The following is a 138,045-nucleotide window of genomic DNA, read 5'->3' on the forward strand; positions in this document are numbered from 1 at the left end:
CCCCATGTTGGGCTCTGTGCTGACAGCTCAGAGCCTGGAGCCTGCTTCAGATTCTGTGTCTCCCTCTCTCTCTGCCCCTCCCTTGCTCGTGCTCTGTCTCTCAAAAAAAAAAAAATCATAAAATTAATAACGTTTAAAAAATCTTTTTTAAAAGATAAAAAATCAGGATGAAAACATAACTGATGCTAATATGCGGATTCCAAGGTAAACACAGCTGCCTCAGATTGAGCCCTGGCCTTCTTAGCAGCCAAGGAGGAGAGGGCGAAGGGGTGGCTGACCGGTTTTCAGTATCACAAACACAGAAGCGTGCAGTCTGTGTATGGGAAGGCCCACCAAGCTCTCCCAGACACTGAATTCTGAAGAGTTTTTTCCCCCCGCTGTGGACTTTAAAAAATTATGCCCATACTGCCTTGGAGTAAAGTAGTAAAACACAGCTCTCTGCTCAAGCCTCACCGTCTAGTGCCGCATCCAGGGCCCAGGGAATGCCTGCCGAATGGCCTGACCGGGAACAGTGGTCTTCAGTAAACAGTGGAGGGAGGTCATCCCTGCCTCGGTCCCTTGGGTGAGGGGAGTCCTCTGGGTGATCACACATTCGGGCCACATTACCTCAGCCCCTTACAAAACCACATCTAACGTTACAGCCTTGGCTTTTGTAGAAATAGACAAGACACAGTCACAAAAAACTTTGTGCTGCATCTGCAAGTCATAACTTTTCATAAATCCCTGGGGTTCTTTGCGTGGGCAAGAGGGGTGTTCATAACCTACAAGGGGGCTGAGAGGCCAGGCAAGCATCTTGAGGGCTCGATTCCCACTTTTCATGAGTGGCTCAAGGCGTACACAGAGGGGACCTCCTCTAATGCAGTTTTTCTAGGTGAAATACCATGATTCACTTTTAATCGTTTTGTTGTTGGGCTTCTCAAAGTTAAATTCATACATTTGCCTAGTGTTAGCAATGTCGGAAGTCAGCATACTGTCTCAACAAGTCTGATTATGTATATTTTTCCAAGTTCATTTTTATTTATTGAGAGAGAGAGAGAGCGCACACATATGTGAGTCGGGGAGGGACAGCGTGGGGGAATCCCAAGCAGGCTCCATGCCACCACTGCATAACCTAATGCGGGGCTTGAACCCATGAACCATGAGATCATGACCTGAGCCAAAGTCAGACATATAACTGACTGGGCCACCCAGGTGCCCTGCGAGTCTGATTATAGTTTTAATCTAGAATTTCTGTCTGACCAAAGCCCACATGTTTCAAAACTATTTTTTTTATGTTTTATTTATTTTTGAGAGAGAGACACATAAGCAGGAGAGGGACAGAAAGAGAAGGAGACACAGAATCTGAAGCCAGGCTCCAGTGAGCTAGCTGTCAGTACAGAGCCCGATGTGGGACTCAAACCCACAAACCGCAAGATCATGACCTGAGCCAAAGCCAGACACTTAACCGACTGAGCCACCCAGGCGCCCGGCTTCAGAACTATTCCTTGCCACTGTTTTCATCCTGGGCCTTTGGCACCAGCAGCTTTTTTAATTTTTATGTTTTGGTTTGATTTGCGTTTTTTCATTTTTTGTGTTTTGGTTTCGATAGAGAAAATGAAAAAAGATGAAAATACAAAATGTATGTGAGGTAGCATTATTTAATTCAATTTCGGATTTGTTGAATGTCTACTATATGACAGACGTTAGAAATACGATCAGCAAGATACGGACCTTACTGGAGTTCACAGAATGGTTGGGACAACTCTTGGGTAAACTGTTACAGTGAAGTAGTATGTGTGAGTTTCAGGGGACAATGCAATTAGCCATGGGTGGAGTGGGGATGGGGTAGATGTTAAGGTGCTTTAAGAGGAAGTCAGCCTCTGTGGCGGTTTTTGAAGTAGAAATAGTTCCACACGGAGGAGTATCAGAGAAGGAAAGAGCCCGTACAAATGCACAGCAAGTGTGAAACAGCTTGGTTTGTTCGGAGAGTGACCAATCGTTTAGTGTTGTGTACCGGGTGAGAGAACTCAGCACAGAGATCGGGGAGGGCTGTGTATGCCAAGAAATAAAATATACCCGGAAGTCGGGAATATAAACAGTTGCATTCACTAAGTAACGGTGACGTCATTCTTCCAGCAGATTCAGGATTTGCGATGGACCCGCCACCGTTCAAGGGCCCTGGGGTTAAAGCAGGGAACCAGACCTTGTTCTCACAGAGCTTACATTCCTAATTGGGGTGTCCGATGGTCAGCTGTCAGGAGTAGTGTTGATGAAAAATGACGAACAGAGGCATGGACAGTCTGGGGCGGGGGAGGGGCAGGTGGTCAGGGAAGCCTCGTGGCTGAGATCGGTGCTGAGGATCGACTTTAACCCCGCCATCTGTCAACTTGCTCCTGTCAGTGACCGAAGGATTAGAAGGCATCAAGGTCCTGTTGCTACAATTCTTCCCTTCGAAATGCCACTTCTTTGGGGTGCAGGGAGTGAAGGGAGCTGAATCTTCAAATACGGATGAATTGGATTGAGTGTGAAAACTAATAAAGGGAAACCTCACTAAAACGGAGTTGGGAAGTTGGACAAGGGAGGTCTCACGCACTATCACTTGTCCTTAATTGCAAATCCAACAGGAGATAGTGGACCTCGTGTTATACCCAGATCGCAGTATCCTCAACGACCAGAGACCACCGGGGAGACCGAGTCACGCATGCAAAGGCAAAGGCCTGTATTACGGGCTTGAGCTCGGGCTCCCAGACCTCACCAGTGCAATGGATCCGTGCTGAGAGCCCCGAACAAGGGCAGAGTAGGGTTTTTATGGGGTTTGTGATGGGGGAGTTACAGAAGTTGTTGACATGGAAACAGTGATTCAATCATAATTATACAATATTATTGACAGCGGGTTTAACCATACACATTGTCTAGAGTATTTGTTACTTTAGGCGAGACTCAATTACAACATTTCGAGTACTTTTAAATTCAACCAACCATAGAGCGAGCCTAGAGTCTTGTTCGGCGACTAATGGGTTAACTTTTACATTAGGCAGCTGAGATTTATCCACAGTTGCTGGCCTTTCTTGATTGGGCGTTGCCAAGGTAGTGTGGTGGAGTGAAGTGGTGGAGTGAAGTGGTGGGCAGTTTCTTCGGCCTTGGGCAGTGTAGCTGCCTGATAGTTTCAGGGAAACTGAAACTTAGGCCTTCTAGTTTAGAGGGGAAACTTAAAGCCTGTTATGGAGTCAGTCTGGTTTAGACTTGTGTCCTTACACTCGCAGGCGTATACTGTTTTATTTTTTATTTTTATTAAAAAAAAATTTTTTTTAATGTTTATTTTTGCAAGTGGGGGAAGGACAGAGGGAGAGGAAGACAGAGGATCCGAAGCAGGCTCTGAGCTGTCAGCACAAGCCCAACGTGGGGCCCGAACCCACGAGCCGTGAGATCATGACCCGAGCCAAAGGTCGGACGCCCAACCAACTGAGCCACCCAGGCGCCCCAGGCGTATACTGTTTTATTAACGCCCACAGGAGGAAGGCTTGCCTCTTCCCCCAGCAACAGTCCAGCCAATGACAGCTGTGACGGCGCGCCCAATGGGAAGCCACCGTAGTCTGAACTCCCAGTTTACTCCAATGGCCTTTTAGCTTATAACAGCCCCTCCCAAGTGCCCCCCTTTCCTTTATAAAATGAGCGAGCGACGCCTTTAGTGGATACTGGCTTATATTTTTACTTGCCGCCTGCTTGCCTGCGATTGCAACTCTCTCCTATTCCTGAATGAGCCCATTTTTCGCTGGTGAAACTGGGAGTTTTACTTTTTCAGGTTAACAGGACCAAGTGGATCCCCGTGCTAGGTGGGGCCGCCAGGGCTTGCGGTCACAGGCATCGGCCGGCCTAACCCGTGTTAGCCGGACCGGAGGAGCCTCCCCGCGGAGGACGTCTCACGATGGCTCTTCCCCTCGTGGAAACTAGCCCCATCGCCGCCCGCTCTCAGCCGGAGCGCTGGCCACGGCCGCGGGGCGGAGAGGAACGCGTGCGAAATCCCGGGCGAGAAACACCTCCTAGAGAAAGGAAGGAAATACCGCCTCCTCTCCTTAGGCCACGCCCCTCCGTTCTGCGCATGCGCCGCTGCTGCGCTCCGCCGTCTTCGTAACTGCACTCGCGGTGGGGGGGGGGTGGCGGCAAACTCGCGGCGCTTGCTCATTGCGTCACGCGGCGGCTGCGCGTCACTTCCGGGTCAGAGGCCAGGCGGTAGGGTGCTGCGCGGGCCATGGTGCAGTTGCGGCCGCGCGCGTCCCGCATCCCGGCGTCGGCGATGGTGGACGAGGGTCATCCCGCCTCCGAGGAGGAGGAGGAGGCGGCGGAGCACGGCCTGTTGCTCGCGCAGCCCAGCAGCGGCGCGGCCGCGGAGCCGCTGGAGGACGACGACGAGGAAGGGGACGACGGGTTCGACGACGAGGCTCCGGAGGAGCTGACTTTCGCCAGCGCGCAGGCGGAAGCACGAGAGGAGGAGCGGCGGGGGCGGGGGGCGGTGCGCAGGTNGGGGTGGCCGCCCCTTCCTGGCCCGCGCGTGTCACCCCGCACCGACTTGTCACCTTCTCTCTTTCAGGGACAAAACACTCCTGAAAGAGAAGCGGAAGCGGCGCGAGGAGCTTTTCATCGAGCAGAAGGTTAGGGGGTAGAGAGGGCGGCCTCCTTTCTCAAACCACCCGGCTGGGGCACGACTGCGTGTTGGGTGCCGGCGCTGGTGGGTCCTGGGGGCGGGGAAAGGCGCTAATCCTTCCGACACCGACGCCGGCCAAAGCGAAGGCGCCCGCGGCTCTCTGCTGTCCACGGATTGGAAATGGGGGTGGGCAGAGGCGGGGGCGTGAGATGACGGGGTTTCCCCGTTGCAGCCCCTCGCCGCCTGGCTGTTTAGTCTCGCGGAGGTAGTTTCTTTACCCGGAACTGGGCTGCTGAGGTGCCTTGCGAACTGAGGTACCTGGAACATCTTTGCTTTGCCGTCTAACGTTGGACAGACTGGCCACAGGGCACCGACTCCGATGGACGTGACCTAGTGGCGCTCATCGCAGAACAGTGACCTCTGGGCTGGGGTACAGTGGGCTCAGTCTGCCCAGGAATGTGGGCCGGGTCCTGAGCTTCGCGGGCCCAGCCTTTCCACAGCTTAGAGATAGCGGGGCAGGGCCCAGCCGCGTTCGTTTGTCTAGATGGAAAGCAGTCCTTAGAGTCAGAAACTTGAGAAGCAACCTAGGGCACGGGGTAACGTATGTCACCTCTGATTAATTTTTAAATGTTTTAATCTAAGAAAAGAAAACTCCTTCCAGAGAACATTCTAGAGAAGTTAACTACAGCGGGACAGACTGAGTAAGTAATGGATCCTTGTTACCTATGCCTTGCTTACCTCCACCTGTCTTTGGATTAGATACTGGTGCGCACGTTGGTTGGAATCCACATAAGAGAATGAAACAAAAAGCGACACAGCAGGTAGTTGGATTTGGTGGTAAAAGTGGAAGGAATTAACGCCTTTTGTCTTTTACCACTAAAATAAAAAGAATTTTAATGTTTATTTTTGAGAGTGAGAGTGAGCGGGGGAGGGGGGGAGAGAGAGAGACACACACACACACACAGAATCGTAAGCAGGCCCCAGGCTCTGAGCTGTCCGCACAGAGCAGAGCCTGACTGGCGGCTTGAACCCACGAGCCAGGAGATCATGACCTGAGCCAAAGTCGGACACTTAGCCAACGGAGCCCCCCAGGCGCCCCTCACTTCTTTTTGTCCATTCCCCCGGCTAAGTCTAGCCTCCGAGTTACTGACCCCAGGGTGTTCAGTCCGGAGCTGGCACTGCTCCTGTCACTGTACTCAGAGCAGGGGAGACGGTGGTGAATAAAATGACGTCCTGAACCGTATCATTCAGTGAAGGAGCACACCTGCCCGCAGCCTCCGGAGACTCTCCTCCCCCACTTGCCTCGGCGGCTCCCAGCCTGTCCTGCTTCATTCTTGTCATTTAGCAGCCGGGCCCTGTGCTGAACGTTAAAGGCCATTGTGGTAGTTCTCGTCGTCCTCTATCCTTTGAAATCAAACCTTAGTATGTTTAGACTTCCAGATATCTGGTAATTTGTTTTTATATTCTCCTGGTTTCTCCTTACTGCTTTATTAAAGTCAGAAGTTTACTCCTGTAGTTCATCCTTTTTAAAAATGTTTATTAAGAGAGAGTGTGGACAGGGGAGGGGCGGGGGGAGAGGGAGTCTCAGGAACCTGACGTGGGACTTGATACCACAACCCTGGGATCAAGACTTGAGCGGAGTCGGTCGCTTAATGGACAGCCACCCTGGCGCCTCGCGTCCTTTCTTTCTTGCTTAGACCGGTGGTCCTCGTGATTTTCAGTAAAAGAAGACTTTTCCAAAGAGCTGTTCAAGTTGTGAATATGTGGAACATAACCAACAGTTGTATCTGGTGGCACATTCCCCTTTCCTCTAAAACACCCAGCTCAGCTGTCACCTCTTCCTTCTCGCACTCCCCCACCTCATCGCTGCCTCCTCAGTGTAGATTTTCTGCTGTGCAAGTGCTCGTGCACGGGGGGTGTCCTGTCCGGTTTGTCGGCTCACACGGTTAGACCGCTGCTCCTCCAGGCTAGTTCTGGTCTCTGCTTCTGACGGGTTGAATCCCTCCTCCGTGGTTCCCCCAGGTAAAACGAGGCAGTCCCACCACCTTTCGCTCTGTATTTTGAACACTGGATTACGGAAGTCCTTTTCTCTGAAGTCTTTCACCTCGCTGCCCACCACAGCAGTCCGCGTCTCCTGAAGCCAGCTCGTAGGCGGAGATCCTCACTTCTGAGAAGAGACTCCCAAGCCTAGTATATGCTCATTTGGGAACTGTTAGCAGTGCCCTGGGGAGGGACTTTTGCTTTCCAAAACGGATTAAAGATCCTGAGTAAAAACTGAGGATGGTGGTCATGAAAGGGGAAGATCTTTGTAAAGGCAGATGAAGTTGTGTTAACAAGTGCAGCGATCTTTGCTACCTGCTGTACCAATCAGTATTTTCATTGTTCTTCCTTAGCATAAAGAAATCATCAGGAAAGTTGAAAGAAGGTATGATCTATTCTCATTTAAATAACTTCTTGTAAGTGTCAAGTGCATTTGCAGATTATTTGCAGCCAAATGTTTGGCCCGAGTGTGGGAACAGGCCTGGTCAGGTGTAGCTTGGGCCTGTTCTGTTTCTTATAAAGATTGCATCCCCATTGGTGCTAGTGCGTGTTTAAAGTGCGGTCTGGTAAATGTTCTGCTTTATTATATATATATGTACGTATATGTGTGTGTGTGTATATATATATACACGTATATATAAAACTCAGTTTTTTTTTTTTTTTTTTTTTTTTAGAGAATTTGCAGAAGAAAAATGAAGACTGTGTTAAAGGAAGTGATTCCAAGAAAGCTAAATTCCAGAAAGTACAGTCTGTCGGGTAAGGGTCTTCCTTCTTTTCACAGAAGGTATGAAGCTGACCTGAGAGAGAGTATCGGCTTCTGGGGGGAAATATTTTCAGTATAGTAGTTTCAAATTACATCTTTGGGGGTAGGGGAACCAGTTCTGATACTTCTGGAAAAATAAAACCTCGGCCTCCTAAAATGTCAATGATAGTCTGTAGTAAAATAGCCCAGTGATGTCGTTTTACTCATGATCTGCACATACAGAAAATTAGGATTTCCCTGTCTTTTTTTCACTTTAAGTAACAAAACACTTTTTATTTTCAAACTAAGCATGTTCTCAAGATTTGCTCATTTTGACCTTTTTGTGTTGGTCACCAGCCAGAATAAAAGCTACTTGGCTCTAAGGTTAAAAGATCAAGATCTGAGAGATGCAAGGCAGCAAGCAGCGAAAGCCTTTATACAGAACTCCTTATATGGCCCGGGGACCAACAGAACTACTGGTAATTTCTTTACAGATCTTTGTGTAAATTGCAGTAAAAAGTGAGAGGAAGTGATAAATCATTCTCTTTTCTAGTAAATAAGTTCCTGTCTCTGGAAAACAAGAGGTTACCAGTGAAAAAGGCTGCAGCCCAGTTTCTGAATAATACTTGGGGTAAGAGCCAGCTCTGTTCTCTTAACTTTTTATGTATCGAAAGTACGTATTTTTAAAGGAGGTGGTAAATAAATAATCCTGAAGTATTAGTGTTTTCCCTATGATGGCTTCTGTGTTAGTATCTTAGTTTCTTCTAAAACAGATCAGCGTGGTAGATACCTACCGTACAATTTGATTTAACAGGCCCAATTTTATTATTTATATTCACAGAATCTTGAAAACTTTGGAATTGTTTCTTGGGAATTTCAGATCTCATATTCTTAACTGCACAAAATTTTCTATTCCAGGAACTCAGAAAAAACAAAATGCCAAGAGGTTTAAAAGACGGTGGATGGTCAGAAAGATGAAAACTAAGAAGTGAATCAAATGAAGTAAATGAAGAGACCTTGTATGTATAGAACTTAATTATTTGGTATAGAAAATGCTCTTTAAAAAAAACCCTAATAAATCCTTTTTACAAAGAGTTTTGTAGGGTTTTTGCAGAAATCCTAGGTCTGTTGGGGGAAGAACCCCGTCCCCTTTCCTCCTTCCAGAGGACAGTCCTGCCTCATGGTTTCTGAGGACGACACTGCAAGCAAACGCGGTTCGAGAGAACCGTTCCCCCTGAGCGTTTGCACATTCACTTGAAAGCGCGTCGTGCACCCCGCGGTGCCGGGTGCGGGGCAGGGCGAGAGGAGCAGTGGGCGGCGGGGGTGTTCTCAGCTGCCTTTGTCTTGCAGAGGTTTTGGTGCTTTGAGGAGCATTCGCTTCCGAGGCTCTGGAACAGGAGGGCAGTAGCTAAAAGCTCAGTATCTCCGTGTAATCGCCAGTTCTTCTTGAGGAAGATGGAAGCCTCGGGGCACAGTCAGCCCAGATGACGTGGTGATCTTGTTAAATGTCCCTTTTACCCAGTTTGGGGGGGCTTTGCTTTGGTGGCGAGCCACATGCCGTCGTTATTACTGTCGGTACGACAGCAGGTGGTGAAGTTGCTGTTTGCTTTGGGCGGCACCCACGGCGTCGGGTCTGACCCTCATCGAGGGAGGCTGGGAAACTGAGGCCGTCCTGGGTTGTAGAAGTCCGATTTCTAGCGGAGACCATTCGTTTTAACTGCTCTACTTTCGTATTGGTCAGAAGCGTGCAGGTACCTAAGATATAAATTCAATGGACACTCTAGTATCTGTAATAGTAAATTTTTAATGGCTGGTTAATTATATCACTACATTTTTATTGCAATATAGTACTCATTTAAGCACTTAAAAATGGAAGGTGTACAAAGATTAAATTAAGACACGGTAAATTGACTAAATATTTGGTTTTTATATAAATAAAGGTCATAACCACACTGTTGACATGTAATACTGTTATAATACAACAGTTAAACTTGTGAGTCTACAACAGAAGTCGTCTGTAGTTAAACAGGAAACAAAGGTGAAAAAGACCATGTTAAAACAAAACTACTGGGACTAACAGGTCGGGATTGTAAGTAGCAACAGACATATTCACTCAGCTCCTGAGTATTTCAAGTTTTACAGTACACATTAAAAATGATTTCTTCCATCAACACTATAAATTCAAACTGTCGGATGTTTATGCGGTTTGCAAGTTACACTGATTGAATGCTTATACGGGAGCGGGGGTCGGAGCCTCTCCCAAATTGAAGTTTACATCACCCACATGCTAACACAAACACAACTGGTTCCGTTTCCTTCCCCCCTCTCCCCCAAACAAAGGCGGCAGGATTTTTTGGTTTCTTTTAGGTAATTGTTTCAAAGGATTTGTGATGATCAATTTGAACGTCTGAAATTCAGTAATATTTAACTCTTAGACAACTAAGAGGTTAAAGATGGAAAATAATTTCTCCTAACACCAAGTTAGAAAATCATTTGCATCATGCTGTAAACTAGGAAGCAATGTAAAGCGACAAAAACCTGTCCCCAGTACATAATTAAAAAAATCTAAATTTCAAATCAGCAGAGCTGGTCTACTTCCAGGTTGACTATACGCCACAATATACGCGTGTGAGCTCCTTAGATGCATAGCTAATGTAGGTAGTCTTCCACTGTGGCAAACGCACAGGATCCAATTCCGGATCGAGCCATCAGTCCGAGACATTGTGTGGCCTGGCCCATGGCGAGGGCGAGTGGAGGTTGCTTTGGCAGATTGTGGGTTTCTGCGGAAAGATGATTAAACAGGGAGACGGCAGTTAGCAAGACATTTTCCAGCCGCTTCCTAATTGGGAAAATACTGCATTTCTTGAACACTTACCAGTGCCTATACTGCTCTTAATTACCTAACGAGCAACGGTAATTTCTAGGCAGATGATGGAGGTCTCGGCCCTGCCACTCGGACTAGGTAGCAAGGGTACTGAGTATTCGACTATGAAAAATTCTTGCAGAATTAGATACTTAAAAACTTCCATATTAACTATGGCGGGAAAGATGTCATTTCTTACCTGATATTTATAGTGGGGAGTAAGGACTATTCAGTAGTTCTCTTCAACTTAACTAAAGTCGGATGACCGGACAGGAAAAGACCCCAGGCTTTTCGGTAAAAGTTCCACTGACGGGCTCCTCCCCCCTGGGGACAGCCCAACAAGAGGCTGGCCGAGGTCCCAAGGCAGATTGGGGAATGTTACTTAGGTTTCTAGGGAGCAGATGATGATGGTGGCCGTGAGGCAAGACAAGAGAAAGCAAGACCACCCTAGAATCCTGGAGGGAGTTAACTTACAGCTGGTAGATAAAATACTTTTGAGATTGCTAATACATTTGTTCTCAGTGTCCTACGTACCAGAAGTCTGTCAGACAGCTACAGTACAAATGTAGGCAGTTAGCAACATGTGTTCTTTACCGGAAATGAAAAAATGAACTACTGGAGAAAGTGACCAAGCTCTTAGAGCTCTCTTCCTGGGTGGAGATGTCCAAATGTTAAGTTTATACAGATTCTCAATAAAGTTACTCATCAGTCCTTTGTATGCACAGTGGACAACAGAGGGCAAAAACCAGGATACTGGCCGCCAAGGCTCCATACGACTTAATTCTATTAGGGGGAGAGCACACGTGAGTGGGGGAGAGGAATCTTAGGCAGGCTCCACGCTCAGCTCAGAGCCTGACCCGGGGCACGATCCCATGACCCTGGAATCAGTACTGGAGCCAAAATCAAGGAGTTGGATGCTCAACCGACTGAGCCACCAGCCACCCCGATTTAATTCTCCTTTTGACTGATTCCAAGGTCGCAATGTGGTGGAGAAAGAAAAGTTCCATAAGGAATGGCACAAAAAAAGGAAGCAAATTCAGGATTTAAAGGTCCAAGAGAAAACAAAACAGATCAAGAATGTAAGACTGGAAATCTGTAAGAAAAGACAGAGCGGTGAGAGAGAGGATCGTCTGAAAAGTGGTCTGTGGCTTACGATTAGTAAAGTCCTGGCTATTCTAGGGTGAGTGAGACGCTATTTAGCTGAGCTCTCTGATGGTGATTCAGCTCTAAGCAGCGTGGACTTGACAGTTCTGTCTGAGCCCAGAACAATTTAATTCTTACACAAAATCCACATAAAAAGGGATAAAAATTGAAAAGGAAGCTTTTTTTTTTTTGAAAATGGCTCTTGATGGCTGACAGGGAAGTAACCTTGCTGGAAGATCAGCAGCGGGAGGCATGGGGGTAGAAGCAGCTTTGAAGTTTTTTGGATATGGAACTGGTAGGAATTACATACAATTAATATAGAACAACTTCAAGCACTAATTATAAATACTGTATCAAATACTGTGGTATTTATCAATATGCACGTATTCGTCCACAGCAACTTAATAAGCCTGTCATGAATTTTGCGGGAATCATGAACCGAAGTTTAAGTACTGGGCACAGCCGAGCATAGCTACTCTGAAGACACGGATCCTGCAGGGCGGCCCTACAAAATGTCACATTTAATAACTGAATTCTCTTATATAAAAAATATTTTAAAAAAACTGGTTACTTCAAAAATTCTTTACAAATATGATACCTAAATATGAAGGTGGTAGTATTTCAGAAAGACCCTAACAGTAGACCATAATTTGCCCTACAGATCCCAGCATTACTACTGAGTTCTGTTTTTACCAACAGAGGTAAAATGGATACAACACGTTAGCCAAAGAAAATTTACGTGATTTATGACCTACAAACTTCTAGGAACACCCCCCAAAACACGATTTTTTCCCTTAATGCTATCGCAAAGCGCCCACTATTCTAGCTTAACACCAAGAACAGTTCGCCCTTGAGAAAGACAGGTTTGAACTACACAGACCCGCTTCCGGGGGGGGTTCCGGACACGGTCCAGGAACGGAGCTGGCTTTGCCCGTCTGGTTTTCTTCACCGCCAGCTTTATCGTAAGAACACAGAACGCGACACACGTGACACGCCAGGTCTGGGTCCGTCCCAGGCTCCTGCTCCTGGCAGGGCCCGCGGCCAGCAGCAGGGTAACGGGCGGTTACGTTTTGGGGGAGTCAAAAGTTAGATGCAAATTTTTGTGCCGCGAGGTTGGTGTCCCATCCCCCGCGTTGTTGAAGCGTCAACTGTAATGAACTTTAGGAGAGCAAATCCATGGGTTAAGGCTCATCTACGAGCACCTGCCTCCTTCGCACTGGAGGCCGCCCGCCACGGGCCGCCCTGCTGCTCGCGGCCTCGCGCTCGTGGCCCCGAAACGGTCTGCAACGTGCGCTAAAAGCTCCCCGACCTCACGGGCCGAGCAGGAAGGAGAGAGGGCTCTAAAGTGCAGTCTCATTGTACCTGGGGAATTGGGACTCTAAAGTCCGGTCCGAAGCCGCTCTTCTTCAAGTTACCTTTGAAAAGAATCTCCCAGAGAAGATACAGTTTTACGTAATCCACCCCCTAGAATTTCTATATAAATGCACGAATGTTACCAGAATTCGGAGAAAAAGTCTATGGTTCAGGACACAGTAATCACAGTGCAGTGAGCTGCCGGCAGGAACAGCAACCGATGGGGGAACAGCAAGCCGCAGGCTCGCCCTTCATGCTCCCCCCTCCCTAAGTGCCGCCGCTGGCACTGCTGCTCTCCCCTCCCCCGTGCCTTTCGGCGGGTAAAGGGCCCCCGGCTGAATCTGTTGACCTTTAATGCCAACAGGACGCTACTCCAAGGGCTGGTGCTGCCAGCGCAGTCACACGTCACCTGGAAGTCCCCGCGTGTGCATCCCAGGCACAGTGGAGGCTGCGGGACGTGCGGCTAAGTCCAGAAACGTCTCCGTAACATGCACACACCTTCCTCTTTTCCAGACTTGCCAACGTATATCCCAGTGTGCGGCTTTTTAAACTGTTTGAATCATTTGATCTTGGAATTAAGATGAAGGAGGGGACAGTTTCTACACTGCGATAATTTCAACTTTTTTAAAACGTAGAGAATGTTTCCCTTAATATTTTACCAAAATAACAAATCCCAGCACAAGTCCCAGCTCAGGTGCTGAGAGCGTCCAGGAGAGGCGCTGCCTTACTCACCTAATATTGCACTGTTAAGGGCTGAGCACACGGGTTCTCTCTGAATTGGGTCAAGCTGATTTCCGACCGGGCTGTTCCAGGGATCCGAGTATGCGAGTAAACTGAATGCATCCTGTTGAGAAAACAGCAGTTTGGTTTTTAATTCAAACACTTAAGCTCCTGCGCTCCCCACAGTTTCGAGGCTGACACACAAGGAAAACACACAGCGCTCTGGCACCAGACTACTCCTGCGTTTAAGCCCATTTACCCCAATGACTATGAGGCTGGGTATTTTTAACAAGATTATGCAGCAAAACCTAATCTGTTTTCCCTTTTCTTTACTGTAAACGGCCAATCTGAAACTTGCCCCATCCCTAGAACACGAAGAGCAGCAAGATTACAACGCATTCCGGTGGAGCGGCCTAATTAAAGAGCAGGCGGGAACGCTCAGGTGCCGTGCGGCTTCTCACCGGGGGAGGAACCGGACGGGGAAAGGACAGGGTACATTTATGGTTTTAAACAGATGCGGGAACTGGCCCCATCTCACTGGATGTCACGGTCTCAAACCCAGGAGTCAAAAAATTAAACTGGCTTCCCTTCTGGAACATTCAGTAGTTCCAACCGTCCTCGAGCCCCCCTTCCTAAAGGAAGGGGCGTGGGCTTCTCAGGCAGCGAGGCCCCCTCCATGGGAGGCGCGCACACGCTGCGGGGGTGACAAGCCGTGGTCCCGGCTGCCAGGGTGGGCGAGGGGCCGCTTCCTCCTGTGTCTCCTGGGTGTCAGGACGGGCCTGTCAGCGAGCCGGGAGCGCTGAGGGCTCTGTGGCGCTGCTGTTCATTCTCCTCTCTCAGTACATGAGGTCGTCTTTTGCCTGAAGTCAGTGCCCTCACCCGAGCAGTGTTCTAGAGAGAGGGGAAGTCACGGGACGCCTTCCCAGTTCAGAGGCGGGCGAGCAACGCTGCTTAGCAAAGTGTCAGTCGGTGAACTCGGTTCACACCACTTTCAAAATGCGGATCACGGCCACGTGGAGGACTAGAATTTCTCAGGAAAGTACCCCAGGTCCAGGCCTCTGCTCGGCTCACTGCTACTCCCACAGCAGCTGCCGGGGAAGGGTTGGCTGGTCAACTGTGCTCTCGTCCCTTCCTGTCCCAGCACCCGCACCGTGGGAGCTGGAGGGGTGGGGGTGCGGGGCTGCCCATACAGCAGGTGCCGAGCAGTCTGAGGCCGTGGGCATGGATACAGGTGCCTCTCAAACAGAACGTGTGCGGATCGTCGACCGTCTTACGCTGCTGAGTATTTCATTCGTGGTCGACAGCTTGCCCCAATTTTTTTACTGAAAGGTTTCTCAGGAGAAAAATTCTTTATTACACTATTCGGAGTCCCCTGCAGCTACGCACAGGCGCGGAGTACAGGGCGGAAGCTTCATACACTCGCTAATCACAGGACCTGCTTCTTACAGTGCATCGCACAGGGCTACCGGGTTCTATTTCCCGGCTCCCCACCATCCGCTTTACTGATGGAAAGAGTATTAACGTCCTATATCCTGGGAAGCCAACTCTCATCACCTCGTTTCTAGAGACTGATCTTTGCTCAAGACGTAATTTACCCCACAATCGTCTACTGAGGTACCATCCCCATACCACACATACTACAGAACTGTTCAAGGAACAACTGGTACATAAAAACTTCTAAGCACAAAACTGTCCCTCTTGGGTCTATACATCTGGATACACAACCAGAAACGAGAAAGGCTGCGGGCCCAGATCTCAAGGCAGACCATTCTTCTGTTTACACCTGCTTCTAGCATTTAACCAAAACCTCATGGAAAAAAGAAAATGATGGTAGTAATTTATCGTGCATTAATGCTGGGTGAAGCCATGTTTCGAGCACCAACATTTTAGATGAGAATCTCATCTTCACAATAACCTTAGGAGGTGGATACTAGTATGCCCATCTCACAGAGAAGCAAACTGAGGCACTGAGAGCTTAAGGGCACACAGCTAGTACAGAACTTCTCTTAGTAAGATACAGCTTCTTTTAATTGCGGATCTAAATATTAAGATGGAAAAAGTCTAAAATTTAGCTCTAATATTTTCAAAACAACTGAACAGTTCTTCCACACGGCTGCGGGGCACAAAGAGCAGTCACCAGGACCTAGTCCTTGTGCCGAGAACCCACATGGTCTTCCAGAGAAGTCGGGCGTGTAAATATACAATGTGCAGTGTGCTGCCTGTGAACAGTGTATTGTGTCATGTGGCCCAGTCCCAGAGACCCAAGTCACATGGAAACAGGCCGAGAGAAAGACACGGACAGAACCAGGGGAAAGGAGTGGGGGAGTTTAGATCCTAAAATGTCCCCAAATCAGATTAAAAGGCTTGAATTTTTTTTTCCAAAATGTAACGGAGTTTTAATTAGAGGATGGATGTGGGTAAGCTTGACCTCAGTGGGATCCCAGAGCAGCACAAGGGAACAAGGCTTGGAAGTCAGGTGAAGCTGTAAGCAAGAAAATGAATAAAACTTTAAAAGAAGAAGGCGGCTTATGCCACCAGGTCCTCCGAAAATCCACAACTCTTCCCCTACAAAGGGAAGGAGATCAGGGCGGCAACAGTCACATGTTAAATCCTGCAGGGAAACCCACCGGAGGGCGGTGACCAAAGAAATGCAAACAAATGATTTTAAGGTCTGAGGCTGAAGCCACCAAAACAGATTAACACGGGTACGTCTGGCACTGTCCCTTCCTGCTGCTGCTGCTAAGCGGGGGGAAGGCTTCTGGAGAACAGTGCGGCAACATACAGGAAAAGCCACAACCACTCTAACCTTGGACTCCACCATTCTCTCTCCAGGACTCCATCCCGTGTTATACTTCTAAGGAACAAAGATACATGTACAAAGGCATTCACTGAAGCATGTGAATAAAAGCAAAAAGTCTCATCAAGCAATGCTCTGATGAGCTGATAGGCAACACGAGAGAGAATCATGTAGCCATTTAAAAAGAACTAATGCACAGGAACTGGAAGTAAATTTTTAGGACAATAGAAATTAAAAAAAAATTACCAAAATTGGGTAAAATATACACACATGGGATTTAAGGCACAAAACAAACTGAATTGTGGGATTAGGGGTTACTTTTTACTTAAAAAAAAAAAAATCTCAGCGGGAATAACTTCTGAGGTAAATGTGACGTCATTTAGGCAGGATCCTCAAACTGTGCTCGTGGTGGGCTTACACCCCGCAGCAGCTTCTAAACAGGGCAGGCCTCGGCCACTCTCTCGGGGCCTCAGTCACCAGCTGGGGCCGCGCCTCGGGGCGGGACTGTGTTCAGCCTCCCCTGCGCCGCCCCCCNCCGAGGCCTGCCCCCCACAACTCAGAGGAGCACGATGTGGTAAAGCATTTAGGGAACTCTCAGCTTCCCATTTAAAGGAATCTTTCTCTCTACAGATGCAAGTGTGATTCGGATGCTTACCGGATCCACACAAAATTAAAGACAAAAAATACCCACTACAATCACACGTGCCCCGAAGTGAAAAATAAAAGGAAAAGGAGTAATTCCTAAACCTCCTCAACGATGACAAAAAAAACACTCTTCATGGTGTCCTCAAATCCTCCGGCTGTTCTTCGGGGACTTGTAAGTTGGATCAGTTAGTCATCTTATCCCCTCGTGGATCAAGATAAGGGGGGGGAATGGGAAGGAAGGAGTGCAGAATATTAACGAAGTCTCTTAAGGCAGGTGGCACGTGCTTAAAAGTCAGAAGTGCAAAATCAAAGCCATCCACATCCTTTAGATGAAAAAGATGAATTCCATCTTCACATGATTCAATGTATAATCAAGGACTATCTTGGAGAAGAGGCCCCATAAATGCCATTTTCTGAGCTTCATGCACATCAGCATCAAAGACAGGAAGCTGATTAAGTGAAATCTTACATTCTCAAAGACACTACGTAAATCACATCCCCTCATCATGCACAATTAGCATAAAGTTCTAACAAGAAAACAGTCACGATGACCTATTCTTAGAAACATTTCGTACCCAAATACCCCCCAGAACAGCAATTCTTGAAGTAAGTCCAGAGACACCTGGGTTCATCTAAGATCGAGGTCCTGTAACGTTAACACTGTTTTCGTCACAAGAGTGAGATAACACTTTTTCTCGCCTCACTCTCTGTCTCACAGCCACACAGCGGGGTTTCCAGAGGCCACAGGGCCCATGACAGTGACAGCACAACACATCGAATATACAGGAAGGGACAAGAACCCAACTTCCCCTCCATTAAGCCTGGCACTTAAAGAGGTTTACAAAACTGTAAAGTGATGCCCATCTTCAAATGTTTCTGGAAGTTATTTTTCATAAAAAGATTCAATGGATCTATGATTATTGGTAAGTAAATTAATAATCTGTTTTGGTAACTTCTAGTTTGGTAAATATCAATACATAGAACCCATATAAACAAAACTCTTAATAAACATTCACAAATAGCGAGCTGCTATGTGCATTAGGTACATTTAAAGGCAGAGGAGTTCAGGGGCGCCTGGGGGGTCAGTCTGTTAAGCATCTGACTTTGGCTCAGGTCATGATCTCATGGTTCGTGGGTTCGAGCCCCATGTCGGGCTCTGTGCTGACAGCTCAGAGCCTGGAGCCTGCTTCAGATTCTGTGTCTCCCTCTCTCTCTAACCCTCCCCTGCTCATGCTGTCTCTCGCTCAGAAATAAAACGTTAAAAAAAATTTTTTTTTCTTTAAAAAAATAAAAGGTGGGGGGGGAATTCAATAAAGACCTAATCTGACCTCAAGGAATTCTTCACCTTACAGGGCAAATGTGGGCAGCCATTTTCCTAATATATCAATGCCTGGTTTTAATTTAGTTTACTTTAAAAAAATTTTTTTTTCAGTATAATTAACATACAGTGTTACAATAGTTTCGGGTGCACAACAGGGTGATTCAACAATTATGCATATCACCCAGGGCTCATCCCAAGTGCACCCCTTGATCCCCATCACCTATTTTACCCATTCCCCCCACCCACCTCCCTGCTGGCGACAGCAGCATGCGTTCTCTAGGGCTGAGCCTGGTTTTTTGTCTTTTTTCTTGTTTCATTTTATTTCTTAAATTCCACATATGCGTGAAATCGTGTGGTATTTGTCTTTCTCGGACTTATTTCACTTAGCATCATACTAAGTCCATCCACGTCGTCACAAATGGCAAGATTTCATTCTTTTTTAGGGCTGAGTAACATTCCATTGTGCGCGTGTATCTGTATCTCCCACTTCTTTATCCCTTCATCTGTTGATGGACGTTTTGCTTCCGTAATTTGGCTACGGGAGATAATGCCGCTATAAACACAGGGGTGCGTGGATCTTTTAGAATGACTGTTCTCACATTCTTAGGGTAAATACCCAGTAGTGGAATGACTGAATCAAATGGTAATTCTATTTTTAATTTTTGGGAGATCTCCAAACTGTGTTCACAGTGGCTGCACCAGTTTGCAGTCCCACCAAGCGATCTGACATTCTAAATGAAAAACTGTTTAAATTACACATTCCACCAATTTTATTCAGCATAAGAATCCTAATTTTTTTAAAAAAAAGTGTTTTTTGATAGCTCAGGGTCACCGCCAGAAATCGCAGTGGCGCGACCCCGCAGCTGAAGTACAACACGGGGTGAACCCACCGCCGCTCCCGGCCCAGCTCCTGAAAGCACAAGGCCGCATGCCGTGACCGGTGCTGGACGGAGGTGGCCCCTTCGCCCATCATCCTAGGCTGAGCAGGTGGTGTTCCGTCTACACAGGTGCTGGTCTAAGGCTACAGTGCAGGTGGCTGCTTGTATGCCGTGTGTGGTGCCGTGAGGCGGTGCCAACTGTTGCACTAAGGCTCGGTCAGGGTCAGGAAGGGCAGGCAGAGGCCTCGCTCCTTCCCGCTCCACCCAGGCCTCGGTCTCAAGGCCACACCACACGCATCTCACCTTTGTTTCTGCACTTCTTTTAAAACATGCAGGGGAAAATGTTTATACCGAATCACCTTTGAGCCCAGGCTGATGCAGGATTACAAACAACAACATTAATAGCTAGGTTAAATTTCCTAGACTTGCAGGGCTGTTGGGATTTTCAGGAGCACGAGAAAGAAAAAACTTAAGTCTTAACATCTCTACGATGACCAGCAACAGTGACTTACGGGAGGGGAAAACTTCAACTGCAACTGCCACACAAAGCTGTGACGAACACACTAAACTGTGGAGTCTTAGCCACCTTGCATCTACCCTCGGCATCAGTCCTGAAGACATCTGAAAATGTACCTTAACTCCCTGAGGTTCTAAGAGAGGACCTAACGCCTCAGCGATCACTATCAACATGAAAACCACATAGTACACATTCAATTTGCTGCAGCCCTGAACAATGTTTATGGAAATAAGAATAGGTCAAATTTATAGTTTTATCAACAAACTTGCATGTCTCCTAATGACTCTGCCAATTTTACAGCTAAGAAAATGAAACGAAAGTGCGTTGACAAATGGCATAAAATGCCGACAGGCGGCAGAACTGAGACTGAATCCATACCTTTTTTTTTAAGTAGCCTTTGTGCGCCGCACGGAGCCTAACATGGGGCTGGAACTCCCGACCCAGAGAGCAAGACCTGAGCTGAGTCTGATGCTTAACGGAGCCACCCAGGTGCCCCGAATCCATACTTTTTACCTGAAGTCCACCAAGAATTCCTAGTACTCCGTGTTTGACAAAAATTAAATTTTAGTTCTTCTGACACATTTATAATCTTTGAAGGAAAAACAATCTACCTTCAACATTTTTTTATTTGCCGTGTTCTTGCCGCACTCTCTCCGCAGCTGTTCACTCATGGCTTGGAGCTCTCTTCCAAAGTGAATCATTCTTTCTATGGCGGCCTGACTCCCTCCACACAGCTGGCGTCTTAACTGACTCGAATCGACTTCTGTAAGCAAAACAAACAAGTATTTTACTACCTTATTAAATGGAGCACCACAGAGAAATGAACATAAATTGCTTATAACATTCTGTATGTTTCATTTAGGAACTACTACTTAATAATTTATTTAAATATGCAGTTTTCTTTTTCATTTAATAGGAAACCTGTAGCTAAAAGGTATACTTCATCTAGGTCTCAAGATTGTAGGCTCTAATCTCCAGCATGCAGGTCAAAGTCAGGTGACAACCTTTCGATTTAGTATGCCTCTGGAATATGAGGAAAAAGCTTAGACGTTAAGCACAATTCTCTAAAAACTACATGAAGCAGCACTAAGAAGAAAGCAGCACTGCCTCTCAGGCTTCCCTCACTGACACGGAGCACAGACGGAATAGGAGGATTCCTCCAGGCAAAAAGCTAAATGACTCCAATAAAAACACATGTTAGACACATGGTGAAGACACCATGTTACCGCAGATTAATTACACACTTTGAGAAAATAATTGTTTAGTATATATCTTGGTTGACAATAATCGCAGATCAATAATGTAACCATATGAATCCCTAATAACATAAAAATTACTAATGATGATGATAATTAACATTTACTAAGCACTTCCTTTGTGCCCATTAGCTTTTCACAAATTAGCCCACTTAATCTTCACGGTGGCCTATGAGGCAGTTTCTATTATTACTACACCCATTTTACAGATGAAGAAACCGAGGCACTGAGCTCGTAACTAACTTGGCCAAGGTTACACAGGTAGCAAATGGCAGTCGCAGAATTCAAATCCAGGTAGTCTGGCTCCAGAACTCTCAATCACTGTGCTCTGACTATACTCTGATTGTTGATGGTGCTGGTATGTGAGAGAAGGAACCTAGGCTGCCTTTTAACTACACCCCTTGCTGGAAAAATGGATTACACACCGAACACACAATCCTCAACAACAATCCTCAACAAGGACCTTTGAACCCCTAAATACTCAGAAATCTAATGTCACCCAAGTCAGACAAAAAACAATTTTTAAGCTCCGATAATTTTCATTCTCCAATTGATGGGAAAGTTTGCTGCTGGTTTACCATTATGGTACAATTTATTACACAAGTTGCCAACAAAAACTGTGCATGCTAATGTACCTTTCTGCTGCATAATTTTGGGGGGTGGGGCGGAAGAAGGGTGGGTCATACTGAAGCACCTACTGTGTGCCAGGCACTGAACTATGCATAGTCACATATATTCAGATTAAATGAACTTAAGAAACTCATTAGAATTTATAAAATCATCTCTACCCATTTGGCCTTTACTGGCTATACCGTATAAACTATATATATATACACATACTGTACACTCAGTATAAAAACGTTCATATCCCCAACCCCAAGTATCCTACAAGACAGTTAACACTAGCAAGGGTAAGGCTGCGCTAACGCCAGCGCTAAAGCGAGTGGAAGTCAGCCCAGCACAGAAAGCTGGCTGGAGCTTCACCTCTCTCTCTAGCAGCCGACTCGCACAAGGCAGTTTACATAACACGTAGTCTTGTCAAATCCAATGGCACATACATCGTTAACTGTGATTTATGCTCATCAGCTGGGAATCAATACAAGTAAAAACATAACCTTGTAGTCATCATTTTTTATTAAAAATGTAAGAAATATCACTGCAGACCCATTTCAGTGTCACAATCTTCCATTTCGTGGTCATGTTTAGAGCTACCATTTAGGAACCCGTTGGATGAAGTCTCTCCGACCCCGTTGGAGTAGTGCTCCGTCTCCATGTCCACATCATTACTGGAAATAAGAAAAAACCGAACAAACCTAATTTTAGAAATCACATCCTCGTAGCTTAGTTTAAAATAAATTACTACTCATAGCCTACTTGTAGACTGACTTTGTAAGGCAACAGCAATCTGCAAAAATAAGGTATTTGGTTAAATCTTGACTCTCTTCAAGGCCGATATGCAGCAGACTCTTAACAAAGCTGTACTCCTGGAGGGAGAAAGAAAGTGTATGTCTTAAAATGTAGTGGTTTTCTGACTTTGCATCAATACGGACAAACTCCTTTTCAACAGCTTCTCACCACTTTTCCAAGTCAGACCTGTACTTCGTTCTGTGCTGACCAGCTCCTGCCCTGGGTGCCCTGGCCTCACGCCACACGCACTTCCAGCAGTAAAGGGGAAAACCAGCCTTTCGAAGCAAACGATTCCAGGATCCCACTGGCTCCCACTTCGTGCCCTCATAGTCATCTCTTCCAGGACGAGGTGTTCTTTACTGGCCAGGACGTGGCAGCATACGTCCTCACCACTCAGAAACGCAGCCTCCGTGCTCTGGAGGACCACCTCGCTGGCCCTCTCACCCTGGCCCGTCCCCACCGCCACCTACCCCGCAGGCTTACTGGCTACAGCATCTAAAGCGCTGCTAAATCTTACTTTTAAAAATGCTATTTTGGGTATTTAGGTCGCTCCTGCTTTTCGCTCATGTCACATTTACTGAAGCACAGTGCTGTGCCAGTAACTATCTGGACATGCTGAGCTCGTGGGCGCGCGCCCTCACCTCCTCTGTACTCTCGCTCTGAGAATGATAAACACCTCTTCTTGAAGATTTCTCCAGTGAAGATCTAGGCAGGGATTATATAGCCCAGAAAGAAACACTTCACGAAAACAAAGGAGATTTAAATTAAAATGCACTTTTCTCATTACAAAAGCAACGTACACTGAATGCAGGTAAGCAGAAAGCGCCCTGTGCACACACCGCCAGAGGTAACCGCGGGTGGCACCTCGGGGTGAGTGCTGAGTTTCAGTGTGTGAGTGTGAGAGCTTTGCTCCTACTGGTGAAACATGGAAGATAAAAGAGACTGACGAAGAAGGGGGAAACGGCCCCAGGATGACTCCATCAGTCAGAAACTCGCTTACTGTATCTTGATGAACTTTGACAACTGATAAGAAAAATCAAACTTTAGGGGCGCCTGGGTGGCTCAGTCGGTTAAGCGTCCGACTTCCGCTTAGGTCATGATCTCGCGGTTCATGGGTTCGAGCCCCGTGTTGGGCTCTGTGCTGACTGCCAGCTCAGAGCCTGGAGCCTGTTTCAGTCTGTGACTCCCTCTCTCTCTGACCCTCCCCTGCTCACGCCGTCTCTCTCTCCTAGAAATAAATAAAACATTAAAAAAAAAAAATCAAACTTTAAAAATAATGTTTAATTTAATGGAAATTCTTGAGATCATGGCTCCTAGTGATCTTGATATACTAAAACTTCTTTTCCTTTTCTTTTTTCTTTTGACAATTCAATACGGTATTTGGGAGAGATTCTTTCATTCAACACACTCTGTCATTCAACACACTCACAGCCTCAGAGCCCATGGTGTGTTCCGTGCTGAGGTTACAATGAGGCAATGAGCCTCTGCCCTCCAGCGGCAGGTGAAAGTTAATCACAAGGAGCCACCCCATTTGGGGGGGGATGTAACCAAGGAAATCATCCTGGAAGAGTAACAAGTGAACTCGGTTTTACAGCCAGGCTTGCTCGGAGGGGAAGAGGAAGGAGGGGAGAGGGTAGGGAGCAATGCTGCAGAAGAGATAAAGCACGTGACCAGAAGTCCGAAATCCTGGGACGCAGTCACTGCTCTGCAACTTACTAGCTACTTACTAATTGACATTTATCGTTGACAACAACGAAAACTCAAATTTACTTTTCTGGTGTCGGCTCTACATCTGTCAAATGGCTTTAGTAGTGGTACCAGCCCGGCTACTTCAGAGCAGGCTTGTAAGGAAAGCCTTCGCCCCCCATAAAGTAACTGTTACCGTGTTAATGGTTCCAGGCATCTCACAAGCTCACTTGCTTCTCCCACAGAGAAGACGCTGCGTCACCAAACCCTTCCGGTGAGCTTGCTTCCCTGAACTCAGGTAACAACAGGTCTCTTTGGCAACTTCCTGCCATGAGGAGTATTTCAGAGAAGAAGCCGCAAACTGCCGGAATTGCCCACAGCCCTGCCACCAACAATGGCAGAACCCTCTAGCAAGAATGGAGTGCTCACGTGCTATGTATAAAGTACGTACACGTACATATACGTTCCATACAGAATTCGGATTACGACACGGCTCTCTAACCTATTTTCTAGTACGTGGTTTCTACCGTGAAAGACAGCATTTTTCCCACTCCTCTCACACCACGTCTGTGGCACACCACACACCACCACTTCGGCAAGCTGGCACCTGGATAGATAATCTGGGTATTCTCATGACTCTCCTGATTCGCAAACACAGATTTTCACATATCCGCCTTTCTCTAGAATCCTATTTCCTATTAAGATTCCACGTCAAAAGTCAGTTGCTTTCTTCTTCGGTGAAAAAGTTTTTGCACTGCTGAACATTCCCCCAAAATGGCGCATGACCAATCAATTCATGTTGTAAGACCAAACCACCATCAGGCTGATAAAATCTACTCATTACTTTTCATCATTCCACTGGTCCTGAACCACAGCGTATCCAGACGCTGGATGATCTGGGCAGGCTGGCTTCGTAAGAACTCGTATTCAGATGGTTCCCTTCCATGAACCTTGAGGTTCACGAATATTCAACCCACATATATAAAGGGCGGCAGTACAGTGACACAGACACCTCTTCTCTCACAGCTCTCCGGAGTCAGAGACTGGGCCCGGCTGAAGGTCTGACCTCCGACAGGACGTCAGAACTGGGCTCGTGCTGTCTGTTTGCTGAATGACTTAAAGTCCATCTCCTACTACAAGCAAAGCCCCCTGAAGTCGGGCTTTCAAGAAAGATGCTTTGTCAAGTTAGTTATTTGGAACTCAGAGAACCTTATACACATCTACACCAGGAAACCCACATGGAGAGAAAATAATAGTTGCAAACATCTCTATGTTACTTGTAGCGAGTAAATACACCACTGTGACTTAACCTGGAAACACCAGGGACAGCATTTTCGTGGCCGTCGGTACAAGCCAGGCCGGCAGCAAGACCGGGGGCGGGGGTCCGGGACGCACGCTTACAGCCCGGCAGAGGGAGGAGGGATGCAGACTATGAGGGAGGAACAAGGAAAAGAGGCTGCTGGCACCCGGGGAGGCCAACAAGCTCTGGGGACCTCATTCCCTACCCTTTTATTCTCTGAGCACTTGGGAACTCCCGGACCCCCATTATGGACGATACGATTCAAGTTTTCCAAATGATTACAAACGATGACGCTACTAATAAGGTTGCGTAGAGTGACACAAAGCTAGGGACACGCATACCTGGTGAAGTTATTAACTTGCTGTGACCTTGACATGTTTATACTGTTCAGCTCCGGTACATTCAAAGTGGATGACTGGTGTTTACTATGGCAATAGGACTGATGGGCTTTATTTGATATCACACCATTACTACAACTTTCAAAACCTGGGGCAAAACAAGAAAAGGGTGCGTGAAAATACAAGCAAACACGAACTTACTATTCAGCTGTAATGACTATTACATGCCCATATTCTGATCTTGCAGTTAAAGCTTTTATAATGTAGGCAAGTCAATGCACTACTTAAAAGTAAACAGATAACTTCTTTGAAAAGACAGAAGGCTATTAATCGTGGGCTGTAATTATCATCTCCTCAGACAGTTACCAAAGGCCCAAAGACCCAAATATGGGTCTTATTTAATGCCCCAAGTCCCCCACGAGGCCTGAGTTCTCATCGTTCCCATTTAATGTAAGAATACACTGAAGCGAGGTATTGTCTTACGCCCGAGTAAATGCATGGAATTCAAGAAAGGAGGGGGCGAAGGGTACAAATGTGAGAATCATGCGCACTGTATGGGATGGCAATGTAAATAAATCGAGAGGTAAAAGGCACACACAGGCTGAGGAGAAGCAAAGGTGTTAGTTACTCTATGACAGGAAACAGAAAGAGGACTTCTGTTTTGGGAGGTGAAATGTACAGAAGGACAGAATGAGACCAGCTAAGAAAGAAGACTGAGAAGACTGGAAATAAACCCACAGAAGTGAGGTCATCAAAGGCAGGAGAGGAGAGAATTTCAGTGACTAGAACACCAAAAGCCTGAGAGCCTATGACCAGTGAGCCCAGAGGGACGTGAGAAAATGAAGCAGGTACAGCAGAGGCCGGGTGGGGAAAGAGAGAAAGCAGGCGGCCCAGCGAGGAGTGGCCACGGCCACGGCGCCGCCTTCTCATTTACACTTGATTAGAACACACAGTTACCTTTTACCTATGATTTACCTATGATTATCTATGACTGATCTTCTAGAGAGCTTGAATGTTGGCCTTCGTTTATGAAGATCTGCTAATAATCTACTCTCAGAAACCACTTCTTTAAGCCACCTCCTGGTACTAAAAACACACGAGTCTGACCCACTTACAATTTTTCTTCCAGGACAACGTGAGAGCAAGCATGCGCATGGGCAAAAACAGCTATGTGGAAAATGTCCGTGTTTCAAAACATGTTCACTCTGGTTCAAAAATACAAAGGAGGGCCAACGCTTCAGAGCAACGTCGGAAGGCTGAGTCTCACCAGAGAAATGGGCGCTGCTTCCCTTGCCCGGCGCGAGGCTGTGGATGCTCACTCCGTGGCTGGGGCTCATGCTCGGACTGCCGAAAGGTCGAGGACTGACAGGGTAACTGTCCTGAGATTTTGGACTCCGGCCTCCCAGACATCGTACTTCACTATCGGTACCATTCACCATTTCTATAAACTGACGCACTCTAGGAAGAAAGAAAAGAGACCGTTTTACTTGGGTCATTTTCAAAGAGCAGTTTATTTCGTAGTGACAATGGATTTCTGAATGGAAATACTCAAAGAACCTGAATTTATCAGTAAGTGTGGCCTTTAGATGGTGTGCTACAAACACTACATAGAGTTTCATATACAGTACTGCTTAGAATAACTTAAAAAGTTCCAGAAAAATCAGGGTGTAAAGCAAAAGACACTCTATCACCTTTCATTAAGATTTACCAAGAAAGTGAGGCTATCTGTAGCTATAAAAAGTCAACTTAAACGGATTTCGTTTTTGAAGCTAAAATAATTTAATCAAATAATATTTGCACTTGGTGGCAAGTCACACAGTACGCAAGAACGCGATACGATATGCTTTCGTATACATGTGATGCAAAGAGCCTTGTTCCCCACTTTTCCTCACCCCAACTCCCACTGCAACCTCTTAACCAAAATGTGCCACACTTAAAATTTTACTCTTAAGCAAAACAATTCTGGCATTCGGCTTACAAAGAAAGGGTTTCTGGGAGGGCACCTGGGCGCCTCAGTCGGTTAAGTGTCCGACTCTTGATTTTGGCTCAAGTCCTGGTCCCAAGGTTGGGGAACAGAGCCCCTTAAAGGTCGGGCTCCGTGGTAGGCGGGAGCCTGCTTGGGATTCTCTCTCTCCCTCTGGCCCTCCCCCACAGAAAAAAGAAAAAGGAGAATAAAGGGTTTCTGGTACTTAGTTGAAATATTAAGCTTAATAACACCTGAATTTAAAAATAATAAAGATTTGTAAGACCAATTAAAAAAAAGCCAAATTATGATGGCTATTTAAAAACTGCAAACAAGATCTGGGGACACCAGGCTGGCTGAGACTGTAAGATGGTGCAGGGCTAGAGTCCTAAGGGTTAATTTCCTTAAAAAATGAAACAGATTTATCATAGGTTCAACAATTCCACTTCAGGGACCCCACACGGATATTCATACATCCCTGGTCACAGGAGCGTTATACGTAAAAACGAAAGTGAAAGCAACCCGAAGATTTATCAATTATTCAGCCTTCCAAAGGAAAGAAATTCTGACCCGTGCTATAACACAAATGGGGCTTGAGGACAATACACTGGGAGAAATAACCCAGTTACAAGAACAGAGACGGCATGATTTCTTTTATCTGAGGCACCCAGAGGAATCTCATGCAAATTCACAGAAACAGAAAGAAAAATGGTGGTTGCTGGGGGTGGGGGTGGGGGGCAGGAGAAATGGGGACTTCGAGTGTCCGTTCGGGATAACGAGAAAAGTTCTGGAAGTGGATGATGGGTGACAGAACAACGTGACTCCACTCAGTTGCACACAACTGCACAGGGTGCCTGGGGGGCTCAGTGAGTTAAGTCTCTGGCTTTTGACTTCGGCTCAGGTCAGGATCTCACAGTTCGTGAGTACGAGCCCTGCATCGGGCTCTGTACAGACAGTGCGGAGCCTGCCTGAGATTCTCTCTCCCCGACTCTTTCTGCACCCCCCCCACCCACCTGTGCACGTGCATGCTTGCTCAAAATCAATAAGCTTAAAAAAAAAAAAAACTACAGAAGTGCATGTGCAACAAAGCAAATGTTATGCATATTTTACCACAGCTTTCGAAAATAACACAGACTTACAATAAGGTACTTTGCAGGAGGAAAAACAGATACCCATCTTCTAAATACAATTTTAACATTTTTAAACATATAGCTAGCATGACAGAAGAGCAGAAACAGCAAGAGATGCCATCTGCTTACAATCCTAAACAAAAAAGTGTTTTTTACAGACCGTTACGGAAGCGTGCTGTATTACAAAATTATATGCAAATACCTGGAACGGGGTAAAACCAAAACTATCAAAACATGAAAATAATTCTGATTATACATAACACACACATTTATATGTATAAAATAACATTTTATTAAACAAACTCACTTTAATGTGAAAAGGAGATTAGGATTTCTTTCAAGTAAACTTGGGTATAACTGTTGTGTTGTTTCAATGGCTTCTCCCATTCTTCCTGCTAACACTAATTTCTGAATTCCTATTTAGAAAAAGAAAGCACAAGATTACTTTTTTAAGAGTAGAAACATACACTCAGTGGCAAAAGATTAATCATAAACTTAGTGGACCGCCAAAAAAAAAGTTAGTAAAAAAAAGTATTTAAATCATTGTGGATCGACTTCCATTTCTTTTTTTTTAAATCACAGTTTCTATTAGGCAATCAAGGAACAATTTCAGACACATTAAAGAATTGGAAAAACAAGTACTTTCATAAACTATTTCTAAAAATCACAAATCTATAAGTAATACAGGAAAAACATCTGGGGAGCATTACTGAGATTTTAAACACTAAGATTTAAAAAGAGGGACATGTCGATGGCGTACAGTGCGGTGCTGGCTTCACGGGATACTTATCCCCAACTCTTCAACTTATGCACTGTGTCAGCTTCTATCTAATATGCCAATCCTACCTCAATAAAGTGTGTGCGTGTGTGTGTGTTTTTGTTTAAAGACCAGAGCAAACATTAAAGAGCTAATATTCAAAATGCCTCATCAAATGTGGTAATTTCTGAACCCAGTACTAAGAGATTGGTATCCTTTGAGTAAGGTCTGAATTCAACATTCCCTGACTGTTCCCCGCTGTCAGGTAGTTGTTACATTACATGATGAACACACCAAAAGAGTAAGTGATCATCTCCTGTTTGCCAGAGCTTAAACAAGTGAGAAAGACAGACAAGCTCAGTTAGCGACAACACAATGGAATAAGTGTTCCTATAGCAGTGTGACTTATAAAAACATTGTTTTCATCCATCATGATTTCACCCATCACGTTTCAATGCCTATCATCCCCTCCCTGGGGGACTAGCTGCACCACTTTTACTTAGGAGGCTAACTATGGGAGTTACACGCTGAGGGAGACTGGGGAGACTGGGCCCAGCAGCTCTGGCCACAGCACTGGGACCCGAGTAATAAAACGTAAGGTCAATACTACCTTGAGTTCAGACAGCAATTTAAATGCAAAGACTTACATTTCTTTTAGGTATTATCTCTGCTAGTTATCTAATCATATGGGGATTGCTTAACCAACTAAAAAAAAAAAATGTGTTACATGTTTACTTCCTAAAAGCTAAAGCAAACATTTTTAAAGAAAAAATAGTAAACATTTCCTACAAAACTTTCTCCAAAATTCTATCTTTCTCCATCCGGAACGCTAACACAGTCTCATGTGAGGTTTTTTTAATGGTGGTCTTCAAAAATGTCAATGAAAATAAATTTCAGAGGCATCCATTTTAATATATTTGAAAAGGTTTTAATTTAAAAAAATAAAATTTCTAAAAATTGATATAACCAAACCTATAATCTGAAAACAAGTGTTATCCATGCACCACAGGGTCCTTACTTTGTCTATTCTTAATGGAAGCTAATTCTTCTAGAACGGTCTGGTCTGTAGATCTGGCAAAGGCCTCTGCTGTGGCACAGTACCCATGGTGGACTAAATAAGATGAAACCATTCTTAAAATAAAAAGAAGAAACACACATCTTTTAGTCAAGAGAATACAGGCTTCATACTACAAGTTATATAAAACAAGATCTACTCTGATGTTATAAAACCAACCTATTCCCTTGAAACGAGGCTTTAAGAATCTCAACTTTAAAGTAAGTTTGAAAAAAAAAAAACATTTTGTTCTATTCAGGTCGTATTTTCAACAAGGTGGCTGCAAATCCCATGTGCAGAGCACGCTCCCTAGGAGTCACTACCACTAGAGAGGTGAGGACGCCACAGGGCTCTTGATTCTTAACTCCCCGATATCCCCGGGGCCTCTCTTATTATTCCCATCCTTATACTCAATCCCATGGACCGTCATTCCGGTTTCACCTTTACTGCATGGCTTATCCCAGGGAAGTGTTGGCATTTTATAAAATACAGTCATTTAAAAATAACGGATTAACTCTTTGCGTGGTGTGGAGCTCAGCTCCTTTCTCTGCTCGTCAGCTCGGTGAGATGGGATCACAGGAGGGAGCACAAGAAATACTCAGGTGAACCGGAGAGAATCTTCCGAACAAAGTCTCTGGGGTTGAGAATACGAATCAGTGAGAAGATATCCTTCTAATCTAAGTCTATTAGTATGACTGTACACAAAAAAATCACTCAGATGTGACTTACACGGAAGTGCGACACTTCCAAAGAACAAGTGTATTTTTTTAAAGGTCATCAAGTGGTCAGAACACGTTTACATCTAACCACAAAAGGTTACAAAGACTTGATTCAACACTATTAACCCCAATAACCAAAATATCCAAATATTCAAATCCTAAACGTGCCTCCAGTTGACTCTACTAAGGCCCTACCAGAAAGTGCTGGGAAGCTGTGGTTCAGGGCAGAGGGACTGAGTGGCAGAGGGGCAAATCTCTAAGAAGCAAGATTTTTCATTTTATTTCATCTAATTGGTCAAATTAATGTAAAAGGGTAGGGAAGAGCTTTTTTAAATAGACCCCCTAGGAGGTCATGGGGAGCGTCGGTTTTGTAAAGAGGGGGGTGGCGGTGAGGGTCCTCACTGGACGCTGACTACAGGATGAAGATGAACAAGGTTTCCTCTCCTACTGCCCTGCGAGGATGCTCGGCGGCAACCATTTTTACGACATGAAAGGGATGTGACCTCAGGACAGCCCTTATGGTAGCTCTAACTCCTGGTGACCGTGAGACATCCAGCCAGGCTTCATTGCTCGGGCAGAGCTTCTGTGACACCAGAAGAGAACGACTCCAGGGAAGAAGCATGTTTTCCACATTATCATCATGTCTTCCAACCACTATCTCCTCCAAAAAACACACGCAGGAAATTTTATTGTATCTTTAAATTTACAAGTGTTCAGAGTAATTACACAGACATTTAAGACAAACTGTCAGATTGATGGTCTGATCTCAAAGTCTTTGCTATTTTCTCGGGTGAAATGACAGTAGTGAAAATGATGATTTAAATTTACTGTTACATAATTTTTAAGTCTACACTATTTCAAGCTGCAGAGCTACAATTTAGTGCCACTGACACCCAGGTGTCATCTCTAGCCTTTTAGCAAAGGTATAGGCTAAAAAGCTGACTGTCATAGGGCTTGCATTTTCCTGCTGACTTCTATATGAAATTCTACTTTTTCATAAAGAAGGAGTTAGGATTAAGGCGGTTCATCTTATAGTACTTTTATTGACACCCACTATTTGCTGCTACCCATTCTGTATCACCCAAATTCCTAAGTATTTATCCTGCATTTAGGAATCCTCACTCCATTCCTAACTCTTTGATCTTCATTCCTTTTGCTTCCTCTTAAATCAGAACATTGAAAAGTAAACTACATTAAGAATAATTAGTAAGATTTTTAAAAAATTCCTTCAAGAGAAAGCTTTTGGTCAGATTTTTCCTATTTAGAACAGGGGCAATTAAAGCCTCCCTGAATCTACATGAAAAATAGTAAATATTTTTAGCACAAAAGGAATCCTAGTAAGCAAAACTAGCTGACATTATTCTGACAGGGTAACCCATACACTGGAAAAATTTAGTCAAATCTTGAAATACAAAACGTACATGCCAGGTGTGTATTCCAGTACATTAACTATACACCATTACTTTGATGCTTATTTTAACTGAATAATATTTTTTTATCCTCATAAACATATGACCTGGACAGTCAGGTTCATGTCCAAAAACGATTACTCCTGAATCATACAACCTAAGTTATCTTCCTGAATTTGTCTTTTGCGTTGGCACTATTAATAACAGAATCAAGTAGCCTATGGAAATCATTAAATCCTATGACTAAGGATAGCAAACGAATGAACCCAAGCTATCTAGTGTCACTTTATTTCCTCCACCAAATTAGTAAGACCAAATACAAAATCATTTTTAATCGTTTAAGTAGAGTGAATTACTTTTTACAGAGATTAAAATGTAATCAATACATTAAAATTATTAGGATATATAAAAAGTATTTTTAATCGTTTAAGTAAATTACTGTTTATAGAGATTTAAGTGTAATCAACGACACACTAAAATTATTAGGACAGAAAGTAGATTAAAATGCTTCAGTAAGTATTCTTTCATACTAGACGAATGTTTTATAGAAAATATACTTTTGAATGGCGTCCATTCAAATTTCTCCACTTACTTTTGTATCATGGTTTGCCATTCGCCTTCCCGATCTCCAATAGGAAACCGGTCTATCTGTGCCTGTATCTTGGTTCTCCACTCTCGCATATAATCTTCTATGTCGAACACGAAAGGGTGCTGCCCGAAGTTGGCATCCACAACTTCTCCTGGTGTCTGGAGCCCCACGGTGGGATATAAATTTGGCTGTAAGACAACACATTTCACTAGCACCTATCTATCTATCTATCTGTTTATATTAAAGTCTTATTCATTCTTTCGAATGCTACCTTTCAAATAACAGAATTTTACTTCTTGAATAGATTAAAATCTTGATCAAAGCCAATAAAGAAAATTACCTAAAGACAATTGAGAGCAAATAATCTAAATGAGACTGAATGCTCGAAAAAAAAAGTAGCATGTCCCATTATCTAATAAAGAAAAGTATAAAGCCACCTAAGCCACCTATTTTATTTATTCAGAGACTGTGTGTCATTATACTTCTAATAAGCAAAAACACAAGTCTTGCTCTAAACAATGTCACCTAAGCATTACACATTGATTGAAGTGTAAACACACTAATTAAGACTTATCCTTTCATATATGATATGTCTGATGAATTTCTAGAAACGTCATGTGAAGACAAATTAGTTACTGGAGAAGTACCATTCTTCCCAGGCAGGCACCACTTTAAGTTTCTTGATTTCATTTATCTGTATATTTGGCAAGTCATTATGAAGGGATGGTGGTAAGAACTTAAGTATAAGCAAAACACAGTGCCATTCTCTGTATAAAAATAAAAGACTCAAATGCAGATACTTCAGGAGTGGAAAGGGATTTAAATCATCAAATTCACAGAGAAACAAATTTAGATCTATTCCAAGTTTTGAAGCTAAACAAGTAGTTCAAGTACACACAAAAATACAGGGGTCTTTTTGGCTCTGTCACTAGTTGTTACTTTCTAACAGGTGGATGAATTACTCAATGTCTACTAAATAGCAGGGTTTAAGCACGGTAATAATCCTGTGAAATAATTATGATTCGCATTACAAAGATAGAGAAAGTGAAGACGGGGGTAAATTAACTTGCTCTTGGTCTACACTGCGACAGACGAGGGACTGGAACACAGATTAATCTGACAACAAATCTAAGTTTAGTTCTACTTTAGTAGACCTACTTCATCTTTATTCTCTGATTTTATGCCTTACTTCCTTGATTTAATGGTTATTACAAATATTTTCACTACAAAATCAGGTCAAGATTAAGAGCAGGTAATTTGGAAGTGAATAGATGATGCTTGGAGATCTTTCATGGCAAAAAGCTAAGAGGATGTATTTAACAACAACGGATCGATCAAGCAACCAAAATCTGAAACGAAACGAATACTGTGTCCAACACTAAGAAAGAGACTTGCACTGGATTCGGGAAATAAACGGTAATGCAACGTGTGCAAATGCCCAGATTCCGAATCAACCAACCTAGCGAGTTTTTACAATTCTAAGCCGGAGATAAGTGAGCTACTTGTTCCAACCCTCCCTTGTTTCTTCCGCAGAAAATGGAGACCCAACAAGTGGCAGGTAGCACGCGTCTCTGATACCCAGGCAAAGGAAGGACCGCAAGCCTCTCCACTTCCGGCACATGATTCTTCCCACACAACTCTGAAACCAAACTTTGACACCTTAAAACAAAACTATACAAAAGCAAACACTCTTTGTACAGAGTGAAAGGCAATCCTGTTTGTTACGCAGAATGTGACTCTGATCTCAGCACTGCTCAGAGCCGCTTTACCAAGGGTACGCTAATCTAAATTTTCCTAAAGAATTCGGGAAAATAATCCTAACAACACCAGAAAAGAAAAGCAACACTCAGGAGTACTCCAATAAAAACCATGCCATGACACAGCTTAAGACTTCCCTGTGACAAGACATGCCACAAACGTCGAGACAACGGACTTTACAGGGAAAAAAATCAGCTACATATATAAGGATCAACATTCCCAATGTAAACAATATTCTCACAATACAGGACAAAGATTAATAGGCCAACTCGATTTTTAGAGTGGTGATAGCTATACAGGCAATTTGCAGAAGAAACGTAAAATAACAATGGAAATATGAAGAGATACTTAACCTCACTGACTCGCCTAACATACACATTAAAACAAGAATTTTTTGTCCATTAGATTAACATTTTAAAAGCCAAGACTACCCAATGCTGATGAAGGTTGAGACAGTAAGCCCTCTCATCCACTGTACATAGTAATGTAAACAGATGTAATCGTTTAAGAAAGAAATTTGGCAAAATTATTGATACTGACAAAGCAATTTCCCTTGTAAGAATTAAATCCTACACAGAGGGGAGGGGGGGAATGGTCATGGAGGAGGGCACTCGTGGGGATGAGCACTGGGTGTTATGAGGAAACTAATTTGACAATAAACTATTTCTTTAAAAAAAAAAAAATCCTACACAGAAACAAACAGAATGCCCTGCAGCATTATTTCAATGGAAAAATATTTAAAAGAATTTCCATTCACAAGTTACGGTATTACATACCACATTCATCGAAACTCAGACTCCAAGAATTCTAAGACATACCATCATTTTATGTGTAAGAAAAAACACTGCCCATTAAATGTGGCAAGCCACAGATTCTAAGATGCACCCCAATGTTATAAATATCAAAACAAAAACAGAAGGGCACCTGGTTGGCTCAGCCGGTTAAGCATCTGACTGCAGCTCAGGTCATGATCTCACAGGTTTGTGAGTTTGAGCCTCACACTGCGCTCTGTGCTGAGGTGAGGAGCCTATTGGGATTCTCTCTCTCTTCCTCTCTCTGCCCCTCTTTCTTCCCCACTCATTCTCTCTCACAAACATAAACAGCCTCAAAAAATTAAGTGTAAAAATATGAAAAAATATGCATCTCAGAAATTGTGGTAGTATACCGTACAATAAGATATTGCAAAAACAAGAGTAAAAAATTTGTATGCTGACACAGAAAGATATCATATACATTCCTAAATGCACAAAAGCAACCTAGAGACTAGTACAGAAACTGACCTCACCTTTGCTGTAAACATTTAAATAATGGACACACTGGCTAACCTAAATTTAGAAACAGACCCGGAAGGACATATACTCAACACAGCCATCGTATCTAAACAGGCTGGAATTACGAGAAACTGCTCTCTTGTATATTTCTGTGTTTAAAACATTTACTATTCAAATGCTTAACACTGTGTATTACGTCTATAATCAGAACGTGATGAATAAAAACTAGAAGTGGTAAAGTCAGCCGGATTCGGTGAAAAGTAACTATATTTTTTATTCCACTTGCTTAACTTTAAACCTGAAGAACTGAGGAGAAAGGGAGTAGCCCTTAGGTACCTAAACTATACATTAAAAAAAAAAAAACAACTCTAACAGACTATTTCACTTGCTGGACAACAGATTTCTGAAAACAACGCAACGGTTCTCAGCACAGTCACTGAGCTGTGCAACAACCATCACCACTGTTTACTTTTACAACATTTTCCTCATTCTAAAAAGTAACCTTGTGTCTATTAGCATCACTTGCGGCTGCCCCTCCAGGTAACCCCTGACTGCCACTCCTCAGCTCTCTGACCCTACACATGTGCCTGCTCCAGACCCATCACACAGATAGAATTCACACAATGTGTGGCCTTTTGTGACTGTTTTCTCTCATTTAGCAGAAAGTTTTCAAGGTTCTTCTGTGACACAGCATGAATCTAGGTTGTGGTTTTATGTAAAACACGGTCTTCTAGAAAACTTGCTGAATTAAAAAAAAAAAAGATCACCCCTTCTCATGTAGAATTAGACAAAAATGAAAATAAGTCTCCATGAAGAGAAAAGAAAAACAGATCCCCTAATTTCTATTAACCTGTGAAAGACAAAGAGAGATTAAATATAATATTCAAAAACTAAATATATACAAAATCAAATTCAGTAGCATAATCTTGTTCCAAAGATGTTTTCTGAGGAAAATGAAAGCAAATAATGTATCTGTAAAAAGTCCACTTCAAATCAGCTTAAAGAACTGGAAAATAGCATCATTTTAAAGGAGAACAGCTTCTGTAACAAAAAGGAAAGAATTTACCTAATCCCAAAGTGAATTAGTTTATAGCTAGACATATCTCAAACTGGTGAGGTGAGCTGGGGAAGAAAGATTATTCTGGAAAAGATGTAAGGTTTTCAAAACCATGTACACACCCTAGGTTCCATGAGAAGTGGAATATAGTCTAGATCAACTTTTTGTCTGTAAATACACCCTCTACCAGGATTTAATGTTATAACTGGCCAGTGAGAGTTCACAGGTAGAGAACATACAAAGCCTTCATTGGTGGGGCCCTTAAGGGAAAGATTCACTTTTTCTTTCCTTTTCAAGTAGCGAAATGCTGTGCTGCATGTGCAAGTCCCAGAAGATCTCAGAATCGTAAGAATAAAAAACTCTCAGAACCACTGTATTTAAAAAAACCCCAAAACTTGTAACACCACGTAACTACCACTTTACTCACTGTTGTTAAAAAGCTAAATACTACCACTGATTAATTATAGACAAGGCAAAAAACACAACCGGTGATTCTAAAATGGGACCAAAGTAACCAGAAGGCAACACAAAAATAGTCAACAGGCTTAGTCTTTTTCAAATTGTCACCACTCGGGCAAGTGAGGACAAGAGCTCATAACACATCTGCTTGTTCCGGCAAGTCGGTTCGACTTACTTTGGGTCACAAAAAGAGGAAAAAACGCGGCTAACACCCAACCACCTAAGCCCTTTAGCCAACTACAAATGAAACTTCAGTGTTGCCCGAGGGCCCTGTGATGGTTCTGAGCCGGGCACCCCCTCCCCCCCCACCTGCCCTTCCCCAGACACTGTTCTCTAAAGCCTCCCCTCCACGGGTCACATGATTCCCACCTTGGCCACGCACAGCGTACTTCTCCCTTTATATTAACTTGTTTGCCTGCTACTGAATCCTTCTCATCAGCGAATAAACATCCTAGTAAATCAAAACATCTTTCATTGCTCCCACTTCCACCACCAGCCCCTACATCGCACTTGTTTCCTCCCCAGCGCAGTCAAAATCCTCCACGAGGTTGTCCGTACTCTGTGATTTCCCTCCTCCTATTCGCTCTTAAGCCCTTTCCAGTAAAGATTTCTCCATCACTCAGTCGGCTGAAATTCTGTCCACGCCACCAGCGACCTCTGCTCTGCGTAAACCCGCCGGTCAATTCTCAGTCCTCCGCTTACATGAACTATCACAGGGGCATCTGACACAGCCGCTAAGTCCTTCCTTCTAGAGATGGTTTCTTCACTTGGCTTTGCGGACACACTCCATTCTAAGCCTGCCTCCTACCTCACCGATCGCTCCTTCTCAACCTCCCTTTGCTGCTCCCGTCTCTTCTCCCGACCACGCATGCCCCTCTTCTCTGCCTACACACACTCCCTCGCTGACGTCAAGCAGTCTCATGACTTTACATTGAAATACCGAAGTGCCAAAGACTCCCAGGTTCTCATCTCCAGCTCAGATCACTCTCTTGAATTCTGTGAACTTGGCCACTCCATTTCACTTACCCAAAACTGAACTCCAGATCCACCGCCACTCAAAGCCTGCTTCCTCTACACACAGCCTTCTATCAGTAAGTGACACCACCATCCTTTCCACTCCTCAGGCCAAGAATCTCCGAGTCCTACCCTCTTTCTCGTATGGTCATCTCCAATCCATCAGACAATTCTCTCGGCTCTGGCTCTCAGGTGGGATTTTGTTCAAATCATACTGATTTTGGTTTTTTAATTTAACTCCTTATCTGGAACTTACTTTGGTACAAACACAAGACAGAATCTCAAGATTACATATTTTTTCAAAAAGATAAACACTTGTTCCATTACTGCTTATTAAATGATGCTTCCTGCTGAGCGTGTTGATTTCAGGCTCCAAATTTTCCTTGTCTTAGCAAAGTTGTTTTCTAGGATTTCTTTCGATTTCTTCTTTTCTTTTCCCCAGAATTTTCTTCAGGAATATTAATAATCTATAGGTGGGATGACTATTCTCTGCCTCTGATCCTCCTGTCACTTTTCTTAAAACATCTCAGAAACTGGAATGTGCCTTATAATCAAGGGCACCTTACATGTGTCTGGTCAGGCAGCTGTCGCTGTGCCTGCACAGGTGTGAATTTGTTACAAGAGCGTTTTTCCTGGTGAAACAGGGATAACTGCAATTTCAGTCAAAAAGTCATGTATGGACCAATTAAGAAAGAAGTATCAGAGTCCTGATGGTTGTCAGAAAATCTCTGGTTAGTACTTTTTGGGAATATAAAAAGGGCTACCATCAAGGCCTACGCAATGGCATCAGGAGGTTAGAAGAAAATGCCAGACACATAACAGACAGCTCTGAAGAAATGTTCTCAACAGCACAGAAGACACCATCGCATAGAAAACCATAGACATCAACTCTGAAAAGTGGTTTCAAAGGTCAGACTCTAGACATTAAGTTTGGGGAATGCCTTCAGCAATCTACATTGCATATCGTATTCTTGTTAGGTGCGCAACGAGTGATACTGCTGAAGCACCTATATTTACACAGGCAAAGAGAGAATTCAGTGAATACAAAATAAAAATTCAGGTGATAAGAAAGCATCCTATCGTTGTCAGTTAGATTTTTCCCTTAGTGTCTGTCATATGTGATGCACATGACAATGGACAGTCTTTGACTGACAGTGTATCTAGAATCACACCAGTTCTCACATCTCCAATGAGGGGAGTCACCATCATCTCCCGCCTCAGTCTCTGCAATGGCCTCCTCATAGGTCTGCTGGCTTCTACCCTTACTCCCTGCCCCCGTCTAGGTCTCAACCTGGGTGAGTGACCCTTTAAAACTTAGGTTATACCTCAAACCCTGCAGGGTCTCTGCCTCTCACTCAAAGAACATGCCGAGTCCCTACAATGGCTCTCAAGGCCTCTGTGGTCTAGCTCAGCCTCTCCCACCAGGGCCTCTGCCTCCCCTAGCGCTCCCTTGCGCTCCTGCCTCAGAAGGGCTCCCCTCACCGTTCCCTCGGCCTGTGGCCTGTGACCTTCTCTACATACCCGCTGAGTGGACTCCTTCGCCTCAAGTCTCTGCTTGAGACTCATCCCGTGCAAAGGTGAGCAAACTGCACAACTCACCTTCTGTCTTTGCTACTCGCACGTTTTCTTTCTTTAAAAAGTACTTAAAATAGGCTATAATTTACCTGCTACTATGATATACTTGTACACTTATAATATATTGTTTATGCTCTATTCCCCTGCCTGGCTACTTCAAGGGGACAGAGACCTCCACCTGTTTTGATGATGTATCCCGAGCATAGGCCCTGTCACCAGCAGCCACTCAATATACAACTGCGTTAACGGATGACCAGAACTGCTGCATGGCCTCTTGCGGAAAAGTTCCGGGGTACCAAGTGAATGCAGGGACATTACAGGGCATATTCTCAGTATCAATTCTGATATATTTTTTAAAGCTACAACGAAGTTCCCTCGCACCATGACACCCCTTTAAAACTTAGGAATTTGGAGCTTAATTTCTCAAGTGCACAACAGTGGTGGCTGGAGGAAGGACCTCTATTCTATGCATGGCATGCAAAATGTAACATTGATAATTATCAGTAAGACTGAGTTCCAAACATGCTTAATACTGGTTTCTTTAATGTCTTTTAATTAAAAATGCAACACTGCTTTTAAAAGAAAGGATGGCTTACCGGGAGGTCGGTGAAAGCAATACCTAAAAAACAGACAGACAAAAACCAAAAAAAAGTGGCATTAGAAATGGTTTTTCAAAGGCAGACGACAGAGACAAGCTGAACTGAATTTCTAACTGAAAACAAGGGAAGGGATGGCAAAGGAAGGAAAGGGAAAACCTAAAGGCCAAATATAAAATGATGAGACCAGCATTTTTTTTCAATCACCCCAACAGAGGTTGGAGTGAATGCTACCCACACACCAAGTTTTCTTACGGGGTACCACTTTGAAAACCGGTTTAAACACGTCTCCTAGGCTATGTGAGCGCCCCTTCAAGAAAGCCGGTTGTGTGACAGCCGCATTTGATTTGTGACCCACACACAAGCCGCTCTTTCCAGTCTTATCACTTCATCTTCCTCACTTAGATTTAGTTCTTCAGCAATTTGGGGAGGAAGGGAAAGGAGATTTCTTTTGTTACCAAGGAAAAAAAGTGGACAATGCAAGATACAGTATTTTTGCTCCTTAGAAAAAATTTTTTCCCATGAAAGTACAATCTGAAATAAGTTTTGACTATTCTGTGAGGAGAGTCAATTCCTCATGCAGAGGATCAAGATTTACACAGTTGAGAACTCATGAACGTCCGGACGAACACAGTCATGCTCCAAATATACTTGAATAATGTGACGTCACTGGAGTAAGTCTACCGGCATCCCCGAAGTGATAACATAATAATCTCTCTGCAAGTATTTAAATACATTACTTAGCAGAAAATGCAATAATAAGTAAACCAAACATTTCTGTAGGATCTCATTGATAGGTTTAAAAAAATGAGCTCCAGAAAAACAGGAGGAGGTGTTGTTGGTTTGTCAGTTAGTCTCAGTTCTTCCAGTCTAAATACACATTAAAACAAAACAAAACAAAACAAAAAACCACACACCAGCACCGCGGCCTCTTTGGTGTTGATCATCACCTAAAAATTGAGGGCGTTTCTGTTCATTTATCTTTATGGTCTCTCTCCACTTGAGACTTTGTGGCTCTGTGATTGTGCTGTACCGTCAGAAAACACAACTATCTGATATTAAAGTAATAAAACCGCAAGGCAAACAGACTATACATCTCTATGGTTTTTAGTAAATGTGTAAAAATAGTGTTTTGTAGTCGAACTCTTGTTTTTATGACTTTTAAAAGCTGGTAAACTCTGACTGGCTTGTCAAAAGGAAAACCAAGCGACAACATTCCGATTACTTTTGGCTTCATGAATAAATAGAAAGCGAAGGGACTACAGGCCAAATGTGAAAATTTATTCTAAAATTTTCAGAAAACTAAACAGGATACAAAACCCAACAGGGAATATCTTGGCTATCATTCATATCTTTAGCATTTTTCGTAAATTAGCAGCCTGACAAATTATTTTCCTCAAAGACGTCTATTATAGCAAAGACTGTCTACTTTTACAGTTCCAGCAAAAGTTCCTCTTTGTTATTACTGAAATCTCCAGTCTTTACCAAAAACTCGAATGAAAAACCCAATTCCACAGATGAACATTTCTGAACATGGCCAAACACAGCAGCACTGCCCGAACACATTCGGACCACAAAAAGATGCCACGTTAACAAGTTAGTATCCTTATTTAAATTTTACACAGAAGACAGTATTTTTAAATTTCTAATTCTGTGATTTGTCAAGAGGATTTTGCAAAAAGTGATCTTCGATTGATAGAAAACGAGTAAAAAAAAAATTCCAATTAAGTTAACCTGGATACCAAACTGTTTCTCCTTTAACTATTTTCTCAAATAAAACCTTCTCCACTTCTATTTCTATGATCAGTAAATGTGTATATTTGAAAAACTTCATGAAACAGAAACTAAATATGTATCAGCTTTTGGGTAGAAGTTATCCACTTCGGGAAGTACAGAACACCACTGTGGAAATATTTTATTTTTTAGGTGCCAGAATTCGGACCAAAGGCAAGCACGCCCCTGTGAAGAAGGTACGCACGTTCTGCTCGCTAGGCTGCACGGTCTCTCTGTCACAACTACTCACTTCTGCCACCGTAACAGGAAAGCAACCATGCACATTACACAAATGAATGGGTGTGGCTGTGTTCCAGTGACACTTTAAAAAAAAGACAGACCAATCCGGACCAGGAGCCATGGTCTGCTGGCCTCTGTCCTAGGGGAGTAAGTTTTTACTACTGGACCCCAGGCATCTAGCCCAGACCCTGGCAAACAAGGACAGTAAACAGCATTTAGTGCATACTCACTACGTGCCAGGCAATCGCCTAAGAACTTGGCATGCGTCATTTCAGTCGACTTGAACAACCAGAAAAAGGTGGGTGTTACAGTGATCCGATTTTACAAACTGAGGCACAGAGATATTAACCTGCTAAGGTCACATGGCCTTAGCCAGGAGACAAAGGCAAGCAACTAAAGAACCCGTTTTGACCGCTCTTACATTGCCTCTCTGTGTGCCTGACAAACGTCACATTTAGAAACGAATCATGACAAAGGTCTCAAATTTGCTTAAAATTAGAATGTGATTCCATCACTAAGTACCCTTTTCCTAAAAAGCATCTCACATTTTAAAAGCAGTCTCTTTTTCAAGAGAAAATCTCAATAGAAATATCTGTGAAACTCTAACAGGAAACAAAATCACAGCACCTATGGGGTTTCCAGCTCCCAAAATAGAATTTCTTCTCTAGAATAAAGTTTTAGAAACTGGAAAAGGCTAATTTGGGTTTTAAAAATATGTCTTCTTTTGCATCTTTGAGTCTTTAAAAGTCATTCCTCAAAGCATATTTCACCTAGTTTAATTTCAGATCAAATATCTTAAGCAACCAGGGCCCCTGAGGCCATCCTAGCAAACTGCTGGGTAAGTCAGAGCCAAGGCAGTGTTATAAAGAGGCTGCATCCTTCTGGAAACTGGCTGGCCAACGCAACCTGACCAGAAATACACACCTCTTGCCCGGTGTCCTGAATCAACATTCTTGTGCCAATGACAACAATACAAGGGTCTAGTATGGACCTTGGATGACCTTTTAGTCAGGCCGCACAGGACTGCAAAATCAGTATTAAAAATGAGAAGGAAAAAGTTGAAGCCAAATATCAATGTGAAGACATGAACTGTATGCCAAGAAAATACTGAGACGCTAAAAAGGAACAGCTCTTACCCATGTGGCAAAGCACTCAGAATTTTCTACTATGAAATGAGAAGGACACAACAGCTTTTATGTTCTACCAAGAACATCTATGATTTGCTTAAGGACACTATTCGCAGTCTATTTTTTCTATACTGTGGATGGGCCAACCGAACTTTTCGGCCTCTGAAGCTACGGAGTGGTCGCTTCCTTATGCTTTCCCTCTTCAGAAATAATTTGCTTTGCATCAAGGATTTTCCAAATAACGTGAAACCATGTTATTTATAAAGCATCAGTCTTGCTATCCTTTATAGCTTCCGTATAAAAACAAAACCAAAAAGACTTCTAAGAAAAGGGAGTGTGACAACCACACGCGATTCTGAATTTGAAGTGCTTTGGGTGCGTGTGCAACTAAAAGCCTAATTTCCTCCTCGTCTCATAGGCTTCTTCATGTTTTCATTAATCTATTTATTTTGTATTTGCCATCTGTCTTTTATCCTTAGAGATTCTGCTGTTAGTTTTTTGGTTTCAATTCTGCTCCTTTCTGCAGGACTGACCTGCGGTCATCATTGTTAGCAGGCCTGACCTTTTAGCAGGTCACGGCCTTTGGTGTGCTGGACAGTGTCAATCTTTTCCTTCATTACACCCCCGTACTACACAACAAACCAACAGCCCTTTCTTTCCCGCAGCACCTGTTACCTAGAGAGTGCAGTCAGGCTATGAAGTGCTTTACTCAAAGCAAAGCAGGAAACACTTAGCATTTCTATTACTAGAATAAATAAGTGAGCATGGGGATTATTTTCACAGTTATTCCCATACATGTGATACAAGGCGGCCTTCACAGAATACAAATTTTCACCATTTCCTCAACCTCCACCTGGAAGGAACAAAGAAATAATGTCCAGAGGCAACTATTTATAACAGACAACTCCATTGATAAGCGTGACTACCATGCTGTAAGTACAATAATCACAGTATTTGATTATTTTACATGCAATACATTATCTTAGTACCTAAGCTATGTCCATTCTTGGTGTAGAAGCAGGTATTGTTGATAAGGTTAACACAACAGCCAATGACATCACCAGTCGTAAAAGTTGGTCCATAAGGTTGTCCCGTTCCGGAAGAACAAAATGAATGTCCATCATCCCCATGATAACCATATGAATGTTTATCCCAGCCTAAAGAGAAAGTTCCAGTATATTTACAATGAAAAGTCAGGTTCCTCTGTACTAGAGCTATTCACTAAGATTATGACAAGAATGGTACAACAGACAACAGCACAAAGATAAAATTCCCAAATGTACATGTAAATTCTCAACAATTACACCATATGATTTCTACATGAAAATACTGCTTACAACACTAAAGAAAATAAATTTGCCACACAGAAGACTAAAACATGTATTACACAAAGACTCCTACCATTAAAAAAAAAATAGTCACATTTTCCATGCATATTTCCTTTGCTAACAGACCAAAGGAATTTTGCTTTGATTTGGCTTAAACACACACACGCTCCCCACGGCGTTTAATATAAAATAGGAGATTTTTCTTTCTATTTTTAAAAAGTTTCCCCCCAAAACTAATTTTTAACATTAGTGTATAATCCAAGAACCACTTGCATCTGATTAATGGTTTGAGAAACCGTTCTCCCATCTCAAATGACACCTTCCTTAATTTACTTTTCCTATCAGCCAACATTCCAGAATATTAAGCAAATGACAACAGGTTGAAAGCCAGGAATGTGCTGGGTATCGAAGAGAACCAATCATATGAAAATACTTAAAGTAGTTGATATAGCTAGGTACCGGAAGTTAAAATACCAAAACAAAACAAGCAAAAAATACAAAACAAAAAGCAGAGTAAATGTAAGTTTTGCTAAATACCATAAAATTTTAATTTCTTAAAACCATTCGGCTTCCAACTTTGAACTCATAATATAGGTGATTAAAAACAGAGAAAAATCAATTTGTTTAACTATTTCTAATTACTACTTCACATTTAGCCAGAAAGAAGTAGCTATAAGGCAGTACTATAATTCAATTACAAGTACCTGGTAGTCTATTCATGTTCACACCTTGAGCAGAAAGACCAATTCCCATGTAACTGTTAAAAAAAAAAGGGGGGGGCGGGGAGGGGAAGGAAGAAAAGCATGTTATTATAACCATATATGTAGAGAATTACCAAGCACTCTGAAACATCAGAACCCAGCCCAAATTGAAACTCCTAGAACAGCTACAAAAAAGTTATTACAATTCATTAAATAGCAAAAAGGACAATATTAAAGCATAATAGAACCCAGATTCACAGTAAATTCCTACTGTATTCATTCATAAATACACCTCAACTATTAGAAATAATTTTGCACTCTACTAACAACTCGAAAAAACTTTCTCCTTATCCACTCATAAATATTTACAATTAAGACTTCTAATAAAAAAAGTCTAGCAGGAAATGTGGAAGAAAAAGAAAAGAGGAATTAGGAAACAAATATATTTCTTAAAAAACAGTAAAGATTGAGACCACAAAAAAAGGAACACAGACTCAGATTTAGAAAAAATGTCAAATTCATATAAAAACATCTGAAATATTTAATAAAATTACATGTTAAAAGTATGTACTGTATGGTATCCATGTACTTATTTTTTAAGAGAGTTTTAGCCAACTGACAAAATCAAATTAAACATGGGACTCTTAATTTTTAATTTAAGAAACTAAAAGAATAAAATTATCTCCAAAAAAAAGAAATGGGATTTATTTTTAAAAGTTTATGAAACATTAATAAAACCTATAAAGACAGGAGGAAAGTGGAAAAATATAAAGCAATACACCTGTAAATACTGAGACCAAAAAAATAAATAAAACAGTAAACTCAATCCAGTTTGTTAAAAGGATAGTTGACTATGACTGCATCAAGATTTAAAATGACATTCGACAGGGTGGTTGGATGGCTCAGTCAGTTAAGCATCTGACTTCACCTCAGGTCATGATTTCACGGGTTCATGAGTTCAAGCCCTGCACTGGGCTCTGTGCTGGCAGCTCAGAGCCTGGAGCCTGCTTCAAAATCTGGATGCCCCCCACCCCCTAAAATAAACATTAAAATAAAATAAGATGGTATATGACAAATTTCAGCTACATTCCTAATAAAAACTCAAGCAAAATAAGAGTAAAAGGAAACTAAAATATGACACACTTCTCCCCAACTCTAATATGGCAAGATATTCAGCAGTAAACCCTGAAGCCATTTCTGCCAAAATCAGGACATGGAGTTGTCTACAACCATTAAACACTGTTTTGAAGTTTTCAGATAATTTAATAAAAATAATAAAAACAAATAATCAGTATAATAGTAAAAAATATAAAATAATCTTTATTTGTCGTTGCTATGATTATATACACAGAAAACTGCAGAGTCTCCTAAGAGCTTTGAGAATTACAGCAGACCCTGGAGTGACGCAGGGGCCTGTGCTGCTGACCCCCATGCAGTCAAATATGCAAGTATAACCTGATGACCCCAAAACTTAATTGTCTGCCATGGACCCGAAGCCTTATGAAGAATGTGAACAGTTAGCTGACACACAGTTTGTATATTATGCCCATTACACACTATACTCTCACAAGTTATAAGCGAAAGAGAGAAAATGTCAAGAAAATCATCAGGGAAAAAAAAAGTCTACTATACTGCATTTACTGAAAACAATCTGCATATAAATGTACCCAGGCAGTTCAAACCCGTGTTGTTCAGAGTCAACTATAATTATTTTGGCAAAGTGACTAGATACAAGACCAACATTTACATTTCTCTTCTAGTAGTAACCAGCTAAGAAAAAAAGTGGTGCGTGTAAATACACAGTCGCAAAACTACAGAAATCATAAAACAGGGATCTCAAGGCATAAAAACAATATATTAAAATAAAAACTATAAATACATGGATATATTATGTATTTGGCTAACCTGACAGTACAAAAAAGACTATCTTTCTAAAATTAGTATATACATGTAATAAGATTTAAGAAACACTCCCAAAGGATTTTCAAAACTAGGAAATGATTTTAAAGTTCATATGTAGAAATACAGAATTTTAGTCAAGAAAAGCAACATTTTTTAGACGAACAGTAATTTAGTGTTTGCCCCACCAGATATGAAAGGAGTGAGCTGAACTCACAAAAGCAAGATTACTAAGAAGGGCAGTAACTCTTGTCAAACGAGACAAATGAGAGTGACAAAACATCCAGAAACAACACTTAGCTATCTAGTCAAAAAGACTCAGCAAGCGTGTGTTTTGGTTCAACCCCTCTGTTTGGAACAGAACATGCAATGTAAGTAGGGGGAAAAGTAAAAGACTTATTAATGAGGTGCAAGACCCAAGTCTTTGAGAAGAAACACAAAGCTGTGAGCAGGGATATGAGACGGGCCCGCCAAGTTCTGGGCCTCTGAGCACACATTAACGGCCACAGGCTCCCCCTTTGGGGAAAACAAGGACTAGAAATGTTCCCCGGGAGGAACACCACCATGCTCACTGCTTCAGACCAAAGGCTGGACCAGGCTTCCGCTCCTGAAAGCGAGGGAAGAGCACGCCGCCATGGCTTTCGCCCGCTGACACCGGGGCCTGGTGACAGTGGCGGCGGTCTCCCAGGCAGCCCCCAGCAAAGCTGCCCGAATGACCGGGGACCGAGCCTGCAAGGCTGCTGGTCCCGTTGAACAGAGAGCCGGAAAACTCTTCTACCTGCTTTTAGTTTGGGGGCCCCGGTGTTCGAAAGCACAAACAGTCGTAAGGAGAAACTAAGGATAGAAAGAGATGCACAAAATGAAGAAAAACTTTAAATTTTCCAATCAAAACGAGACTACAGAAGCAAAATCCTGTCACATACCAAACACGGAGAGGCCGAGGAAATAAATGCAGAGGCTACAAGAACTCATTCTAGATGACACAAGTGGACAAGACAGAACATTTTAAAAAGTACAGTTAGGATATGTACAAGGAAATAGGAGTCTTCGGCACTGAGAGTTAAAGCAGGACATCAGTATTTATTAAGATATTTAGCTAATTTTCCACAACTAAAAACTAGATCATTGAACGGGAAGCGCACACACACACTGAAGAAGATAAAAATAAAGCCGCACGTGGACACACTGTAAAATATCAGTAACACGTAATCCTAAAAACTTCCAAAGAGAAAATGCAGACTATCTTCCTCAAAAAAAGACCACCACACTGACAGCAGATCTGCCCCAGCAGCAACTGATGGCAATCAACAATGGCACAAAGTACTAAGGGTAAAGAACTGTCTAGAACTTAAGGTATAGAACCTAGAACTTAATGCTCAGACGAAGTTTCGCTGCAAATGAGGGCAATATAAGCTATTTATAAAGACGATAAAACGCTAACCATTTACTAGCCACAGACCCTCACAAAAGAACTACTAGAAGATCTGCTTTAGTAGAAAGACAAGTGGAAAAAAAAAAAAACAAAACAGAAAAAATGCATGGGTCAAAGAAACCATAATCAGCACAAAACATGATGACATAGGTAACTAAAAATAATGAATTCCTTAAAAATACTATTTTAAAATTCTATAATCCATTATCTTAATCCATATCTAATATGCTAGAATACAATTACTGGCACTTTACCATTAATTAAGTAATTTACCATTAATTTAATTAATTAAAAACCTAGGAAAACATGACCCATATTCCAGAGAAACGAAACAAAACAGAATGACCCTGAGATGGTGAAGTGGTTGAAATTAAAATATAAAGACTAAAGCAGGGGTGCCTGGGTGGCTCAGTCAGTTGGGCGTCCGACTTTGGCTCATGACATGATCTCAGGGTCTGTGGGTTCGAGTCCCACGTCGGGCTCTGTGCTGACAGGTTGGAGCCTGGAGCCTGCTTTAGATTCTGTCTCCCACATCTCTCTGCCCCTCCCCCACTCATGCTGTCTCTCTCTCTCTCTCATAAATAAATAAATTTAAAAATTAAAAAAAAAAAGACTTTAAAGTAGCTCTTGTTACAATGCTCAGGGATGCAAAGGCAAATATGCTTGTAATCATTTCAACAAAGAAAAAAAAACAATAAAAAAAATTCTGGAGTTGAAAAATAGCTCTTGTAAGCACTTACTTATGTACTTCATGGCACCCTGGAAATGGCAAAATGAGTTAAGTAAACATGAAGACAGAGAGATCTGAAGAACAGAGAAAAAATAACCAGGGGTAAAAGAGAGTTCCCCGAGGCAATATCCAAAGGTCTAACACACATGTAACCTGACTCCCACGAGGAGAAAAAGAAAATGGGTTACAAATCTGAGAAAAATCTCTCAAATCTGGGATAAGACAAGCATTTACAGATTCAATAATCTAGGTTAAATGCAAAGGTTAAAATACAAGTTAAATACAAAGAAAAGCATACCTAGGCACAAATCACAAGCCAAAATGCTGAAAACTAAGAATAAAGTGAAATAGTGAAAGCAGCCAGGAAGAAAAAAAAAAAAAAGACCTGTTACTGTCACAGAAACACTGAGCTGCATACTCACTTGTGCGTTTCTCACAAGAAAATAAGAAGCCCAGAAGACAGTGAAATGAAATATCTATAAATTCAGAAACTGGGGGAGAGGAACTCATGCTGTATTATCATATTTAAGTTCCTTAAATTCACTGCACTCTACAAAATCATGCAATAAAAACCACAGTTCTTATGGGGAAAAAATGCGGCTAAGAGCATAGCATTCCAAAACTCTATCAGTTAACACATTAAAAAGAGAGAGAGGGAAGAACCCAATTTAAAAAAACAAAATTCAAAAAAAAAGCTTACACATACTAAACTGATTAAAATACATAAACACAATAATAAATATAGCACCTTCCACTGAAAAAGACCTGAAGTTCACTTGGGGAAGTGGGTGGCATGGGACTGCAGCTTGTGGGTTATTGTGAAGTGGTGGAAGGAAAGTTCTTTGACCAGGCAAATCTGCAGCAGCAGATGTGGATGGGTGTGGCCTGCAACATGCAGTGAACCAACTAGCTGGCAGATGTCTGAGGAGGTGCAGGGCATATAAGAACATGCTCAAATTACATAGCAATGAGGGAGTGGCAAATTTTTCAAATACATGAACAAGAAATTAATCTTTTTTCTTTTTTAATAATGTTTAGAGAGAGACAGAGCATGAGGGGGAAGGGGCAGAGAGAGAGGGAGACACAGAATGTGAAGCAGGCTGCAGGCTCTGAGCTGTCAGCACAGAGCCCGACGCGGGGCTCAAACCCACAAACCGTGAGATCATGACCTGAGCTGAAGTTGGACACTTAACCAACTGAGCCACCCAGGCGCCCGGAACATACACATTCTTGATTGACTTAGTATATTTATTACATGATGACAATGTAACACAAAACTTTTTAAAGCCCGGTGACCTCTTCCCACATTTCTGCCACTCACACCACAAGAATGTCACCATTCTTGATTTAGTGAATGCTGCCTAACTCAATGAGACACACAACAGACATCTCATCAGAAACAATGGAAGCCAGAGGCAGTGGGATGACACCTGGCAATGCTGAAAGAAAAATCTGTAAAGCAAGAATTCTATATTGAGCAAAACTATACTTCAAAAACAGACAAACTAAGATATTCCCAAATAAACAAAAACTGGAAACTTGTCACTAACAAACCTGCATAATAAGAAATGATGAGGCATAAAAGAAACTAGAGAGTAACTCAAATCCATACAAAGCAAGGACATCAATAAAGATAACTACATAAGTAAATATAAAAGACAGTATAAATGGTTGTTTCTTACGCTCTTTTCCTATATAAAAAATATAAAGCAATAATTGTAACTCTTCAGATTTAAATTGTATACAGAGAGAATTTTATGACATCAACAGTAAAAAGGAGAAGGAAGAAGATATGTTAGGAAGCAAAATTTAACATACTATTCGAATTAAGTTGGTATGAGTCCAAATTACATTTTTATGTTAAGGTTTCATCTGAGTAATTCTCCACAGCAACCACCAACAAAATAACTCAAAAACTACAGAAAAGAAACGACAACCAAATTGAAAGGTATACTAGAAAACACCTAATTCACACAAAAGAAAGCAATAATGGAAAAGCAAAGAAAGAAAAAGATGTAACACATGTAATAAATATCAAAATGGCAGACTTAAATCCTACGTTATCAGCAATGACAAGAAATACAAATGGATAAAATCATCCAATTAAAAGATAGAGGTTCATAGAATAGTGTTTTTCTTTAAAAAATGATACATTGTCTACGGTGGACACTTTAGATTTCAACACACAAGATGAAAATAAAAGGAAGGAAGAAGACATACTAAATAGCACTCAAATGAAAATTAAGTATCTATTACTTATACCAGACAAAATAGACTTTAAGACAAAAGGTGCTACTAGAAACAAAAGGATATATTCTATCATGATAAAAGGGTCAATACATCAAGAAAACATAACAATTCTACACAAATACAAACCCAACAACAGAGCCCTATTTAAAGCAAAGACTAGGGGCGTCTGGGTGGCTCAGTCGGTTGAGCGTCCGACTTCGGCTCAGGTCATGACCTCACGGTTCCTGGGTTCGAGCCCCACGTCAGGCTTTGTGCTGACAGCTAGCTCAGAGCCTGGAGCCTGTTTCAGATTCTGTATCTCCCTCTCTCTCTCTGACCCTCCCCTGTTCATGCTCGCTCTCTCTCTCTCTCTCTAATAAATAAAACATATAAAAATAAAAAATAATAAAGCAAAGAGTCAAAGAATTAAAAGAAATACACAATTCACAATAATGGTTGAAAACGTCAACAACTCATTTTGACAGATGAAACAATGAGAGAATCAACAAAGAAATGCAAATTTGAAAACCTGTAAGCCAACTGGAACTAACAGACATCTACAGTACAGAACTCTCCACCAACCTGGGCGGAGTGATCTTCTCAAGGGCTCACAGAAGAATCTCCAGGATCTATCAGGCCATAAAACAAGCCTCAACAAATTTAAGATAACTGAAATCATATACAGTATATTCTCCAACTACAGGAAATTAAATTAGAAATTACAAACATGGGGCACCTGGGTGGCTCAACTGGTTAAAGTGTCCAACTCTTGATTTTGGCTCAAGTCATGATCTCCCCTTTCATGAGATGGAGCCCTGTGCTGTCAGCAGAGAGCCTGCTTGGGATTCTCTCTGCCTCTCTCTCTGCCCCTTGCTCGCTCTCTCGATAAATGAACATTTAAAAAATTTAAAGAAATCCTGAGTACAATAAAAATTGGAATGTAACACAAATATGTGGAAACGAAACAACACATTCCTAAAAATTTACAAAGAAACCACAAAGGAAATTAGAAAATACTTAGAAATGAAGGAGAATGAAAACATAATACACCAAACTTATGGGATGCATCTAACGTAGTATGTAGAAGGAAATTTATAGCTGCAATTGCCTATATTTAAAAAAGAAGTATCTCATGGCACCTGGCTGGCTCAGTTGATAGAGTATGCGACTCTTGATCTTGGGGATGTACGTTCGAGCCCCATGTTGGCTATAGAGAAGGAAAGAAAGAAAGAAAAGAAAGAAAAGAAAAAAAAGAGAAAGAAAGAAAGGAAAGAAAGAGAAAGAAAGGAAAGAAAGAAAAGAACAGAAAAGAAAAGAAAAGAAAGGAAAAGAAAAGAAAAGAAAGGAAAAGAAAAGAAAAGAAAGGAAAAGAAAAGAAAAGAAAGGAAAAGAAAAGAAAAGAAAGAAAAGAAAGAAAGAAAGAAAGGAAGGAAGGAAGGAAGGGAGAAAGAAAAGATCTCTAATAAATAATCCAACCAGGAGATTAAAACAAACAGAAAAAAACTAACAAACCCCAAGCAAGCACTGAGATTAGGTTAAAGATTAGAACAGAAGTAAATGCAATAAAGACAAGAAAAGCAATAGAATCAATGAACCCAAAAGGTGGTTCTACTTAGAGGAAAAAAAGACTCAATAAGAGCCGGAAAAAAAGAATGGTAATTATACCAAAGTAAAAAACGATTTTAAGGAAATAAGAATTATAAGAAACTACTATGAATATAGCAACATATAACAAACTATTTAAAATGGATAAATTCCTAAAAAGTCATAAACTATCAAAACTGAACAGCACTCTTAAAACTTGCCACAAACAAAAGCCCATGCTCAGACGGCTTCACTGGAGAATTCTACCAAACATTAAAATGATCACCAATCCTCGGACTCCTGCCCGCAAATTAGGAATATTTTCTAACTAATTCTACAGGGCCAAAGTGACCCTGTTGTCAAAATCAGACAGATACCACAAGAAAACAACAGAAAATATCCTTTACGAGTACAGATGCTCAATGTTCTACTAGCAAACCAAATTCGGGAACACACAGACAAGGAATATACAGCATGACCAAGAGAAATTCATCCTACAAATACAGGTTGGTTTAGAAACATAATCAATGTAATACACCATATTACAGAATAAAGAAAAAAAACAACTTGATCATTGACACAGAAAAAGAATTAGACAAAATTCAGCATCTCTTCTTTGTAACAACACTCAACAAGTTAGGAATAAAAGGGAACCTCCTAACCTGGTAAAAAGTATCTATTAAAAAAAATCCATAGCTAACATCATACTTACTGGTAAAAGACTGAATGCTTCCCCCTTAAAATCATGAACAAGAAAAGGATGACCCCTTTGGAGGTTCCTGCTTGGGCAATAAGGCAAGAAAAAGAAAAGGCATCCATATTGTAAAGATAGAAAGAAACATACCCCATTCACATACAGCACAATTTTGTACATAAAACACCCTCAGAATCCTTACCAAAAAAACTACTAAACAAGTTCAGGAAGATTGCAGGATACAAGTTCAATATGGAAAACTCAGTTTTCTTTCTACTTTCTGCAACAATTTGAAAATAAATTTAAGAAAAACAATTCCATTTACAACAGAATCAAAAAGATTATCCAGAAATAAAATTAACAAAAAAGTGCAAGACTTGAACACTAAAAACCAGAAAACATTGTTGAAAGAAATTAAAGAACATCTAAATAAATGGAAAGATAACCATATTCATGGATTGAAAGAATACTGTCAATACTGGTAAGATGGCAATACTGTCCTAATTAATCTAGAGATTCAAGGCAATCCTTATCAAAATTCTAACTTGCTTTTCTGCAGAAATGGAGAAATTCATCCTGAAATTCATATGGAAATACAACTGGGCCAAGGAGAACTGATATATCTTGAAAAAGAAAAAACTTGGTGGACTCACACTTCACAGTGTTAGAACTCGCTATAAAGTTACAGTACTTAAGACAGTGTATTATTACTGGCTTAACAACAGACATGTGTATTAATGCAAAAGAACTGAGAGTTTAGAAATTAACCCTTACGTTTATGGTCAAGTGATTAGGATGAGACAAGACAATTTAATGGAAAAAACAATAGTCTTTCAACAACTGAGGCAGGCACGAGATGTATCTAGGCAAAAGAATTAAAACAAACCCATACCTCAACACAATATATATAAAAATTTACTCAAAATGAATTAGAGAACTAATAGCAAGAGCTAAAAGTATTAACTCTTAGACAAAAACACCCGGGTAAATTTTCATAACCTTGACAATAGTTTCTTAGATATTACACCAAAAACATAAGTAACAACCACAAAAAGATAAACTAGACTTCATAAAAATATAAAACTTTTGGGGCGCCTGGGTGGCTTAGTCGGTTAAGCGTCCGACTTTCGCTTAGGTCATGATCTCGCGGTTCGTGGGTTCGAGCCCCGCGTCGGGCTCTGTGCTGACTGCCAGCTCAGAGCCCGGAGCCTGTTTCAGTCTGTGACTCCCTCTCTCTCTGACCCTCCCCTGCTCACGCTGTCTCTCTCTCTCTCTCTCTCCTAGAAATAAATAAAACATTAAAAAAAAAATTAAAAAAATATATAAAACTTTTGTGCTCTGAAGAGTATCGTCAAGGAATTTAAAACAGGAGAAAATCGATGCCAATCATATAGTTCTCCGGGACTTCTAATCAGAATACATAAACAACTCTTACAACTTAGCAATAAAAAGAAAATCCAACTATGACCAAAGAACCTGAACAGACATTTCTCCAACGAAAATATGCAAATAGCCAGTAAGTAGATGAAACGATGTTCAATATCACTAGTCATTAAGGAAACGCAAATCAAAATCATTAGGAAATCGCATTTCACACACCCTATGAAAACTAGAATCAAGAATACATGTTTTGGCAAGAGCGAGCATTTAGAACTTTCACAGCTGATGACAATGTAAAGCAGTGCAGTCACTCTGGAAACCTGTCTGGAAGCTCCTTGAAATGGGAATCATGGAGTTTCTTTATGACCTGGCAATTCAACTCCTGGCCTCTATCCCGGAAAAACGAAAACATATCCACACAGAAACGTTACACAAATATTCATAACAGCACCATTCCGAATTGCTAGAAATGTGTTTCTGGCTACTGATGAATAAACAAAATGTGATATATCCCTACAATGGAATATTATTTGGCAACAAAAAGGAATTGAATATTAATAAATGCTGCAACAGGAATAAACGTTGAAAACATTATGTTAAGGTAAATAAGCCAGAAACAAAGGCCACATGCTGTGACTGCATTTATATGAAATGCCCACGGTAGGCAAATCTATAGAAACAAAACAGGAAAGTGGGTTGCCTGTGACTGGGAAAAGGGACTGCTAATTAGTATGAAGTTTCTTTTTCACGCAATGAAAATGTTCTAAAATTAAACAGCGGTGAGGACAGCACAATTCCGTGAATATACTAAAAACTACCTAACCGTATGCTTTTAAGGGTAAATTTTTATGACTACAAATTATATCTCAATAAAACTCTCATTTTAAAACATAAACAGAAGGACTTTTGTTTTCAGAGCCAAGCTGTAAAGAGCTTGGAATCTGTCACTCCCTTCCCCACAACAAGAAAACAAAGTTGAACAAATAAAAAGGCTACAACTCTGCGTGATTGCAGAGAATCAGAGCTCACCATGAGCAGGAGCCTCTGAAGAGAGTCACTGGCAGGAATACTTTACAAAAGGTACCGGTGAGGGCGCCTGGGTGGTTTAGTTGGTTAGTGTCAGACTCTTGGTTTCAGCTCAGGTCATGATCTCAAGGTTGCTGAGATGGAGCTCTTTGCTGACAGCACACAGCCCGCTTGGGATTCTCTCTCTTCCCTCCTCAAGTCTCTCTCTCTCTCAAAACAAATAAACTTTTAAAAAAAATAACAGGAAACAATGAATCCCTGAAGGCAGGGTATAAACTAGCTTGAAGCTTTAAGCTGTTGACGGCCCAGTCTTAGAGAAGCCTCCACACACTGAAGCCTTTTACCTTCCATGCGTCACCAGATTGTCACCCAGGAGGAGGAGCTCTTCCAGGTCTGTTGTGGGAAGGGGAAAAGGAACCCTTCCGAGATCCTCCCAGAGCAACGGTCCTCTTTAACAAAGACCTGCCTCTAAGGAAAACTACTTTATCAGAACCTTATTTGAGTAAGAAAAAGAGCATTTAGATAACTCCAGTTCCAGTGAGCCCTCCTGACTGAAGAGAAGGGGTGACAAGACAAGACGACTAAAATTCGTGTGAAGTTCAAAGGAAAGGACACTAGCCCACTAGAACAACTGGGATCTGGTCACACAACTACAGAACACTTCCTTTCCGTGGTGCCTTACCCCCACAGCAGCAAGGCTCCAGTACAACAGCATAGTAACAGTAAATGACAACTGACAGAGGTGCAGGACACACACTCTATTTATGGAGTTTCTAGGGAAACCCCAAATAACAGTGAAAAGAAAAACAAGGAAACCAGAGAAAACTGAAGCCCCTGACACCATCAAACACCACATATGCCAAGCAAACATTAAACACAACTTGACTCCTAGCCACATTATAAAACAGCACATAAAGCTCTATTTACCTAAATCTCCATTACCCAATAAATCATGTAACATTTTCAACAAAACACTCACACTGCATGCTAAATAGCAAGAAAAATACAATCTGAAGAAATGAAGCAAATATCACATCAGACAAGGCAGAGATTTGGGAATTTTCAAACTAAGAATTTAACTGTGATTAATAGGCTGTAGGCTAGGAGAAATAATTTTTTTAAATGCTAGAAGTTAGAAAACATTATTACAAAAAGTGCTGTTGATGGGTTCATCACTGGACTAACCACAACTGAGAAAGCCATCAGTGTGGGCTTGAGGATATGTTATTAAGAACTTCCCAATCAGAAATGCCAAGAGAAGAAGAAAAAAAAAGAATGAAAAGATCAGAACATATAAGAACTGCAGGACCAATATAAAAGGTGTAACATAATGGGGATACCGAAAGAAGAGGAAAGAAACTTGAGTATTTTAAGTAATAAAATATATGTCCGGGAATTTTTCCAAAATTAGTGATCAGCATGGAACCAAAATTCCAGAAAGGTTAGAGAATACTAAACAAGATAAATACCAAAACATCAACACCCAGGCTTATATTCAAATGTCAGAAAGTCAAAAAACAAAATCTTGAAATAAACTAAGGCAAAACAAAACCTTGCCTATAAGGGAAAAGGAGAAGAATTACATTACGACTTATTCCCAGAAACCATGCAAGCAAGGAGAGACTTCAGCGAAATACCTATGGGCTAACAGAAAAAAAAAACTATTAACCTAAAATTCAGTGTCCAGCAAAATTATCCTTAAAAGGCTAAGGAAAAATACTTTATTAGACAATCAAAAACTCCAAGAACTGCCAACAGACTTGCCTTGCAAGAAGTATTAAAAGTTCTTTAGAGAGAAGGAAAAAGTATTAGGGAGAAACTCAGATCTACATAAAGAAAGAATGAGACAAGAAATAAATGAAAATATGATAAAACCTTTCATTCTTCTCATTCTGAATTGATCTTAACTGTTGGAAATAAAAACAGTAACAACAAATTAGGTAATTACAGTTTACGGACAAGTGACGAGAGAGAGAGCAATATTACAGGAGATGGGAGGGAGGAATTGGTTATAATCAGTTATAAAGCACCTGTACTACCTGTAAAATGGTGAAGTGTTATTTGAAAATGGACTTACAGTCATTGAAAAGGACTACTGCAAACTCTGGGTCAACTAGTAGAGAAAATGCAATCATAAAAAAAGCTCAATTGAAACCAGAGGAGGAAGAAAGCAGTTTTTTTTTTCCCGAATAAAGCAACAAGGAACAAATGCAATGAACAGAAGGCACATACAAATATAGCACTGACACTAACCCAGCTACAACAATAGTTTCAATGTGAAAGGTAGAAATAGATCAATTAAGAGAAACTGACAGATTGAATAAGAAAACAAGGCCCAAGTATATATCGTCTACAAGAAACACAAATTAAATATAAAGGCACGCAGAGATAAAAAGTAAAGGGATAGAGAAAGACATACCATGCTAATACCAACCAAAAGAAAGCAGGACTAGCCATGGTAATTTTAAAGATGTACAAGGAAAAGTATCAGAATCAAAGAGGAGCACTTCATAACAATAAAGAATCAATTCTTGAAGACGTAACAGTCCTTAGTGTTTATGCACCTAATAACAAAACGTCAAAAGATGTGTGGCAAAAAATGATGGAACTGCAGGGAAAAATAGTTACAGTCACTATTTTAACTAGAGACATCAACAGCGTGAATTAGTGACCGGCAGACACAGCAAGCAGAAAAGAAGCAAGGATGTAGTCAAACTCAAAAGCATCATCAATCAACTGGATTTCACTGACATTTATAGAATACTTCATCCATTACCAGCAGAATACATTCTTCTCAACTCACAAGAACATTCACCAAGACAGACCACCTTCTGGTCCAGCAATCACACTCCTAGGTATTTACCCAAATAAGCTGAAAACTTATGTCCAAACAAAAACCTGCACATGTCAGCAGCTTTGTTCATAACTGTCAAAAACTGGAAGTAACCAAGATGTCCCTCACTAGGTAAATGGGTAAACAGACTGTGATACATCTGTACAAGGGAGTATTATTCGGTAATACAAAGAAATAGCCTACCAAGCCCTGAAAAGACACGGAAGAACCTTAAATGCATACTGCTAAGTGCAAGAAGTCAGTATGAAAAGGCTACGTGCTGCATGATTCTAACGGTAGCCCTCTAGAACAGGGAGAATTATGGAGACAGCAGTTGCCAGGAAGTTTGGAGATGGAAGGCAGAGAGGGGAGGGATAAACAGGTGGAACCAGAGGGGATTTTTAGGGCGGTGAAACTATACTGTAGGATACGGTAAAGGCCGCTACAAGACATTACGCATTTGCCAAACCCCACAGAACTGTACGACACCAAGAGTAAAGCCTAACGTAAAAGCCGTAGTTACTTATAACCTATCAATATTCGTTTGTCAGTTAGAACAAATGTACCACATTAATGCACGGTGCTAATAGGAGAAACTGGGGGAGAGAGGGGTATTTGGGAATTCTTTGTAGTATCTGCTTATTTTTTCTGTACGAATTTTCTAAATCTCTAAAAATTTCCTAAAACTGGCCAAGTAACCAAAGTCTACTATTTAGGGAGAAAAACACCATAAGCAAACACAAAGGGCAAACAAGTTAGGAGTAATATTCCAACACACATAATATAGAATTACCCTTAATCTAGAATGCTTAAAAACGATTGTGAAAGAAGAAACCTATCTGCAAATACTCACTGCAGCTGCACTCATGACGGACCTACGGACAACAAAGTCCTTCATACTGTGAACGGATGCTTCACCGACTGGGCCACCCAGGTGCCCTGCGTCAGTGTGGATTAATCTTAAATGTACTCTGCTAAATGAAGTCAGTCTCAAAGTTTACATAGGACACAACAGCATTCATGGGTCATTTTTAAAAAAGAAAGCCATGAGGGGAGGAGATGGTTCAGTGGCTCTTAGGAGTCACCAGTGCAGAGAAGATGAATGATCATTCCCTTTCAGGGAAGTCCGGGGAGTAATGGCATTGTTTCTATCTTGGTTGTGGTAGTGACTGCAGCACTCCATGAATTTGTCACAACTCACAGAACTGTACAAACAAAAAACGAATTTTACTGTACATTAATTAAAAATAAAATTTTTAAAAGTTAATACAGTAATAAACAATGGGTAATTTGAAAGCCAGCGTTAACCTCCATGGGTGACAGTAAAAGACAAGTAATAAATTATTTTGTATGCGTATATTCAAATTAAGGAGCGTACACCTCCGCTCCTGCAGGCCCCAGCTGGGCCCCTGGGCGCCACAATGTCACAGTTGCCCCAGAGAAGCCAGCAGACTGTGGCCCGGCCCAGCCAGAATCCCCAACACCTTACGAACAGAACAAATCTACGTGGTTACTAAAAATGCTGCAATAAAAAGATGTAATAAAATGTAAAGATATCAGACAATAATGAAGGAGGAAAGCCAGCTGTGAAACTGTGTGCACATTTATTGGAATTATAAAGGGACAATGTTTCCCAAAAGGGCAGATACAGCCCTTTTGAGTGAAATAATTCAACTTCTGGCGGTTTCAGAATGATGGATGAACTAGATGTTTCTGTCATATGAGATAGGAGGTGGCTTTTAATTTAATTTTAATTAAGATCTAATCTTAATTTAATTACAAGAATTCATTTAACCACTGCCTTGTTTGAAACTCAAAAGTGATCTTATCAATGTGATTTCTTAACAAAAGTGTTCATGAATTTCAGAAATAAAGAAAATTTCAAATTACACTAAATGTTAGTTTTTCATTAAGCATTTAATCTAGTGGGTATAATGGTAACCAATCAAATTCCTTGTTTGATGCTGAATTTTAAAATTTCAAATTCTGAATAGTTTCTTTATGTTACTCTTAGGTACAAGAGGGATCTTTAGTCTTACAAGACTTGAAAATTACTTAATATCTTTTGAACTAATATGTCTTATTTCTGTCAGATGGCATAATGAATATAATAAAATAAGACTCTTAAGGGCCCCTGGGTGGCTGAGTCAGTTAAGCATCCGACTCTTAATTTCGGCTCAGGTCATGATCTCATGGTTCGTGGGATCGAGCCCCACATCAGGCTCCGCGGTGACAGCATGGATCCTACTTGGGATTCTCTCTGGCCCCCACACCCCATTCTCCTCTCTCTCTCTCTCTCTCAAAATAAATACACTTTAAAAAAGAAAAACCTTTACATTAAGAGCACAAAAAGAGAGTAATTACTGCTTCAAGATACACTGGGATATCTCTTTCTATATAGAAACTCAGGACACTTATCTGCAACTCACAGGTACCAATCTAAAAGATAAGAACATACCACCCATTTCTTCTTTATGTGAAAGAAAAAAATCTAACTACTTTCAACTATGAACAGTAAACTGCAGATATATACCCAACTGGTGATTCATATAGTGCTGTAAAATTAAACAAAACATTTCATCAGAAGTTGCATATGCTCCTGTGGAAATATTTCAGTGAAGTTTAAAAAAATAAAACTAAGACTTTGATAAGAGACAAAGAAGGATACTACATATTAAAAAAGATATCAATCCAATAAGAGGATATAACAATTGTAAATAGCTATGCATCCAACACTGGAGCACCTAAATACGTCCAACTTGAGCTCAGGTCATGGTCTCATGGTTAACAAGTCTGAGGCCCGCATTGGGCTCTCTGCTAACAGCTCAGAGCCTGGAGCCTGCTTCAGATTCTGTGTCAACCTCTGTCTCTGCCCTTCCCCCACTCATGCTAGCTCTCTCTAAAATAAACAAAACGTTTTTTAAAAGTTAAACAAAAAAAGATGGAACAGAACAATCTTCTAAATAAACAAAGAAGGAAAGTAAAAGGTCTTGTGAGCAAATGATATAGAAGTTAGGCAAAAAGATCCAACACACCATCATGACTGGTGTCCTTAAAAAAGAAACCTATGTAATGGAACAGGACAAATACTGAATGAAAGTCATCATACACTAAACCTTTCCAAAATAAAAGACAACTTGAAATTATTATTTAAGGTCATACATGAAGGTTAACACCAAGATATATTCAGTACTGGCTCTTCAAAGAAAAACCTTTTGGCCATCCAAGTAAAAGACTGATTTTCTCCTAAGGAAAAAAAAGACAGCCTAAAACTCTGACAATGATGGTGCACATCCAAGTCTATGGAACTCAAGAAAATATAGGCAGGGGCTTTATATCCAGTCAAATCTTCAAATAAAATGAGTGTAATGGTCACAGTTATGAACCAAAAAGGACAAATAATATTGTTCCCACGAGCTCTTTCTGAGTTCTCTAGTAAAGAATGACCTTCAGACAACCAAAACCAAAAACAAAAACAAACCCTAAGAGAAGCTTTGGCATAAAGTCTGGTACTAAATTATTAAACATACTGAATTTGTAACTAACACTAAATGATGAGGTAACAGAGTTGTGGATGCAAACTATTATGTGCTTTTACACCATGTAGATATAGTACAACTAACAAAATGGAGGAGAGTTTGCCCACAAAAAAAAAAAAAAAAAAAAAAACCCCAACTACTGATAAACTGGACTACCTACATAAATCTTAAATGCATCATGCTAACTGAAAAGAAAAATCATACTCAAAGGGTTACATTTATAAGACATTATGGTTTCAAATAAAAATATATAAGTATAGAAAACAGATCAGTGATTGCCAAAAATTAAGGGTGGGAGGAAGATTTGATTATAAAGGGGTAGTAAGAAGGAATTTAGAGAGGTGAGGGAATAGCTCTGTATCTTGACTGCAGTGGTAGTTACATGATTTTATGCATTTGCCAAAACTCACAGAACCATACATCCCCTTCCCTCAAAGTGGATTTTACTGCATGTAAATCAGTAATAAATTTTTAAATGCCAAAAAACAACAACAAAAGATAGTAGGGGAGAGAGGGGAAGTGAAGAAGAGGTTACTAGCTGATTTCGTTATTGCTCACAAAAGAGACTATCTTAAAAAGGGGGGACTGTAAATATTAGTATAAAATTAACTTCTAAATGTAAAACTAAATAACCTTTCCCCCAAAAGAGAGCAATGAAAACAGACCACATCATGAAAAACAAAATTCAGAAGTGATAAAAATGTTTCAAGCTTCCTTTCACTCCTATCTCCAGCTAACCACTTCCCCTACCTAGAGGCAACTGCAGTCACCATTTATTTGTGTTATTTGTTCACAGTTTTCTAAGGCATATTCAGTTATACAGCTGACCCTGAACAACACGGGTTTGAACTGCATGGATCCACTTATACATGGATATTTTATATTACAGTACTGTGAATGTACTTTCTTTTCCTTATGGTTTTAATAACATTTCCTCTTCTGTAGCTTACTCTATTGTATGAATACAACATATAATAGAGATACAAAGTATGTGTTGATTAACTGTTTGTGTTATTGGTGACAATATCTGGTCAACAGTAGACTATTAGCAGTTAAGGTTCTGGGGAGTCAAAAGTTACAGTAGCAATACTTCTATCAGACAAAACAGACTTTAAAAAATGAAGACTGTGCAGGTTCTCGGGTGGGTCAGTCACCCAAAAATGAAAATAAAAAAATAAAACTAAGATTTTGATAAGAGACAAAGAAGGATACTACATATTAAAAAAGATACCAATCCAATAAGAGGATATAACAATTGTAAATAGCTATGCACCCAACAGTGGAGCACCTAAATACATAAAGCAAATGTTAACAGATACAGAAAGGGAGAAGCAGACAGTAATAGTCCACTTTAACACCCCACTTACACTAAAAGATCATCCAGACAGAAAATCAGTAAGAAAAGTGTCTTTGAATGACACACTGACTAGGATGGACTTAGATATATACAGAACATCCATCCAAACACAACAAAACACACATTCTTTTCAAGTACACATCAGACATTCTCCAGGATAGATCACATGGTAGGCCACAAAACAGTCTCTATAAATTTAAGAATACTGAAATCATATCATGCATCTCTTCTGACCACAGCAGTATAAAACTAGAAATCAATCACAAGAAAAACACTGGAAAGTACACAAACACATGGAGGCTAAATAACATGCTACTAAACCACCAACGGGTCAAGGAAGAAATCAAAGAAGCAAAACAAGAAATACATGGAGACACATGAAATAAAAATGGAAACCCAATAGACCAAAATCTCTGGGACACAGCAAGAGCAATTCAAAGAGGGAAATTTGTAGTGATACTGGCCTACCTTAAGAAACAAAAAAATCTCAAATAAACAATCTAACCTTACACCCAAAGGAACTAGAAACAGAACAAAGCCTGAAGTTAGTAGAAGAAAGGAAATAATAAAGATCAGAAGAGCAAAAATAAATGAAATACACACACACACACACACACACACACACACACACACACACACGAAAAGATCAAAGAAACCAAGAGCTGGTTCTCTGAAAAGAAAAATAGAATTGATAAACCTCTAAGTAGATTCATCAAGAAAAAGAGGAAGGAATAAAATAAAATCAGAAATGAAAGAGAAGTAACAACCAACACTACAGAAATATAAAGGATTATTAAGAGATTACTGCAAAAAAATAATAAGCCAACAAACTGGACAACCTATAAAAAAGAGAAATTCCTAGAAACATACAATCTTCCAAAACTGAATCAGGAAGAAACAGAAAATCTGAACAGACTAGTTACTGGTAACAAAATTAAATCAGTAATCAAAGAACCCTCAGCAAACAAAAGTCCAAGACCAGATGGATTCATAGATGAATTCTACAAAACATTTAAAGAATTGGTACCTATTTTCCTCAAACTATTCTAAAACTTAGAAGAAGAAGGAAAGCTTACAAATGCATTCTACAAGGCCAGCATTACCCTGATGTCAAAGACCAGACAAAGATACTACCAAAAAAAAAAAGAAAACTATAGGCCAATATCCCTGATGAACACAGATACAAATTTCCTCAACAAAATATCAGCAAGCCACATTCAGCAATACATTAAAGGGATCATTCACCATGATGATCAATGGGATTTATTCCAGGAATGCAACAAAGATGGCTCAATATACACAAACCAATCAACGTGATAACACCACATTAATAAGAGAAAGAATACAAATCATATGGTCCTCTCAATAGAAGCAGAAAAAGCACCTGACATAATTCAACATTTGTTTATGGTAAGAAATGTCAAGAAAGTGAGTTTAGAGGGAGGATATATTAACATAATAAAGACCATATATAAAAAACCCAGAGCTAACATCATATTCAATGGTGAAAAACCAAGTACTTTTCTTTAAGATATCCACTCTGGCCATGTTTATTCAACTAGTCCTAGAAGAGAAGACCTGGTCAAAGCAATCACAGACACACAGACAGACAGACAGACCTGGTCAAAGCAATCACAGACACACAGACAGACCGACAGACACACACACACACACACACTAAATGGCATCCAAATTAGCAAGAAAGAAGTTATACTGTCACTATTTGCAGATGACATGATACTAATACATAGAAAAATCCTAAAAACTCCACCAAGAATTGAGTAAAGTTGAAAGATACAAAATTAACACAGAGAAATTGGTTATTTCTATAAAGTAATAAAAAAGTAAAATAAGAAACAATTCCAAGTGTATCAAAAAATAAAATATCTAGGAATAAACTTAACCAAGGAAGTGAAAGACCTGTGCTCTTGAAAACTATAAAACATTGGTGAAAGAACTGAAAATGATACAAACAAATGGAAAGACAGCTCATGCTCATAGATTGGAAGAATTAATATTGTTAAAATGTCCATACTACCCTAAGCAATCTACAGATTCAGTGTAATCTCTATCGAAATACCAACAGCTTTTTTCACAGAAATTATACAAGCACTATAATTTGTATGGAACTACAAAAGACCCTGAGTAGTCAAAGCAATCATGAGAAAGAAGAACAAACCTAGAGGTATGATAATCCCAGATTTCAAGATATACTACAAAAAACAGTAATCAGGGGCATCTGGGTGGCTCAGGTCATGATCTCAGAGTTTGTGAGTTCGAGCACCATGTCGGGCTCTGTGCTGACAGCTCAGAGCCTGGAGCCTGCTTCGGACTCTGTGTCTCATTCTTTCTCTGTCCCTCCCCAACTTGTGCTCTGTCTCTCTCTCTCTCAGAAATAAATGTAAAAAAAATTTTTTTTTAATTAATAAAAAAAAGATAGTAATCAAAACAGTATGGTGGCACAAAAATAGACACACAGATGATGAAATAGAATAGAGGTTCAGAAATACACTCATGTTTTTGTGGTCAATTAATCTATGACAAGGGAGGCAAGAATATACAATGGGAAAAACAGTTTCTCCATTAAATGGTGCTGGGACAACTGGACAGAGACATGCGAGAGAATGAAAGTGGACCACTTTCTCATACCAAAAAGAAAAATAAATTCAATATGGATTAAGACCTAAATGCAAGACTTGAAACCATAAAACTCCTAGAAGAAAAGATAGGGAAGAATCTCTGGCATTGGCCTTATTAGCAACATTTTCTAGACAGGTATCCTCAGACAAGAGAAACAAAAGCAAAAGTAAACTGTTGGGACTACACTAAAATTAAAAGGCTTTTGCATAGTAAAGAAAACCACCAAAAGAACGAAAGGGCAATCTACTGAATGGGAGAAGTTATCTGTATATAACGTATCTGATAAGGGGTTAATATTCAAAAAATATATATGTAAGGAATGTGTACAGAATGGGGCAGGAATAATAATCCAATTAAAAACTGGGCAGAGGACCTAAATAGCTATTTTTCCAAAGAAGACCTACAGATGTCCCAACAAACACAAGAAAAGATGCTCAACATCACTCATCATCAGGGAAAAGAACACCAAAACCACAATGAGGTATCATTTTACATCTGTCTGAATGGCTAAAAGCAAAAAGACAACAGATGCTGCTGAGGATGCAGACAAAAGGGAACCCGCATATACCTCTGCTGGGAATGCAACTGGTATAGCCACTGTGGAAAACAGTATGGAGGTTCCTTAAAAAATTAAAAACAGAAATACCATGTGATTCAATAATCCCAGTTATGAATGGATATTTACCAAAGAAAACAAAAACACTAATTCAAAAAGATGCATGCACCCATATGTTAATTGCAGCATTATTTACAACGACCAGGATATCGAAGCAACCTAAATGTCCGCCAGCAGATGAATGGATAAAGAAAACAGGATACACACATACAGAATGGATACACACATGGACTACTACTCAGCCATTAAGAAAAATGAGATCTTGCCATTTGCCAGCATGGATGAACCTAGCAGGTATCGTGCTAAGTGAAATAAGCCAAAGACAAACACCACTTCATTTATATGTAGGATCTAAAAAAAAAAAAAACAAAACAAGCAAATGAACAAACAAAAAGCAGAAACAGACCCATAAATTGAGAGGAAAAACTGATGGGTGCCGGAGGGCAGACGGGTGGCATGATGGGCAAAATGAGCAAGAGGACTGGGAGATACAAGCTTCCAGTTATATGACTGAGTCACGGGAATGAAAGGTACAAAATAGGGAATCCAGTCAATAATGCCGCAAGAGCACTGCGGGGTGTAAGATGGTAGCTAGGCTTGTGGGGGGCACAGCCAAAGGTCCGGGGCCGTACGCCTGACGCTAACGTAACACTGCGGGTCAACAGTGTTGAAAAAAAAGACCAGCCCTCTCCAAATTTATACAACATTCCGGGCAAAAAGTAACTTTTGATCAGGTAAAAAACAAAACAAAAAAATCCCAAAATTACATATTTTCAACTGCACGGAGAGTCAGCAGCCCTTGCACCCTGTACTGTTCAAGGGCCAAATGTATTTTCAAAAAAAATAATGGAAAGATAAACCAGCAGCTAAAAAATGATTACCTGCGGACTGGGGAAGATGCCCCAGGTGATATGACACTTCTGTAAGGCACCTTCTTGTACAGTTTTAATTTTGGAATGAGGCAAATGTTTAAAGGTTTTACAGAATTACAGAAAACAAAAAGAAAAAAGAAAGAAACCCCTTGAAACCGAAGAAATTTAAATAAATGAAGCCAATAATATGTCAAGAGAGTTGTAGTAACACAGTGAAAAGAATTACTTCACGGGACTTTAGAGCACAGTATCTTGAGTATCTATCCCTAATAGGACATATTCGAAACACAATACAAAACTATAAAGACATCATATGATAACCAATATTCTTTTGAGTAATGATACTGGTATTTTAATTTAGAAATATATAGCTATGGGGGCGCCTGGGTGGCTCTGTCAGTTAAGCGTCCGACTTCGGCTCAGGTCATGATCTCAGGGTTTGCTAAGTTCAAGCTCCGCACCAGGCTCTGTGCGGACAGCTCAGAGCCTGGATCCTGCTTCGGATTCTGTGTCTCCCTCTCTCTCTGCCCCTCCTCGGCCCGCACTCTGTCTCTCTCAAAAAATAAATATTAAAAAATATATATATAGCTATGCTGCAGTACAAAACAAATGAAAAATTACGTCAATAACCTAGAAAGTGAAGACTTTCAGATTAAGAAAAAAAAAAGATACAAGTGTAAAATTAGAGAATTCAAGTAAAACTGATCTGAGAACTGCAACTTACTTTGAAATGCACTAAATAAGAGAGACTGAGGGCTAGACAGATCTGTGAGGAAGCAAATGCAGCCAAGTCCTAACCCTAAGACCTAGGTGCCGTGTACATGGGTATTCACTGAACTCTTCTGTGTGTCTGAAAACGTCGGAGAGGAAAACTGCTCAAAACGCGTGCTGTCTACATCACCAACACGGAAACACTGGGATGAGGCTCAACGTTAAACCAGCCCACGCTTCCATCCGAGAACAAGGGCTGCTCCGCCATCGCTTCAAAGGCTTCTACCGCTCCTGCTCCTCAACAACCCGCCCCGACTCCAGGGCGTCCAGGAAGAGTCAAAGGGTCCAAGACCAACAGACCGCTTTCTCATTCTGACATTCGTTTAATTTCACCTAAATGATTCTAGCAGTCGGCGAACAGCAAGCACTCTGAGATCAGCATAAACAAACTGGTTTTCTCGTTCTGAAAAAGTGAAGTAGGACCTCAGGTAATATATTCATTACGACAAAGCTATGCAACCTTACAGTTACATTGAAAGATTACGGGTATTTTTAAGACATTATTAAAGAGAGGTTTTCTCTCTGAATTTTTCATTAAACTCATTCTAAAGTGAACATGTAAGTAGTGGGATACACAAAAATAATATATTTTATTATACAAATACATCTTAAGTCTTTTTTCTTTTTTTTTAGAGTAATGTTAAAATTTGTTTGAATAGAGGGAAAAAAAAGTCCTGGAAAGCTCACCACAAAATGTCAACTGCACTTTAGTATGTATGGGTGGTAGGACTGCAAATCTTTTAAAAATAGTTATGCTGCTTTTTTCTACTTCACAGGATTGGCTTGATTGACTTCTTTTACATTAAGAATGTGTTACCTTTTGCTTCAAAAAAAAAAAAACTCTTGAAAAATTCATATGCATTTGCTGGGATGGAGTAGGGGGTAAGGATGATCTGAGATTCATTACACTGAAGAAAACCAACTCAAGAATAATTTGAGATGGGGGCGCGTGGGTGGCTGAGTCGGTTAAGCGGCTGACTTCGGCTCAAGTCAAGATCTCATGGTTCGTGGGTTTGGGCCCCGTGTCGGGCTCTGTGCTGACAGCAGCCTGCTTCAGGTTCTGTGTCTCCCTCTCTCTCTGCCCCTCCCCTGCTCGCACTCTGTCCCTCTTTCTCTCAAACCAAAAAAAAGAAAAAAAAAAAAAGAAGAATTTGAGAAACGCAATGGGTGCAGTATCTCCATGTCACACTTCCCATATCCCCCGGGGCCTTTGTTAAAAAGGACCTCACCACCACAAATACAGCTCCCAAAAGCTCTGGTCTTTTCATAAAGCAGGTAAAAGTAGCAACCAAATCACACCATCAATTCCCAATACGTACCTACCCTACCCAAGGCAGAGCTGGGGGGATACAGATGAAAAGACATTGCGTCCCTATCTACCTCCACTCGGTCCACACACTCCTCCGGCACCGACTTTGGGCCCAGCACTGCTCTAAATGTGGTGGATACAGGAGTGAGCGGGACAGACCCCGAATCCCTCTGCTTTCTCTTTACGTAAGCTGTCCTTCACTGCGACATCCAACCGAGCATCTGCAGCGGTCCCAGCTCAGGGACCTGCCACGCGTCTGTCTGCTGAAACCTCACTAAAGACGGCAATATATACGTCTCTCCATTTTGTCGGAGCTTATCAGCTCCTCACTGATTCCATTTCTTCATTACTCAGCCTGAACTCAAACTGGCTATTTATTTTGTATAATTAATTATTTATTTAAGGTAGGCTCCACGCCCAACATAGGGCCTGAACTCACAACCCTGAGGTCAAGAGTCACATGCTCCAAGTGAGCCAGTCAGGTACCCCTAAAACTGGCCATTTAATTACTCCCTCACCAGTAAACCCAGTCTACTGTAAATATTCTTCCAATTCCCAACCTGCATCAATCATACAATTCAACTTTCCTCCCTAATCTGCTAAGTACATAGAGAAAAAATGGTATTGAGTATGTAAACTGCTTCACAACAAATTCCTGGTTTTATTATTTTTTAAATTTTTTTAATGTTTATTTTTGAGAGCGAGCGAGCGAGCGCACAAGTAGGGGAGGGGCAGAGAGACGGAGACACAGAATCCAAAGCAGGCTCTAGGCTCTGAGCTGTCAGAGCCCAACCAACACAGGGCTCGAACCCACAGAACCGTGAGATCATGACCTGAGCCAAAGTCAGATGCTTAATTGATGGAGCAACCCAGGCGCCCCACAAATTCCTGGTTTTACATCTCAGAGTTCCTCAATACTTTTACTTCTCTGATCACAGACTATCTACTGATAAGTATGGGGGCGGGGAGGGCAGCAGAGAGCAAGCTGCGAAACAGACAAAGTCTGTGCTCTCATGGAGCGGACACTCTCATGGGGAAGACAGACCTTAAACAATTATGAATATGACAAAGTGCTAGGAAGGGGCAGCACACAGTCCCAGGCAGAAGCCTGACCTAGTGGGGAGGAAGAAACACTGTCAAGAAAGGCTTCCCTAAGCAGAGATATATACATTCTAATCAATTCCAAATTCCATCCTGTATTCCTAATTTATTTAAAATCCCAATTCCACCCACTAAGCAAAGGAACTCACTCCCTCAATCCTTTTTCGGACACAGCAGTGACCCTTCTCATGAACTGATTCATACGACTAAGTTTCTCGCGCCTACAAGGAAGCTGGACTCCTCTTTCTGGAAAGTAACTTGGCCACTGTGTCATACGCCTCAAAAATGTGTGTATCTTTTCCTTTGATCCAATAATTCTACTTTAAGAAATCTTTCCCAAGGAAACAGGCAGATTTCATGTGTAAAAATTATTTATAATAGTGAAAGGAGTTAAATAAGAGGAGGACAGCTGTGGATGTGCCTTAATATAGGTACGATAAACTATGTTGCCGCCAAAAAGTAAAGGAACCAGAAAAAAGATGTCCGGGGTTTTTAATCTTATAGGAAAATGAGTATAACTGTGTAAGAAATATGTAATAATAAATACGAATAAGGAAATCAATAATAAGACAGGTATAAAAATCAGTAAGTAGAGAATAATCATATTTAAAATATAAAAGAGTATGATCTAAAAAACTAGAAGGAAACAAGTTGGATGATTAATAGCGATTATACGAGATAATAATTTTCTTCCTCATTTTTCTTCTGTACTCTCTGAATTTTTCAGTTAGCAGCATATGATTTTGCTGAATGGACAGAGGATGGGTTCCCACAACAGCAGCCCGGCTCTACAGCCTACAGGCTCCACGGTCTCCATCCTGCACCCCCAGAACTGACGGACTGCACCCGCTTCTGTCCCGACTTCAAGGAAACTGCTAGACACAAACGGTGGCCACTTCAGCTCTCCGGAGGTTTTATTCACTTTCTTGGCTGCTGGCACAATACGGTCTCCCATCTCCCTTCTCTCTTACCATTCCTTCTTAGAACCTTCAACTAGATCTCTGTCCTCCAATTTTTACAGCCAATAAACACAGCGTTCCAAGTGTCCATCCTCAGCTTTTCTTTACGCTACATACGTACGTGGGTGATCATGTCGGTCCCTAAGGCTTTAACAACTCACATCCTGGACTCCAAAATCCACCTATAGCTCTGCTCTCTTTCAGAAAACCCCACAGCTTTATTAGTAATCAATCATCTGGCTGTCCCACTGCAGTTCAAACACTGTTCCCGTCATCTGCAACTTCAAAGCTCAACCTCCTTCCAGTACTTATTTTGTTTAGTCTCCAGAAACCTGGAAGGTGTCCTCAATTCCTTCTCTCTCAAAACCCACCCTTGCCATCCCCTCCCCCCAATTAAGGTTGTTTTTGTTTCTTCCATGTTCTCATGTTCTAATAGCTGACCACGTCTAGGTGCTCACCAACTCCCTTACACAGATTAAGCCCGCAAGTCAAAATCATAATAGGGCAAATGGTCTTCTCCATGTCAGTTTCAGATCTACTTTCTGTATTACCACCAGAGTGACCTCTGTAAAATGCAAATCTAAGCATTTATCGTTCCCTTGCTTACAACTAGCACCTGAAAGAGGAAGGGCAATGCACATTAGCATCAGAAGTCCCTTCCTGGTCATCTCTGCACAGGATCTTCCCACAAAACTTTGTTCTGCTCCTTCCCCGCCAGCGGCAGCAGCATCAAGCATGTGCACCAGGCACTCTTGTAAGTGTTTTCAGTGAACTACTAATCCCATGAGGCTGGCACTATGATTTCCATTTTACAGCCGAGGAACCAGAGTTCCCCCCAAAAGCACACGTGGCAGACCCACTGTTCAAATCTCCACCTGTCCAATCCAAAGGACACATTTCTGGGCAAAAGTAACTAATCAGTTTCTATAACAGCTATTCATCTTTTTTTTTTTTAAATGTTATTTATCTTTTTGAGAGAACGTAGGGGAAGGGCAGAGACAGAGGGGGACAGAGGATCTGAAGCAGGCTGGGCGCTGACAACAGAAAACCGGAGCACGGCTCAAACTCACGCACCATGAGATTGTGACCTGAGCTGAAGTCAGACACTCAACCGACTGAGTCCCCCCAGGCGCCCCATAAAATAGCTATGTGTTTAAAAGCTCTGCTCACAGACTCTCTCTGGGAGGGGGAATCTCCAGGAAATCAGTCTAAGGAGGGCAAATGAGGGCTAAAGGACAGGGAAGTGAGAGGCTCAGATTTAACTCTCCTTTTCCATAATTATAAGCAAGGCCTCCAGGGGGGCTCCCCGCCCTATCTTCCGATAGAGTTGCTCACTTCCTCCATCATGCTTCTCCTCCAGTTTGTTCACGTACCTGTTACCACATGTGTTTTATACTATATTTAACAACTGATGGACCTGTCCACGTCCCTTCTTACCTGAGAACTTCTGGAGGGCAGGGACCCTGTCCGTCTTCATAACCCCAAGGTTCCTAGCACATAATAGGTACCCCCCCCCAAATTAAACCACTGCCTCTTCCTCTGTTTTTTTTAATGTTTATTTTTGAGAGAGTGTGTGAACGGGGGACATGGGAGGGGCAGAGAGAGACGGGGACAGAGGATCCAAAGCAGACTCCACCCTGACAGCCGTAAGCCCAACATGGGGCTCGAACTCATGAACTGTGAGATCATGACCTGAACTGAAGTCGGACGCTCAACTATCTGAGCCACTCAGGCGCCCCTCTCTATTGCTTTTTTAAATCTCTATCACAATCCATGCCTAGGCACCAGCCTCATACCCGAACTCCTACGCGGAGGCATCCTTCATTTTGCCACCACACACCACATCCAACACACCCCCACCCCAGTCAGCACCGCCCTTCTGAAACAGGGATCAGTATCACGGCTCCCTAGCACCTTCCACCTCAGAACTACCACCAGTGCTCTTCAGAATCTGTTTCCATTCTTACTTCTGGGAACTCTTCACTATAATAATCCCTTAGGTCTCCAACAATATGGAGCCACATACCTTGGCCAAAGACAGCGCACAGTTCCACTCCTCCCAGGCGACCGGTCCCGCCCGGTCACAGTCTGGAGTATTTTTCCTCAAAGGAGCGTCTCAAATTCTTACTCATTTTGTAATAGCCTATCGACAATACCTTCCTTTATAAGTCTGCTTCCTTGAGCTGGAATTAATTACTCTCTCCTCAGTTCTCCCATATAATCCCTTGTTCTTAACGTGACTAGTATATCTTAATTTTGAGGGATTTGTATAGGTCTCCTGCTTACCCCACCCCACTGTCTTCTCCAACGCATTTGCTATTCTTGGAGGGCAAGGACGCACATTTAGTTCATTCAATGTCGTCTAGAAACTATGGCCAAGATGGGGATAAAAAAAATAATTGTGTGTTTATATCCAGCTGCTGACAATGCCTGACACATCACATGTCACATGTGTTCAAACATCACACATGTGCAATATATATTTGCTAAGTTAATAAATACGTTGCTTACTTGATGCTTTACTTTTTCCATCTGTGTTTCCATTTGCTGCTTATCACCCATTGAAACCAGAAGGAAAGACCTTTTTAAAGCCTTTTAAAACTAAACAGGAAAAGAGGACTTTCTTTTCCACACTCTCAAGAAATAATCCAGAAAGTCAGCAAGCATAGAAGGAACACTCTATGGACTGCACTTTGTTATTAGCAGAAGAATTTAGGAAGAGAACAGAGGCCGGATTACCTGCTGGTTTCTCTTGCATTACTGGCAGAATGGCCTCAATATTTCGCTTGAAAAGCTAAAAAATACCATATTCCTAATAAATTATAATTCAAATAAATAGTTTATCACCTCTCACACTTAAAATTGACTGAATCAGGGGCGCCTGGGTGGCTCAGTCGGTTGAAGCGTCCGGCTTCAGCTCAGGTCATGATCTTGTGGTCAGTGAGTTCAAGCCCCACGTCGGGCTCTGTGCTGACAGCCAGCTCAGAGCCTGGAGCCTGTTTCAGATTCTGTGTCTCCCTCTCTCTCTGACCCTCCCCTGCTCACGCTGTCTCTCTCTCAGAAATAAATAAAAAACATTAAAAAAAGTTGACTGAATCTTCACTGCCTATATTAGTACGGATAATTTAAAACTTGAATGAAATTCCTGTATTGAAAGTACATTCATGAGACACAGCTTTGAAAAATTAATCTTGATAGTCAACAATCATTAACGAGAACACAACATAAATATATGGCCTTAGATATCTTTAAAGTTTATTTAAATATATTTATTAAAGTTATATAACTCCTAAAAAAGAGTTATGCAAGTAAGGCGACAGGTGATTTAACCTTTTGTTATAAAAAGTATTCAAAATCTTTTTTGTTTTTTCCAAAATTTATTTTTAAATTAATTACAAAACTTAGGCTCTTGTGTCCCAATAAATAAGCTTATTTTCCTGAACATATGCAAAATGTTTAAATGAAAATCTAAGGCAAACACCAAAATATATTATTTCTTTCACTCAATAAAAGGCTTCCTTCAAGCCTTATTCCTTAGGCAATAAAATACAAGTAACAATTATCATAGCCGTATTCCTAATTTTCCAAAGCAGACCCAGAAATAATGCGTAACACAAATTAAGAGGTAACTCATACTCAACTCATGCTATGTCATGAGGAAACTTGCTACATTCATCAATTTATCTTAAGACAAAGTCTTGTATCTAAATATTTATTTACCTGCTCTAATCCTGGATAAACACACTGTTTAAAAGACAATTAAATTTCAAATTAAGCATAACCAAATCTCAGATTAGCACACAGCACTGCAAATGAAAAGTAACAGCTGCTCTTTCTGGTCCATTCTTTATAAAGATGTTGGGATTTTAGGAATTTTTAGTTCTCTGGAAGCAGTTAAATACATCTCCAGAAAGACATTACTTGCCAAAATTAGCAACATGACTTGCTTTTCTTCCATAAATGAATCATGCTTCCCTTCCGAAAACATGGAGTTAGACCTAGAACTTTGTTCAAAAAGCATGCCAGAAAGATAAGTAACATCTGCCCAAAGAAAACAACAGATTTCTCCAAGAACAGGAGATAAGTACTGTTTCTCACTCATTCATATGAATGCTAGCTGTGGATGAAGTACTAGAGTTACAGACACATTAAAATAGTCCCTTAGCCTTGATTCTGCAGTTTGTATCACCAGTAGGCAGACAAGGGGAAAACAGTATAGATATTATAATTACAGTCTGGCCAAAATGTAAATGAAGATTATTAAAGGCATAATCCTATTTGGGGGAGAAGAAAGTACCACGAAAAAGGAATCTTTAAACTAGGGTTGAAGAGTAATTAGTTAAGCTGGGCAAAGGGTAAAGGGACAAGAGAAGGTGAAAGTAAGAAGGAAGGAAAGAGGGCGCCTGGGTGGCTCAGTCGGTTAAGCGTCCGACTTCGGCTCAGGTCATGATCTCACGGTTGGTGGGTTCAAGCCCCACATCGGGCTCTGTGCTGACAGCTCAGAGCGTGGAGCCTGCTTCAGATTCTGTGTCTCCCTCTCTCTCTGTCCTTTCCCGCTCAAACTCTCTCTCTTTCAAAAATAAATAAATATTTTTTAAAAAAAAGGCAGGAAAGAGTCTGCAGACAGAACAGGAAATCCGTGGCTAGCACGTACAGTGAACTGTGGTACTACGCTAACTACCCAATGCATTTTTCAAAGATGCTGATTCTGATTAAAGACAGATCCTTGTTGGGGCGCCCAGGTGGTTCAGTCGGTTAAGCGCCTGGCTTTGGCTCAGGTCATGATCTCGCGGTTTGTGAGTGCAAGCCCCACGTAGGGTTCTGTGCTGACAGCATAGAGCCGCTTCAGATCCTCTGTCCCCCTCTCTCTGCCTCTCCTCCCCATTCACACTCCTTTCTCTCAAAAATACACCAATATTAAAAAAAAAAAAACAGCCCTCTGTGGGCTCATTTTCTGTTGATTCCACTGTGTTCAGCATCCCACTTTCCCCACGCGTCTGCCCACACTGCAGTGGAAACGGAGAGTCACCGCTTGCCCAGGTAGCCTTCCAGCGCGTGGCAGAGACGTGGGGCAGAAGGACCCTGAAGTTAACTGGCGCGAATGACAAAGTGAAAACTGCCCAACAAAACTTTCCACTCAATTCAGGATTTTTAAGTATATTTGAAAGCCATTTCTTAACCGCTTCCACGGTGGCTGACAAATGATTTAAAAATCAAAATAAAGGAATTCTGGAGTTTGTTAAAGCGGGGGACAGATGAGAATTCAAGATTCTTTACCATCATTAGCCATCAGGGAAGTGTAAATGAAAACCACGACAAGAATCTACCAGATACCTACTGCAATGGCTACAAATCTGAAATTAAAAAACCCCTGACAACACCAAGTGCTCCGAGGGGCAAGGCACCAGCGACTTTCACAAACTGCTGGTGGGAATGCAAACTAGCACAGCCGCTTTGCACAAACAACTTGGCAGTTTCTTATAAAGTTAGAAATGCACCTAACACAGGATCCAGCAATCTCACTCCTACATATTTACCCAAATGAAATGAAAACTCAGGTTTACGCAAAAGCCTGCACATAAGTGTTGACAGTGGCTATATCCCTGATTGCTAAAACCGGCAACGACCCAGATGCCCTTCCACTGAAAAGTGGGTAAGCAAACTGTGGCTGGCTCAGCCACACACTCGGCAAGGGAAGGACTGATGTACCAGTATAGGCAACAGGGACGAATCTCAAATGTCTTATACGAAGTGAGGGCTGCCAGAATCAGAAGGCTACGTACGATGATTCCATGCCTATGCCATTCTAGAAAGAGCTAAACTAGAGAGACAGATGACCAACCAGTGATTGCCAGGGGGCTGGAGATGGGGAAGAACTGTCTACAAGGGTATGAAGGAATTGGGGTGGGGCTGGGGGATGGAACAGTTGCTTCACTCATCCTTGAACCATGGCGGTGCTAGGACACCGACCTCCCACTCCCCCACCCCCCTGCTGCCACACAGCTGAAAATCCTGTATCACTTTTGACGTCCCCAAAACTTAATTATTAAAAGCCTGCTGTTGCCTGAAAGCCTTACCAAGGACATAAACAGTTAACAAATATCTCGTATGCTGTATGTATGATATGCTATATTCTTATAATAAAGTAAACTAGAGAAAAGAAAATGTTATTAAGAAAATCATAAGAGGGGGAAAAAAAAGAAAAAGGAAAATCACAAGAGGGCACCTGAGTGGCTCAGTGGAGTAAATGTCTGACTTTGGCTCAGGTCATGATCTCACGGTTTGTGAGTTCGAGCCCTGCATCGGGCTCCACACTAGTGGCACGCAGCCTGCTTGGGATTTTCTCTCTTTTCCCTCTGCCCCTCCCCAGCTCATGCTTTCTCTGTCTCTCAAATAAACACACCTGAGAGAGAGGGAGGGAGGGAGAGGGAGAGGGAGAGGGAGGGAGACAGAGACACAGAGAGACAGGGAGGGAGAGAGAGAGAAAGCAAGCAAGCCCGAAGAGAAAGTGCACTTACAGTACTGTTCTGCAGTTATAAAAACTCTCTGCACATAAAGTACACCGTGTGGGTCAAACCTGTGTCATTCAAAGGCCACTTGTATACTGACTGTGGTGGTGGGTACATGACTATTCACATCTGTCAAAACTATAGGTCCGCACACTACAAATGATCAATTTTACTACATGTAAAAATCACCTAATTTTAAAAAGTAAAGAAAAAAAATTGAATGAGGGGTCCTGGCAACAGAGAGATGAGACTGAAAAATTACAAAGGAGTCAGTCACATCACGAAGGACCCTGCTAAGAAGTTTCAGATTTTGTTCTCAAAGCAACAGGTGCACCAAACAATCTCTCGAAGGGGACAGGCACAATCGTGCCTGAAAGAACACTGCCAACAGTCACCACCTGAAGTAAGATGGATGAACCAACCACCTCGGTAATTTAGGGGACAAATGAGCAAAGCCGACTTAAGGGAGAGGCCACAGAGATGGACAGAGTAAGTGAAAGACTGGAAGCTCTCAAGTTTCCAGCACTAGTGAAACCTCTGACCAAGCGACCCTGGAATGCGTGTGGGACCCTCAGATGCAAACACCGGGTCAGATGTATGGGTCTGGGGCTCAAGGGAAAAACACGAGGTGCAGTTTAGAGTTGAGATGCATCAGGGCACCTGCAGCCATGAAAATATATGGTCAAGATCACACAAAGACAGACTATGGAGAGTAAAAAGGTAAAGAGAACCCTGGGAATCATCGTGAGCGACACCAGCATTAATGAGGTTGATGGTATAATTTAAGTAAAAAAAAGAACTGGCTTATTGAGTATGCAGCAGCAGAGTAAAAAATGATTATAACCCTGTGCTTATTTCAGTCTGGGGTCTCTCACCCACTCTATGCTTGGCTTCTCTGATTTTATCTTTGTCTTGATCAACCTGGGAAAACTAGGGGGTTAAATAAGAAGTTACCACTGAATTCCAAGGTTTCACTTTCCATATTGCTGATGGTAAAAATGTTCCACAAATACAGAGGGATAATCTATTAAATAGACTTGTCAGTTAAACACAGAAGAAGCGCTAAGAGAGGTTAAAGGATTCACTTCAAATACAGGTCAACTTACTCAATAACTCAACTGAGTCAACTCACCCAGTAAGTTTATCTTGGTAGTTGGACAAACGACTCTGGATGCCTTAAAGGCTCTCTGGGCCCCTCCCCCACTCGTGCTTTTTCTCTCTCAAAATAAATAAATACACTTAAAAAAAAACTGGGGAGTGCCTGGGTGGCTAAATAAGTTTAGAGTCTGACGTGGCACAAGTCACGATCTTGTAGTTTGTGAGTTCAAGTCCCGCATTGGGCTCTGTGCTGACAGCTCAGAGCCTGGAGCCTGCTTGGGATTCTGTGTTTCCCTCTCTCTGCCCCTCCCCTGGCTTGTGCTCTCTGTCTCTCTCTCAAAAATAAATAAACATTAAAAAAAAAAATTTTTTTTAAAGGGACCTCTGGTACCACAATGAAGTTATCAGAAAGTACCAGAGGATAGGTCCAATGATTCAAGGTAATTAGTTCTTAACTAGAGATACTCACCAGAATTCCCTGCGAAGCTTTCTCAGAATGCCCATCTTGCCTAGGCCCTGCTTCTGAGAAGAGTGACTGAGGAACTTTTAGGATAAGGTCCAAACTACTAGTTTCAATAGTCCCGTTAAGTGATTCTGAGGTGTGTATACACAATACACACACACCACAGTTGAAAAGCAGTGCGATAAAAGCTGGCCCCAGAATCAGGATAAGGCCCAAACTACTATGTTTCAATAGTCCCGTTAAGTGATTCTGAGGTGTGTATACACAATACACACACACCACAGTTGAAAAGCAGTGCGATAAAAGCTGGCCCCAGAATCAGGATAAGGCCCAAACTACTATGTTTCAATAGTCCCGTTAAGTGATTCTGAGGTGTGTATACACAATACACACACACCACAGTTGAAAAGCAGTGCGATAAAAGCTGGCCCCAGAATCTACAGGGAGCTCTCATCTGGAAGCCACTACACCTCATCTTAATCCCTGCCAATCACCTCCAGCTGAGAACATGGGAACATACACTTCCCTGATCTAAGCCCAAAAGTTAAAGTCCTAACCCCCATAAAATACCTATGAATCACCATTTGGCCCTGGTTAACTAGCTCTGAGAAGAGTTAAATTCTCAGCAGAATTCAGACAAAGGCAGTGTAAGACAAGGCATGGAAAATGAGTCACTGTCTCTCTGTTGTTTAATTCCAATTCTCCAACTTAATGACAAACCCACCAGAGAAACTCTCGTACTTTACCAACTCAGGTATTAGCTTCAACCAGTATTTACGTAGAACTAGAGCTACATCCAACCTGCTACAGCAGAGCCTTCCGGTCCTACTTCACCAATTGCCAAAACTTCCAAGATTCCTGTTTTCCAATTACATCATAATTACAATAAATCAAGACAAAAATAATTATGCAAGAACGGCAATCTGTCCCACCAAAATTTACACTTACCCATCTCTTCCCTTACTGACAATTTTTACTTCAAAATAATAAATCCCACAGGCTGCTGGTATCGGATGCGTGGCACGAACGGACGCTGCGTCTTTGGGGGTTTTACCGTGACCTGCATATGACACAGGGAAGGGAAAAAAATCAAATGAGATATTCAACAAAAATTTTAAGCAATTCAGCAAACATACAGTTTTTAGAACGATATATACATTTTTGTTCCCATCAGTACATATAAAGGCTTAATGAAACATTTATTATCACAAATCAGTATGCAAAACAGCCCAAGTTAGCCATGGGACTTTTCACACTATTACTAGATTTAATACACTTTAAGAATCTGAACACATTGAACCTACCAAACTAAATATTTTATGGTAGACTATATTTTTAAGAGAAAAAAAAGGCTGCATTTGAAAAAGATGAAATTTTATTAGATCCAAATTGCATATAATTTATACTACTGCCACTCTTTGGTCAAATGGTCTATTTTTTAAACCAGAAGCATCTATATCATAGAGTATTATTATTATTTATTTATATTTTTTAAATGTTTCTTTCTGAGAGACAGAGAGAGAGAGAGAGAGAGAGAGAGCATGAGCAGGAGAGGGGCAGAGAGAGAGGGAGACACAGAATCAGAAGCAGGCTCCAGCTTCTGATTCTGACAGCTCAGAGCCCGACACGGGGCTCAAACTCACAGACTGCAAGATCGTGACCTGGGCTGAAGCCAGACACTTAACCAACTGAGCTACCCAGGCACCCCTCATAGAGTATTATTTTTCAGTGAAATTTTATATAATTAGACTGAACTGGCAAAGTAGCTTTCTTATTTTAAGAATTTACAAGTTTGGGGCACCTGGGTGGCTCTCCTGATTTCGGCTCAGGTCATGATCTCATGGTTCATGAGATTGAGCCCAGTGTGGGGCTCCACAGTGAGCATATAGTGTTCTTGGGATTTTCTCTCTGTCCACTTCATGTGTGCGCACACGCGTTCTCTCTCTCTCTCTCTCCTTCTCTCTACATAAACATTAAAAAAAAAAAAAGAATTTACAGGTTTGTTCTTTGACATACTCTTATCATTAATTCTATACAAAGACTGATCCATAAAATGTCTTTGGTCAGTTACAGCCTCCTGAGAAATATATCTCATCTCTAGTTGTATTTTCTTTCTCTCTTTTTAAAGAAAGGAATAAAACACCACACCACTGCTGAAATCTTTAGGGAATCTGTTAGACAATGGCTTTTAAACTTTTTAAGATAGCAATTCCTCAATTCTACTCTGGGAGGACTTCCTTCCCTCACAATCACCTCCCCTGTCCCTTCCCCAAGACAAATTAGCTTAAAAGCTAGCATCTGAGCAAAATCAGCTAAGCAAGAAAAGATATGCCCATAAAATCACAAAGAATAAAAACAGAAGCTGAAGTAGCATGTCAGAAAGTACTCAACAATGAGACAAGTCCCCACAATTGCCAAAAGGGCTGTCTGAGAAACAATGCTCTAAATTATCATTCGGTGTTGAATATGCTTCCCCCACTACAAACTTAGGTCATTAATCCTTTAGTCATCCTATAACATGACCTTCACGGGAAGAAAAATTCCCATTCTCAAATTTACCATGTTTCAAAACTAACGGTCTTCTTCCAAATAAAAAAACTGCATCCTAGCATTACAATAAGCCTCACACACCAATGAGATCTCTCCCCTTACCATACATTTATCAAATTACATCATTAAACAGTTACGTTTACACTTGCAATGCAAATTAGCAACCGTTCACATGGCCCAAAAGAAACTGAGTGATCTCAGACCCTCCTTTCTATGAAAACCTGGGTACATAGACGTCTTAAGTATGTATGTTAATGGGCAAAAGTGGTGACCGCTTAGAGGTGATAAATTGGTGAGGAAGATAAAAATGGAAGCAGCAATATGAAGATGTCCCTGAAAGTGCTTTACACAGAGGCATTTAATAAATTATGGTTTCAGCAAAACTTTTTTTTTTTCCAGTAAAAATGTGTTCAAATCATTGCGTTGCCTGGGAAATGGCAGGGTAAACTAAATGAGTTTTTAAAATTCAGACAGCTAAAAAACAAATGTAAAGAAAACCCTGTTAACCCTAGAGTCCTAAATCAACTTTTAGTTGTAGTTTTGGTTTTCTGGAAGAGAAGCAACCAAAACTTTCAGGGATAAAGTAGTCTCAAGGTACATTTAATAATAATAATAATAATCAGGGTGACTGGAGGGCTCAGTCGGTTAAGCGTCACACTCTTGGCTCAGGTCATGATCTCACAGTCGGGGAGTTCGAGCCCCGTGTCAGGCTCTGTACTGATACCGTGGAGCCTGCTTGGGATCCTCTCTCTCCCTCTCTCTCTCTGCCCCTCCCCTGCTCCTGCTCTCTCTCAAAATAAATTTTAAAAATGATGTTGATGAAGGGGCACCTGGGTGACAGTAGGTTGGGCGTCTGACTCTTGATTTTGGCTCGGGTCATGATCTCAGTTTGTGAGTTTGAGCCCCGCATCGGGCTCTGTGCTGACAGAGGCATGGAGCCTGCTTGGGATTCTGTCTCCCTCTCTCTCTAACTCTCCTCCCCTTGTGCTCTCGCTCTCTCACTCTGTCTCTCTCTCTCAAAAATAAATAAAAATTTAAAAAAATGATGATGATGAAGATAAATGACAAGTCAACATACATTTAATGTTACGTGAAAGGCCCTTCTCAAAGAGTACTATAGCTGTTCACTCGTTTAGTGTTCAAAACCACCTATGAAGTAGGTACTATTTACTATCATTTCACGGTTGAGGAAATTAAGGAAAGATGATGAAACTCGCCCAAGATCAAACTGCTATGTGAGAATTCCAAACCAGGATTTGTGCTGGGATTTACATTCGAAAAGTCTGATCCAGTGTGAGCTCTGAACCCCACAGGAAGGGTTCAACGAGCATTCTGGGATCACTTCACTTGTATTCCCAGCTCCTATTCTTACTTTTATGGGAAAAGAGAAAGAAAATTAGTATTGGAGGGCAAACAATCTCTCAAAGAATTAGGCACTTCTGTATAGATTTCCTCATTCAACATCTGTGAAATGGGTATTATTTAACCTCACTTTAAAAAATGGAGAAACTCTGGGGCACCTGGGTGGCTCAGTCAGTTGAGCCCCCGATGCCTGATCTCAGCTCAAGTCATGGTCTCACGGTTTGTGAGATCCAGCCCCACACTTGGGCTCATGCTGACAGCACGAAGCCTGCTTGGGATTCTCTCTCTCCTCTCTCGGCCTCCACCCCAAATCAATAAATACACCTAAATAAATTAAAATGGAGAAACTCTTACAGATGTTATATAACTTGCCCCGAATTAGTAGAATCATGGTTAAATCCATATGTGAATTAAAATGCCCTACGTTTTCCCCTTAAACAAAAATAACTGTAAACTACACAATCATCAATCTTCAAGGTTCGATTATGTTCTATTTAGACACTGTAGAAAAATTCTGTGAATGTTAAAAGGATTTGTCTCATTTCTAAAATAAATTAAACTTAACGGTAAAGGCCTAGGAAAAAGTTTAAATGTCAGATTAAAGGAGACATGCTACCTCCTAGGTAAGGCCTGCAGTCTTACTACTTCTAATAACACTCGTCACCAGGAAGCTTATGACCTCAAATCCTGTGGTGATCACAAAACACTACCTCACACTACCAAAGGACACACTTTCAAACCCAGAAAGTCTTCAATGTGAAGTTTTTTCTATAGGATTCAGAGAAAAAGTACATTTACTGCTTCAAAACTCTTAAGGTTAGCGCTTTCATTTCACAACCTGTTGATTCCTTTTTAACTGCAAGGAAAAGGTTTTGAATAAAGCCCACCTCCCACCCCCCTCCACTCTCCAACATGCAGTCAACTGCCTTTCTGGAAACAAATGTCTTCCTAGGGCCGCTATGCCCCCATGCTGTAACTTTCCTTCCTAACAGCCTCCTATATGCCCAGGAAAAAGATTAAGTGCCTGAAAACTGTCCATCTGGCCCGCCCCCAGCACTTTGCATCACGTCCCTGCACCGGCCACACTGGCCTGACCAGTCTTCACCCAAACCATTCCCCTCACGGGAAAAGCTCCCCCTCCTCCTCACCTAGCTACGTGCAGCTCATCCCTTAGCTCTCAGGTAAGTTTTCCTTCCTCGACTACTCTTCCTCTAGCCTCTGACTTGGTCTAACCTCCTCCTACTATGCCTCAGCACATGCTCATCCCATCCATTAACACGCTTAACACTCACATTTTCACTCCTGGGCCTCTTCCACTGACCTCCTACTCAGGAGCCAGGCGCTCAGTTCTGACATCACCTGAAACTACGTGGCCTCAAAAACGGTCAATTCTAGTGAAGTGAGTTTGGCTCCAAAACACATTTCTTGAATACAAATTAGCTCACATGTACTTGATAAATACGGGAATGTCGTCGGCATAATAAAGAAGTCACTTAGTTCACAACACAGCTTTCCCCAGTACATTAATGAGTTGAAGAGAAAAACCGAGCAAGACACAAAAAACTCTTAAGTCAAAACACCCAGGGCACCGACACAAGTGCCCTCCTACAGTGTCCAGCGTTTGGTGGCCTTGGGAACAGCTACGCCTGCCACTGCATTACGCCGTCTGGGGAAAGATTCAAGCACAACACTGATCAGCAAGTCCGAAGCTATTCCCTCTGTGTTTATATCAGGATGGACTTCCGCGTCCCTTGCATGTTTACTTTATACTCTGTGATAATCCACTACTACTTTATTTTGCTACCCAAACTGCCCAGCCACTGGGAGCTTTTTCACCCAGCTCCCCTGACATACCTCCAGGATGCGGTTTCTTGCTGTTTGCTGCTTCCTGGCCCTAGAAGCTGCTGGGGGCTCATCTTGCCCCCTACTCGCTGCCCTAGCCCCAGAATCAGCCATTCCTCCAAGGAGCCCTGGGGCTCCTTTTACTGGCAAATGGCATTAGAACCCAAGATCTGGCTACCAGGTATGCTCCTCGTTCCCGGGGTGTCACTGCTTTTAGGCTTGCTCACTGACAAGAGGGAGGAAATCTACGGATGTATACTAACTACTAACCCCCTGCATGTACATGTATATGTGTATATATGCATACACACACACCCTGTATACATCTACACTGCTATATGTAATCATCTGTCTTTGCATTAAACCAGACAGGAGTTCACACTGAGTCTCCAAGTTTATTACCACACCGATCATTCTAACCTTCTCCCTCTGCTCCTCTGTAAAATTCCACCCCAACAGTAAGAAACTTCGCTCCCACCATCCACCATCCATTTAATTGTGCAATTCCAGTCTATGTGTATCATCGCCTCTGAATTGTTAATCTATATCCCCATGGGATACAGCGCTATCAGTAAAAGTTCAGTTTTGTAGACTAATGATTTCCAAAGTTACCTGGGTCAGCACCTTTCCCCCTCTTCTCCGAGGCTGTTCCATGGATTTGTAACACAGTCAGACTGGTTTGTCACATTCTGCATTTTACCCTGGGATGTCCCCTCTCCCCGAATACACTTTTTGAAATGTGCAGACATTAAAGTGCACTCTCTACGGCTGTAAAGTTCTGCGGGTCTGATAAATACACAGTGTGACGTAGCCACCATTACAGTCACATACTTTCACTGCCTTACAAACCCCCGGAGCTTTGTCTACCCCCCACTCCCCTCCCCTCAAGTCCCTGACGACCTCTCATTTTTTTTTTTTTACAATCTCTTTAGTTCTGCCTTTTCCAGAACGTCAGGAAATTGAAATCATACAGTATGTAATCTTTTCACACTTGCTTCTTTCACTTAGCAATACGCATCTCAGGTCCGCATATGCCTCTGCACAGAAGGCTAGCTCATTTCTTTTTATCACTGAGTAATATTCTACTGAATGGATGTACCACAGTTCACCCATTCACCTACTCAAAGACATCTTGGTGCAGTTTGGGGCAATTAGGGGAGAAGTTGCTATGAACGTTCACATGCAGGCTTGTGTGTGGGCGATGTCTTTAGGTCAGCGGGGTAGAAGCTCGACTGCTGGTCAACCCAGGCTGAGCTGTTAGAAAGCGCCCCAGGGCAGCGCACTGCAGAGCGCCGCCGCACTGGCGGCACTGGCGACTCGGCCAGCAGCATCCAGCCCCTGCGGCTCTGCAGCCTCACCAGCACTGGCGCTGGCAGGTTCTCTTTGGACTGCAGCCACCCGAACAGCTCAAGTTTGTATGTTCTTCCTTCGTTTGAAAAGCGGGTATCTGAAAAGGGCTAAACCCTGAATTAGATTTTTATTTCTGATTGGACAGCTGCCAAGAGCTTACATCTCTGAGAAGGAAGCCCAAACCCCCGGGCTCAAGGCTGTGAAGGAAGGATCCCAGCAGCCTGGGATGCCAGGCTCAAATGCCAGCAGAAATTTAACCGGGCTTCTGTTTGTGTAGGACTGTTATTTCTGTGGTGCTCTGGTTACAAAGTTCCATAGGTTTCAAGCAGTCTGCGCCAGCCCTGCTTTCCCCATAAGCCCCGTTACCTTCAGTGCCCAATCTTGTGGAAAACCTCAGGTTTTTCCAGGAACACATTTTTGGCACTGGGGCTGCAATGCCTGTATCTTCCTCTAGGACACAACTCCCTCTGCTCTCTGGTTCCTAAACATTCCGCGTCCACACTCCTCTTGCACATCAAGGGGTCAAGGGAACTCCCGTTCCCTGAGCCCTGCCTTCCCCCCCACACCCCGCCGCGCCCCCATTTCTCCTCTTCCAGGACGGGCTACGTGGTAATCACTTAAAAGCTCCCAAACATCCTTAATTTCTCTCCCACACCCATCTTCTGCCACACGCAACCAGTAAATCCACAGCCTTAGATCAATATTATAATCCACCTCCCTCCTCCTGCCCGGGGCAGGTGGCCTCTACCAAGTCCAACAACCTTGCAAACAGCCCCCACTGTGAAGGAATGACGTCGGCTGGGCTCTCCCACTGCTGTCAGCGGTGTACTGAGAAGGCTTTAGTTGGCGTGTGCGCCCTTCCCCGCGATGGCCGGTCCGCATCCCCATGGCGCTCACTTTAATGAAGCCAGCAGACCGCCTCGCCTCCTTCATACACTGGTCTCCGCTACTGTGCACGGTCATGTTCTACTCCCCACTCTCCTATTACAAACTGGTCAGCGTCCCCTGCAATCGTCACCTCTCCCCCGCTTAGAGAACTCGTCTGCCCTCCCTTCTTCAGGCCTGCCCTGTGCTCAGGAACCACCACCCACCTCTATCCNCAGCCTGCCAGCTCTGCTCCTTTCCCCTCTTCACTCCCCTTCCCCTCACCCTGTAGGGGCGGTGGCCCCAGAACCCCATGGGCTTTGGAGCATGTCATGGTCAGTAATGCACTGAGGTTGNACATTAAGGTAATAAAAGCAAGTACTGTTGCTATTAATTTTCTGGGTCAAAAGGTCCATGAAACATGGACATAACATTTCCTGGGACTGCGTACATTCGACTAACATCACACTCTCATCCAACTTCAAGTCACTTCTGTTTTACCCACACGGCCAAGCTAAAACGACACTTAGAAAGGATACGATAGCCTCTAACACAGTCCCAAAGAGTTTTCAGGGACAGTTTTGACTACGTGGATTTTCAACTTCTACACTGATATCAGACGCTAATCACCAGGCGCATTCAACCATTAAAAAAAAAAAATTCTGCCTTACCCTCCATCCTCCTCCAGGTTTCTTCCCCTATCTTCTCAAGAGTAATCTATATTCACTACCCCTCTGCTCAGTCCCTACTATCTACTCTGCTCATTGCCCCCATCACTAAATTCAAACTGCTCTCCCCAGGTCACAATGATCTAATTTCCAAACCCAGTGGAAAACTTCACCGGTCTCACTGCGCCTATCTGCCGCATTTGACACTAGAGGTCACTTCCTCATTTCTCAGTACTCTGCTCAGCTTCTGGGACACCACGCTCTGCCCCGTCCGGGTACCTCCTAACTACTCTTTCTTGGACTCCACCCAGTCTTTTAATGTTGGCGCTGCTCAGGGCTCCATCCGCAGCCCACTGCTGTCACCTTATCTGCTCCCTCTCATACCCTCAGTGGGTTCCAACCACCACCGGGAGGTGACTCCCAGACCAGCCATGACCCAGACCTCTCTCCCAAGCCCAGGTCAGTTACCCTTCCCAGGAGAAAGGGCCTCACACGCTAGCCCTACTGAAAGTGGGGCCCCCCCGACTCTCCTTGTGCCCGAGGGTATTCTGTATTTCATCAGTACCCTTTCACCCCTACAGCTGACTCCACACAGGTTAGCACCTGCCGGGAAGGCCACCAATTCACACCACAGCACCTAACGAAAAGCTGTGCCCAACTAAGAATGATGGCAATTAGCTAAGCCAATCTGCTAAGTCCCTCAGGAATCTGAAATAGGAAGGAAAGCATAAACCAGTCAGCAGGGAGAAGAGAAGAAAACAACGAGAAACTAGCAACTGAGAAACTAGCAACTGTAGCTGAGGCTCTTCGCCACTGGAACAAAGTGAAAAGTCATGAATTCCAGCCCCTGCAATGACTTGGAGACACCTTAACTCCAGAAGATCTGTTCCTGCCCTTTCTGTAAGGTGTCTCTGTGTTCCGCTGCTTGCCAGGAAGTCAGATCATATGGCTCTGTTCCCATTCCTAGTTCTCTCCAAATACACTGTAACACTTCCTTGCAGTCATTATTCCATTCCTGGTCCTTTGCAAGAACCTAAGGGAGCTAGAAACCCAAGCGTCACCCTTGATTTGTCTCCACCATCTCGTCACTTCCTATCAGTGTTACTCTAAAACATACCACAAATATGTCTGTTCTTCCTCCACCTCACCACTGGCCAAGTTCTAGGCCTTCTTTCTCATGGCCCGCCAACCAATTGTCTAAATGAATTTGCTCTTTTCAGTCCTGTACTCCTTAAATCCATCTTCCAATCGGTTGTATGACAAAAATTAAAACATGAGCCAGTTACTTCCTATTTAAAGGACTGAGGGGTGACTGAGTTGCTCAGTCGGGTAAGGGTCTGACTTCGGCTCAAGTCTGGATCTCGGCGTTCATGGGTTTGAGTCCTGCATTGCGCTCTGCGCTGACAAATCAGAGCCTGGGGCCAGCTTCTGATTCAGTGTCTTCCTCTCTCTCTCTTCCCCTCCCCCCTCTCTCTCAAAGATATTAAAAGAAAAAAAATTTTTTAAAGCCTCTGACGATCGCTCATGTCCTACACAATAAGATCTAGCTTGGTAAAGCATCCCAAAGGCCTCTCATGATCTTTTCCCAGTGGCTACTTGTCACACACTCTTAAATTCCAACAAACTCAAACTGCTGGTCAATCCCAAACGTACACGCTAACTCTCCCTTCTGTGCTCTTAGTTATGCATTTTCACTCTTAATGCCCGGTGCCCCTTCTCCTGTTTCCTCCTCATCTTTCCAGACTGACCACTGGCGCTGTCCCTCCCGAAAGCTGTCCCGGACTCACCAACTTCATCACGGCAGGTATCGGCCAGGGGTCGATGCCCCTCCCGTACTCCACCGTACTCTTTCTAACCCTTCCCTTACTACACTTCCGTGTTTTACACATGTTTTCAAAGACATTATCTCATCACCCTGGAGTGCCTAGAAACTGGCACAAAGTAAACAATCACTAAAAGCGTGTTGAATAAATGAATAAGCAGAGAGCAGGGCATAGACACAAATTGTGTAGCAGAATATCCGCCCTAGAGCAACTGCTCAATGAATTGCCATTACGACTAGTTTTCTACGAGTGTGAGTGAGTATTAGGTTCACTTAATCGTAGTTATCAACTACCATTTTTAAAAAACTGCTTTAATGTTTATTTTTGAGAGAGACAAACAAAGAGACAGCGCGGGGGAGGGGCAGACACAGAATCGGAAGCAGGCTCCAGGCTCTGAGCTGTCAGCACAGAGCCCGATTCAGGGCTCGAACTCTCGAACCGCGAGATCATGACCTGAGCCGAAGTCGGACACTTAACCGACAGAGCCCCCCAGGCGCCCCTCAACTGCCATTTTTAAAGCTCAGTTTCCCACAGTACTGGCAAAGAGATCCCTGGGAAAAGCTCAGCTTGGTTTTTAAATTCTTTGATATTAGGAAACATTTTTATATCATCCCCGCAAGCCGTAAAAGATATCTGTATTGATAGGCGAGCAAATATTGTCAAGATAGCTCTTCAACCTGAAGAAGGGCAAAGAAATTCAGTAAGTATGAAACTTAAGAAAGTGTCAAAGGCTTAAAGACCGGGGATCCTGAGAGGGACGGGAGGGAGGCACCCCAGCAATTTCATTCGATACTATTAACAACGCTTCCATTAAAAAAAGCACCTCGCCAGTTCACAGCTACTCCTATCATTTCCAACTTTCACTTACCCTGCGTTCCTTCGAAGCTGCCCTAAATCGTATAATCAAGGCCTCTGGACTTTTCCATGGCAGGAGTGTGTTCCAGGCAACGTTTTTTATCCCCCAGAGGAAGTACTTTTAATATCAATTGGTCCTCAAAAAGTCCTAAAAGTGATCACTGGATTCTATCTATTAGCGGCAGCTAAAACCCATCCCAACTGCAAGAGGCAATACTGAGCTGGCAAGAGCGCTGCCCGTGGAGTGCGTGAGAAGGGGTTTCCGGCCCTGGCTTACCTGGGACTCGGACGGCCCAGCCTCCAGCAGGCTCCCGCTTTCTCGGACCAAAAACCGAGAATTCCACTACCTTGTCCAAATCCACTAAGACACTTGTGTGGATTAAAAACCTCTGTAAAGTAGCCAAATGGGATCACTTCACAAATAGAAAAATGCAATCTGTAACTGAAGCATTTAGGACTAATTGAATCCGATTGTCATATGCATTAAAACGCTTTAAGTTGGAATAAAGTTCTCACTATAACGGAGTCTAAACTTGTCACATTCGTACTTATTCGAAGCTGATGAGAATTTTAAAAATAAAAGGGGGCTACGCCTGAGTGTTTCAACAGTTGGTGTGTGGCTGCTAAGCAAAAGGTCTTTTTTAAAATTTTCACATCCAGTACACACACCCTGAGCTTCCAGTGCAGCCCAATCAACTGTGTCTGCATGTCTGGCATTGTTTAACATTAATCCCTTCAAATCATTTAAGGAACCATATGGCTTCCAAAAACAGTCATTCCAACTTTGAAGAACATCTTAAACACCGCGCATGGTTCAGGGCAAAAGAAACTAACGTATTTCTATTTTAAAGGTAAGAAAAATCCTTATCATTCTGGAAAATAGCTATCGTCAATCTTTTCAAATTCCGTTTTCATGCAAAAATATTTTATGAACAGTGGTTTTAATGTTAAGAGAGTCTGAAAACGCTTAGGTAAAAATCAAAGCGGTCCAATGATCCGCTAAATAAAAACTCACTCTTCGGATTCTGTGACGTCACAATTGTATCCTCCACTGCCTAGGGCACTTCTTTGCTCCCTTCCCTTCTTCCTGGGACAGAGTTGCCCAGGACTCCGGGGTGGTACACTCAGAAGGCACGCAGAAAAACAACAGGAGGGGGAAAAAAAAAAACCCTCACACGCATTAAAATAACAAGACAAGAGGAAGAGGCAGTCTAAGTGGGGGAAAGAGACGGTTTGTGACAAGGGGGAAGGGAGAGACAAAGGGGAGATGGGGGGGGAGAGAGAGATGACAACAAAATCTGTTCTTCCAGAAATAATGCTAAACTTATGTTTATACAAGAGTGAAGCTTCCAGAAAGTGAATCTTAGTATTACACAACAAAAAGTAATAAAGAGGCCAACGGGAAAAATAATGGGAGGCAGCAGTGTCATAAATATTCCAAACTCCAACCGATTTCACATAAGCATGCACTTTTCTCTGACCCCAGCCATCAATTTTACGCAAAGGGAGTTAGTAAAGCTAATCGAGGCATGTTACAGGGCTAAATAAACTCTAATCAGAAACCCTAGATCTCATGGAAATTCGGCGCTGGAAATTTCCTTGCCACCCAGCTCGACTCACTCACTCATCTCTCTCAGAGGAAGAAACTGCAGCCCTGTCCTGTTAACATGCCTAAAGTCACAAATGACCGCAGGACCCAGGAAAGGCAGGATTCTTTGTTCAACAACTTTCCACATCTTCTGCCTCTGATTTTATAAGCTAATTATTAACCATCAACCATAAATTTAAGATAGAGTTTGGTCAAGTGTAACAAAAAGCTTTCCGGTAGCCAGATCAGAGGTAAACACTTCATGGCCCAGCACTGCTCACACGGATTAAAACACAAAATTAAGTAACCGCCTTCACGGAGTATTAACAAAACGTCCTAACTTGAAAAAAGAAAGCAGAGGTCCTTTTCGGCCACTTAGAATAAGGAACATAATATTCAAAACGGAAAGTATTTCTCTGGATCTATGGATAAAAAGAAGGAATATTCAACAAGGCCTATTTTTGTGAGTGATTCTTCGCAGCCAAATCATCTGGTAGATTTCTGTCGCTGTTCTTCTTTCTGATTAAATGGTAACTTACTTATCAAGGTCCTTCTCCGCTTTCAGGCCTGTACACTTTAAGAATCTATCCACAAAAACTGTTTCTACCCTCCGTCTCCCTGTCATTAGGATCTGATTAAGACCCTTCCTTGGAGCCAATCAAAATGCGGCTGCTTTGAATGTGAAAGCTCCGGCTTCAGGTTTGGGGCCTAAAAACTGGATTTGTTTCCAGACAGATACGTTAGATTGATTTTGTTTTCTCCCGACAAGTAAACTTGACGCATGCTAGTCATGTAGGCTGCCACATTCCCAAAAGTGTCAGAGCGATTTATAATTTCATATAAAACTGATCTGCTCAAAGCTTTGTTTTAACAGAAAGGTGGGGGGGGAGGGGCCAAGCACAAGCCTAAGGCTGTTGGTTTTTTCCTTCTTTTTAACTGCAGGTGTAAACCGTAAACCAATTTTCTTTAAAACGCTATATAACATTTTAAAATATCCGTGTTCAATTAGACTTCCTATAACATGAGCACATAAACACAGGGCATTTCCAATCACCAGCGGTAGGTTTCTGCTCCCCTAAGCAAATACCTACTTCTGAGCTTCACCTCTTTCCCTCCCAGTTGCTCTGAGTAAGAAACACGGCCGGCAAACTTGGGGCCCTTGCCCTTTCGTCCCCGCAGACAATCTCTGGCCTCATTTTGGACAAAATCCTCCACCGATTACCCCTCCCTATATAGCATCCTGCTCTCCCTTCATTAGAAGTCATACCTCAGGATCGAGCTCCTCTCCCCCCCCCACACACACTTCCCCACGTAAGAAGAGACCGTCTGACCCCACCGCCATCCCCACTTGGAGAACAATGTCGCCCAACTCCGCGTCCGTAGATTCCTCCATCCAAGCCCTGAGATTTATCCTGAAGGGAAATCGGAGAGCGAGTTCTGTCCTGTCATCCTGGATTCCCTCAAGGTGTCCCACTCCTGGCCTAGGATCGCCGGCTCCATTACACCTAGGAGCATTCAACTCACCTGCCGGGCCCAGGCATCTCGCCCGTTCCCCGCGACCCCCGGTCCCACCCTCCGGGCGGCGGGGCTCGGGGGGGGGCCCCGGGCCGCGGGCGGGAGGGGGNGTGAACCTCCTTGCTCTTTATTCTGCACCGGGACTTAATTCCTCAACGTTTATCGTGTGCGGACTGGAAACCATTTCTGAAGGCAAAGTCTCCCACTTAAAATCGCGGTCATTTTATTAATTAATTTTACGAGGACTTAAAGTGAACTTGAAGTGGTAGGAGGTGGCGCGGTGATACTAATAAAGACTGGCAGAGCTTCAAACAGCAGGAACACGGACTATATGAATGCCGGATTATAGTGTGTGCTTAGAAAGGGCTTCTAGAGACGTCAAAACATTTTATAGACTCATTAATTTCCATAACAGGCCTCTTTGTTAGGTAGCAAAGAATTATGCACATTTTTAAAACAAGGAAATATTCACTGAGGTCAGCAGAGTCAAAAATAGGACTTCCTACTTTGCAATTCCCAATAGAGTGCTCTGCTTGGTCGACTGATTTGGCACAACTTGCGACGTGTTGCTCTCTGACCCATCCTAGCATTTACTATTTTCTTTTCAGCGCTTCCCTTTGTTTGGGGGTATCCTTTCCGTAGCTGGCAAAATGGATCTCAACACGTGTAAACTGCACGATGTAAATTCTGGTATTCTGTTTGCTTCCAAAGATAACGGGGATGGTGATTGGCGGAACGAGCGAGGAACGAATGGTTTGCTGAATAGAGAAGTATTTATTTTGTCTTGAAGAGGGTAGGTAAATGATGATTTAATTGAAGGCCCCTAATGTCTGGCCAGAACTAATAAAGTCATTCAGTCTAATTTCTCCCTCAATTACCCAGACAACTTGATGCCCAGTTGTTCTTTAATAAAAATATCTGATCGTTCTAACCTATTGTTTGATGACTTTTTCCAAGCCAACGCACTTTAAATTACGTGATGTCATTGTATTTAAATTGTTCTAAAACTTTCATTTGTATTACAGTTACAATGAGTTCAATGTAAGCCAACTCTATTTAAATGTTGGCTAATCAAGGTCGAATAAATGGGCTCCAAGCTCATCAACCTTTCTTGAAATAGTCATCAAGTTTTGACTTTCTCCGTCAGCACGCTTAGAAACCATTTAGAACCTCACATATTCTCCGAACGGTTGAAAGAATAAAAGTGTCCAACATTTTGTTGGAAGCGTTTTAAAGGAGTAAGCGATTGCTCTCCAAACGAGCAACCTCAAGAAATTAACGACTTCCCTTTTAGGGGACACTGCTGTGAAACGGCCGCTTTTTCATCCTAGAGGTGGCAGGTAACATTGATAATGTCATTTTAGAAGGACACATATTTGGTGATTCTTAAAAAGAGACACAAAGGGATTCATGCCTTTTGACTTACTCCCACCAAAAAGTCAAGACCAGGGAACAAATCTAAAATGTGGAAGGATCTTGGGCCTAAAAATATTCACCAAGACGTCGTGGTAGATGAATCACAGGAGCAAACTAAATGTCCAACGTGAAAAGCCTCACTGGAGAAATGGTCACATATGCCACTCGATAGAATTAGGACTGCAGGAGTATGTTTAGGACATCGGTTTGAATTTTTTTTTTTTTTTTTAATTCCCACTGGGCAGCGGAATTGCCAGAAGGAAGCCAACCAATTAGAAATAGATACTCCTTGATGCGCCTGGGTGGTTCAGTCAGTTGGGCGTCCAACTTTGGCTCAGGTCATGATCTCACGGTTCGTGGGTTTGAGCCCCACGTCAGGCTCTGTGCTGACTGCCGGCTCAGAGCCTGGAGCCTGCTTCGGATTCTGTGTCTCCCTCTCTCTCTGTCCCTCCCCCGCTCATGCTCTGTCTCTCAAAAATGAACAAATGTTAAAAAATTTTCAAAAAAAGGAAAAAGAAATAGACACCCCTCTCTCTTGATTTAGTCAGTGGGCATGGGGCCCAATTTCAGGGCCCCTCCCTCCCGGCCTCTTGCCCTGACAGGATGTGAAATAAATAGTATGTGGCCCCTTAAAAATATGACTTTGAAGACATGAAAAAGACATTATGATGTGCTACATGGGGAATGACTACACAATAATTATACCCTGCCAAAATTGTTACCAAAAAGAGGTGAAGGAAAAATCACAAAATGTTTCTGTAATGGGTAATTAGAATTCATGATTAAAAGTAAATTTTAATTACGAAAACATGAGGCTTGCACATAGAGGTGTATGTGGTAAAAATCCATCAGCCTTGAACTTGTCCACCAGTTTGCACACCTGTTTTCAGTCTTTGCCATGTATTGCTATAGTATCGATAATGTATCTTATCTGCTGAGGTTCTTGGTAGCAAACAATAGGAGCCAGTTCTGGCTCTCTTAAGCAGAAGGAACTCACTGGAAAGATATTGGATGGTTCTCAGAATTGACAATAGGCCTAAGAACAAAGGCCAAAGGCGGTCGGGCCAGGGCCCCTCCACTGGTCGCAGCAGCCACCATCAGATGCCACCTCCACTACCTGGACTCTCATCTCTCTGACCTTCGATCTTGTCATCACTCACTCAGGTTTCAAAGTGGGCAAAGCCTAGGTGGCATGATCATGCCAGGGGCTACCTGTGAGCAGAGATTCACAGCTTTTCCCATGTGTGGGTTATAGAGGCGCTGAGATTGACACCCTTAGCTCAGGGCAGCCCTTGAATGCCTGGCTCCCTCAGAGCTGGGCTTTTCTGGCCTCGAGCAGCCTCATGCATTCATAGAGTACTTTACACCTCATATTCCTTTTCTTTCTTTTTAAATGTTTATTTTGAGACAGAGTGGGGGGAGGGGGGACAAAGAGAGGGAGACACAGAATCGGAAGCAGGCTCCAGGCTCTGAGCCGCCACAGGGCTCAAGCTCACGAGCTATGAGGTCACGACCCGAGCCAAAGTCAGACGCTCAACTGCCTGAACCACCCAGGCACCCTCGTATTCATTTTCTACGCCTGGCATGACATGGAAAAGGCTAGAACACACTACCCTAGTGGGAAAAAGGCCACTGTTGCCCAGAGTTGAAGATTTCCCAGTACTAGGGAAGAGGGTCAGACACTGGCCGGCCAGTTTCAGTAAATATCCATGACAGTATCCTTCTAGGTACTGGAAAATGGGATGGCCAAGGATGCCAAGATCCAGAGTCGGGCTTCAGGGTCTGTATTAGTGATCTCTTGCTGCTTAGCAGATTACCCCCAAACTTAGTGGCTTAAAATAACAACATATGACATAATTTCAGTGGGTCAGGAATCTGGCCCAACTTAACAGGGTCCTCTGCATGACAGCCCGTCAGAAGCATTCAAGGTGTCAGCTGGGTGGCCCTCCTACCAAGGCTTGACTGGAAAAGGTTCTACTTCTAAGCTCACTCACCTGGTCATTGGCAGGATTCAGTTCCTTGAGGCCATTGGACTAAGGGCCTCAGGTCCTTGCTGGCTATTGGCCAGAAGTGGTTCTCAGTTCCTCCGCACATGGGCCTCGCCAGAAAAACAGCATGTGTCATCAAAGTGTGCAAGCCAAGAAAGCAGATAGCAGCGGGACAGAAGTCAGTCTTTTGTGACCTAATCACAGGAATGCCGTCCCATCATTTTTGACATGATCTCTTTTTTCAAAGTAAGTCACTGAGTATGTAAGTCACTCTAGGTCACTAGGTCCATCCAGTCCACATTCAAGTGCAGGGGGTGATTCTAGGGGATGAACAGAGACTTCAGTGTCCAAGGCTAGGTAGACCAAATCTAAGGAGGAGGATTTGCGTGCTGTCTTGGCCAGGCCAGAGAGGTGGTGCTGGCTAAGATCACAGACCCAGGGATAGGGTCCCTGCCGCTGAGGGTTCAGAGTGAAATGGATCTGCAAAATCACTTGGAATAACACAAATGTACCATTTCATATTCGTGCGTGACTAGAACAGTTACGATTCAGTGTTCATTAATGAAATAAATGTGAAAACCCAAAAGTTATTAAACTTAGAGGAAACTACATGTTTTATTAATCGGTTCTAGAAGGATTGGAACAGAAATCGCAATTTTGGCTTAAAGAAGCTGAGCTAACAAGTTAATCTATTATCAGTCTGATTTTTCTCTCCATTTTTCCTTCTGCTTTTTCTAGTCTTCTGGAGCTCCTCCTCCCTTTGTCAAAACACACGTTTTTTTCCCCCTCCGTGTTGATTTCCGCGTTCCCTCTGTTTCCTTGTCGCCACCAAAGCACAGGCAAGATGGAGCAGCAGCAGGGAACAAAAGTTCCCACAAAGCTCTGATCTGAAACTTACTTCCTCTGCACTGTCTCCCTCAGAGCTACTGAGTAGGGGTGATCAGGTTCTTGATGGGATCTTAAAATGGGAAGGCCGCCCCGGAATTTCCCTGAGGTCCAGCCAATGCCATCTACCAGCCTACGAAATGCTTCTTGGTTAAGTGGCTGCTATGTCTTGCAAGCAGCCAAAGGCATGCTGTTTTAGTCCATTTGGGCTCCTGTAATAAAATACCATAGGCTGGTATATAAAAACCTATAAACAACCAATGTCTATTTATCACAGTTTTGGAGACCGGGAAGTCCAAGATCAAAGCACCCGAAGATTTAGTTTCTGGCCAGAGCCCTCTCCCTGGGTCATAGACGGCTATCTTCTCTCTGCGTTCTCAAATGGCAGAAGGGGCTAGGGAAGATTCTGGGATCTCTTTTATAAGGGCACTGATCCCAGTCACGTGAGCTGCACCTTCATGATGTAATTATGCCCCATCTCCCAATTCCATCATGTAGGGGATTAAATTTCAACATTTGGACTTTGGCAAATAATTAGGAGGGAAGAGACAGGCCAAAGGAAGATAAAAGACAAAAATAGAAAAAAATAGAAGGTGGGGGGAGGAAAGACAGGTTCTTTCTTAAAGGTTAATAGTTCCCCCAAGTGCCAAACGTCACTGAGGTCTATAACTTGCCTCCACACTGTGGGTTAGCCCCCTATTTTCCTAAGATATGGCTTGCATTTCAGCCATCATTTATTGGGTATCTATTACATACAGTACACAGTGCTGAGCAGCTCGTGGACCTTCTTAGAAAAGGAGAGGGGAGAATGTGGGGGAGAAATCTTAAAATCCTTGCCTTCAAGGAGTTTGTAGTTTTGTGAGAAAGAACATTGCTTTTACATAACCAGTTTTTCAGGTTGAATATGAAAAGGGCTGTAATAGAGACAAAAAGCACCATGGCTATTTTTCTGATATCCCAGGAAAGTAATTCTCCAGCCCAACCCATTGTTATAAGGAAAATGAACCTATTTCTCGATCCGAGTTCCTTTGTACCTAGGTTCCTGCATAGACATAATCAATTCACGTATTTTTTTTTATTGTAATGGTCCTCAAAGAAGGTGCAAGGTGTAATTTGCAATCTAAATATAAGAAGAAAGTAATTTGGTGAGGCAATTTATTTTACAGTTCACTATTTCCTTCATCACAGCCTTCATGTTATGCTCTGTAATTAATTTCTTAAACTTTTTGTTTGTTTTCCTTAAGCGCCTTTAATGATATGCAAGGGGAAATATGCCAAGCAATATGTGAGGCTTTTTAAAATCGTAATATTTCAAAGATGTCAGAACATCTGTATTTTTTCCAAACAATGTTTTATTTATTTTTTGAGAGAGTGAGAGCACAAGCAGGGGAGGGGCCGAGGGGGTGGGGACGGAGGATCCGAAGTAGGCTCTGCGCTAACAAGCTGACAGCAGCAACACCGTGTGGGGCTTGAACTCGGGAACCGCGAGATCATGGCCTGAGCTGAAGTTAGATGCTCAACTTACTGAGCCACCCGGGCGCCCCTAAAGATTTTATTTTTAAGTAATCTCTACACCCATTGTGGGGCTCCAGTTTACAACCCTGAGACCAAGAGTTGCATGCTCTACCGACTGAGCCAGCCAGGGGCTCCTTTTTTTCTTCTTCTTTTTTAATGTGTTATAGAATATCTGTATTTTAAAAAGCAACAGATTTATAAACAGTTTCAGATACTACTCTAGTGGTTTTCTGCCTCAGCTGAAATCAGTTTACTTTACAAATATTTAACTTATATAAATGGATATCAGTTATTTAAAGGAGTGGCTTTAGCTGGGAATTATTGGCTTGTGTCCTGTGGTCACCAACCATCTCAGCCCCTCACATGTGCTTTGTGCCATTATCTTCTGAAAACTTCCCATAGACAATTGATCTTCAGCATTCTTTTTTTTTAATGTTTATTTATTTTTGAGAGAGAGAGAAATAGAGTGTGATCAGAGGAGAGACAGAGAGTGAGGGAGACACAGAATCCAAAGCAGGATCCAGGCTCTGAGCTGTCAGCACAGAGCCCAAGGTGGGGCTCAAACTCAGCAACTATGAGGTCATGACCTGAGCCAAAGTCGGATGCTTAACCGACTGAGCCACCTGGGCACCCCATGATCTTCAGGGTTCTTAAGAGATCAAAGACCTTTCTAAATCCTTACACTCCAAATCCCACCATAGTGTAGCACGCCACCCTGTAAAATTCTGAGTATAATGAGAGTAATCTACGTAGTTAGAGCACAACAAAGCTGTAGTAACATGTGGGTGTTGGGTGTCTACTCAATGACCGAGTTCATATTCCACGTAGTGTTCTAACCTCATCGCACATGTGTTGCAATTTGTGTTTGGCAAAATTATGAACCTGAATTACATCAAGGATCTTCCGGGCTGCCTCTGTTGGATGTTGACCACAGTGTGTAAGCGCTGCCCTGGTTAGATTCTTCACTGGTTCACATCCCTCTTTATCTTGGTGCGGCTGTGTACACACATACACACACACTGTAGCTGACCCCAAAATAGCACTCCAAAAGATGTCCACCTGTGAACCTGTGAATGTGACTTTATTTGGATAGAGAGTCTTTGCAAATATGATTAAGGAGGTGGTGAGATAATGCCTGGATTATTATGGCAGGCCCTAAATCCAATGGCAGATGTCCTTAGAAGAGAGGCAGGGGGAGATTTCAGACAGACCGATGAGAAGACACACACAGTCAGAAGGCCATGTGAAGGGGGAGCAAGGGAAATGTGGCCACAAGTCAAGGAATGCCAACATCCCGCAGAAGCTGGAAAAGACAAACCGGGGATCTTCCCTTCCAGAAATCGACAGAGTACAGCCCTGTCCATGCCTTGATCTCTGGACTTCTGGCCTCCAGAACTATAAGAGATTAAACTTCTGGGTTTAGTTTTTAAGTTTTTATTTATTTTAGGAGAGAGAGAGAGAGAGCACGAGTAGGGGAGGGGCAGAGAGAGAGGGAGAGAGAATCCCAAGCAGGCTCCGCACTGTCAGCATAGAGCCTGAGGCGGGACTCTAACTCATGAACTGTGACATCGTGATCTGAGCTGAGATCACGAGTCAGACGCTTAACCAACTGAGACACCCAGGCGCCCCCTAAGCTTCTGTTGTTTTAAGACTCCAAGTTTGCGGTCATTGGTTACGGCAGCCTAGGAAACGAATGCACACATATACTTCGAACTTACTAGGCTCTGGGGAGAAACATTGTACAAAGTTATTAAGAAGATTAAGTGTACTGTGTGTTGTGGAAGCCAGAGTGTTCCATGAACACATTTCTGTCCTCAAAATGGCGGTGCTTCTTATTGGAATGTACTTTGCCATACAATTCAGAGCTCATGCGTGTCATGTTCATTGTATGTCTCTGTAAGGCAAATCTAAGCTCACTACTTGTCTTCATAAGTTGCTGGGTTAGCCTCATTTCTCTCTCTCCCTCTCTCTCCCTTTTTCTTTCTGATTCTGACTGCATTCCAGTAAAGGAAGGGGTTATAAGCACTCTGGTTTGATGGAAAAGTAATTTTATGATCAGGGTATGAACTGAAATGGCTCTTCCACGGAGCAGAGGCATAAATGCCGTAAAACTGCCTTAAGGACATTATTAGAGGGTCACCTTGGCTGCCACAGCTCAGATCTGTTACTTTTTAACCATTAGATGCCTAATGTCATGTGCATCATGCTTTAACGGCTATCGAAAAGTCTGACCCCATAGGGATAACTTTGTAGGACAGGTCAGTTGTCCTCTATCACGTTTCCTAGAAGCAGAGCCTGAGATAGGGTTTCTTTGTTTTTTATTTATTTTTTTAATCCCAGTGTAATTAATGTACAGTGTTATATCAGTTCAGGTGTATGTACAATAGAGTGATTCAACGATTCTGTATATTACTCAGTGCTCATCATGATAAGTGTATTCTCTTTTTTTTTAATGTTTATTTATTCTTGAGAGAGAGACAGAGTGTGAGCAGGGGAGGGTCAGAGAGAGAGGGAGACACAGAATCTGAAGCAGGCTGCAGGCTTCAAGGTGTCAGCGCAGAGCCCAAGGCAGGGGCTCGAACTCACGAACCGAAAGATCATGACCTGAGCCGAAGTCAGATGCTTAACCAACTGAGCCTCCCAGGTGCCCCAATGATAAGTGTACACTTAATCCCCTTTATTTCACCGATGCTCGCCCCATCCCCCCATCCCCTCTGGGAACCACCAGTTTGTTCTTTATATCTAAGAGTCTGTTTGTGTGTTTGTCTCTTTTTATTTTGTTTGTTGAGATGGGGTTTCTGATGCAAGTGGTTTTTTGAGACAGCGCTCTCAAGTGATGTGTGTAAGAGCATAAGGGGAGCAGGCGAGGGCCAGGGAGGAAGTCAGGCAAAGGTGAGTGTCCAGTGACATCTGGCTGCTGCCTGACCCCACAGGGAGCCCTGAAGTATGTGTGACACTGCAGAATTGCCCCATCTCTGGCAAGAGCCCAGGACTTTTGTAACTTGTATTCATCCCTCATTAGCTGTAGACCTCCTCCCTCCCTGGGGGAGCATGCCATCCCGGCATCTCTTGGCAAGGACGCTCCCTTCAGGCAAGGCCAGGTCTCCAGAGAAGGATGAAGTGTGAAGCACAGGCAACCAGCACTCCCAGCAGCCTGAGATGGGTGAACCGACTGGTGGTGGACACTGGTCAAGGTACATAGCATTTGGGGATGTGTGTACTCTGCTCTGAAATGCATTTCTAACCACACAACTGATCATTTCTTTTTTTTTTAAAAATTTTTAAATGTTTATTTTATTTTTGAAAGAGAGAGAGAGCATGAGCAGGGGAGGGACAGAGAGAGAGGGGGAGACACAGAATCTGAAGCAGGCTCCAGGCTCCGAGCTGTCAGCACAAAGCCCGACATGGGGCTCAAACCCATGAACCGTGAGATCATGACCTGAGCCAAAGTCAGGCACTTAACCTACTGAGTCACCCAGGTGCCCCACATTTCTTTATGTTTTTTAATGTTTATTTGTTGAGAGAGAGAGCACACATGAGCAGGGAAGGGGCAGAGAGAGACAGGGAGGGAGAGAATCCCAAGCAGGCTCCGCACTGTCAGCACCGAGCCCGACACAGGACTTGAACTCACGAACCATGAGATTCTGACCTGAGCCAAAACCAAGAGTCAGACACTTAACCGACTGAGTCTCCCAGGCGCCCCACGGGTGATCATTTCAACAAATACGCATGCCATAAGAGAACTCGCTGAAAGAAAACAAACAAGCACGTGTGCCTTACCGAAAAGTTGGAAATTCACAAGCCTTGCAAATCATATTAGGAAGATATCATCAGCAATCACTTTCAAATTTTAATAGGAATGATCTAGGAAGAGTGTCCTTCATAGAGAAATCTGTTTTTAGGATGCACGTGGGAGCAACCACACACTGGTTAAGTTTGTACTGCCATGCTCGGTGCTGACCTCACATCGTGTTTATTTTCATGGCCTGCATGTCCTTTTCCACTCTCTGTTGGCCACACACGAATGTCTGTCTGTGTCCGTGTGGTTTATTTTAGTCTGTATGGTCCTAGTAGACCCAGGTCACATCTATTTATTGTTCTCTATGTCGCATGTTGCACAATTTTCTGCTTAATAACTACTTCTTGTCGGTGATGCAGTGTAGGGACGTGACTATTTGCTTTTTGATGACGGCAGTGATATTTTACTCAATGACTACCCGGGCTTTAACTGTATGACTCAGGCATCATCCAAACAGGATGTGCACATCCAGATGCCTTCAGGATCCGGACAGATCATGTAGAAGAGTAACCCAGGTTAGGTTCAAAACAATACTGAGCCGTGGGGACTGTAACAGATGGAGAGTGTAAAGAAATCAAAATCACGATGTTTGAAACACTATGTGGGTCAGACGAAGCATTTCTGTGGGTCAGATCTGGTTAGTGGGTCACGAGTTAGTGGCCTAAAGGGAGCTCAGAACCGGAAATTCAGGCCAATTACAGGTGTTTTGGATGTGCTCTGCTGTCTCACATCTGCCTGGTTCACTGAGGAACCACAAAGTACTATTATTTGCCTCTGCCCACCACCGATGATTGAGAGCACCTGATTTTCAGTGATGCCACCCTGCTTGTAGAACCGGATCTAGAGACCCTGATATGCTTCCCGGCTTGCCAGGAAAATCTGAATGGCAGGTGCCCCATTTTCTTAACCCAACCAGGAAAAACACCTTCAAGGAGCCCGCTTCCTATATAATGCCCCATTTCTGGTAAGTTCTCCTTAAATACTTCCTGATGCTACAGGCAAGCTAGTGTCATAATCTTCGATTCCAGGTCTTTCTAAGCACCTCATGATTTTCATTCCCAGAATGAAGGTTTTCACAATTGGATTACGATGCACAGATCACATGTGCTAATAGCAAGTGTCGGCGCGAACGTGGAGAAATCAGAAATCTCACACCCTGCTAGCGGGAATGTAAAATGGGGCAGCCCCCGTGAAGAACAGTCTGGTGGTTCCTCAAAAGGTTAGTTACACAAAGGGTTACCATATGACCCAGTGATTCTACTGCTGTGTAGACACCCAAGAGGAACGAAAACACAAAAGCTTGTACACAGATATGCATAGTGGCATTATTCATAGTAGCCAGAAGGGAGAAACAATCCAGATTCCCATCAATGGATGAACAGATAAATAAAAGATAGTATATCCATACCATGAACATCACTCAGNACAAAAACAGCAAAAAAAAAAAAAAAAAAAAAAAAAAAAAAAAAGAGCTAAATATCTCATTCCTTATCAAACTTTTAATTCATAGTTATTTATATATCTATCAACACATGACTTCCTATTTTTTTCACTGGGCTCATAAACCACCACTATTAGCATTTATTTTGATGCTCAAAGTACCCCTGATTTGGCTAGTTGGTCCTGTTGACACATCCCCATCATTCTCTGAGCATTTTCTTACTCTCCAGCTCAAGAAGATATTCCAGAATCATCTGGTACCTTCTGTGTTATGGCCTTGGAATGAGCCATTTCTCCGAGAAGCCATGGTTCCTTGTAGTTGGAAATGGTATTTGAAGAAAAGCTGGGGCAGAAGTATACTTATTGCTATTAGAGTGTTGTTGTTCTTAAGCCTTCTCAGTGAAAGCTAAGGTACATACACTATACACACTAGTTATCAATTGCTGGGTAACAAACATCACACACTTAGCAACTTAAACCAACACACACTTATTATCTGAAAGTTTCTGAGGTCAGGAATCCTGGCATGGATTAGCTGGCTCCTTTGCTTTGGGGTGTCACAAAATGTCTGTATGGGGCTGTGTTCTTATCTGCAGGCTCAGTTGGGGAAGGACCCCCTTCTAAGTTCACATGGTGGCAGAGAGCCTCGTTTCTCAGTGACTGTTGACTGGAGGCTGCCCTCAGTTCTTTGCCGTGTGGTCATCTCTACAGACCCACTGACAATACAGCAGCTTGCTTCATCAAAGCCAGCAAGGGAAAGAGAGTCTCCAAACAAGACGGGCATTACAACCTTACATAACGTAAGCACAGAAAAGACATTCTATTCACTTTGCTGTATTGAATTGGTTAGAAGCAGGTCATGGGTCCTGCTACACTCCAGGGAAGGGAATTACACAAAGTCACGAATACCAGGAAGGCTGGATCATTGGGGATCATCCTAGGAGCTTCCTACTATGATCACCTTATTAAGGGGCAGAGGCAAGAAGAGTATCTTATAGTCCATCTGTCACAATATGCATATGCATATGTACATCTATGTTTATATTTCTTTCTATCTATACATCTATCTATCCATCCATCCATCTATCCTATACATCTACCTCTTCTATCCATCTTGAAAATCATGCTTCATACTATTTCATCCACTTCCAGTGTCACATCACACTGTTCATTTTTGTTTTCTTCCTTTCCATATTTGTAACTCTCTTTTCCCAACAATGAGAAACCTTCATATATTTATTTAATCCATTCCTTACCTCTTCTGCCACTCCTTCTCCATCACAGATGCTTTCCTCTCTCCTCAGGCTCTGATGTCCTGTGTCCAGCTGTTCTCACGTGAGGATGCCTCAGTCATCATGCTCAGACTCTGACACACACAGAGCCACTCTGTATGTGGATGGTGTCTCACACTCAGAGGCTCTACCTCCCCTTTGCATGGTGGTCCTCTTCCCCTTGCTTAGGATCTGACACACCACAGCTAACCCTCTCTCCCTGTACGTGGATGTCCAGCCCCATCTAACGCTTTAGGTCTGAATCATTTGGGAAGAAAGGAGATGGAAAGGAAGGAAATGAGCACATTTTTCTTTCAAGATTCCATTTTTTCCCTTGTGAAATACGATTCATCCTCCCCTCCTTCCAAAGTTGGGAGAGTAGGTACAAAACATTCCCTGAACAGATGGTGTAAAACGCAAGTGGCTATTCTATAAATTTGCAGCCTATTAGCTGGAGTGGAAGGAGCTCTAATGGGCGAAGCAGCAGAAAAAATCCTATAAAGGAAGGACAAAGGGAAACAAGCAGGCACAGCTCTCTCATTCTACCTTCTGCTTTGTTCAAGCTCATCTATTTTCTGGTCTGCAAGGCCCACTTCTCTGTCCTTTGCATTAGTTCAATTCTTCACTCGAGGGTCAACTCCTGAGCTTCCTTCTTCCATGAAGACCCTCACTAACTGGATCCCAGCCATTTTATCCACTTTCAAAATTGCAATCCATACTCATGTCTTTGTCACCACATTGGAGTGCTTGATTCTATATGACCTCGTATTGATCGCTAGTTCTTTTATGGATACATGTTTTCTCCCCAACTAGAGAGTGAGTTCCTTAAAGATATACTTCACTGTGTCTACCAGAGGCTTGTTGAGTGATTGAAAGCAGTCCCTCCATGTAGGCACATGAAATCAGGCTGGAGGGGCGCCTGGGTGGCTGCTGGTTAAGCGTCCAACTTCGGCTCAGGTCACAGTCTCATGGTTCATGGGTTCAGGCCCCACATCGGGCTCTGTGCTGATGGCTCAGAGCCTGGAGCCTGCTTCAGATTCTGTCTCCCCTCTCTCTCTGCCCCTGCCCCACTAGCTTTCTGTCTCTCTTTCTTTCCAAAAAATAAAATTTATAAAACAATTTGTTTTCAAAGATTAAAAAAAAAAAGAAATTGGGCTGGAAAGGGACAGATGGGAAACTATCCCGTAAAGTGGCCACTAGGTAGCTCATCTCTTATTCTCTTGTTTAGTTCAGTCTCTTAAGTAGAAGGCAAGCTAAGCATTGAAATGTTCAATAAATATGGACTGAATTATAATGTAGTCCCTACAGTAACCACAGTTCTCCAGAATATGTGGGCCCCGGAAGCCACGTGCCATTTATCTCCCCTGCTCCAAATGGATGGCCAGTGACACCCATACAGAACCGGAGGCCTGGCCCTATTTATACCCCTGATTTTCTGGAATCTGTACGTAGCACAAGCTCCACATTTTAGAGGAGCCCCCTGAATGCGGATGCCCGATTATATTCACGAACCAGTTGAAGAGAGGGAGCAAAGGGTAAGATGTTCTTCTGATACAGAGTCTGGATTAAGAAAGGCAGCTTCCTCAACTGCAAAAGAAAACGGTAAGATCAGTTTCTGAGGGGGACGTGTACCCTCTGTTGTGTCACGGCCACGTTGTTTTAGGGGGTTGCCTCTGGTAGGTCCTTCGAAGCTACTCGGCAGATGCAGCCACACGCGATTGGAATTTCAAACGTATTTATGAAAACAACTCAGAAGTTTGTCTTCTCATAAAATCCCTAGTAACTGCGGAGGGAGTGGATTTTACTCATCATCACGGAAGGTTAACTAGCTTGACCCAAGTCACTAAAAAGCATCAGACCTGGAAAATCTTGTCGAGTCTTCCCTAATCGCCCTGATCCAAGACCAGGGAGGCGACACAGCCCCAAAGCGTAACCTCCCGTGATCCCAACATGCGGCACGTGTCCACACCCCACCCCCCACCAGCCCCAGACTCGCCCGGCTGGGCGCGGCTCCTTTAAGGGGTGGAAGAGAGAAAGAATGCGTGCGGGCTGCCAGGGCAACTTGGGAGCCTGGTGAAGAGCTGGGAGCACGTGAAGAGGGAGAGGCCAAACTGTAAACAGCACAGCGCTCTTTCTTCTTGGCAAAAACAAGGGACAAAAGACACCTTGGAGGAGAAAGAGATGCTATTTTTAGATGCGCCGGTTCCAGCCACTTTTAGAGGATTTTCCCGTCGAACTGAAAATTATGTGTGTTTTTCTCTTCTTAAATAGAACATTTGAGTCTTGTTCTAGAAAGTGATTGGACACACATGCGCACACGGATGCCACTTGCCCATTTAGCTGGCCAGGGGATGGCTGAGGAAATCAAACGAGCATTTTGACGTTGGTATGTGTGGCGGGGATCACTGCGGAGGGAGTGGATTTTACTCATCATCACCGAAGGTTAACTAGCTTGACCAAAGTCACTCCTGCCTCTGAGTCCTCCTGTTATTTCTGAGACTCTGAAGGGAAAGCCTGCGGTGTTTTAGGAACCAGCTTAGCCCTGGAAGGAGCTGCCCATTGAGGTTCTCCTTGCCCTTTGTTTGATCAACTACCACTTGAAATCGGCATACTCTCCTGATTAGGAAGAGACCCCATGGAAAGGGAGCTGGATGGTAGCAGGCGGCATAAATCAACTGGCAAACTCTCGAGCGGTTGGAAACGTGCCCTATCTGGGAAACTGAGATGTTTATTTATGCTCAAGAGAGGTTCTGTGTCGAATTCTTTCGGTCAGCAAATACCCCCGATTATTTTGGCTGTACATGTGAGTCTTCAGTTATCAGGTTTGCTTAATTTAAGTTCCACTTGTATTTCATCAGATGGTTGTTGAAAAACACTGCAAGCCATTGCTTTTTCATTGGTGAGACTGGGTAGGTGGTGGGAAAGGGCTTGAACTACGGAGTCAGAGCTGGCTAGAATCCACTTCTGTCCCTCAGTCCCTGAGTCACCACAGACAGGTCAGTGAGGCTCTCAGACCTTCAGTTTCTACTTCTGCAAAATGGGGGCAGGGCATTTTCCAACCCCACAGAACAGCCTGCGGTCTTCAGTATATTTCTGGCCCAAGGTAGACCCTCCGAGAAGAAAAGTGACCATGAGTGTTTTGTTAATTGCAGAGTCAGAGGCTGCACCTCATAGACGTTCGGCAGCTCTCACCTAATTCCTGCCTGGGCAGTAGAGGGGGACAAGAAGCTCAGAGATCTCAGGATTCAGAGGATAAACTGCAAGATTTCGGCCCTTCAAAATCCATGGGAGATACAGGGGCACCTGGGTGGCTTAGTCGGTTAAGCGTCCGACTTTCTCTTAGGTCATGATTTCGCGGTTCGTGGGTTCGAGCCCCGCGTCGGGCTCTGTGCTGACTGCCGGCTCAGAGCCTGGAGCCTGTTTCAGAGTCTGTTACTCCCTCTCTCTCTGACCCTCCCCTGCTCACGCTGTCTCTCTCTCTCTCTCTCTCTCCTAGAAATAAATAAAACACTTTTTAAAAATTAAAAAAAAAAATCGCTGAGCGCTTGTGCATGCCTGGTGCTGCCGGGCTATGCTGTGCTAATCACCCTATCTTCTCTAAAAAAAAAAAAAAAAAAAAAATCCATGGGAGATACAAAAGGGTGATTACTGTAAGATTCCACTTAAATGAGGAACCTAGAATAGGCGAATTCATAGAGACAGAAAGTAGAATAGAGATCGTCAGGGGCCAGAGACCATGGAATTTGTTTCATAATGGGTATAGGACTTCAGTGTAGGATGATGGGACGTTCTGGAGACGGACGGGGGTGACGGCTGCACAACCGTGTGGCTGTGCCAAATACCCCTGACGTGTGCGTTTTAAAATGGTTAATCACTCATCGTCAGGGAAATGCAAATCAAAACCACAGTGAGACACCACCTCACACCGGTCAGAATGGCTACATGAACAACTCAGGCAACGACAGATGCTGGCGAGGATGCGGAGAAAGAGAATCTCTTGGGCACTGCGGGTGGGCATGCTGACTGGTGCAGCCCCTCTGGAAAACAGTATGAAGGCTCCTCAAAAAATTAAAAACAGAACTCCCCTACGACCCAGCAATAGCACTGCTAGGAATTTACCCAAGGGATCCAGGTGTGCTGTTTGGAAGGGACACATGCACCCCGTGCTTATAGCAGCGCCATCAACAATAGCCAAACTATGGAAAGAGCCCAAATGTCCATCGATGGATGAATGGATAAAGAAGACGTGGTGTATATATACAACGGAGTCTTACTCGGCGATCAAAAAGAATGAAATCTTGCCATTTGCAACTACGTGGATGGAACTGGAAGGTATTAGGCTAAGGGAAATTTAGTCAGAGAAAGACAAATGACTTTACTCATATGAGGCCTTTAAGATACAAAACAGGTGAACATAAGGGAAGGGAAGCAAAAATAATATAAAAACAGGGAGGGGGATGAAAACATAAGAGACTTCTAAATATGGAAAACAAACGGAGGGTTACTGGAGGGGTTGTGGGGGGGGGGATGGGCTACATGGGTGAGGGGCATTAAGGAATCTACCCCTGAAATCATTGTTGCACTATATGCTAACTAACTTGGATGTAAATTTTAAAAAATAAATTAAATTAAAAAAAATTTTTAATGGTTAAAATGGTCAGTTGTGTTAGGTATATTTGACCATAATTTTCAAAACAGGGAAAAATCCATTGGAATGAAGCAAATCAAGATACAACCAATCATGAAATACCATATAGCTTTAGAAAGAATGGGGTAGATGGAGCAGCTTGGTGGCTCAGTCGGTTGAGCGTCTGACTTCGGCTCAGGTCGTGATCTCACAGCTTGTGAGTTCGAGCCCCACGTCGAGCCTGTTTTGGATTCTGTGTCTCCCTGACTCTCTGCTCCTCCCCCACTCACACTCCGTCTCTCTCTCAAAATAAATAAGCATTAAAAACAAATTAAAAAAAAAAAGAAAAGGGGCACCTGGGTGGCTTAGTCGGCTAAGCATCCGACTTTGGCTTAGGTCATGATCTCGCGGTTCATGGGTTCGAGCCCCGCGTCGGGCTCTGTGCTGACTGCCAGCTCAGAGCCTGGAGCCTGTTTCAGTCTGTGACTCCCTCTCTCTCTGACCCTCCCCTGCTCACGCTGTCTCTCTCTCTCTCTCCTAGAAATAAATAAAACATTAAAAAAAAAAAAAAGAAAGAATGGGGTAGATTTTATTCTTCTTATATAAAAAGATGCCCAGTACAGGGGCACCTGGGTGGCTCGGTCCATTAAGCAGCCAGTCGGCTCAGGTCATGATCTCACTGTTGATGAGTTGGAGCCCCGCGTTGGGCTCTGTGTTGACAGCTCAGGGCCTGGAGCCTGCTTCAGATTCTGTGTCTCCCTCTCTCTCTGACCCTCCCCAGCTCACTCTCTCTCTCTCTCTCTCAAAAATAAATAAGACATTAAAAAAAAAACACTTTAAAGAGATGCCCAGTACGAAAAGCAAGTTGTAAACCCCACATGTAGCATAGTGCCATTGTTTTTTTTCTGCCTACTCTTACTGGCTAACTTTGCTTTTGCCACACCCTTATGACGTATATATGGATGTCATCACCCATTTTGCAGACGAGGAAACTAAGGCACAGAGAGGTGGTGTGCCTTGCCCAGGGACACAGATCTAATAAGTGGCAGAGTTAGAATTTGGACTCAGCTGCAACTATCTGGCTCCCAAAGTCTGAGTTCCAGATTCTTTTTTTTTTTTTTAATGTTTTTTTTATTTATTCCTAGGAGAGAGAGAGAGACAGCGTGAGCAGGGGAGGGTCAGAGAGAGAGGGAGTCACAGACTGAAACAGGCTCCAGGCTCTGAGCTGGCAGTCAGCACAGAGCCCGACGCGGGGCTCGAACCCACGAACCGCGAGATCATGACCTAAGCGAAAGTCGGACGCTTAACCGACTAAGCCACCCAGGCGCCCCTGAGTTCCAGATTCTTCAGCATCATGTTCCCTTGGGAGCTTTTTATATATGCAGGTTCTCTGCACCCCCCACCCCAGACCTACCGGATCAGCTCTGCAAGGCACTGAGATCCACGAAGGATTCTTGGTCATCTCGGAGCCTCAGGGGACTGAAGCCCAAACCACCAGGCAACACTTAGTGCCAGTTTGATAAGAATAATAAATGTTAATATATGCATAGATAAACTTTACTTAGAATTCTGTGGACTTTTGGTTGGTTTTTTTAGCTGAGCAGTTTATTCTAGAAACTAGACGCAACAACAAAGTTGGCCTTGCATTGGCTATAAACCAGGTTCCATCGTATCTTATCATTGGGTTAAGAGTTATTTTGTCAGTTTAGAAACGTGTTTCTCTTGAAACCACTGCCTACGACCTTCCAAACTCAGTCTTTAACAATATAGTAAATCCTTATGAAGTTGAACTCAATTCTTTTTTTTTAAATGTTTTTTCTTTATTTTTGAGAGTCAGAAAGAGCACAAACAGGGGAGGGTCAGAGAGAGGGGGAGACACAGAAGGAGACACAGGCTCCAAGCTGTCAGCACAGAGCCCAACATGGGGCTCGAACCCACAGACCATGAGATCATGACCTGAGCCAAAGTAGGACACTTAACCAACTGAGCCACCCAGGCGCCCTGAAGTTGAACTCAGTTCTGAGTCGCAATGTATTCATTTGGAATATGGTGAAGTCTTGAAGAAGTTTAAGAAATTGTTGAGTAAATATATTGTCAGGCTAAACAATAGACTTCTAAGGGGGCATACTTAATTGACTAAATAAAGCCAGCCCAGCCTCTTGTTTAATTTTAAGAATTTTAGTACGTTAATGGTTCTCGACTGCAAACGAGACCCCGACATTCGTTGGGGGGACATGACAGCTTCTGGATGGACGTTCTGGTGGAACTGTAGTTGGTTGGATATAATCTAATGCACTAGATCTAATTTCTTAGAAATGATTCTCTTATGCACTTTCCGAGTAATGTAAATCCTACCCCCTTTCCACACTCCCCCCCCACCTTGCAACTAGGTTGATCAAAGCAATTTTTACCTTATCAAGTTTTGAATGGAGTATTATGCAGTTAGCACTAGTTTGATTAAACTCTGAACTAAGGCAGTTTCACTGAAGAGCTGCGTGCCTCAGTTTCTTCATCTATAAAAAGGGTATATGAAGGGTTCTAGGCAGGGTCACCACACGTGGTTGTGCAGACTGAAAGTGGCGTAGGGTTGTAGGCTGTTGCTTTGTTTGGCGGGTTCCTGAGACGAGTACATGAGCTGATAGACGCGGATCAAGTGAAATCGTGCCAAGTGCAGAAGAAGCAGTGTTTAAGTATTTGATGATTTTAACAGAATAGGTCTTTTTTAAGATGTTTATTTATTCTTAGAGGGGGGGGCAGGGGAGGGGCAGAGAGAGGGAAAATGAGAATCCAAAGCAGGCTTCGTACTGTTAGCACAGAGCCCGCCGTGGGGCTTGAACTCACAAACCGTGAGATCATGACCTGAGCCGAAATCAAGAGTCAGACGCTTAACTGACTGAGTCAGCCAGGCGCCCCCAGAGTAGGTCTTGACTCAAAGGATTCTTGCCCTCAAATAAATATTGCAGTGAATGACAAGAGAAATGACCTTGGAGAGAATAATGTACTTTCCTCAATCAAAATCACTGATTTGGCAACCAATTCATATATTCTCCCATCAAGAAAATTCAGAAGACCCACCTATCGTACAAGAAGGAAAGAAAACGTCTGCCTTCCAGGGTGCACAATGGAGCGATGGACACAGAGGCGGGGCGCTCGGAGGAGTCAGGGGCTGGGGCCACACCGGCTCTCAATCCCAGCTCTGCCATCGGCAGCTCAAAGATCTTCCCCCTCACCTCAGATTCACCCCTTTATTTATTAATTTTTTTAATGTTTTATTTATTTCTAGGAGAGAGAGAGAGACAGCGTGAGCAGGGGAGGGTCAGAGAGAGAGGGAGTCACAGACTGAAACAGGCTCCGGGCTCTGAGCTGGCAGTCAGCACAGAGCCCGATGAGGGGCTCGAACCCACGAACCGCGAGATCATGACCTAAGCGAAAGTCGGACGCTTAACCGACTAAGCCACCCAGGCGCCCCAGATTCACCCCTTTAAACCTCAGATTCTTTATCAGAGTCGTGGGCTGAACGGTCACTGTCAGGAGGGTGGGAGACAGGCCCGCAGGCATGCACCGCTGCCCTGGGCGCTAGCGAACTTCCCGCAAGCACCTGCTTGCTTCCCTGCATGTGGTCTTACCAGCAGCGTGGTTACTATGCCAGAGGCAACGACCCACATTTTCCTTCCTCTTCCCTACATGCCTACTTCTTCCAGAAGGCTCTCATCCCCACCACTATGATGTCTGCCTGTTGTTTTCTCCTGCTTGGAATTCTCTCTCTAGCATCTGCTCTAAACCCTTGAGTTGAACCCAATGCCAGACTCATCTCCAGGAAACAAGAAAGGCCGAGAGAGATGGAAGTCCACTTAGATTACTTACCGACAGTCAGCTTTCGCTCCTATCCCTTAGGAATAACAAAATGACAAGGGTGTTGTCCTCATGATATAAAATGTGGCTTTGTCCTCATATGTAAATATACTCAAATATAAAAAAATGTCCTGGGTTTATGGGGCGCCTGGGTGGCTTAGTCGGTTAAGCGTCCGACTTTCGCTTAGGTCGTGATCTCGCGGTTCGTGGGTTCGAGCCCCGCGTCAGGCTCTGTGCTGACTGCCAGCTCAGAGCCTGGAGCCTGTTTCAGTCTGTGACTCCTTCTCTCTCTGACCCTCCCCTGCTCATGCTGTCTCTCTCTCTCTCCTAGAAATAAATAAAACATTAAAAAAAAATGTCCTGGGTTTTTCTGTTTCATGTGCAGCTATTTCTTGCATCTGAGCTTTAAAACAAAAACTCCAGAGGTGTCTGGGTGACTCAGTTGGTTGAGCATCTGACTTGATTTCAGTTCAGGTCATGATCTTGTGGTTCGTGAGATGGGGCCCGGCTCTGGGCTGTATGCTGACAGTGGGGAGCCTGTGTGGGATTCTCTCTTGCTCCCTCCTGATAACTAAACATTAAAAAAACCCAGTAAAGTAGAAACACTAATTGTTGCTCCACTTAGTAAGTTTTAAAAATGGAATTTGTAAAAATAATTGCTTATTTATTCATTAAATGAGTCTTGCTGGGCACGGATTGTATGTTAGACATAGTCACAAAGAGATATAAGGTAGAGATTGGTCCTCAAGGAATTTATAGTCTTTTAAGAAAAACATAAGGCAGGGGCCGCTGGGTGGCTCAGTCAGTTAGGCATCCGACTTCGGCTCAGGTCATGATCTCACGGTTCATGAGTTCGAGCCCTGTGTCGGGCTCTGTGCTGACAGCTCAGAGCCTGCTTCTGATTCTGTGTCTCCCTCTCTCTCTCTCTCTCTGCCCCTCCCCTGCTCACGCTCTATTTCCTTTTCTCTCAAAAATAAATAAACATGAAAAAAATTTTTTAAAAAACACACAAGGGAACGACAGTTACACAGCAGGTGCTGAGAACTATGAACATGTTTGAGTTCTGGGAAAAAAAAGTATCATGTCCAAAATATCAAAAAAAATGACAATATCAAATGCATATATAGTTGGATGTCTACAAAATGTACCATGTCAACTGCATCCAAGTTAATTACATTAAAGTGATCACATGTGAAGACAGTTTGTAAGCCAGGATGTTTCACTTTGCATGGCCTCTCCCCTAATTTCATGGGGTTCACAGGCAACCTCTGGTGCTTCTGAGCTTGTGACTTCAGTCTTCCCGTGGCCTCTCCTCGTGGCTCCGTGTCCAAATTTCCCCCTTTCCATAAGGACCCAGTCCTCGTGGCTTAGGGGCCCACCCCACTCCAGTATGACCTCATCCTAATTTAACTAATGACGCGGGCTGTGCCCTATTTCCAAATAAGGTCCCCTTCCAAGGCACTAGAAGTTATGACACAACTCACCCCATAACAGTGGGCGAAGTCGTAATGGGAGGAAGGCCAGAGAGGCATGTGCAAAGGCCCTGCAGAGACTAGAGAGCCCAGGGCCATGTGGGGAAGAGAATCAGGATGAGGCTGCGGCGGGTTGGAGGGCGGATTTCAAAGTGCTTTGTAAACCAAATACAAGCTTCATCTTAAGGCCAGCATTCTCCAGTGTGATATTTTAAAATAAAAATGAAACAAAAACAAAACAATCCTTGCACACCTCTGCCTTTCCTCGCCCTCCTTCTACCCAGACGGCCTTCACCCCAAGATCCTAAAACCCAACTAGCAAAGAACCAAGCCCAAAGGTGCAGGGAGTGCTCTGGGCCGCCCGGCATGTTCCCTGCACAGCCCAGCTGAGAATCCGGGGAACTGATTCTTGTTCAAGCGGCCGCCTCCACACCGGCCGTTTGCATGTGTCTCTCATAGAAGGGTAACTCTTTGGTTGTTGTTGACTCTTAGGTCGTAATTTCTTGGATCCATTTTTTTTCACATAGAATTCCGTAATACTAAATGAAGCAATATCGTCAATATTATGACCTGTATTTAAATGTTTTATGAGGGTGGAGAAGACACTTGATCAGACACGGGAGAAGAACTGAAATGATGTGTTTACATGTCTGTTTCCTCCCTTACCCTGCAGGCATCTCCAGGGCAGGAGTTCATTTCTTAAAAAAATTTTTTTAAACGTTTATTTACTTTTGAGAGAGAGACAGAGATAGAGTGTGAGTGGAGGAGAGAGAAGGAGACGTGAAATCCAAAACAGGCTCCAGGCTCCGAGCTGTCAGCACAGAGCCCGACGCAGGGCTCGAACTCACAAACTTCGAGATCATGACCTGAGCTGAAGTTGGACGCTTAACCGACTGAGCCACCCAGGCGCCCCTGAACTATATCTTTTCTGTATCCTGTATGATTTCTGGATCCCACCGCTAACTGCTGTGCTCTGTAAAATATCTAACTAACTGAAGGCCAGAGGCCCCCTTGCTCAGCTCAGAAGCTCTGCTCTGCGTTGGGTGTCCTGATGTGCCTTCCTCAGACCAAGGAATTGTGTACAATAATGTGCAAGAGGCCCAGTCTTCTCCGGGAAAAAAAAATTCCAAATCTAATGCTATCCTGCTCTAAATAGAAAAGTCAAATGTATATCAAAAATTCTATTTTTGGGTGGCTCAGTCGGTTAAGCATCCAACTTCAGCTCAGGTCATGATCTCACAGTTCCTGGGTTTAAGCACCGCACTGGGCTCTGTGCTGACAGCTAACTTAGAGCCTGGAGCCTGCTTCAGATTCTGTGTCTCCCTCTCTCTGACCCTCCCCTGCTCACACACTCTTTCTCTCTCTCTCAGAAATAAATAAAAACATTTAAAAATAATTTCTAAGTAAAAACTATCCTAAAGAGACACAATCCACAAGCCATAAGAAAAAAAAAAGGACCGATTTGACTACATAAAAAATATAAACTTCCGGGGCATCTGGGGGGGCTCAGTCGGTTGAGGGTCCAAATCTCGGTTTCAACCCGGGTCATGATCTCACAGTTTGGTGAGTTCGAGTCCTACATCGGGCTCTGTACTGGCAGCGTGGAGCCTGCTGGGATTCTCTCTCTCACTCTATACCCCTCCCCCCACTCGTGCTGTCTCTGTCTCTCTCAAAATAAATAAATAAACTTAAAAACAATAAACTTCTAAGAAACAAAAGATATTAAGAGACTTAGGACAGGCCAGACTAAAGTATTTATGTCACACTTATTAGACTAAGGTTTAGTATGCTAAATACATAAGCAATTCATGCATTCATGCAAATGGCTGATAAACCATGAAAAGAGCTCGCTGCTGAGCCAAGACATGCAAATTAAAACAGCAACGAATAACTTTTTTGCTTACTGGATTGACAAAAACGAAAATGATCCAGTGTGGGGGCGCCTGGCAAGCATCCAACTTCGGCTCAGGTCATGATCTCATGGCTCATGGGTTCGAACCCCGCGTCGGGCTCTGTGCTGACAGCTCAGAGCCTGGAGCCTGCTTTGAATTTTGTGTCTCCTTCTCTCTCTGTCCCTCCCCTGCTTGTGCTCTGTCTCTCTCTGTCTTTCAAAAATAAATAAATGTTAAAAAAATTTTTTTTAAAGAAGAAAAAGATCCAGTGTTGGTAAAGGTGGGGGTGAAACGCACTGTGGGGGAAAGAATAACTTGATTTATTTCTGGAGTGCATCTGGCAGCATCTATCATGACTTAAAAGGCAAATAAGCTTGTGTCCAGAAAGGGCAATTGTAGAAATTCCTTCCGGTGATAATAACAACATCGAGCCTTATGTGAGCACCTACTGTGTGCCAGATCCCACACCAAGTGTGTTACATGAACAACGGCCTCTGCTTCACGAGATGACCTATAATTGCATCTGTTTTCTGAGAAACTGAGGCCGAGGGAAATTAAGTTTTCACAGCGAGTAACGAGTGAAGCCAGGATTTAAAACCGGGCCATCTGATTCCAGAGCCCAAACAGGAAATCCCTCTCTTTAACATGCCTCACACCTGCATGATGACTATTAGGCTACAGAGACTAAACCTAAGGTTCTAAAATTAGAAAGATGATTTGATACATAAGTTACAGCCATACGGGGGATTCCCTGCAGCAAATAGGGAGTTTTGTTTGTACCGATAGCAAAACTTCTCATGTCATGTTATCGAGTAGGAAAAAAGCAAGTCGTGAAATAGCGTGAGCAATAAAATGGATTTTTTTAACCAACTACATGCGTGCATGCTTGCGTGCGAAGGGACGTATCCTGCTGTGACAACCCGCTCCCGCAGAGCAGTTTGAAAAAAAGGACATGTAACAGGTTGTTCAGGGTAGTTATTCCTTCAATGTGGAAGTAGGGGGACTCCTTTAAATATGTATCATTCAGGTCTCTTTACTTCATAAGTCACAGAAAGCCTAACTCAAATTAACTTAAATACTACAGGGGAGCATTTGCTCAGGCCACTGGAAGGTTCAGGGGTCTGGTGTGATTTGATGGCTTGACAATGGCAGCATTGGTGTGATTTGGTAACTTCATAATGGCTTCGAGGAGCTGGTTTCTTTCCATCTTTATACTCTGCCTTCAGTTGTGTCTGTTGCATTCATAAGCAAGATTCCCCTCATGGTGGCAAGGAGGCTGCAGCAATTCCAAGCATCACTTATGCATCCCCACGGTATCTGGAAGCAGAGATGTGTTCTTGTCCCCTAATTCTCGGCAAAAGTCTTCAGGTTCAATACCAATTGGATCAACCCTGATGAACTCCTGAAGCCAGAGGTACAGCAGGTGCTAATTAGTCTATCCCTATAGCCTCTGAATAAACCACTATGGCAAAGAATCCTGCTTAGATCAATGAGGGTGTCCCCTGGAGCTGAGAGTGGGGTTGATCCCATGCAAATCACTTGTGGCTGCCACATGATAGGGGAGAGATGGAATGTTGTGGAAACAACACTATAATACACGTCTGCATTATCTAAATTTTCTACTAATTCTATAAATGCCAAAGCATCTAATACTCCGGTAATTTTAAAATATAAGGATGGACCCTTGTTTTTCGTGAAAACACATTGCAAATGATCAATTTGATAAATAGTTTTATTTCTTCCTCAAGTTCAAATTATGTACAAACACTTCCTGCATCCGAGGGTCATCTAAGAGATGTGATGCAGCGTGTGGCAGCTGGAGGGACCAGCGCTGGACTGAGAATTAGCAGCCTGGGCTCAAGTTCTAGTTCAGCGTTGCTGACAACGCTGAGCTCTCAGGAGCGTCACAGACCTGCTCTGGGCCCGGTTTCTTCATCAGCAAATGATGGCATTGGGGTCGATGATCTTTAAGGTCCCTACTCCTCAATTATTCCTCTCTCTTTGTCTATATTTCTTCCTATCCACCCACCCATCCATCCATCCATCCATCCATCCATCCATCCATCCATCCATCCATTTATGGCTCTTTTTGGAGAAAATACTATATGCATAAGATAAAAATATTCTAATAATACAAAAAGATACACAGTGAAAAAGTTTGTTCCTGGCCCGCCCTTGACTTCCAGCTTCCTGCATTCTGCCTGCTCTAACAACTCAACGGTCTAACAGACATGCACGTATCACCCCTGCCTCATTTATACAGGCAGTGACATGCCCCACGTGCACCCTCCAGTCTGCCTTTTCACATAACTATCTATAAATGACCTCTTGGGTCAAAAGATAAGTGCATTTTGCATTTTGATCAATACATGGCTAAATTACCCGCCAAAAACACTGATGCTTGGGGCGCCTGGGTGGCTCAGTCAGTTAAATGTCTGACTTCAGCTCAGGTCATGATCTCATGATTCCTGAGTTCCTGAGTTGGAGCCCGGTATGGGGGTCCCAACTGTCAGCACAGAGCCTGCTTTGGATCCTTTGTTCCCCTCTCTCTCTCTGCCCCTCCTCTGTTCATGCTCTCTCTTTCTCTCTCTCAAAAATGAATAAACAGGGGCACCTGGGTGGCTCAGTAGATTAAGCGTCCGACTTTGGCTCAGGTCATGATCTCACAGTTTGTGGGTTCGAGCCCCGCGTCGGGCTGTGTGCTGACAGTACAGAGCCTGCTTCCGATTCTGTGTCTCCCTCTCTCTCTGACCCTCCCCTGCTCACGCTCTCTCTCTCTCTCAGAAATCAATAAAACATTTAAAAATTTTTTTAAAATGAATACACATTTATTTAAGAAAAGCAAGGATGATGCTTATTTCTCCAATACCTCATCAACACCTTAGTTATTACTCTTTCATTTTTGTTATTGTGCAGGATCAACACACCACATCTTGTTGTGGTTTTACGTTGCCTTTCTTTCATCGTGTTTGAAGCTGAGAATGTTAATATGCTTAGAAGTCATCAGCAGTTATTATTTGGTAAATCATCCGTGCAGGCACTTTGAACCTTTCCTTTCCGGCAGCTCCCCGCTTTCTCGGAATGGAGAACATGGGGCATCCTTAACGCCCTCCTCATGGGAAAATGGAACTTCTTGGCCGTCACAGGAGGTGGAGTGGGGGCAGTGGGCAGAAGGGCCCAGGAGGGACCCACACGCAGTGAGGGGGCCCCACATTCACCCGGAGCATGGCTTGTACATTTGGAAGGGTTTAAGACACCAACTAACAAATAAAGCACAGAAAAATGAGCCCGAGGGAGCTTACAGCCTGCTAGGCCTGAGGCATTTACTACCTGGGCCTCTGCAGAAGACCTTTGCGGGTCCTGGATGGGATAGAGAGGGAAAAAGAAGAGGCTGGGACACAGTGGGATGGGGACTCAGACAGGCGGTAGCTCAAGGGGAAAGGGTCCCAAGTTCTCTTAGCTGGGAGGGATTCACAGTGTCAAGTTCGGCCGAGAGCTCAGGAAAGATAAAGCATTTTTTTTTTTTAATTATTATTTCTAGAAGAGAGAGAGAGACAGCGTGAGCAGGGGAGGGTCAGAGAGAGAGGGAGTCACAGACACTTAACTGACACCAGGCGCCCCAGGAAAGATAAAGCTTTAAGAGCGTTTCGGAAGGAGCGCTGAGGAAGTAGGTCACCATGACCTTTGTCGAACAGGTTTGGGGGAGTGTTGATAGGCAGGTTTTTGAGTCACAAGAAAGAAAAAAAAAAACCAGAAAGGGAGGGAGGGCCCCAGGGGGTAGAATGGAGGGAGAGAGAGAGAGAGAGAGAGAGAACAAAAAGGTGGGAAGTAGGGAGAGGCCTGGACACAAAACACTAGTGCTTAGTAGAAGTTAACTGGGGGAGGGGCCCCTGGGTGGCTTAGTCGGTTAAGCGTCCGACTTTGNGGGGGGAAAAAAGCTGGCGTGACTTCTTTAAGACAAATAATTGTTATATAATACTATGTAATCGTAATTATTATTATGGATGTGAATGCTGTTCACTGCTTTAAAGCTCACATTAGGTCTGGCTGACTTAAGCTATAGATTCCCCTTCTGCGATCCCTCACTCTGCAGAGAAGGAAATCCCTGGTGGGTATAAACCCAGTGTCAGCCCCGTGGGGCAGGAGGGGGGCGCGAGCCAGTGCAGCCCCCACGGCCTTATCGGTGGGGTGGCCCAAGCTGAAAAAGGAAAAGTGACACTATCAGGCCACACAGGAGCTTCGAGCCTGGCTCTTCATCTCAGGCCTTTTTCTGCCCTGTAGCTGCCTCGCCTCTGACGGCCCGAGAGCATCTCGCGTCAGGCCGGCATCTAGTAGGTCCTGGAAAGTTTTTCCAAATTTTACAGATTCGTTTCCAGATAGTACATTTCCTTGTTTCCCCGGCTTCTCTTGGAAACGCCCTCTTCTGTGTTTGGTAAAATTACCGTGAACGAGGCAGAGTTCTTTTGCCGTGGTGGACCACACACAATGCAACAATCAGCGCTGCGGCCACGTTCAAGGGTACGGTGCTGCGCCATCGTGTGTGTTCACATTGTTGTTTAGAAGCTTACATGAAGAGGGGCGCCTGGGGGGCTCAGTCGGTTGAGCATCCGGCTTCGGCTCAGGTCATGATCTCGGTTCGTGGGTTCAAGCCCTGCGTCAGGCTCTGTGCTGACAGCTCAGAGCCTGGAGCCTGTCTTCGGATTCTGTGTCTCCCTCTCTCTCTGTGCCTCCCCTACCTGTGCTCTCTCTCTCTCTCTCAAAAATAAACACAGAAAAAAATTTTAAAATAATAAAATGTACATTAAAAATGACATCCATTACTGCCATGAAAAAGCCTAACTTCTTTGTCATCCCCAACTGAAACTCTGTGCCTATTAAATTCTAACTCCGTATTCCCTTGGTTGGGGTATAATTTATACACAATAAAATCCCCATTTCATTTTATTTTTTTCAAAGTTTTTTTTTAATAGTTTATTGTCAAGTTGGCTTCCATGTAACACCCAGTGCTCTTCCCCACAAGTGCCCTCCTCCATGCCCATCTCCCCCCTCTCCCCCCACACCCATCGGCCCTCAGTTTGTTCTCAGCATTCAAGAGTCTTTCATGGTTTGCCTCCCTCCCTCTCCCCCACCATTTCCCCCCCTTCTTCTCCCCCATGGTCCTCCGTTAAGTTCCTCCTAATCCTCCTATATATGCAAACATTTGGTATCTGTCCCCATTTTAAGTGCACCTTTTGTGGGATGTTGACAAATGTATACTCTTGGGTAGTCACTCTCTAATCAAAATATAGAACATTTCTGTCACCGCAAAATGTTCCCCTGTGGTCCTTTGCAGTCAGTCCCCAAACTCTGTCACTGACCTTTAATCTAGATTTGTACTTTGCTCAAAGCACATACTTTTGCAGTTCTGCAGATTAAAAAAAAACCACACCTCGCTGTGGTTTTGCTTTTTTTTTTTTTAATTGTGTATAAGCTTGAGAATGCTTCTGTCATTATAGGATTTTTTTCCGCTTTTCTAGAATTTTATAAAAATGGCATCACGCGGTATACTCCCTTGGGTATTTGGTTTTTTTCACTGAATGTTTCTGAAATTCACCCACGTCGTGTATACCACCAGTTTGTTCCTTTCTATTGCTGAGAGGTGTTCTATTATATGATTTGCCCCAAATTTGTATATCTATTAACTTGCTCATAGACATTTTGGTTATTTACGATTTTTGTTTTGCTTTGCTATTATGATCAAGCTTCTATAAACACTCATGCACAAGTCTTTGGGTAGACATATATTTTCAATTCTCTTCGTAAAAAAAAAAAACCAGGAGTAGAATTACTGGGTCATGTGGTTAGCGCAACTTTGGGACAATCTGCCAGACACTCTTCCAACTCGGATGTGCCATTTTGTTTCCCACCAGGGGTTCTGTGAGAGTTCATTTGTTCTACATCCTTGCCAATATTTGGCGGTGTCTGCTTTTAAAATTGTAGCCATTCTAGGGGGTGTGTGTGGTACATATTGTGGCTTTAATTTGCCTTCTCTGATAAATACAAATGTTGGGCATTTCTCATGTGCGTATTGTATATCTCCTTTTGTGAAATGCTTGTTTAAATCTTTTGCTGGTTAAAAAAAATCGGATGTTTGTCTTCTTCTTATTGACTTGTAAGAGTTTTTTTTAAAAAATATATCTGGGGACAAGTCCTTTGTCAGATATGTGATAATCAGAGGTTAAGATGTGTCTAATTTGCCTTGCAAAGGCAAGGGTCAGGCTCCTTAATTCCCCAGTCACAGCAAGGGCATCCTCAACAGTTTTTGTACCTGTGGCTGCCATTGTTCTCGAAGAGCAAAGGATGGCTTGGGGGAAGCCGCCGTTTTTGAGCCTGGTAACAAACCGGGGCCTGTGGGCTTGCTGGGTAGAGACAACTCATGGCTCCCTGGCTTTCCAGGAAGCAGCCTCAGGACCATAACCAAAGCCACGGAAAGTCTTTGGTGAGTAGGGTCTGAAGTGTCTAAGCCACATTTGTCCCTGGGAGAAGGAAAACGTGACAGAGGCGTAGCAGGGCCAGGGCAAGCCTGGTGCCCTTGCCTGGTGTCTGGATAGGACGCGCTAACGAAGGGTCGCCGCCCGTATCTTCTCCTGGCCACAGTCGGGGGAAGCACGAAGCCTCAGGACGGGGACACCTTAACATCCGCTGTCTTGGTGATCTCGCTCTTCCCTCTTTCCTGCTGAGTATCTGAAAGGCGCGGGGCCTCCCGTATCCGTTCTCTGCTGGTGCTGTAGCCAGAACCTCGTCAAAACAGGGCTCCTAAAATCCTGCACAGGAAGGTCTGCATGCAGCCATGGGAAGTCTCGGTGAATTCTACGGGATTCAAAGGGCTGCTCGGTGATTACCTGGAATATTTATCTGCAGGAAAACCTTTGGTGCTCACTATTCGGTCAGGAGAGTGAAGAGTTTCCTTAAAACATTTCCCCCAGCATGACTAGCAAGCAGAGAGCATCTTTTCGGGAACTGGCTATGGCACTTGCTGAAAAGCCCTGTCCCATAAAACCGAGGTGACTGACCTCACGTGGGCAGCTCGAACCAGAGGACAGCAGCTGGAGACGGCACTGTGCGAACAGACTGCTTGTCGGGGGCTTCCAAGGGGAACCAGGAAATCAGAGCCGGGTTGGGGAGGGGGGTGGGGCGCGAGAGAAGGAGGGCAGCAGGTGCACCAAAACCAAGCAACGAAGGAGGAAACCAGGAAGTAAAAGAAGGTTGGGGGAGGGGAGTCAGGAAACTTCGACAGGCTTCAGATGAGATCTCCAGGATGAGTGAGAGTTGGCTGGGGGCGGAGGGGAGGGCCGAGGGGTCCAAGCAGAGAGCTCAGACATTAAAGGCCCTGAGGTGGCCTGCTCGGCTCTGAGACATCTTCATGGGGACATCTTACAGCCTTGAATCTCCAAGCACAGGCTGGACACCTCTTTAGTGTGAGCCAAAGCTGTTACCCCTAAGGCTCTGCAGCCCTTCCGAGGTGGGATGTCTTCTGACCCCCTGCCCTGTGCTGCTATCCAGGGTCCTGTTCATATCAGATGCTGGGCCTTTAACTTTTAAAGCCTTCCCTAAAGGGTTGTGGCTCCTAATGTGTACCTATCTCCCTTGGGTCCTGAGGACAGCTGGCCATCTGGCCCGGAATTCCTGTTTTCTTCTCCCATTCCCAGGCCTGGCCAGGCTTATTCTGTGGCATCTGGAAAATAACTTTCTTGCTCCCTGTTTTCGTTTTTAAAAACGACACGCTCTTCTGTAATCTCACAGTCGTATTGTAATGGCCTCAGTTTTTTTTTTTTAAATCCTTTGAAGAAAATATTATATAATTACACTCAGTTTCATACCAGATGTAGCCAAGAACCCAAAGTACGATTATAGGTGTATCCGGTTTTTGGAAAAGCTGATACATGGAAATTCTCACAACACGGTTATACTCAGAGAGGATTTCTCACATTAGTAAATCACTGCTGGAGCTCCTGGGTGGCCCAGTCGGTTAAGCGTCCGATGTCAACTCAGGTCACGATCTCGCGGTTCTTGGGTTCGAGCCCGGCATTGGGCTCTGTGCTGACAACTCAGAGCCTGGAGCCTGCTTCGTAGTTTGTATCTCCCTCTCTCTCTGCCCCTCCCGTGCTTGTGCTCTGTCTCTCTCTCTCTCAAAAATAATAAACACTTTTTAAAAATTAAAAAAAGTCACTGCTGGTTTCCTCTAAATAATCTCCCTTGTGTAGTTAAAAACAAGACCACATTTTCAAAGAGTTCAATCCATCTCCAACTTCTCAGCGTCCGTGGAGGATAGTTAGAGGAAGGCATATGTGAAATGCCCAGTTGCCCTTCTCTCTGCTCATCACATCAGGACTTGCGTGGCGCCTTCTTCCCCACACCCTGTCATCTCCAGCCTTCAGCGGGGCCTCTCTGTGTTCACCCACTGACACCACCCGGCCCAGATTCTGGAATTCTTCTTGGGGACTCCGAGGCCCACTGGCCTCCTGACCCTGGACATATCCATGCCACCACCCCATTTCTCTGCTTCTCTTTCTTTTTAAATTGTTTAAAAAAAAATTTTTTTTTGTTTTGAGAGAGAGAGCGAGCGAGCATGAGCAGGGGAGGGGCAGGGGGAGAGGGAGAGAGAGAGAATCCTGAGCAGGCTCTGTGCCATCAGCAGGGAACCCAGGAACCATAAGATCATGACCTGAGCTGAAATCAGGAGTTGGACACTCAACAGACTGAGCCCCCTACACGCCCCTCTCTTCTCCTCCTTCTAACAGAACTCTTCAGAAAGTCGTTCCTACTGATTGTCTCCAATTCCTCTCCACCTGTTGTCTCTTGAAGGCAATTCAATCAGGCTCTCACCCCACCGCCCTCGAAACTTCTCTCGTCCAGGTCACCCACCAAATCTAATGGGCCCTACTCTGTCTCTTCTGCTTGACCTCTCGGCAGCTGATTACTCCGCTGTGGAGCCCTTTCTGGGCCTCTGGACCGCCACTCCCTCGTGCTTCTCCTATAGCCTTACTTGTCTCTCTTTGCTGTGTCCTCATCTCCCCAACCCCTAGTCATCAGAATCTTCTGGACGTCAATCCTCAGACTTCTCTCCTCCTTCTGCATTCACTACCTAAGCAGGATCTGTGGTCACGTAGCTTTAAATGCATCATGAAAGGGGCGCCTGGGTGGCTCAGTCGGTTGAGTGTCGGACTCTTGATTTCAGCTCAGGTCATGATTCCAGGGTCGTGGGATCGAGCCCCACATCAGACTCTGTGCTGAGTGTGGAGCCTGCTTAAGATTCTCTCCCTCTCTCTGTCTGACCCCTTCCCCTGCTCGTGTCCATGCTCTCTCTCTAAAATAAAATAAAAAAAATGAAATAAATAAATGCATTGTTAAAGCTACTAAATTCATGTTTCAGTTGGGACATTTCCTTTGAACTCCAGACTCACACAACTCTTCCTACTTCCCCTTTGCTTCTCTACAGCCTATTCCACTTAGCTACAAGAGCGATCAGGTTCAAACGTAAATTAGGGCTTGGCATTCCTTTCTCAAGACCGGCAATGGTGCCCTACCTCATGTGGAATGAAAGCCCGTCTTCATGAAGGTCTCCACACTCTGCACAACCCGGGGCCTGGACGGCTCTCTCAGCTTGTTTTCTGTCACTGCCCTCTTACTCAATGTTGCCCCCATCGTGGGGATGCGGTAGGTGGTGCTGCTGAGCCCTCAGGCACTGGGGAGGAGAGCTGCCTCCCCTAACATCCCACCCCATCCTTTCCAGTGGTGACCACTGCCGAATGACACGGGGGTGCCAGGGCCCAGCCCCCTCCCCAGAGTGTGCAGCTCTGGAGGGCCGCCCACAGGAGACAGCTCTTCCACCCGGTCTGGTTCCCTTCCTCCTTCCCTTCCACAAGTTGAACCCAAGAGCTCTCCCTAATAAAGACCTGGGCACTGATCACCAGCTTCATGAAGGCAGGGACTTCACCTCCTTTGTCCACTCTTTTTTTTTTTTTTTAATTTTTATTTATTTCTAGGAAAGAGAGAGACAGCGAGAGTGAGTAGGTGAGGGTCAGAGAGAGGGAGATACAGACTTCGAAGCAGGCTCCAGGCTCTGAGCCGGCAGTCAGCACAGAGCCCGACGCGGGGCTCGAACCCACGAACCGCGAGATCATGACCTAAGCGAAAGTCGGACGCTTAACCGACTAAGCCACCCAGGCGCCCCCTCCTTTGTCCACTCTTACTCCCATGGATCCTGCCACGGAGTAGAGACTCAGCGCCAAGTCAGGCTGGTGCTGGTCTTGCTCTGACCTGATGTTGGTCATTGGCCACTGTTACGTTCTCGGACTAAAGTCTAGCACGGGGGGTGTTTCCGTCTTGACTCCCTTTGATCCCTTTGGTTCTGAGTCAAAGTCTTCGTGGTTCCCATTGTATCCTCCACGACTTAGGGTTTGCCTTACTATCTCCCCCTCAGTCTTTCTAGAGATATGATCTTGCCCTTACAGTCTAGTCCCTAGATAGCTGCTATTGGATTAGCAGGAATCCCACCTCTGGCTCTGCAGATGCCCTTGTGCTGTTCAATCCTGGAACCTCCCCCCCAGATCCAAGTCCTCATGCTCATCAGTTCCCATTCATGGTCTGTCAGCCTCCCTGAAAGCCATGTCCAAAGTATGAGCCACACCTTAATCTTCGGCATCAAAGAGGGCATGGAAAGGCAGTTTCACTGTTGCAGGAAAGGATGTTTGCACTGGGACCGGAAGGGCCGGGGTGTACACCCCAGCAGTCACAGTGGGACTCCCTTGTTCTGGACCCTCATTCCTCTGTGTTTTAGCTGGAAAGCACAGCCAATGACATCAGCCCTCGCTCAGTGGCTGTCAACAGCACATGAAGACATGTGAAAATGTCTGGCACACAGCTGGCCGTCAGCAAACTTCTCCCGACCAGACTGAAATGCTCTGAAACATCTGCCCTATTGTGTTCGGAGGAATAGCACAATGTCCTCAGGAGGAAACTCTGAGTCTGGGTAGCTCTGTGTGCAAAAATATAGTATTTCCCTTGGGAAAACATTAGCATTCCGCCAAGTGCCACGATAATTTCGAGCATATTGAAACAATACAACAATAACCTGAGCTGCAAAATCACACCGTCAGCCGAGTGCACTGGATCTGGGCATAATCTGACATCTAGGAAAGCGTGGCTTTACCTCTGAAAGGCAGCCTTTAATGAACAGGTAGCACTGACACATACCGAATACCATCCTGGCTTTTGCCAGATCTAATGGAAACATGTATACTAAACCTTGCCAAATTCACAGAAGCGTTTCTAGTTCCTATTATTTTGTGACTTGAAAGGAAGGGAGTAATCTCTTCGGTGGCAGGGTGTGGTCCCTTTAACAGAGCGCTGAAAGCAAGTTCAACGCAAATGCCCAATGCTGGCAGATTGCACAATTCTCCGGTTATTTTTATGATGGGCAGTGTTTTTTGGTTTTTTTTTACTCTCCTTTCCTCCCTTTTGAGTTGGCTAATGATTTCCAATGAAAAGACTCTACCTGGTGCAATCCAGGTAGCCCAAGCTGTACACAAAGTGTCAATGAAGAGGGCTGTGTGGACGCTCGTTATGCTACTGGTCTGCCAGAAGAGTGAGGATGGAAGAGGAAAGGTTGGAGTGTTCGCTTGCAATTTGTACTCTTGGCTTGGAAGAAGGTCACCAGCTCGGCAAGGAGAATATAAAAATACACAGTAAGGTCACCACAATTTCTGAAGCTTGAAGCATCATCTATTAGGGAATCAAAACATGTGTAGACACATCATGAAGGTGTTTAATGTTCTTCTACGTGACCGGGTACAGCGTTTCCCCATACGGCTTGGACAGGCTGTTGCATGTTGGGCAGGCATACTTCATGTATGTCTAGCGCCCTGCACTCTGTGGGCTGCTCCATTCACCACCAGCGCTGTTTTCTCTGTGATACCGCCAGGCAGAACGTGTCTGAAGTCATTGCTGAATCTCACAGACATGGTGCCCTCTCCACATACTTTATCCATCCCAGTGGCTAACGACGTGCCGACTGTCCTTGAGAATATGGATTGTGCATCCTGGAAGGCAGTCAGATTCCTTCTTCATATTCGGCCCGTGGTGGTTCAAAGTTCCCAGTTTCCTCTTGGGAAGCTGAGTGCAGGGGTCACGGGGGACGATTGAGTCCAGTAAATGACTTCCAAGAGAAGCTTTGGCATTTAAACTCTAGGGTTTGGGGCGCCTGGGTGGCTCAGTCGGTTAAGTGTCTGACTCTCGATTTTGGCTCAGGTCATGATCTCATGGTTCATGGGGTTGAGCCCTGAGTCAGGCTCTGTGCCGGCAATGTGGAGCCTGCTTGGGATTCTCTATCTCCCTCTCTCTCTGCCTCTCCCCTTGCTCATGCAAGCTCTCTCTCTCAAAAATCAAATAAACACTGAGGGGCGCCTGAGTGGCTCAGTCGGTTAAGCATCCGACTTCGGCTCCGGCCACGATCTCACAGTTTGTGGGTTTGAGCCCCGCATCGGGCTCTGTGCTGACAGCTCAGAGCCTGGAGCCTGCTTCCAAGTCTGTGTCTCCCTCTCTCTGCTCCTCCCTTGCTCATGTTCTGTCTCTGTCTCAAAAATGAATAAATGTAAAAAAAAAAAAAACCCACAACTCTACTTTTCACTTTTAAAAAATATTACATGCTCATGCTAAAACAAAATTAACTAGCATATGATGAAGAGTAAGGCTCCGTCAGCACGCTGACCCCTCCCCTCCTGCCAGTTCCCTTCTCCAGAGGCAATTAGTATGACCATTTTTTTGTGTGTCCTTCCCAACAGAGTCTATGCACATAAGAGGAGCTTTGATTTTTTTTTTTGAAATGCACTTTTATACGTTCGGCTGAAACGCTTGGTAAGAGAGCTTTTCCAAATAACTCTCCATGGTAACATAACTTTGGAACACACACACTCACACGGACATCCACATGTACACACAGAGTCGTCCTCTTAAGCATAAAATGGAGGGGAGATGATGCAACAGAGTGACTAGAAGGTATATTCCAGTAAACGGCAGCGGTGAGTGGCTTCTCAGAGAGTTCCAGACAGCTTTTTGTACAGAAATAGCCCCGTGAGAACACCCAGCCTACTCAGACGGCAGAACAAATCCTAGGAACTTGCCTTTGTGCAACCTTCCCCTTCAAGCTCAAGTCCAAACACATCAGAGCTTGGCAGGGCTGCTCGAGTTCATTGGCCGACAGACAGACTCTAGTACCTCAGGCTCTCTGTGCTTTTCCCTCTGAAGCTGTAGATTCATACGGATTGGATTGCACCCGATCTTCCCCCACCTCCAACACACACACGCTGAAAGCCCCCCAAGTTTCTCTCCATCATGCAGTTGAATCAAAACCCGACTCACTCACACTCCAAAGGAAAGGAAAAAGCACCAGCAAGTATAAAGCGGAGATATATGTGTGCGTGTTTGGCGGAAATAGGCAAACTCATTCTCTCTATAAGGCCATTCTGAAACTCAGTCAGGCTCGGTGTCGCTCAAATTGGGAAGGTGTGTTTGGCTTCAGGATAGAGGTGGCTGGATGGGAGGGATACAGAGTAACTTGATTCGTTGTCATTCTGATGACTTTCCATAACTGACATGGGAACGGGGACGCTGAGGACTGGATTTTACCTAAGTACTGATACAGAATAAACGAGCTGTCATAATTTTTAGTAAAGTCAGCCGATCTACAGGAGCCTGAGTAAAAATCTCTCATCGAAAGCCAACATTCTAGAATAGGAACATGGAGAGCCTAGGTGGCTCAGCCAGTTAAGAGTCGGACTCTTACCTTCAGCTCAGGTTGTGATCTCATGGTTTGTGAGTTCAAGCCCCGCGTCGGGCTCTGGGCTGACCGAATGGAGCCTGCCTGGGATTCTCTCTCTCCCTCCCTCTCTCTCTCTCTGTTCCTCCCCCACTCTCTTTCTCTCAAAATAAATCAGTAAACCTTAATGAAATAAAATCCACATGGAAGCCAATAGAAAAGGAACACTTCCATCGTATAGCAGATACACTTGGGAGTGTAATCTCACTCCTGGTGAAGGAAATAGTGACTTTGTAGGTCTGGCTTGGAGGATGCTGGAAAGATCACACGTCAAGAAAGTACTGCTTCACCCGCTGGCTACTGCCTGAAAATCCTTGCCTGGTTAAGAAAGCCTTAAATTCCTCAATAACAAAGAAAGCGTAATAAGCAAAGCCCCCTGAATAGAACAGCAATTATTATGATGCTCATTTCCTGAACTCTTATTGATGGCAAATGCTTACATTCATACCTGAGACTTTTCATGAATGGTCTCTTTTAATCCCTGTGGTAGCTGATCTCCAGGACGACCCCTCAGTGATCTCGCCTCTACACATACACACCCCTGTGTGGCACCCTTCCCGTGAATCTGGGCTGGCTCTGGGCCTCACATGTAATCAGCAGAATTGGCAGGGGGGTGGGGAAGCAGGTAGATCAGGAGGAGCCTCACAGCTCCTGCCTTGGTCTCTTGGATTTTTTTTTTTTAATGTTTTATTTATTTCTAGGAGAGAGAGAGAGACAGCGTGAGCAGGGGAGGGTCAGAGAGAGAGGGAGTCACAGACTGAAACAGGCTCCAGGCTCTGAGCTGGCAGTCAGCACAGAGCCCGACGCGGGGCTCGAACCCACGAACCGCGAGATCATGACCTAAGCGAAAGTCGGACGCTTAACCGACTAAGCCACCCAGGCGCCCCTGCCTTGGTCTCTTGGAATGGTCCTTCTGGGGAAAGTCAACTGCCATATGAGACACCCCAGTCTCCGGAAACTGCCATGCTGTGAGGAAGCCCAAGCAAGTCACGTGGAGTGGCTGAGTGGAGAAGGAGAGGCGGGCCAGCCCTGAGCGAGTCCCGCCATCTGCATTCCCGACAAGTGAACCAAGAAGCCATTTTCGTGCCAGCTCAACAGAGTCATCAGATGCTTGGACCCCCAGCCGACAACTGCATGAGTGTGCCTAAGTGCAAACTGCCCAGACGAGCCTGCTCAACCCACAGAACTGTCCCACATAATGATAAATTTGTGTTTTATACCGCTACATTTTAGAATGTTTTGTTATTCAGCAATAGATTAGTGAAACATGGACTCTCCGACATTCTGGGTATCACAGCTAATTCTCCAACACCCATTTTCCCCGCTTCCTTACTGTGCGATCTGGGGCACTTGACCCGAGTCTAGGGGTACCCCTGGTCAGACGACACTAGGGGTTTTCAAAGCGTGATCTAGAGGCTTCAGTGGCCCCCAGAACTTGTTAGAAAGGCAGATTCTCGGCCTCTTCTCTGGACCTACAATCAGAAATGCTGACACTCAGGCTCAGTTATCTGTTTTTATAAGTCCTTCTGGCAACCCTGAGGTCTGCTCACATTTGAGCGCTGCTGTATACCAACCATGGTAATCCTGTCCGTGCCTTGCTAGTAACTGGTTTACAGAGCCAGGCCCAGGCATTCAGCACACAGCATTTCCTTCGTGTCAGTCATTGGTTCGTGGCCGAGGGGGTGTGTTCCCTCTGTCCTGGGGGTAGCCACTCTGTGAAAGGAGCCAGGTTTAAGATGTAGCTAACAGTGAGGATGGAAGGCAGAGGAGCAGAAAGAACCTGGGTCCCTGATGGCGGGGTTCAGCCAGCCTCTTGCACCTTTGAACTTTCCATTATTGGTGGGGGCTGGGGGCCAATCGATTTCCTTACTGGTTAAACCCATTTGGGTTGGCTTTTTGGTTACTTATAGCTGTAAGCACAGTAAATGGTAGGATCTGTAGTTAATGTGAGACAGGCAGGCCAATTTGCAAGAGCTCAGACCCTTAGGAAGCAGCAAAGCTGGGGATTGAACCCAGGTCTCTGGGCTGTCAAAGCCTATCCTCATAATGAAGCCACAGAAGGGTGAGATTTGCTCTCTTCCTGGGGGGAGAGGTTTCTGTGCTTATATTTGGGGGGCTGGGGCACTGAGAATGCACAAAGGCAGTGAGCATCTCACAGAAGAAAAGATACCAGGGAATGGGGAAAAGGTCCAGGGAGAGGGGAGGGAGGTTGCATCAAAGAGAATTCCTGCCGAATTCTACACAAGTGTGACCTATGCTCGGGTATTTCTTCATGTCCTTCAATTGAATGGTGTCCTTTCCCCTCTCCTCCTGCCCCCCCCCCCCCCCCCAGACCCACAGCCACTCTCNGTTTTGCAAGGAAGACTCCCGGAGAGGGTAAGGCAAGCATTCCTTTGGGGAGTAGGCTGATTGGTCCAAGTGGTTCTAAAAACTGCATCCGCCCACATCACGCTACTCCAAAGACAGTTTATAATCACAAAAGGAACAATCTGGAAGATTCCAGTTGTCAACACAGCTCAAACTAGCGGCGGACCTTGCAGAGAAGACACATGCCGCCCCCCAGATTTGGGAATTTTATGACCTCGGGGGACCCCAGGCTCTGTGCCCCCTGGGGGAGGAGGCCAACATTTCAGGGGTGGGGGGAAGCTCTGGCCTCTCTTCCCCTCCACGGCCGTCCCCAGTCACAGTCAGCTTCATCCTCTCCCGCCTCACCCCTGCCTCTTCGGGTACCCCCTGCGAGAGCCAGGTGGCTGATCGTAACCTGTAATCTGAAGCCCCGTTCGGGGTCCCGAGGTGCCAGGGTGGCTGCAGCTGGTAAAGGACCCTTCCAGAGAAAACACGAAACAAGACTTGGGAGAAGGAAGACAAACAGCAAGGTGACAATTCTTTCCTCCAACAATCACCCCGAGTTTAAGATACGGGCAGATCAGCCTTGATAAAAATTCCAGTGAATGTTCTCTTTGTTTGAAACAGATTGTTCCGGGAAACAGAGAGCAAGCATTTAGCGAAGACACTGCTGTGTGCATGGCATTATTTCAGCACCGGGAAGGGACATCGGTTAGGGGACAGTCCTTCCAGGAATGCTTAGAAACAACTATAAATCCACATGGTCAATAAGCAGGAAATGCAGACGATAAGATGCACTGACTTACAAGACCGTTTCTAGGTATTGGGTGCTGATGTATAGAAATTTATCTAATCCTCATAATGACCCTGTCACCTACATACTATGATTAAACCTATTTTACCGATAAGGAAACTGAGGCACTGAGAGCTTGGGTCATTTTCCCAAGGTCAAGGGATTCAAACCGAGGCAGCCTGGCTCCGGAGGCTGGGCTTCTAACCTTGACACAGGAGGGAATAGGAAGGAGCACAGAGAAGAACGGAGTCCATCCAGATGGCTTCCTGGAGGAGGTAAGTTTTCACAAAGTATGATGGAGATTCACCGCCGCGTTGGTGGTAAACGAGAATGAGCAAGATTTTAAAAATAAATAAATAAAAGGACAATTGGTTCCTTTCTTACTAACCCACGATACTTTTTTTTTTTTAATGTTTTATTTATTTCTAGGAGAGAGACAGCATGAGTAGGGGAGGGTCAGAGAGAGAGGGAGTCACAGACTCTGAAACAGGCTCCAGGCTCCGAGCTGGCAGTCAGCACAGAGCCCGACGCGGGGCTCGAACCCACGAACCGCGAGATCATGACCTAAGCGAAAGTCGGACGCTTAACCGACTAAGCCACCCAGGCGCCCCGATACTTTCTTTTTTAATGTGTATTTTGAGAGGGAGAAAGGGGCAGAGAGGGTCGGAAGCTGGCTCTGCCTGACAGCACAGAGCCGCATGCGGATGCGAACTCAACGAACTGCAAGATCATGACCTGAGCCGACGCCGGATGCTCAACCGACTGAGCCACCCAGGCGCCTCTTTTAAGGACTGTCACGGACACCCTTCCGTGGGAGGCCTCTTCCTTACCTTTCATCCTTCCGCAGGTGCCGGCCCTGGGGGCCCTGGGGGCCCAGAGCTCCGGGCTGCGGTCTGGGGAGGAAGACCGAGCCCCTAGCTCGCCCTCCGTATGTCACGGCCAAGGAGAGTGGAGCTGGGGGCTTGGGGCGCCCGCACCTGCGCGCTCGGGTCTCCCGCGGAGAAGCCTGCACGCCTGGCACCACCCCCCCCTTACGGCCGCAGGAGGGCAGGATAGGCCCGCGCGCAAGTCCCAGGAGACGGTCGCAGCTGGGGATGCGGGCTGCCTACCTGGGCCGGTGGGGGGCGTGGGGAGAGCACCGTGGAGGTCCCGTTCTGGGAGTTCTCTGCGGAGCGGGGTGGTCTAGGCTCCCTGGACGCTAACCTCCGGGCCTGCCTGCCACTCGCAGCGCCCCCTTCTGGCCCCAGGCTGACTCACCCCCAAACCAAGAGGCCTGTGCTCAGGATGGG

The 138,045-nt window shown here is 43.6% G+C and overlaps 2 protein-coding genes across 5 annotated transcripts; one reads left to right on the plus strand and one right to left on the minus strand.

The window, feature by feature from the left end:
• The first annotated feature begins 4,206 nt into the window (after window positions 1-4,206).
• Window positions 4,207-11,940, plus strand: NOL7 (nucleolar protein 7). 2 transcript variants are annotated; one of them, XM_077770121.1, is made up of 9 exons: window positions 4,207-4,497; window positions 4,568-4,628; window positions 5,264-5,322; window positions 7,015-7,046; window positions 7,336-7,417; window positions 7,761-7,882; window positions 7,957-8,034; window positions 8,322-8,422; window positions 11,807-11,940. In XM_077770121.1, the coding sequence occupies exons 1-8, from the start codon at window positions 4,229-4,231 to the stop codon at window positions 8,393-8,395; spliced, it is 777 nt and encodes a 258-aa protein (XP_077626247.1). In that variant the 5' UTR covers window positions 4,207-4,228; the 3' UTR covers window positions 8,396-8,422; window positions 11,807-11,940. The 2 variants fall into 2 exon arrangements, with proteins under 2 accessions (XP_077626247.1, XP_077626246.1); XM_077770120.1 differs by lacking the exon at window positions 11,807-11,940 and having other exon boundaries at window positions 8,322-8,497.
• On the minus strand, window positions 9,188-91,629 carry RANBP9 (RAN binding protein 9). Of its 3 annotated transcripts, XM_077770118.1 has the most exons (14): window positions 91,612-91,629; window positions 82,137-82,248; window positions 46,151-46,203; window positions 45,108-45,275; window positions 40,979-41,001; window positions 33,252-33,436; window positions 30,496-30,608; window positions 29,028-29,136; window positions 26,895-27,085; window positions 25,631-25,775; window positions 22,061-22,182; window positions 20,252-20,403; window positions 13,495-13,606; window positions 9,188-10,183 (listed from the first exon to the last, which is right to left on the minus strand). In XM_077770118.1, exons 3-14 carry the CDS (start codon window positions 46,197-46,199, stop codon window positions 10,053-10,055), a joined length of 1,500 nt encoding a protein of 499 aa, XP_077626244.1. In that variant the 5' UTR covers window positions 46,200-46,203; window positions 82,137-82,248; window positions 91,612-91,629; the 3' UTR covers window positions 9,188-10,052. The 3 variants fall into 3 exon arrangements, with proteins under 3 accessions (XP_077626244.1, XP_077626245.1, XP_077626243.1); XM_077770119.1 differs by lacking the exon at window positions 45,108-45,275; XM_077770117.1 differs by lacking the exon at window positions 91,612-91,629 and having other exon boundaries at window positions 22,109-22,182; window positions 82,137-82,244.
• Window positions 91,630-138,045: the final 46,416 nt, after the last annotated feature.

Source organism: Crocuta crocuta, unplaced genomic scaffold, assembly GCF_008692635.1.
Source record: "Crocuta crocuta isolate KB4526 unplaced genomic scaffold, BGI_CrCroc_1.0 scaffold24, whole genome shotgun sequence".
NCBI classification, from domain to species: Eukaryota; Metazoa; Chordata; class Mammalia; order Carnivora; family Hyaenidae; genus Crocuta; species Crocuta crocuta.

Excerpts from the sequence above, each read along its gene's own strand:
- RANBP9 (XM_077770118.1), bottom strand. The coding sequence starts at position 46,199 with ATGGGAATTGGTCTTTCTGCTCAAGGTGTGAACATGAATAGACTACCA. Across the intron at positions 30,609-33,251 it reads TGGCAAACCATGATACAAAA|AATGGTTTCATCTTATTTAG; the intron begins GTAAGTGGAGAA and ends TTTTATTTTAAG. Across the intron at positions 25,776-26,894 it reads AAGCAGCGCCCATTTCTCTG|GTTTTGAAAGTTGTAGTAAT; the intron begins GTGAGACTCAGC and ends GTTTTGCCCCAG.
- NOL7 (XM_077770121.1), top strand. The coding sequence starts at position 4,229 with ATGGTGCAGTTGCGGCCGCGCGCGTCCCGCATCCCGGCGTCGGCGATG. Across the intron at positions 5,323-7,014 it reads ACTACAGCGGGACAGACTGA|CATAAAGAAATCATCAGGAA; the intron begins GTAAGTAATGGA and ends GTTCTTCCTTAG. Across the intron at positions 7,883-7,956 it reads GGGGACCAACAGAACTACTG|TAAATAAGTTCCTGTCTCTG; the intron begins GTAATTTCTTTA and ends TCTCTTTTCTAG.